This window comes from Cynocephalus volans, chromosome 3, assembly GCF_027409185.1.
Source record: "Cynocephalus volans isolate mCynVol1 chromosome 3, mCynVol1.pri, whole genome shotgun sequence".
Lineage (NCBI taxonomy): Eukaryota > Metazoa > Chordata > Mammalia > Dermoptera > Cynocephalidae > Cynocephalus > Cynocephalus volans.
The window spans coordinates 151,061,967-151,206,145 of record NC_084462.1 but is presented as its reverse complement, the minus strand read 5'-3'; the positions used below and the strand labels follow the sequence as shown (position 1 = coordinate 151,206,145).

Genomic DNA, 144,179 nt, shown 5'->3' with positions numbered 1-144,179 from the left:
AATTCAAAAGGAGAGAGGTTATGTGGCCTTGGCCACAGCCCCTTGGAAACATTGTTCTAGGTTCTGTTAGAAACTTTAAGTTCAAAGAAAAAAAAAAGAAAGAATCTTTAAGTCTGACTACCAGCCGGGCGAGGAAGTGAACTCAGGACCATCTTTTCCTGACAACTACAAAATTAAACTAAATGTGTCATGTTGAATTCAAAACCCCTTATCTGAAGCTCTGCACCTCGGCTGGCAATCGAAGTTGCTTTGTGCTGTAGTGACCGGCATGGCCCAGAACTTTCAGGCAAGCATGGGATGTTCCATTCTCATGAGAAAAATTTCAAGTAGTAGAGTTTCTCATAGTCTTTGATTTTAGAGAACAAGCTTTCTCAGCACTGTGTCATTGATGTTAAGTAACAAAAGCAGTTTAATGGTTCATAATCGCAACAAGGATTAAGTGACATATGTAGAGCGCCTGGTACATACTAAGAGCTCAACAAACGGCAGCTGCTCTTGTTAGTGCTATTGTTAGCCTTAGCATTATTCATGTGGGAATCCTGTAAAACCATCCCTTCCCTTCTGCTGCATGGTTTGTGGCCAGTTAAAAGTAGGACAGTCTCTAATTTAAATCTTTGCCTGCACTGGATGTCTCATTAAGGAGCACCACAGAGTACCCTGTCCTAGGGCTGCAAGCCAACCACCCAGAGTCAGATTCTCTTATCAGCAATCAATGCTTTCCTTTGCTAAGAATTATTTTTTTACTCTGCCAGGGCTTCACTTCTAGACTTTGTTTTGTTTCTCACGTACAAGCTGCTAAATGCCTCCTTGGAGAAGGGAACCTTGTTTTATCAGGAGCCAAGTCCTTTCCACCCTGCTGCACCAGATTAGGGCCATTTGCCGAAAGTGCCACTTGTGCACACACCCCCACAATGCCAAAGGATCCCCAGATTCTCTTGGGTGTTTCGTTTTCCCTGTACAGTGCCCACACCTGTACCCTCCACCTCCAACCTCTTTCACACCCGAGGAAACAAAGTTGTTTTCAGTACCCTCCATCAAACCAGTCTGAGCAACACGGGTTCTTTGTCAGACAGGTTCTTCCAGCTCAGGCCTTCTTTCTCTGAGTAGAGCATCTGGTGGCAATTCTTGCTTTCAAGTGCAACGATACTGGGATTCATAAAATAGATACTTATTTATTTTGAGTGTTTAAATTGCTTTCATTTTTCTGTATGTATCTCACAGGAAAAAAGTAGACTATACAGATAGATAAGCAAGAAGAATCCAAAATATCACCCCAAGCCCACCCCACATAACATCACTACTGACATTTTGCTTCCAGGCCTTCTTCTTCTTAGTATTGTTATTGTTACTCTTATCAAAATTAAAATGAAGATCACAGTATTTTGACAGTGTTCAGTAATTACTGAAGTCCTGGTGGCTTTTAGTCATGGTGACTTTTTTTTTTTTTTTTTTGGGCAGCTGGCCAGTATGGGGATCTGAACCCATGACTTCAGTGTTCAAGGCTGTGCTCTAACCAACTGAGCTAACCAGCCAGCCCCATTTTTTTTCCACACCAGAAACACAACACTGAGTGGGTGAATGGTGAGTGGCAGAATGTTTAGAAGCAGGTGACAGCTACACATCTCTCTGAGCAGGACAGGAGGCTACCTCACCCCGTCTCTCTAAACAGGACAAGCTGTTTTCAAAAATAAGCCACCAGAACAAGCCACAGATACTAAGAGCTCAGTAGGAGTTCATTGGACAAATTTATCTTTTGGTTAATCTGCCGTTCCAAAATGCCTCAAAATGCCTTTTAACATGACTGAGATCATGCTGCAGTGACTACTAATACTTTACAAACCGGCTTTTTCCATAAACCAGGAAGAGCTTTTCCTGTCAGTAAATATAACTCCAAATCATTGTTTTTAAAAAATTGTGCAAAATTTGCTATAATAGTGATAACTGTTGAAGCACAGCAATACGTAGGTGAAGGTTCATTGAACTGTTCTCTAATTTTGTGGCTGTTTGAAATTTCCCAGAATAATTTTTTAAAAATAAGATCTAGTTGGCTGTTACATTCCATCTTCAGTTTTCTGAGGCCACACCCCAGCGTCTGGAGATAAAAGAATACTCAAGTTCAGTTCAGGTGAGTGACCAGCTTTGAGCAGAAGCCCGATCACAAGGTTCAGAGCTGGCGCTCACTACTCTAGAAAAACTATTGTAAGATCAGCAGGGCAGGGGGAGGATGCGAGGGGCAGCTGCTGTCCTGGGTACCTGCCTGGCCCCTTCTGGGCAGGAGCTCCAGCGGCTGGCTTCCTCCAGCCTCCTGGACCAGCACTTTATTTTTAATGAGGAAGAAGAGGAGGGGAGGGGAAGAGAAGAGAATCTAGGCTATCAGAGAGCATCAAAGATACTGTATAAAACACATGTCTTATAGTGAATTACAGTTTAAAAAAAAAAAAGTTTGAGAACTGCAGAACTAGCCTAATTCTCTTGTTCTACAGATAAAGAATTTAAGGACCAGAGAAGGTGAGTGACTTACACAAAGTCACACAGCTAACTAGTAAGAGAGCTAGAAGGAGAATCTAGGGCCTTGACACCAGGCTACACACCTTGCCTAAGGGGTAAGGCCACTTAAACTAACTGTGAAGTCGGTGAGGCTCAAGTTAATATCCTTGATATACTGAAAAGGAAAAACCAGGTCCCCAAGGCGCCCTCCCTGAAGACAGCATTTCTCGAGGTAAGAGACCACCTGTACCTGAATCTCTCAGGATGCTCATGAAATGCAGATTCTGGCCTCAGCCACTTAGGCAAATTGTCTAACTTCTCTGAACCCCAGTTTCCCATCTGTAAAATGGGCACAGTAAGAGTACCAGCTTCCCAAGAATGCTGCTTCCATGCAATTTCTGACATAATGGTGGTTACTATTACCTATTAATTCCCAAATAGGAGTCCATCATTGTGCTGGACCCTGGGGAGCAGAGATGAGCCAGCCAGTCTCCCTCCTTAGGGAGCTCAAAGTCTAACCACTTACACACTGAGTCCTCTCTCTTCAAACCAAAACTTCTGCTCCTGATGATTCAATGAGGCTTGGGCTGTTTATAGTTTCCCCGGAACAAGGAGGTATTTGCACCAAAGAAAGAAGCCTCTGCTGACTGAAGGGATTCTGACATCCTGAAGATAATAAAGCCCTCCTCAGTGTCCTTATCTGTAAAATGGGCTTTCTCACTCCTCAGGACAGGGAGGACAGGCGTGTTTGGACTGTGTGCAGAGACTCTCCAAGAAGGTGACCTGGCAGGGACAAGAAGTCCTGGGAACACAACTCCATGCTGGTCCCCCCGGTGGGCCTTGGACCTGGCCGTGGCCAATGAAACCAACCAGGTGGGAAACTCAGGGGCACATGAGTCCCAGCCCATCTGGCCAACCTCAGGGTTCCCACCATCCAGACCTATGTCCAGAAGGGAGAACTCAACCTGAGATGTTGCCCCTCTGAAGCCTTACCATCCTCCTGCCTGCCCAACTGTGCCTCACAAGCTGAATGAGACGGGGTCATCCTGTCATTTCCAGGCCCCAGGTGGTGGGATAACCAGCACCTTTTCTATGACGACTATAGGGATGGCCACAGAGGGAGGCCAGGAGGCACCTCCTCTGCTCTCCACCCCCAACCCCGGGCACCGTGCCAAAGACTTCTGCATCCCCCACAGTCCTGCACGTAACTTCAACAATAGGGTGCCTTTCAGAGAAAAGTCTCTAGTTCGTGCTTCTATTTTTCTTTATTTTTTTTGGTGGCTGTCCAGTACAGGGATCCAAACCCTTGACGTCAGTGTTAGAACACCACGCTCCAACTGAGCTAACTGGCCAACCCTAGTTCATGCTTCTAAACAGGAGATATGCTCCCCTCCTTTGACAGCTTTCTTAATTAAGTTTGCATGAATGGCAAGTGATCATTTTAACTAACAAATGCAGATCGTCTGACTTAACCCTCCCTCAGGCCTGCTCTTAGTCCCAGTTGACAGAGGAGAAACCCAGCTGCCAACAGCAGCAAACCCAGTAAGTACATTTGACCACCAGAGCAGGTCATTTTTTAACACCATCCTCCTTTATTCAACAGGATTATTTGCAGCAATAATCATAGAATGAAAAAAATGATAAAAATGATCAGAAAAGAAACAGTGAAATTTTTCTTGTGTTAAACTTTGTCTACTCATTGTTTTCTTCCAATGATAGAAAGAAAAAAATATTGTATAGACAATCATCTTTTTTTGTAAATTTTTATAGTAAAATTTTAAATAAAACAAATAATTCACTACAGAAAGAAATAATAGATTAAATACTTTTTAGTTATTATTATTATTTTTTTTTTTTTTAAAAAAAAAACAAGGAAAAACACCCAAGGAAGTGTTTCCAAAAGAGAAGATGTCTCAGGGGCCTGGCCCTTCAGCTCGTTTCTGTGGCACAACCTGCATCGTGGGCAGGTCCACCATCCAGTAAGGTGCGCTGCCTCTCACACCTGTGCACAGGCAATGGTTCGGGGGCCACCTTGCTCTAAACTTCAGGGAGTGTTGCCCCTTGTAAAGACCCAGCACGTGGTTCTCAACTAGAGCTGTAGGTCCGAATCTCCTGGAGAGTTACTCGTCACCATCCACCTTTTAGCTACAAAAAATTTCAAATACACTGAAGAGTATAAGAAACATCTGTGTTCACGCCACTTAGATCCAACAATTGTTAATTTAACAATTGGGCACATTAGCTCTATTCATTGTGCATGTGTGTGGCTAAACAATTTGAAAGTAAGTTGCATAATCATGACATGTCTTTCCTAAACACTTTAGCACGTATCTCCCAAATATATAAACGCTCTCCTGCATAACCACTACACCATTATCACATCCAATAAAACTGACAATTATTCCTCAATATCAACTCATACCCTACTCATATTCAAATTCCCCCAATTGGCCACAAAATGCCTTCTAGAACTGTCTCCCTCCCAATCCAGGAGTCAATCAAGGTTCATACATTACACGTGTCTCTTTAGGCGCTACCTGCTAGCTGCTTCCTTGGAGATGATTTACCTTCCTTATTTGTTTTGCCTGTTGTGAATTTTTAAAATATTAAATATATTGATGCCAAAATCCCTTTCCAAAAGTAAATAGAATCTGGGAGTATTCTAAGATTGTGCATTAACTCTCTAGGAGATCTGGTTCTCAACTAAGTTCTGCTACTAACTAGCAATGTGACCTAGTCAAGTCCTTGGTGACACTCAGAAAATAATAAATTAATGGATGGATGAGTGAATGGACAGACATACAAACCAAAGCATTTGTCTGTTTCACCACTCTGGATTGATTGTCTGTAAACAGGCAAGTCCAGATCTCACATTCTGTTACAAAAAGTCCTGGACCTGGTACACACAGACACACAGACACACACAGACACACAGACACACACACACACACACACACACACACAAATTATTGGATACAGACCTCTCATTTTTCATTGAAAATCCCACATTCTCCATTCCTTACAATTCTCACTGGGATTGTGCCCAGGTAAAGCGTATGGACTGAACTCTGTACTGCATGCTTAGTGCGCCACCTGGTGAAAGAACTGCATTGTACCAGTCCCTGTCTGCTCCATGGGAGTTGACATTTGAAGTCACAGATGTTAGAAAGCTCGTCAAATGTTCTGAAACAAGAGCTGTCCTTCCTTACCAGATCCATTTTCAGTGCCTGACTACCACTTTATGAGCCTAAATCTATTTCCAAACTTCACAAGCATTTTTATTTTAATTTGAAGGTAGACCGTGTGCCTGAGCAACAAATTACCTAAATGGAGCAAATAAAAACAGAGACTGGCATGAAAATAAAATAAACACACTGAAAAGTCAAATATGCACACAAATTCTTTAATCCTCCTCCTTTCAAAAGGTGAGGCCTAGCTCCCCTCCCTTGAATGTGGGCTGAATTTAGTGACTCGCTTCTAATCCACAGATGTGGTCAAGTGACTGTATGTGGCTTCTGAGGCTACATCATAAAAGACATTACGACTTCTGCCTTGTATTAAATCACTTGCTGTAGAAAAGACTGGCTGCTATGTCATGTGGAGAAAGGCCCACTTGGGGAGAAACTGAGGCCTCCCACCACCCAGCAGCAACCTGCCAACCATGTGTGTGAACTTGAAGCAGATCCTCCAGCCTTCAAAGAACTTCAGCTCCAGCTGACGATTACAGCCTCATGAGGGACCCCAGCCCAGAACTACCAAGCTAAGTCATGTCTGAATCTCAGACTCATAAAAATAGTAAGATAATAAATGTTTATGGCTTTACATCATTAAGTTTGGGGAATAATTTGTTATACTGTAACAGATAATTAATAAAAACTAATTATTATTATTGATAAATAAAATAATTATATTAATAAAGTACAAATTAAAACTGACATAATTATAAGAAGAAATGAACAAATCCCTAGGCACAGTGGGAGATTCTAACAGCCTCTATCATAAATGAATAGATCATGCAGAAGAAAAAAACTTGTAGAAGATAATACCATTAGCCAAAAATTCTAAGAGCTTATGTGTCAGGCACTATTCTAATTATTTTTCTTAAATATAGAAACCTTCACAAAAAAAAAATAGAGAGCATACATTATTCCAAATGTGAAGGGAACAAATATTACAAATATTGACCAGTTATAAGATCACAAAGGAAATCTCAATATATTTCAAATAATCTGTGTTATACTAATAAGTGTCTGTACTGAATACAATGCAATTAAATTAAAAATCAACAATTAAAACAAAGTATTTTAATCTGCATTTGAAAACTTAAAAATTTACTCCTCCAAAACTCACGGTTAAAGGGGAAATTACACTTACTTAAAACTGAAAATTGGAAGTCTGCTAATCAAATCCTATGACATGTAGCTAAAGTGATGTGTAGAGGGAAATTTGTGGCTGTAAATACATTTATTGAAAAACAAGTGAAAATAAATAAGTTGTGTTCAATTCATGGAGCCAAAGAGAAATATAGCATAAACCTAAAAAATGAACAAAGAAGGCCATTTTAAAATGAGACAAAAACTAATGAAATAGAAGACAACAAAAACAATAGAAAGGGTTGGGATCCACAAACTACAAAATTAGTTATTTGAAAAAGCTAGGGCTGGCTGGTTAGCTCAGTTGGTTAGAGTGAGGTGTTTGCAGATGACATGATACAATATATAGAAAAACCTAAAGACTCTATCAAGAAAAACTCCTAGAGCTGGTTAACCACTTCAGTAACATTGCAGGATACAAAAAAAATGCTCCCAAATCAGTTGCATTTATATGCTCAAATAACGAACTAACAGAAAGAGAAATAAAGTAAGCTCATTTACAATTTTCACGAAAAAATAAAATACCTAGGGATCAATTTAACCAAGGAGGCGAAAGATTTCTGCAATGAGAGCTACAAACCACTTCTGAAAGAAATTAAAGAAGGCACAAAAAGAAAGATATTCCATGCTCTTGGATTGGGAGAATTAACATTGTGAAAATGTCTATACTACCCAAAGCGATCTACAGATTCAATGCAATCCCCATCAAAATACCAATGACATTCTTCACAGAAATGGAAAAAAAAAATCTTAACTTTCATATGGAACAACAAAAGACCCTGAATAGCCAAAGCAATCCTGAGCAAAAAAAAAATAAAGCTGGAGGCATAACACTACAATTTTTACCTGTCAATTAAAAACATAAATTTTTAAAAAGAGAGAGAAAATATTTGCAAAATACATACCTGACAAAGGACCTTATCCCGAATAGAAAACAACTCTTAAAACTCAATAATAAGAAACCAAACAACCCAATTTTTTAGATAGGCAAAAGATTTTAATAGACACTTAACCAAGGAAGACATATGGATCACAAATAAACACATGCAAACATGCTCAACATCATTAGTCACTAGGGATTTATAAATTAAAAACAGAATGAGAGACCAAACACACCTATTAAAATGGCTAAAATAAAATAAAACCTGATAATACCAAGTGCTAATGAGGATTTAGAGCAAGTGGAACGTCACACAGTGCTGGCAGGGATGCACGGGGGAATGGCCACTTTGGGAAACAGTTTGGCAGTTTCCGATAGAGTCAAACATACACTGACCATACAACCCAGCAATCCCACTCACGGACATTTACCCAAGAGAAACGAAAACCATGTTCACACAAAAATTTTCATGTGAATGCTCATAGCAGCTTTATTCAGAATCACCAAAAAATGGAAACAACCCAAAGGTCCTTCACCTGGTGAATGAATAGACAAATTGGTTCATCCAAATGACAGACCACTATTTGGCAATTAAAAGGAAAACTTACAGATAGACATAACGTAGATGAAAATCAAACTCATTATGCCAAGTAAAAGAAGAAGCCAGACTCAAAAAACTACATAATGTATGAATCGATTTATATGACATTTTGTAAAAAGCAAAGCTATAAAGGCAGAAAACTGATCAGTGGTTACCAGGGACTGGGGCTGGGGAGAGGTTGGCTATAAAAGGGTACAAAGGAAGTTTGGGGGTGATGGAACACGTCTATGTCTTGATCTTGGTGGTTGTTACACGACTGTATGAATTTGTCAAACTAAAAGCTCAAAAGGGTAAATTTTACTATATATAACTTATATTTTAATAAACCTGACTAAAACAAACCAAAAAAAAAAAAAAAACTAATGAAATAAACAAACCTCTGGTGAGATTGATGAAGAAAAAGGAGAAAGTCTCACAAGACAACAATTTTAGGAATTTAGAAACATAAAAGGGAACATGATTACAGAGAGTGAAATTTAAAAATCAAAACAGCCCAATTTCAATAAAAGAAGAAAAAAAGAAAACAAACAAACAAAAAAAATCAAAACAATACCTTGAGACATTTTATACCAATGAATTTCAAAAACATATATTAAAATAGATAACTTTATAGAAAAAAGGGCCAAAATGATCTCAATAAAATGGAAAACCTAACTAAATCAATAATCATTCAAGAAATTGAACTAATAATCAAAAGTCTCTCCCATTAAAAGACACCAGGCACATACAGGTCAGTTTTATCAAACTGTTAAGAAGCCAATAAGCTCTATATCCCACAAACTGTTTCAGAAAATTAAAAAGAGGGAACCTACCTATTTCATTTCATAAGGTTACGATAACTCTAACAGCAAACAAGGACAAGAAATGATAGACCATTTTCACTTATAAGCACAGATGCATAAATAAAATATAGCGGTGTATGTTAAAACACACACACACACACACACACACACACACACACACACACACACACACACACGGGGGTGAATGCTCTTATCATAGCCAAATAGGCTTTAGGAAGAAGATAAGGATAGTTTAAGAGCAATAGACTCTATCAAGATGCAAAATAATACATCATATTATCGTATTAAAGAAAAACATGTTATCTTAATAAATGCAGAAAAGGTATTTGATGAAATTAAACACTTACTCATTGTTAATACTCAGCAAACTAGGAATTAAAAATAAAACTTTCTTAACTATGTTGGTGCCCACAGCCAAAGCCTGAGGAACATACTACAGGCACGCACTGGGTTTCCAGGTGCTCGCTGCCGTGGGGGAGACTTCACACTTCCACAGGACGATGCTACCAGGAGCTTGTTATACAAGTCAGCCTTGTGTTCAGTGTTTGGGGAAAGTTTCAAGGCAACACAGTTTTAATCTTAACTAGGTGGATTCAGCAAATAAGAGCAGTTCTGCTTGGAAATCTTAATTTTTATCTAGAAGGCAGGGCCCTCTACAGACCCCTGTTTCATGCACCATCTCCACCCCTGGTGATTATGACACCTAGAGCATGCTTTGAAACTTTCAAGGGTGCCCTCCACCTATAGGATATTTCAAGCCATGAGAATGGTCCTCAAAGCCCTGCACCACAGAGCCACGGTGTCCAGGTCTATGCTATTTGGCAGCAGGCCCACCCCCTCCTTTTCAACCACACTGAACTCCCCATGCTCCCAAACATCACGGCCGCTCTCATGCTTCCAGGCCATTGCCCTGGCTGCTACCTCTGCCTAGAGGGCCTCTCCCCCTTGCCCACCTCTTTTCTGCCTGGCAAACTCCTATTGATTCAAGACCCAGCTCAAATGTCACTAGCTCTGTAAAGCTCCAGCCAACTGTTCTGCATACCCCATGCCCCTGTGTCACCCCCCTCCTCATCACTCCTATAGCCCTTCTTTCCTCTCTCCTGCCCTTCCTTTCCCCTTCTTCTGTAGTTCATTGAAATAACAAGAGTCTCTGGGCTGGCCCTGCTGGGCACTGAGGCGTCAAGAGTGAACAAGGAGGCCACAGATCAGTGACAACACTATCAAAGAGCCACACATGAGAACCTCAAGGACAGAGCAGCTCTGTGCACCCAGCCCGCAGCACCTGCCTGGCACTTTTCAGATGCTCGGGGAACATCTGTTGAAGCAAAGGAGTCTGTGATGTGTTGATTGTGTCCCCCCAAAAGATATGTTCAAGTCCTAACCCATGGTACCTATAAATGTGACCTTATTTGGAAATAGGGTCTTTGCAGATGGAATCAAGTTAAGATGTGGTCTTAGTAGATTGGGTGGGCCCTAATCCAATGACTGGTGTCCTTATAGGAAGATGGAAATTTGGGCCTAGAAACATACAGGGAAGAGGCTGTGTGAAGACAGAGGCAGCCACCTAGGGAGAGGCAAGGAAAGATTCTCCCTAGAGCCTTCAGAGGGAGCATGGCTCTGCCAGCATGTTAATTTTGGACTTCTAGCCTCCAGAACCATGAGAGAATAAATTCCTGTTGCTTTAAGCCACCCAGTTACTGGTTCCAGCAGCCCTAGGAAACTAATTTGGACCCTAGGGAGTCCAATAGGATTCTACTTTTCATAGACTCCTAGGTCACATCTCCCACCCCCTAGGCCCCAGCTGCTTATAACTCTGCTGCTGGATCTCAACTTCCCATTCTCCGGTAGCTCGTCCATCCCACCCAGCCTGAGCCTCCCCTCTGGTCAGCAGAGGGCCACCTCCTAGTCTGACACTAGATGGCGCCAGCGGGCTGAGCCCACCTGGCTTCGTGGGGGCAGCTAAGGGGATTCCAGGTGGGGCGAGTCAGCCACAGGTGAGATCCCAAGTCCAAGATGAAGATGAGACATCCCACTTCTTTAAGTTCTTCCCAGAGAAAATGGCTTTTGTCCCATCAGAGAGAGGAAATCGGGTTCTCTCCTCTGCAAACTGTCCTGCCAACACCAGCTCACATTTGCGGCCTCAGTGTTTGAGCTGCCTGTCAAGGGTATCAAGCCCTCTGCTGCAGGAGCCTGGTGGCTGCGAGGCTGTGTGACAAGCAGCAGGCCGTGAGCCAAGAGGCCTGCAGAGGACAAGGATCTGTGATGGTGATTTGGGGCTTTCTGGGTGTGAGGACTGCTGTGTCCAGTCCGGACGACAGTGGGGAGGGAGGACACGGGTGGATGCCCTCCTTTTCCTGGACTCTACATTTTCAGCTCCTAACTTGACATCTCCCTTTGGATATGTCACAGGCACCTCCAACTGCTCACGTCCGGGTCTGAACTCTCAACAGAGCTGTCAGCTCCTTCTCCAGTCTTCTCTGTCTCAGAGAACCCACCCCAGAACCTGAGAGGCATCTCTGATACCTTCTCTCTTTCCTCCTACCCTACCCATTATCGGGTTGTGGAGAGTCCACTTCTTCCTGCCACCCCCTGATCCGGGCCGTAGCCATTGCTCACGTGGACAAGCCCCTCACTCCTCGCAGTGTGATTTGCAGACCAGCAGCATCGCTGTCACCTGTGAGCTTGTTAGAAATGCAGAATCTCGGGCCACACCCCAGACCGCCTGAGTCAGGGCCCGCAGTCCAGCAAACTCCCTCGCAACCACGAGAGTTCTTGAGGCATGGAGCTAATTCATCTCTTCACATCCACTCTCGCCCTTCTCCGTCCGTTCTCAACATAGTAAAAAGAACCTCTGAGTTACATCAGGTTTCCCTCCCCTGCTGAAATCCTTGCCACGGCTTCCCTGCTCTTAGGCGATGCCCTCTCTTCATCATGACCTACGAGACTCTGTCTGCTCCTCCAGTGTTGTCTCACTCCACTCTCCTCCCGGCCACATGCCCCTTCCCACTTGGGGCTTTCTGATGTGCGGTACCTTTTATTTGGAACACTCCCTGCATAGCTAACACCTACACATTTTTAAGTCTCAACCATCACTTCCTCAAGGGAGCCCTTCCTGATGCAGCTGACCAGCCGAGATCTCACAGGCAGGGACTATGTTGATCTTGCTCCCTTCTGTACTCCTAGTGCCTTGCACAGAGTTTGGCATATAGTAGGTGCTCCATACTCCTTGGTTAATTATGCATTTCTTCATTACTGTGTGTCAGAGCAGACCTGTGAGGGCTTAAGTGCATGTGTTTCCAGGAACATTGTGGCCGTCCCTCCCAGGAATGTAAGAACCAGGCCTGCGTCAGACCTGGCGGAGCTGTGGGCGCTGTGCCCCTGAGGTCTGGTCATGGGGAGAAATGGGAGAGGCTGGATTACTGCCTCTCTGGTTCTGCCCTCACAGGACAGCTGTCTTCTGGTGCTTCAAGTTCCCTTACATCTTCCTGTAGAAGGCCTATCACTTCTATTTCATTCTAGGAGCAATTCCCTGAAACAGATTTTGGTCCTCTCCCTTGAACAAGTGTGATGCCCCTTCCCTGGGTCCTGGTCACAGCCCATAGTCCCATGTTCCACCCCCCTCTGCATGGGCTCCCTGCACCCTTTCTTCCAAATCAAAGCCCCTTGTTTATTTCTCTGTCCGTCTCCATTTTCTTCCTGCCACAGAGAAGTACAGTCTTCTTGTCCCTTTTGTCTGTTTCTCTTATTTCTCTCCTAAGGTTAGCCACATGGCTCAGGTCCCCTAACCTGAATGATCTCCCCAAATATGTGAACAATTCTCTTATTTCTCCCAAACTAACTAAAGCTACCTTCTGCTCTAAGTATCCAAAGGCTAATGATCATCTTTCGCCATGCCTGCGGCGGTGTCCTAGCTGGGTGTCCACTCCAATCCACTGTCCAAGTTCTTTCCCAATATGTTATATTCGGGGCACATTGTTCTTCTCTTCCATATCCTTCAATGGCTCCCGTTTGCCTGTGGCATCACATTCAGATCCTCAGTGCGGCATTCAAAGTCCTGCTCCGGCTGGGTGCCGTCTTACCTCTCCAGCGATTTCCCTCAGTAGCTCCCTGTTTGCTGGATGCCTGTCCATTGCCCGGGTATGTCATGGTTGTGGGAGAAAGCCTTGGTCAGATCCCCGTTTTGAGACTGAACTTATTAATTTGCTACGGTTGCCATAACAAAGTTCTACAGACTGGGTGGCTTAAACAACAGAAATTTATTTTCTCACAGTTCTGGAGGCTGGAAGTCTGAGATGTCAGCAGGGTTGGTTCCTTCTGAGGACTCTGAGGGCAGGATCTGTTCTAGGCCTTTCTCCTGGGCTTGTAGATACCGTCTTCTCCCTGTGTCTTCACCTGGTCTTCTCTCTGTATGCATCTCTGTCCAAATTTCCTCTTCTTGTAAAGACATCGGTCATATTAGGCCACTCTAATGACCTCATTTTAACTTAATTACCTCTTTAAAGACCCTATCTCCAAATATGGTCACATTCTGAGGTACTGAGAGTTAGGACTTGAAAAATGAATGGGTTGGGAGGGGCACAATCCAGTCTATAGCACTGAAGATCTCAACAAATAGTTTTTATTTTCTTGGGGAAGGCAGATGGAAATAATAGGCAATGAGCACAGCTTATTGTTCTTAAGCAAGGCCCTGTAGGAAGCTGTGTGTCCCCTCAGAAGGCAGATTACTAACTTGTAACAAGAGATCAGATAAAATTTCCAAATTCCTTGTGAATATTCCTTCTGTGCCTAGATAGCATATGTTTTGCTTTTTACATATATAATTTTAATTTAATTAATTTATTGAATAAGTAATACAATCGCTAGCTTCAAAACTCCAAAGTACAAAAGGTTATAGGAGCTGATTCTTCCTCCCGTGTCACTCTTCCGAGCATCAGAATCCCTCTCCAGAGGCACCCAATGCTACCAGTAGCTGGGATGTATTTACAGAGATCCTCTGTGTACATAACAGCATGCACACTGATGCATTTCTTGTCATCTCCTTTTGTACACAATGGTAGCATTCCATGTTCCTGGCTCTGTATCAACTTTTTTCATACAACAACGTATTCTGCCAATTTGTCCTGATCTTTTGTGCTGGCTGGCTGGTACAGGGATCCAAATCCTTGACCTCTGTGTTACAAGGCTGTGCTCTAACCAACTGAGCTAACTGGCCAGCCCTAATGCATTTTATGTTTGGATGTATCATATGTATTTAACCAGCCTATGTTGATAATTAGTAGGTCATTTCCATTTTTTTTGCCTTATTAAACAACTGCAGTGAATAATATATATGCATATGAGCAAGATATCTGTAGAAAAAATTCCTGCTAGTAGAACACTATGGTTTGAATGTATTTGTACCTCCAAACATCATGTTAGAATTTAAACCCTAAGGTGATGGTATTAGGAGATGGGGTTTGGGTCGTGATTAGGCCATGAGGGCTCTGCTCTCATGAATGGGATTAATGCTGTTATAAAAGGGCTGCAGGGAACTAGCGAGGCCTGTTCTGGCCCTTCCACCTCTTCTGCCATGTGAGGACAGTGTTTGTCCCTTTTGCCCTTCTATCCTTCCACCATGTGAGGACACAGCAGAAGGTGCAGAGACCAGGCCCCCACCAGGCAGTGAATAAGCCAGAACCTTGATCTTGGACTTCTCAACCTGTAGAACTGTCAGAAATAAATTTCTGTTGCTTATAAATTACCCACTCTAAAGTATTGCGTGATAGCAGCAGGAACAGACTAAGACACAAAATTTCCCGGTCAAAGGGTATGTCAACCTAAAGTAACAACAGAGAGGGAGATTCTCCTAAAATTAAATTTATTCAGGCATGAATGACAGGGGATTACAATCTAGGATACACAGGCTATGACAAATCATAGGCACATCTGGGAAGGTTGAGGCAAGGGGAAACTTTTAAAGACGTAATGAAGGAGGTTACATAAGTTGTTTTGAAACAATTACATTTGGTCAAAGGATTAATAACAAGGGTGGCAGCAGTCCAAGGTTGAATAATAAGTTACTGGGCAGACGTCCTCGTGGAAGTATTTTTTTGTGTAACGTTGCAGTGGCCTTCGTGCGGTTGTGCTTTTCCAGAGAATCCTTGTAATAGTTCTTATCACAGGGATGTGTGTGTGACAGCTCCTCTTACAGCCTCCCAGCTCCTTTTGTAAGTGGTATAAGTGACTCCATTTTGATTCTGACAACTTTTACAGCTGCGTTGTAATATTTTTCAATTGAAATAAATAATTTCATTTAGAAACAATCACAAACTTACAGAAAGTTTCCTGAACCATTTAAGAGTATATGCCCCAGTTCCCTCCAAACACTTTAATATGTTTCCTACAAGCAAAGACATGCCCCTACATAATCACACTCTAAGCATCAAATCAAGAAATTAACATTGATATATTACTACGATCAAATCCTCACACCCCATTCAAGTTTTGCCCCAATGATGTCTTTTATGGCAAAAGGATCCAGTTCAGAATTATGTGTTATATTTCTCTTTATCCATGTCTCTTTAGTCTCCTTCAGTCTAGAACAGTTCCCGTCTTTCCTTGATTTTCATGACCTTGACATTTTGAAGATTACAGGCCAGTTATTTTGCAAAATATCACTCAATTTGGGTTTGACTTGATTTTTTCATGAGTAGATTTAGGTTGCATTTTGGTAGGAATGTCATGGAAGAGACGCTGGGTTCTCTCACTGCATCCTATCATGTGGTACACGATTTTGATTTGTCCCACTTGATCAAAGTGATGTCTGCCAGACTTCCCCCTGTAAAGTTTATCTACATGGGCTCACAGTCTCCTGTTTTATTCAATGGATTATAATCCATTATTATCATTATTTATTTTGATGCTCAAATTGTCCCCGATTTGGCCAGTAGGAGTCCCTACATGCCCAAAGGTGGGAGTCCTTTGGGCATGTACTCACCATTCTTTGAGCATTTTGTTGCTCTCTGATACAAGATCTTCCTGGTTCATCTTGTAGTCCTCCTGCCTCCACTCTGGAATCAGCCATTTCTCCAAGGTGCCCTGGTTCCTTTTAGTGGAAAGCAGTATTTAAAAGCCAAGATCTGAATGCTAGGTGTACTCACTGCTATTGGGGTATCACTGCTCCCAAGCCCTCTGGGAAGAGTGAGGGAAGCCAGTGGAGAGCACCTCATGCCTATTTCCTGAGACCATTCTGCCTCCCTAGGCCTCTGGACCTGAAATGGACGAGTTGGCTCCAGAGACTTCTGCAATGCTGTCAGGGTCTTTCCCCCCCTTCTCTTGATAATCCCTTTCTACTATTCTAACCTCCTTAGCAATTGGTCACTGGGCTGCACCATTGCATTCTTCTCCGGAAAATGCTCTCTGCTTCTCTACCAAATGGCCAGGCTGCACATTTTCTAAATCTTTATGCTCTGCTTCCCTTTTAAATTCCAGCTTTATGTCACGCCTTTGCTGCCATAACTCAGTGTAGGCCTCTATAAGCAGCCATTGCAGCTTCCTGAATGTTTTGCTGCTTAAAAATTTCTTCTGCCAAATACTCTGGGTCAGCATCTTGTGGTTCCACACTCCATAAAACTTTTGGGCATGAACAGAATGCTGCTAAGTTGCTTGCCAATTCATAGCAAGGGTGATCTTTGCCCCAGTTTCCAATAAGCTCCTTCTCATTTCTATCTGAGACCTCCTTAGAATGGTCATTATAGTCCATATTTCCATAAGAATTCTCGTCACCACCAATTAACCAGTTTCTAAAATGTTCCAAACTTTCCCTAGTTTTCTTGTTTTTTAAACTCCCACCAGCATCTAGGCTTTTTCTAGCCTGCTTCTGCAAATTCTTTCAGCTTCTCCTCAACACCCAGTTTCAAAGCTGCTTCCATATTTTCAAGAATTTGTTATATGCAACACCCCACTCTTGGTACCAATTTTCTGTATTAGTCCATTTCTGTTGCTTATAACAAAATACCTGGAACTGGGTAATTTGTAAGAAAACAAAATTTATTGCTTACAATTTTGGAGGCTGGGAAGTCCAGGGAACACATTTATCTGGAGAGGGTCTCCTTTGGTGCTGGTTTTAACAGCAATACAAGGGCCTCACATGACAGAAAATGGCAGAGCACAGAGAGACTCACATGTTCTCCTTTTAAAGCCCTCAGAACCACACCCCTGAACACCATTATTTATTTATTTTTTTTGTCTTTTTTTGAGATCGGCCACACCACGCTCAGCCAGTGAGCGCACCGGCCATCCCTACATAGGATCCGAACCCGCGGCGGGAGCACTGCTGCACTCCCAGCGCTGCACCCGCGCAAGTGCACCATGGGGCCAGCCCCTGAACACCATTATTAATCCATTCATTAGGTCATGGTCCTAAGAATCTAATCACCTCTTCAAGATCCCACCTTTCAATTACCATGAAAGGATTTCCCACCCTCAACAGTTACAATGGGGATCAAGCATGTAACTCATAAAACTTGGGGGACACAATTCAATGCATACTAAGGGCAAAGACTGAGTCTTATTCACCACTGTGCCCCTAGAACCCAGTACCAAGTTTTGTGTAAAGTCCTCAAAAATAAATAAATAAACAAAAAGTTTATTGAATGGATTAGCAAATGAATGAACAAATGATTGACACGGGAGTGGGGAATGGTCATCCCATAAAGAGGCTACAGCACCAAAAGTCCCCGAAGTCTTTGGAGCCCAGCTGCTCAAAGGCCTCAAGAGACCAACCCCAGAAGCCACAACGGCCCCCATGCTTGGTGAGTTTGTGTTGAGCCATAGTCCTTCCTTTGTGCACCCCAAATGTCTTGTCTTTGCTGGAGACCAGGCTACTTGCTCCCCTGGGGAAGTTCCTCTGTGGGGAAGTCCATACTTGCCAGACCTCTGCAGTGCCCTTCTAAGTTGAGAATCATAGAGTCATCACTACCTCAGGCTCAGGACAGCTTCAGCTGCCCCAGACAGGCAGTGCAGGACATTTGGAGGTTGTGAAATTTCCTTTTCTGGGGCCACTGGAGCATCATAGAAAATCTGAAATGCCAAGCAGCTGTTCACCTCTCGGGTATAAGATGGGACAGTCCCCAGCCCTGTAATGCTCCTTAACCACCAGATGGTTTGGAGGAGGGATCCAGGCCCAACTCAGGAATTGGCACATCTCGCCTCAGGTTCACAGCAGATGAAATTCCTTTTTAGCAGCTGAAAGAGGTCCCCCCAGCTCCAGATCCTGAGGTGAAGCAGAAAGGCCTGGGAACACAGAGCACTGTCCAGTACAACCTCAGCTCTCATAAGTGAGGCCCAGACAGCAGACAGGAGCTGCCCAAGTCTCATGGCTTTGCCTGGCCTTCCCAGGGACTCAGGACCCATCCTGACAGTTGAGACAGAGCTGAGCACGTAGGGCCACAGGCACTTTTCTAAATGGCTGGGCGCCCTGGCTCTGGACATTCTTAAGAGGGATTTGGGGGCAGGATAGTAGGTGGGATGGGGTCAGGTGCTGGGGAAGATGTGTCCAGGGAGTAGCAGGAAGCCAAGGAGAAAAGCTGGGAGTAGGAGAAGTGAACTAGCTAACAGCATGGGGTCAAGAGCTCAGGCACCTAAGTGCAAATCCCAGCTCATCCAATTAGTCATTACCTATGTGGTCGTGGACTGTACTTGAATCTCTTACTTTCTTCACCTGTAAAATGGGAGTAATGACGTCTGCTTGCAAGAATGGCTAAGTTGATTAAATAATATCTTTAAAGCACTTTCCTCAGTCCTGGGAACCTAGTAGGTGCTCAGCAAACATCAAGGAAGATCAGGGAAAGGGGAGTGGTGTGCCACATGCCCTCTGCCAGCTGACACCCCCCCCCACCTGGCTCCTCCCCAGACCAACGTCCCTATTGGGGCACAACTACATTCGCCACTGTCGTTTCTCATCCTAAGCTAGACCCTGAGACCCCTCTCCACGTGAGGCTTTGCTTCTTGAATAACTGGGTGGGCAGCGTTGGGGCAGTGCCATTTCCCCCACCCTGGACTGCTGCTGGCAAGGCAGGCCAGCCAGCTCCTGCCATGGAGAGGGTCACTCAGAATTCCCCTCTTCTCATTCCAAGGCCGAGGGAGCAAAGGTGTCTCCTTTCAGCTGGGCCTTGCCACGACCAGGGCAGAAGATTCCCCAGCACTGCTTCCAGCCAGCCAGTGCACAACTGCAGTCTCAACACCCTTGCCTCTAGGCTTCCTCCTCTCCTGCCATCTTGGAGCAGAAGAATCTGCCACTTCCGATGCAGGGGAAAGAGGCTGCCTGTCACCCAGTGGGAGGGAAGCCGGTGATAAGGGAGGCACAGCAGCCCTGGAATATCCTCCATCCCCAGTGCCTTCTCTCCCTAGCCCAGGCTGCAGATGGGCCACAGTCTTGGGCCCAGAGATCTAGCCCGGAAAAGAGACAGAAATTGAAAAGAAAGGGTTACTTTGGTTCTCACAATCTGGAAAGCATTTGCTGCCCATGATGGAGTGCTCCTTGCCTCCTGCCCAGGCTCTGGTCTGAAGGAATTGGGAGGGGAGTGAAAAACTCCCCAGTGTTAGAGGCAAAGTTTGATTTTTCTGGTGAGAGCGATTGACTAAGGAAGGCCCCCGTCAGGTGTCGCTCTTCCTCCCAACCTCTCCAGGAGCAACGTTCAGAGCCAGGAGAACCACAGTGAAGCACCAGACTTGGGCACACTCCGGAGCAGCGAGTGGTGAGTGCCCAGGATGCACAGGGAAGTGGGGCTGGGGAACAGGTGGAGCCAGACTCGAGGGCCAAGCAGAAGAGACGGTTTGCTGGGCTGGGGGCTGGGGACACACGGCCTGCACACGGGCCTAGAACTCCAGCCCAGCTCTGCCACCAACTGGCCGTGTAGCCTTGGACAAATCAGTAGAACTGGACATTTGAAACAAATGACCACTGAGGGTTTGTGGCTTATTTTCTTTCTTGCTCTAAACAGTAAAATGAGACTCATGGAGAGTTTCCCAAGGAAGAACAGGAAGCCGGGTCCTGAGAGAATTAGCCAGAAGGGGGTGTGCTGGGTGTGCGGTCAGCTGGGTGTTGTGGTGTAAGCCAGTGGGTGTTCTGTTCTTGCAACATAAAGAAGCCTAAATGCTGTGGGCAGAGGTGCTCTTTGAGGCACACATGAAGATACTGGCCCGTGGGGCAAAGAGTCACATTTGACTCCCAGTTTCCTTCCCGTCAGAGCTGTGTGATTGCATAATAAAGTTTCACGTCACTGTTTCGAGCCTGTTTCTTTATCTGCAAAGGTGCCCTTAATCCTAACACCCAGCGACAGTGCGGGCACCAGGACTGGAGCAGCTCCTGCAGGCCGTGAGCCCAGAAGAGCGCCTGGTACAGAAGCAAGCCCTCAGCCCGTGCCGGCGTCCACCCGAGGCCAGGGCCGAGAGCCGAGGCGGGCTGCTGGGCCTGTCGCGCATGCCCGCCACTGCTCCCTGCTCCTGCCCCCACCTCTGCTGCCCACTGGATTGCCTGCGATGCCACTGCTGCCGTAGTCTCTACCGGATCACGACTCAGATCTCACTGTTTCTTCCTAAATCCTTGGTGTTCGGGGGAGCTAGCACTACAGTTCCTTATCTCCTCCTTCATGCTCCAAGATATTTGCCCTTTCCAGGAATATAATCCAAAGTGTTACTTCTGTGAGCTCAGTTCAAACGCCCTGCTCACAACACTGAAGCCTTGGTGGCTTTCTGCCCAGCTCGGATTTCCTTTTGTTGTTGTTCTCCTCTTGGCCCAGGCACCCCCACCCCACCCACACACATCCACTTAAGCTTTGGTGACCAAGTCTCTGCGCTTTTTAGATCCAAATCAACCTCAGCTGATTTTCTCAAGAAAATTTCTCAACACGGTATCAAATGCTTTCTTAACATCCAGGTCCAAATCATGTTTTCACTTCATCAAGAAGGAATGAAAACCTGCTGGGAAAATTTAGTTAGTAATGAGTGATTCTATCTCAAGTCCCAGGGGTAATAGCTTCCTGATCCTCGGCAGCTTGCAGGTTTTATACACACACACACACCCATACACACACGTATGCATGTATGTACACATGTTTGTGTGTGTGTGTGTGTATATATATATATATGGATATGGGTATGTGTGTCTGTACTTTGAATTTAGAGAGAGAATCACTGTTTTGACTTTTCTGGTGAAAGGTTTGGCCCCTCATGAACAGATTTTTAAGGCCCTGTTTTCCCTAAATTTTTTAAACTGCAGGAGCCAGTAGAAATTCTAAATGGGGAAACAATCATCCTAAACCCCATATTCCTGTATGTTCTCACCCCTGGATTGCTATTGGAAACGGTCTGGACCTTAACTGGGTCTCCTGCCGTTCAAGTAATTTTACAAAAAATAAATTATATGGTAATCAGACTTTAGAAAATTGGGGTCCACATGATTTATTGATACTGGATTATGGTAGTACGGACTCAGTTATGATCTGCACCTCTCAACCATATACATTTGCCATCTCCTCTCAGATACCTGTTATTACAATCACTAATTTTACTTCTTCTAAAGAGTCTTATATCCAAGGATTTAACATTACTCTTCCTGCTAACTATACTTGGTTTAATCTTAATATTTCTCATGTGTTTATATTGAAACAAAGAGGCATGGTTGCGGACTCGTCAATGAATGGGATATTCTGCCCTGGAGCAAGTCACCTCTGCTCTAGAGCGAGTTCACCCTAAGAGATTCTTGGGCATTCTTACCACCTCTTTTCTTTCTGATTCACATGAAGATATTCAAAACTTAATAAAGTTCAACAAATAATGACACAGTTTCAAGAAGAAGCTCAAAAGATTACCATTAATCATTTAAATGATTTGGCCCATTGGCTTAATCCTACCCACTGGTTTTCTGGTTTAAACATAAGAATTTGGATTATTGCTGGAATTAGTGCCTTATGTATCTTGTGTTTTCTTATAGTGATTAAACTGTTACGTTCCATGTTCCAACAGACTCGTCAAGCTGAAGTAATGGTGACTCCATCATCAGAACGTCCTTGCTTCCACCGTTGACTCCAACTCCTTGATCTCTTCTGATTTTTTAAAATATTTAAATAGGGGGGAAATGTAGAGGGTTAGAAATCTTGGTTCTCATTTCATTTTTAGCACAGGGTTTTTAGGTAAGTGCATGTATGAGGCATCTGTCTCTGGTCAGGGTGCCAAAGCCCATAGTTAGTGTGGCAACAGCCCATTTAATCAATTCTAATTAAATACGTGTTGATTCTCATTTGATTTTTAGAATAGGGTTTTTAGGTAAATGCATGTATGGGGCAACAGTCCTCGGTTAAGAGACAACAGTCTACAGATAGCGTGGCAACAGCCCATCTTAATCAACTCTAATCACTGTGCTAGTATGGGATCGTATACTTCAATGATTTTAGAACTAACAGGTGGTTGTCATACCGATCCTGTTAAGAGATTTTAAGAGTTGCTGAAGGGAAAGATGTGAAAAATTGTTTGCTAGGGGAAAGCTGTCTGTTGGAAACTTCAGAAACAATTATATTTAGATTTACTCATAAGAATGTAACTTTGCTTAAATCATTTGAGAGGTTATATTTTAGATAATGATTGCAGTTTGACCAACTGAGCTTTTCACAAATTGTACTTTGGAATGTCACGTTGTTAATTTTACTAGTTTCCATTGCTTAAGCTATACTTAGCCATAGATAACTTTTGTCACACTGCCTATGTCTGTGTGTCCTTTTGAAATGGTTGAATCAACTGATTTTTCTTGTGAAACTTCCTTGTCTTTACAAAAAAAAACAGAAGCTAACTTTGAATTGGGACTGTACCCAGTTTTCTCCTTCTAACAGAGGAGTTGCTGAGCTTATCGCATTCACGGTGCTTTGAGTAATCCTTTCTTTCGTCTCTGTTACACAGTGAGAAGTGTAACACTTTTCATCTCGAGTGTGGACTTCACAATTTTCAAGATGCCTTTGTAACAAAGAGTGAGCAAACATTTTAAAAACTCAGTCTTCAGGAACAATAAAACAAATGTGAATTAAAACAATATCATTTTCTTTCAAGTGGCATATTTTTTAAAATGACAATTCCCAGTGCTGGTAAGATTGTGGGAAAATGAACACTCTGCCAATGGGAGTGTAATTTGAAACAACTTTCATGGTGAACAATTTGAGATACATCAAAAGCCATTAAAATGTGCATTTCTTTCAACCCAGTGCTTTCATTTCCAGTAACTTATCTTAAGGAAATAATTAAGAATGCTATCAAAGCATTGTTCATAAGAGTTAAAAACTTTTTGGTAACCTAAAAGTCAAAATTGCCAATATGATAGAAAGCTACGCAACCATTAAAAATTATGCAGGTGTATGTTTTATGAGACTGCAATAGATTGTAAGGTTTTTTAAAAGCCACATAAAATACTATTAAAAAATGATCTTTTTAAAGAGGAAAACATATGCTGGCATAGAAGACTGGAAGTGTACACAACATCACCAATAGGAGGTGGTATTTATGGGTGATTTCAATCCTGCCTAGATTGTTTGAAATGAGTATGTATTACTTTTGTGTAATTAAAGATATTTTTAAGTTTTCTGAAAAAGACCCATCTGAGAGATTGTTACTACTTTTGTTGGTGTCTAGGGGTCTTGACTTTCCAAACTGAGAGCTGGGGTTCGGCAGCAGGGCGGGACATTCCTTTTCTCTCTGCCCATCCACCGTTCACAGCTGAAGCAGCCACTTCAGACAGCCCTTTTCCCAGCAGCTCTGCAGGTTTTGTGAGCATTGTTACCTTTGTCCCTCCTCACCTGTCATCAAGAAAAAGGCCACAAGCCCACAGTTGACCCATGTTGGCATGCCTCCCTTCCCCAGGCCCAGCATTTCTTACCTCATGGGATACGTGTCTGCTCCCGTTTTCCAGTGACAGAGACTTACCTACCACTAAAATAAGCAGGCTTTCCTCTTTTTTCTTATGGAGAAACAATTCCTGCTGCTTTGCAGACTTACTCCTTATCATTTTCTGCATAGCTTAAATGCCTCCTCCCCCAACACACTGGGCATGTGCCATCCTTGATAAGAGTAGTTTATTATCCTAGTGAAAAGTGTACCATTTCCCGGCCGTGCAGTTAGAGTTTTTCCTCTGCCTGAAGCTCATTGGTTAGAGCAGAGACTAGGAAAGCCAGAAGGAAGGTGGTAACATCCCTGAGGTTTTGTGAGGAGGGCCTTGAAACAGGCAGTGTCCGATGGGGGAGGAGCCACCCCAGCCAGCACTACCCGGGTTTGAGCAGAAGGCTGGCTGCACCTTGACAAGTTATTTTGCCTCTCCACCTCAGTCTCATTATATGTGGCATGGAGCCATAGGCATTAATGGCACCTACCTTGTGGAGTTGCTGTATGGATTCTGAGTTTATATACACAAGTGCTTGGAGCTGTGCCTGGTACACAGAAGTGCTGAATAGCGCCAGCTATTGTTACCATTTCATTCATCCATTCATTCATTTGGCAGCTGGCCAGTACAGGGATCTGAATTGACCTTAGTGTTCCATTACTTTTAAAATTTGGTAAAGTGCTCAGTAAATGATAGGCCTCTTCCCTTCACCTTTCTCTCAACTACGAGGGACTGGTGCTGAGGGTAGGACTGAATGGTTGACACAAATGAATCTAAAATGTTTTCCATCCAACAGTGTGTATTAGAGAAACACATGCTGACCATTACCCCCAGGGCGGCTTTAAGAGTCGCACGATTTTTTTAAATCCCAAAGTACCCTGCACATCTACTCACAACACTCTTACTACCTGATGTAACTGCTTGCTTGCCATCGGTCTCTTCCACTTGACGGTGACCTTTTTACCTATACATACTCTTGCTTTCCAGCTTTATACCTCCACCCTGAGCACAGTGCCTGGCTGTAGTGAGGACTAAATTAAATCTCTTGGGACAGAGCCCGGCACATAATAAGCACTTTATAAGGTACTATTATCTACATTTTACAAATGAGAAAACTGTGGCCTAGAAGTCAGATAACTTGCTCAAGACCCCAGAGCTTATAAACAGACCTGGGATTCAAACCTAGGCAGTCTGGTTCTAAAGTCCTGTCTTTGCAGATCCACACAGTACCTGTGAGGGACTAAGACCCCACCTGCACCACAAGCCTTCCCGTCTCTCCCTCCCCTTTTCTAACCTCTCCCCTCTGCATTGGCATTTGGATGTACTTGAACCTCCCCATTAAAAACAATAATAAAAAGCCCTCGCTCAGCCCCTTATTCCTTCCCCCACTTTTTCATGGCTCCACTTCCTCACCTCTACGTCAAGCCTGTCCAATCTGCAACATTCCTGCCACTCTGCTGAACGTCTCTAAACCCAAGGGTTATGTTTACCACTAAGCAGTGTGTGTCACCCATTACTGAGCCCTTCCCTCTCCTCTTGGCTCCCGGACACCTCCACTTCTCTTCTCCCTCTGTCTATTCCTTCTCTTCCCTCCCAAATGGGTCCCCTCTGTCCCCGTGACTTTCTGGTCATCATCTACTCCTCTGTGCTAGGTCTCTTTCCGGGCTCTAGATGTAAACACTGCCAGGTGGACATCTCCAGCTGGATGTCACTGAGGCACTGCCAACTCAGCCTGTCCCAGACAGAGCCCACCACTTCCCCTCTTCATTCCGCACCTCAGAGAACGGTGCTGGTCTTCCCCAGCTGCTCAAGGCAGAGGCTGAGTAATCTTCATGCCTTTTCCTTCTTCACATCCAATCAGCCACCAAACCCTGTTGATTTTACCGTATTAATAAATATCTCTTGAATCCACCAACTTCTCTCCATCCCTACTGCCATCACCCTATGGAAACTACCATCGTCTTTCATTTAGAAAAGACCAATGACTTCTTACATGGTCTCCAGGTATAGTACGTTTCATCACCCTAAATCCGCTCTTCATAAGCAGATGAAGAGAGCTTCAAAAAAAACAAAAACCACAGATCTTACTAAGTCACTCTGCTACTTCAAACTGTGAAGATGCTTCCTATCACCCTTACAATGAAGTGCTGACTTCCCAACTTGGCGGTGAGGACTTCCACTAGTCCCCGCCTACCTCCCTTGGCTTGTTCTGAGATGTCTCCCCTCAGCCCTGCCACGCAGCCACACGGGACCCCCTTCGGTTTCTTAAGCTGCCTGTGCATTCTGCTGCCTTTGCCCCTCAGCCTTTCTGTACTGGCCCCTCCCATCTCATTTCAGTGCCATTTCATCCAAAGGGGTTTTCTGACCACCGCATCGTACCTTATGCGACCCCGATCATAACAATCACTCACACTTGTGTGACTGTTTGCCTTCCCAGTACACTCAACGTTCCATGCAGGCCCAAACCACATCTTGTTCACTGCTAGATCCAGAAGCAGAGTGGTTGGCACACTAAGAACACTTGGACAAGAGGCAACGTATTTTCACTCACGTTTGTGGTCTCTCTCCCTTGTACCACAGACCACCTCCCTGTCCCATCCCCTCCCTCTCTTGCCAGGCCCCCCTGCCCCAGAGTTAGTGCTCCATCTCTTCATGATCTATGTATACATGCTCTTTTCAATCTAGGGGTTCAGCAAAAACTTTCTGGAAGGATCACATCTCCCACAACTGCCTTCAAGAGAACTTTTTTTATTATTTAGAAATGCAGTTATATACACAGAACAATTAAAATTAAATTAAACTTTATACAAATATTAAAATACTATCTTCACACCCACTGCAATGTACAGGATACCAAAAAATATATATATAAAATAAAATAAAGCAAACCCAAACTGATTGAGTGACATCCTGCACAGAGTCAATTATGCGTGTTTGTTTTAAACCATTATACGAGTACCATTCTGCAAAGGATTCCATAGTGGTGCGATAACCTTAAGAAGCCAGGGCAGGGGCGGAGGCTGCCACGCAACCCTCAATCAGCTCTCCTCCTTGCTGGCAATCCGAGTGCTTTGCCGGGCACACCTTCAGCTAGCTCTGCTACTTGGCAGAGGGCTCAACCTTGGGGTTTTCATCCAAAATTCTACTAGGTTTTCAACTGGAAATTAAGTTGCTTCCTAGCAAAGCTGGGCCTGCCACCTTTCCCTCTGCAGGGAGCTAGCTACTGCACCCCTCAGCCCAAATATCTTCAAAGCAAAATATTCTCCAAGCCCCTCCTTGGAGCACCAGTAATGACTGTCCCTATGCTGAGAGCCAGGAGACCCAGGAGACCCAGCAGGCCCCACAAGAGAAGCCCCCAGTCTCCCTGTTCTCTGCAAGCACATGTGGAATTAGGCTGTGAAGCCTGTATGCCACTTCCCTTCTAGGCCCTTTTTTCTCTTTGAGGAAAAGCGGGGGAAAAAAGCAAGGATGTAGAAATTTTGCAGCATATTCCATTCTCTAAGGATGTTCCCTGGATATGGAGGTGACATTTTTATGCAGAAAGCAAGTGGTTTGAGAGCTCAGCTGGGACTGGGAGGGAAAGGGCTGAGTGCTATCATCCCATGCCACCACTAATGAAGCAGGAAAAGTATACCTTTGTCTGTCTTGCCATCTGGCTTCTTCACAGAATTTTAAAGCTGGGGGTGGGATGAAGAGGGCAAGATTACTGGGAAGGCAATATTAGTAGAAGGTCTGTTTGCAAATGGAGTGCTTGTAGAATGTACATTGAAATGCCTTATAAAATCAAAGTGGCCAGGACTCAGCCCATTTCACAGTTCACACCCAGTGAAACGGAACACAGCACAAGAAATAAAGAAATGGCAAAAAATAGAGCCTACCTGCTAAACTGAAGCAGGGAAGGGACGGAAATTTTAAGTGACTTTCACCATATTCTGGCCCTTGAAAGTCGCTAGAATATGACTGCAAGCAACCAGGATATAAAACCTGCATTGAGTCAGCTCAAGTGTGCCCCCAAAAAACAAAAAAACAAAAATAAAAACAACCAAACACCAAAACCCCTGTTAAAAAGTCCTTTGGTGCTGGACAAGCCTTCTGCCAGACTCCCCTAGGTGAACCCAGGAAGCAGGGCTGTGGCCAGTCCCTCCCCACCTGCTCCAGGTTCCGCACACGGCCTTCTTCCTAACAGCCACCCGTCCCTGGCCCTTCTTTCTCAGCCAGGCCGTACCTCAAGGAAGCTGTGGAGCCCCTAATCCCTCTACAAGTGACAAAGCCCAGAAGCCCTAGAAACAGCAGCACATGGCTGATGGTTGGGAACTTGCCAGCAGCAATGTGAACTGAGGAAAGTGGGCCTCATCAAAGCCAGTGACGGGGGCAGGGAGGGGAGCCGAGGCTCCCACCTGTTCTGACTTCTTACTTTCCTACCAGGCAGACAAGCCCAGGCTGGCAATCCCCAGAGTGGTGTTAACAGAGGGTGAGGTGGAGGGAGGCTCCAGAAGGAAGGCTTTTCATGTTACCAAGGGCTGAGCCAATCGCCTATGTGGCTGAATAAATCCAAAACAAAAAGTGCAATCTCTTAGGGGGAAAAATCCCAGAGTAACCAGATAAAAAAGGGTAAGATCTTTCATTTTAAAAAATATTCTATACCGGCCAGCCGCAAGAAAAAAAAAAATTCCAGAATTCAGGTTTTGGAAGAGTGGGAAATAAAAGCTGAAGGCTCAGCAGTGAGACTTCAGAACCACGCCCACACCCCACCACCCTCTCAGTTTGTCCCTTTCTTTTTTTGAAGGATGACAAGGACACCACTGCAAGTGAAGAAGACCCCGTGTGCAGCTGGGTCGTTCAGAACCCCCTCCAGGTGGGCCCCTGCCAGTCTCATCTTCCTCAGGCTTCTACCTTCTAGTTCTAGCACCTTCTCCAACCCCTTCCCTATCTAACCTTGCCTGCCTGGGCTTTGGGCATAGTAGATGAGGACTCTTGGGGGGAGGGGGGTGTGTGGAAGTGGCCAACAGGCACAGCAGGCACAGCAGGCACTGCCCTTACCCTGAGCAGAAGGAAGACTACATGTGGCGGCAAGAGGCCAGGGAACGACCGGGTAGTAAAGTGCGTTGTGTAAGAGTGGAGTGGGGAGGGCAACGGGCTAGGACGAGGCCATGCCCCTCATCTTTGAGGCCACCCATGCCTGGAGCAAACCCTGTTGGGTCAGGTACTGAAAATATACTGGGCTTTTTGATTATTTTTACCAGCCCAAACAGAGAGGCTTGGGGGAGGAGCAGAGGTGCACCACAGGGTCAGCTTCGAAGTTTCCCAGCCCCAGTGCCTCAGGGAAAAAAAAGCAAAAACAAACATTCCTTAATGCCACATCTATCTTTTGAAGATGACAGCAGCCTGGCGGATCCACCTCAGTCTTGTGAGCATCCAACACATGGCTAAGGGAGAGACCCCAGCAGAAGTGTCTGGAGCATCCCCTCCCCGCCAGGGGTCCTCCCCCCAGGGCCTCACACCCCAGGCTCCAGCTTAAAGAGGCCTTGGAGCCAGGCTGCTCCACACCCACTTGCCCACCTCAGGCCAATAAAGTTGGGGGTGCATGTGAACTGCTTCTCAGCCCTCCCCCAAGGTCCCAGGGAGACAAAGAGTTGCCTGTCAGCTGTGACATGTGGAGGGGTGGCAGGGAAGGGCAGAAGTAGGGAAAGCAAGGGCTGGCCTATGGCTCACTTGAGAGTGTGATGCTGATGATACCAAGGCCACAGGTTCGGATCCCTCTATAGGGATGGCCGGTTAGCTCACTTGGGAGAGCGTGGTGCTGACAACACCAAGTCAAGGGTTAAGATCCCCTTACCGGTCATCTTTTAAAAAAAAAAAAAAAAAAAGTAGGGAAAGCAGTGGCGTGGCAGACAGCAGGCCACTTCCTGGGCACAGTTACTAAGGCACATGACCATGGTGAGGAGGATCCTCAGGACTGGGCTGGAGCTGCCTGCAGCCACCCAGAAACTCCGTCTGTGCCTCTTAGCCTCCCCTCCATCACCACAAACCCAGAAAGGGGCAACCTGCCCAGACTGCCAGTGACCAGATGGGCATTCCATGGCACCTCAGCAGCTCTCCTGCCTCAGGCCCTGTGGGCAGCAGGGAAGCCGGAGCTACCTGGGATTAAACCCAGGAGGCAGCATGCAATTTCCCCTACACTACAGGGAAGTAGGGGAAACCAAGGCCAGGAAGCCCAATGCTGAAGGAGGAAGTAGGGACTTGCATATCAGGAAGACAATCATTATCAGCCACCTTTCTTCCCTCTCTCGGGACCTTCTGGATGCTTCTTGGAAACTCTCAACTCAACAGGACCAGAGGCCTGCACCTCTGAGCTGGAAAGCCAGGTGTTGGGATGGCTTTGGCACAATTTCCGAAATCTCCATCCTCGGCCAAGGAAATGCACCACCAAAGTAACCAAGGCAAGCCCCAGGGACTCACACTCTCACTCCAGTTAGAGCCAATCCTGACTTGAGAGCTCTGACTTTTGTGTCTGCTCCTGCAAAGGGCAGCAGTGCCAGCTCTCAAAGGAAACAGACCAGACTCAGGCCTGGCCCCTGTGAGGCAAGGGACAGCTGTGTGGCCACTAAGGCTTGTGGACAGCAACAAGACCGCATGACAGGGAAACTGGAAGGGGTGGGGGGAAGGCACAAGTAAATGCAGCGGCACTGAGGCCCATGTGGGCTGGTGGGGCTGTGGCCAAAAATGTGGCTGGAGGGGACCCAGAGGCTCAGGGAAAGAAAAGGGTTCAATCCAGCACATTCAAATATATCCCCGACAGATAAGAAGGCCAGGCCAGGCAAAGAGCCAGCTCCTCCAGCTGTCCAGCAGGCAGATGGCGAGAATCTTCCTTCAGTTTCCAGCAAGGTGGGCCTGCAGGCCCTCAGAGATACACAGATACACAGGTGGCAGCTCAAGTATCCGGGGGTGGCTGGAGAGTACACGGTGCTCAAACCCATAGGGAGAGGGAGGAAGGGCAGAGAGGACAGAGGCTGGCGGCAGCCCTCATGCTTCTTTCAACAGTGGAATATCTGCAGAAAGACAGGGAAGTAAGCACAGTGGTTACCCCACGTAGGTCTCTCTGTAGCACTCCTGATCCCACTGCAAGGACCCCACACAGTCCCTAGTTTAAAGAAATAAAATGTCCTACTCATACACTTCTAGGTAGTCAAAAATTCCCTGCCTCTTTTTTAGGCCATTCTGGTTCGTCTCTTCCACTGTTTATGTGATAAAATCTGAATGTTCAGCCTGATATTAAAACCCCTTCTGGTCCCACCAACACGAACCCTCCTCTCTGCCTTAGCTCTGCTTATCTGGTCACTTCCCATTCTCTCCTAATTCTACCCTGTGAGGCTACAAAGACCTGCCTAAGTCCCACTTCCTCCTTAAAGCAATCCACCAGCTGTGAAACCCTGGGCAAATCACTTCCCCTCTCTAGATTTTAGTCTTCTTATAGGTCAACTCAGGTTAGACTCATGCTTCAAGCTCCTGACTTCCTACGGTACTGTCAGTCCCAGACAGCTCTGGCATGGCCTGTAATTAACTCACTAACCTGTATGTCTTCTTTTCTGAACCCCTCATTTTGACACAGACCCCACAATTCTTGGTTCTGTTATTTCTCAAGTACAGGACCTACCGTCTTCCGAACTGACTGACACTCCATGCAAGCAGAGAGTGCTGTTGTGTTTCCTATTTCTGAAAACTAATCCAGCACCAGGCACAAGATGGGCTCTCAAAGATGCTTATTCAATACATGGAACAAAGCAAGGTAGTGATGAAGAGAGGAAAGAACAGGCCTATCCTGGCCTTAGGGAGGAAAAAGGCCAACAATGTGCACTTAGACACATCTCACAATATGAGTGGCTGACTGTCTATGGGGTACTGGCTTTCACATTTAAACGTGGGGCAACTATTTAATGGCCCCTTGCTAGCTCTGTGGCCAACCAAAAAAATAAAGGCAAGCTGTTGATGACCAGAAAATTCCATAAACATAATCTCTGGGCAAGAATTTCCAACTTCTCTGCTTTCAGATATTCTAAACCTTAAGACACTTGCTGTGTCCAGACATCTAGGAAGCACAAAGTTTCCTCCTGCAATCCTCTTTCAGAGAGGCTTCACGAGTGCAGCAATCCTCACTGTCAAAAAGGAAACATCTAGGTTTAGGCTGCATCCTGAACTACACTGGGGTTTCACTTAAAGTTATTTTTTAAAAGTAACAGACTCAAGCCCAAGGTTAAACTGGGCAAAGACAGAAATATCAGGAGGCAATAATTTTATTCAATGCTTGTTTGCCACAAAGAAGGTGGAGTTACCTGAAAGGCAGCATGGCGCCATGAAGTTAAAAATGCAGGTTTTGGAGCCAGACCCATCTGGCTTCAAATCCCAGCTCAGACATTTACCAGTGGGCCAAGGGACTCACCCTCTTTGAGCCTCAGTTTCTTCATCTGTCAAATGGGGATAGTAACAAATACCTACTTCTTAGGATCACTGTGAGATTTAACTGAGCTAGTGCAAGAAAACTAACTAGCACAGTACCTGGCATACACCTATTTACAACAAAGCACCTGTCTGCTCTGGAAGAGAGACAGGCTCTTGTTTTCTCTGTAACACAACCCCATACCTCCTAGTCATTCCTGACCTTTCAGGAACACAAAAATTACAAGAGGATAGATCCTGCCCCCCATTTCCAACCAGATGTCTACCTTATGATTTAGCAAAGCCCTATGGCCATGAAGTCTCAGAGACTCCAAACCAGTAAAGTTCACAAACAACAGTGAAAAGTCTCTCTACAGAGAGCCCTACCAGGTACTGTGAGGGTGAAATCCTATTTTGTATGCTAATACACCGGGTATTATCTTTCTTTGCTGGAAAAAACACCAATTATCAGAGATGCTCATGGTCCTTCCTCACTCCCAGCAAGGACCCTGAGCAGCTAATAATTTATGTTCAGGTCAGACCACCTACCATCTGTGTACTCCTCCGACGTGAGGGATAAAAGGCTTTGTATGTCACTGTTCTCTGAATCTGTGGCTTCTTTGTGTGCCAGTCGGCTGTTCCCTGAGCCAGCCACCCAGGAGGAGGTGGACGCCTGATGCACCATCACAGTCTCGGAGCCCTGAGAGCCCCAGGCTTCACACAGTCCGGACTGGCCCGGGGCTTCTTCCTCTCCACCTACAGAGGAGCAGGCCCCCTGGTCCTGCAGCTGCTGTTCCCTTGGCACGCTCCTCCCGCTGGGCCCAGATCCTTCTGACAACACAATCGGCACTCTGGGGTCAGCTGGTGGCACACAGTGACCAGAACTGCCATACACAGCCTCCTCATATGATGGTAGTGCAACCTGGACTCCATCTACCATGATGGAGACCTGATCTCCAGATATACCCTGGTCACGCCTGGATCAGAGGAGGAAGAGACAAAGGAAGAATTACAATAAACACACCAATAAATAAATACCATAATACCAACAGCCACCATTTTTGAGCACTTACTATGTGCTAGGCACTGCACTAAGTGCTTTAAACACTTTATCAAACTGGATCCTCATCTGAGCCCTTTCAGACAGGGATTCACCAAGAATGCAGAGAAGGCTCTGAGAAGTTAAGAAACTTGCCCACAGTCACACAGCTGGTAAGGGATGGAGCTGGGATTTAAATCCAGTTCCACCTCCCTCCAGAGACCATGTTCTTAACCTCTGGGTACAAAGGCACACGGCCCTCTGGACCTGTGCAAAAACTAGGAGCCTAGAGACCTGAAAATAAAACCATTCATTCAATACAGCTAAGATAAAAAAGTGAGAGAATGATGGTGGCACACATCTGTAAATACACTAAAAAACATTTCATTGTACACATCAAATGGGTACACAGTATGGTATGTGAATTATATCTCCATAAAGCTGCTAAAAACGAGAGAAAGGGAAGCACTGTGGTCTTAAAATGGGATACCAGACCGGAAATCAGAACAATTTTTTGTTCTGACTCAGCCACTTTGCTTGCCTCCCGCCCCCCTCCCCCGCTTTTTTTAAACTTTGTGAACTTCACAAAATTATATGTGAATTATAACACAAACACAGAAAGGAACAGCTACACAGGTGATGTTGTGCACTTTCGGCTCATCATATCAGGAGACACACATGGTCTGTCGCCAGACTATATTTTTCTTGCTAGACTACTGTTAGTAGTTCTCAATTTCCTCACCTGTGCTCAGAGATAAAATCTGTGCCACCTAATTCAAATAATGTACAGACTGTGAGGATAACAGAAGTGGCACCCTTTAAAATTGCTTAAAAGTTTTTGGAAGGAAGAGAAACTTTGATGGCAAGGTGGCAAATAAAGCATGTATACTGGTATGTGCTCAACTTTTGCTATCTATTCAAAGTAAATTTTTTTGTTAGTTTGGTCAGGGCCACTTGGATGTAAGGAGTTGGGGGAGGGGGAGGGGGGAAGGAGGAGGAGGGAGGGAGGAGGAGGAGGAGGGAGGGAGGGAGGGAGGGAGGGAGGGAGGGGGGAGAGAGAGTCGCATGTGCGCCAATGTATCTTTTTAGTTTTGTTGCTATTCTTGTCTTCAGAGAGAGAGAGAGAGAGAGAGGAGTTTGAGTGAAGTGGGCGGGCGGGCAGGCATCTGCCTTGGGCGTGCCCAGCACAGCCATGCTTTCCAACCTATGGCTCCAAAGACCTTTTGGCCGGCTACCTAGCTCATAGACCTCCGTGAAGGAGTCTGGTGACCCAGCCTGGTATATGAAGGGTTTGTGACCCAGTCTGGACAATGGGCTTGAGGGATCTGGGAGCTCCAGACCCAGCCCTAGCTCAACAATTGGCCAAGTCAGTGCAGGATTACCAGCAGGTAAAAGAGCCCGACAACTAGCGTGGTCGCCTAGCTTTACAATTGGCGTCACGAACAGGATTAAGAGCTAGACAATTGGCACTGTGAGGATTCCAGGCCTTAGCCTAGCCAGACAAATACAAAACTTAAATAGGGTCTATACTGAAAACCAAACCTCCCTTCTACATAAGTCTGGCAAAACTAGCCAGTTACTCTTAACAGACTAATTGGTTAACTAGGGAGGAAAAAAACTCCATAATTTAGATGAAATGCAGAATAGATCAGTTTGACTTTGTGTGGAAATAGCTGATTCTTTCTAGTAAACAATCCCCCCCCTTCAAATTTTCTTTATCCTATTAATTAACAACCTTTAAAAATAATTGCTACCCCAAAGCCCAAAACAAAACAAAAGGAAGAAGGAAAAATCACGCATAGTATGCAGAGATTAAATTCAGACAAGGAACACCTAGTCTGTAAATTCCAAGCTAGAGCATTTAAGTGAATGTGTTTAGGTTGGCCCTTCCTGCTTGTGAGTTATGACAGTGACTGAGGAAGGGCTGTGAATGCATATAAAAGATGTGCTCCTCAAGAGGGAATGAGCAGCTGCCTGGGAAACCAAGCAACTGTAGAAGCCATGATAGCCTGCGAGAGAAGCCCACCATCAGGATCACTCAGAGTCAGCACCATCAGGGTTCCACCATCCGCCACCCCACCCCCCAGCCCAGTCTGGTTTGATTTGTGGCTAATGTGCTGCACAGGAAAAAAGAAAGTAACAAAGGCAGGCAAAAAACCCTACTTCCTCTGTTCCTCCCAGCGTAGTGCGGGGGATCTTGATACTCACTGCACATTAGCACCACCTGAGGAGCTTTTCACAAAATGCCAATGCCAGGATTCCACTCTAAACCAAATAAATTAGAGTGGCTGGGGATAGAGGCTCAGGTGTTGGTATTTGTTTTTAACTCCCTGAAGGTGAAGGCGCCTTCATGCCACCAGGACTGGGGAACCAGGAGCACAGGGCAGTGCTGACCACATCACTGGCCCTCCGCCCCAGGGCTTCTCATCCAGTCGGACTGGGGTGGGGCCTGAAAATATGTATTCCTAACAAGTTCCCAGACGATGCAGATGTTGCTAGAACCACACTTTGAGTACCACTGAGGTAAGGGAAATGACCTTGCTTTGGAGTTAGACAAATTCAACTCTGCTATCGTCTGGAGGTATGACCTTGAATGACTTAACCTGGCTGAGCCTCAGTTTCCTCGTCTGCAATATTCCTATGAGAATTAAGACAATATATGCATAGAAATAAGCACGGTGCCAAGCATATCCAGTTGTCTAACCCATGGCAGGGCCCTCCCCCTTCCTGGGGCACACAACCGGCTGGTAGAGGCCAGCCCACAGCAACACTGCCCCTGGGCTCACCTGCTGTGATGGAAAGACTTCAGCTTTGGCTGCAGCAGCACAAAGAGCACCACGAGGAGGAGAATGAGTGCCACGGAGCTGGCAGTAGAAGCCACTATGGAGAGCGTGGGGACCCCGAGTGACGTATGGGTGTCTTTTTCTAAGGAAGTAAGCCATCATCAGAAGCATTTTGTACTCAGACACACAAAACATGGGCCCCACAGTTGATTTTGTCAAATGCCCCCTTCATGATGCCATACAAAGACATCCTACAGGTAGGGCCATTTCAGGAATAACAGCATAGAATGGCCTGTGTACACACTGGGATCCTGGAAAGGGAGAATTTCCCTTTCCTGTTTCCAGAATACAAAATTCCCTTCACTTCTGGTCTCTGAGGTCCATCTGATACCTACACTCTGTTAACCCTACAGCTCTTACCTTTAGAAATCACTCTGATCCCGTCCTCAGAAAGTTGGTAAACATCAACCATTTAAATGGGCACATCATTCCACCATCTTAAGTAGCACCCATGTTTTTCCCCACGTGGCAGGATAATTTTTAAGAACTGGGTTGTATAATAAGCCCCTGTCCTAAGATCCCACAGCTTTAGTTGTAAATCTCAGGTTGGTTCGCACCCTCCTCTGGGGTGTCACGGGTTAAACATGTTCTGGTCTCAAAGCCCAAATGGGAAGTACAAAAAAGGCCAGATGACACACACTTTCCTGCAGGCAGCTAGATTTTCCTGTCATGCAAGACAGGAGGAGGCAGAGGGAAAGAGAGGTCTTCTGACCAGCTGGCCTGCAGCTCCGTAACAAAACAGTACATTTCCACTCAAGGAAAAATAAAATGAAAAAGACGCTAAAAAAAGGTGTTAGCATTGTGCTCATGGTGTTAGCAGAACACGGTCAAAGGTCATCAGCACTTATGTAGGGAAATGAGAGATTCTGAGCATGAAAGGGACTTTACATAACAGGGCAGATGCCTCAGTAAAGCCACTGAGCCCTCAGTGGCTCAGTGAAATGCAATGGGACACGCACCAGCAACCCCAAATGTCTTCCCAAAGACATGAAATCCCAAAGGGAGGGAAGCTACAGGGCACCAAAACAGGGCTATGCTCCACCACAACAAAGGGTGCCCTGGTGGAAGCATGTACCCCCTCCCCTGAGCTAAAAGAAAGCAGAACCCCAGAGCAGCCCATGCTTATCTGTCAGACTGACCCTCGTTGAGATGGCAGCTAATCTCCATGGCCGGTTTCCACTCGCCATTCTTACAGGTCAGGTATTTGTAGTCACCCTTCAGCATGTAGCCTTCAGCACACAGGTACTCGATGACACTGCCTGCTGTCAGGGGGTCTCTGCAGGGCCGGGGGTGGCAGATGTAGCCACCATTCTCTGGCTCTGGGGGCAGGGGGCACACTGCAAAGACAAAAAGAGCAGTGTTACAGTGGTGAGGTTTCCCAGTGAAAGTCTCTTCTCAGTGCTGCAGCTTTGAAGGCCTCAACAGGAAAGAGATCAGGAGCAAAGAGCCATCCCATCCCTAGGAAGGGCCACTGACCACACCCTGGAAACTGAGGTTGCCACTGACAGGGGAAGTGCGCTGGCCTCAGAGAAGTCTGGCTACCTACGACTTTCCCCTCTCCCTCCCCACCGTGCCTTAAGAGAACTGCATCCACAACAGACAATGACTTGAACCTACACAGATCTAGACATAATGTGGTTTTAATAAAACCTACTAACATCCGCAATGAATCAGAGTGAAAGGAGGTAAAATACTATTAACCTGTGGGGGTGGGGGAGATGTTAGTCTGTTTCCGATATTAATGCCAGAAAGGACTCCAGTTTAATAACAATGTGGATTCTGCGCCTCAGAGGAGATTTCTGATGGATTTCCTGGGAGGTTTCCCAAGCCCCGTCTGCATCTTCCATTCTCTGACTAGAGTATCACTGGCATCACTTGTCCCTAGCCCAGAGTAAATCCCACCATTTTCATTCAGGTAGGACTGTGTAGTTTTAAAAGCACCTATCTTATTTATTTTTCCTGACAACTCTGTGAGGTTGTTATCATTACTCCCCTTTGAAGAGGAGGACACTTAGGCCCACAAATGTTAAGTGACTTTTAGCTAAGCTTAAGGCAGGACAAATGGCAGGACTGGGATCACAGCCAAGTCTTCTGATTCTAAACCTGCGCTCTTTCCACCAGCAGATATTCCTCCTAATCCATGAGTGGAGAGGCCTTTAACGAGTGGTGTGTGTCAAGGTTACCTCCCCTTCTTCCCTTTAAAGGGGTCAGTTTAGGAAGGTGGCAAGCAGTGCCTATGTGTGGTGGGAAAACCCTGGTCTAGATAAGCTGCAATCCTGACAAGAAGGGCTGCCTCTGGTTCCACCCAGGACAGACGCTGCAGGATCAAAGCCCCTAGGCAGTAGATGGCTGGGTGTGCCCAGCCAAAATAGGAAGGTGCTGTGGAGCACTGAGGGATCATTGTTTGGAAGAATGGGCTGGGGTAGATGTGCTGGCAAGATGAGGAGGCACCCAGGAACCTCAACTTTCCAAAAGCCTTATGAAATTTTCCAAAGGAAATTCAAATTTGCTGACAAATACGCTGCCCCCATTCTGAATGTGACAAGGACATCTGTATGAGACTGAGTATAAGGGTTTTCTTTTTCTCACTTCCTCCAACAGGCCTGCAGACACTGAGAGTCACATGGTGTCCCTGACTGTCCGAGATAAAGTGTTCTCCCATCCACAAGACCGCCCACCCGCAGTCTGACACAGATGTGCCCCTTCAGTCTTCCTTCCAACCTACAAATGGCTACTAATCAAGCTGACTGCCAACCAGGCTGGGGGGTGGATACCAAGTCAGGAAAGAGATGGTAGCTCCCTGCCCTCAAGCTGCTTATCACTTGAGATGGGGAGAAAAGACTCCACTTCTAAAAAAAAAAAGAAAAAGAATTAAAAGTTGTTAACAAAACAAAGCTGGGGTAGGCACCACAGGGATCCAGAGAAGTCTGGCATCTTCCCTGAAACAAGGAGATGAGCCCAATAAGCCCCCTCAGTCCCTCTAAGATACACCACCTCCTCCGCCACCCACCTCGTCTAGGGTCTTGAACAGGAGGGAGAGAGAGGCAAACATTCCTTCCGGCACTCTTTTAGACTGTGGCCAAGTAGTTCAGAGAGCTGGCCAGCTGGATTTCCAAAAACTCCTCAGCAAACTGCTTTCCCCTCTCTCACACTTTCCCTCTTTTGTTCGGAGCAGCAAGCCTGCCACAGATCTCCCTGACTTACTCCCTGCCTCTCCTTTGACTGTGTCTAATTGGTTCATTTCCTCAGCATAATTAATGCTGAAGACCCCAGAGGGCAGCTCCTGAAAGCAGGCAGAACCCACAAGCAGGTCCAATCTGCTGAGAAAGATGGTCTCAGAAGAGCTGTTGATTCTAAAGTCACACCTGTTTTGTTGAGTATTTCTGTCCATAAAACCCACAGAATCTTTGAGAGAGACCCCTGTGGGTTGCCTAGTACTCAATTTATGAGTGAAAAAAAGTGAGGCTTACAAAGAAGTGATTTGTGATTCAATTTAATTTCAATTCAACTAACTAATATTTATTGATTAATATGTATGCTGTGCTCTGAAGGAGAATAAAAAGAAGCACTTCAGGTACCTGTAACCAAACAGGGATGTGGCAAGTGTACACATATTTTAAAGATCGTTTTCTCTATGGCTTCTGGATTTTGGGTTTAAGTGTAACGTTTTATATATTGAGGTTTTTTTTGTTTTTTCTTTTGTTTTTGACAGGTAAGGGGATCGCAACCCTCGGCACGGTGTGGTCTACACCACGCTCAGCCAGTGAGCGCACCAGCCATCACTATATAGGATCCAAACCCGTGGCCTTGGCGCTACCAGCGCCGCACCCTCCCAAGTGAGCCATGGGGCCGGACCTATATATTGAGTTTCTGTTATTTAAATAATATGTTTACAAAAAACTCACGGGAAATATGTATATATGGTATAAAATTTTTAAAAGGGTGTACAGTGAAAAGTAAGCCCCTCTCCTGTCTCGTAGTCACTCAGTTCCTCTCTCCAAAGGCACCGCACCAGTTTCTTCTGCATTCTTCCAAAGTTATCTTACACACAGATTTATTCTGATACATGTCAAAGAATGTGATTCATGCCACAAGAGAGAAAGCTCAAAGCAGGAGAGATCACATCTTGTGTGGGGGAGACTAGGAAAGGCTCTCAGAGGAAGTAGCATTTCAGACAGGGATTCATTTCATCAGGAAGGGAGACAGTGGTTTGATGCAAATGCACTAAAATAGGAAAATGTAGGTTAAGCCCAGAGAACATCAAATAGCCCAATTTAGCTGAGTTGAATAGTAAAGAAAATTTGTCCAAAAAAATGTGAAGAATGATGAAACCATCTTGCAGAAGGTCTTGATGCAACAGGAGATATTTATATTGTATTCAAAGGAAAAGGGGAGCCATTGAAAGTTCTTGAGGAAAGTAGCATTACAATGGGAGCTGAATTTGACATGGATGGACCAGAGGTGTAGAGACCATGTAGATCATGTCAACAGTATAGGAACCCTGGTATGGTAAAATAAACTCAGTACAAAAATTATTTTATGTTTATTTATGAAGGTCACACAAAGGAAATAAGCTGGAATGTGTCAGGTTCAGCGTCAGGAGATGCTGCCCCAGGTTCAAGGACAGAAATAAGAAGGCATTAGAAGGAAGAGTCAAGGACCAAAAAAAAAAAGGCAAGGTCATCTTAAGACACTGAGACAACACAGGAAAAATAATATGGCCCTTCTGCCCAGAGACTAGAGTGGGAGAGTCCTGGTCAGAGCAGCTGTTGGTGAGGACCCTCTCAGTGATGCCCGGAGAAAAGGAAGACCGTTGTAGAAGAGCAAAACCCAGGCAGCAAATCAATCACCCAGTGGCTGGCTTCCAGAAGCCACCATCCTCGGCAAGAGGCTGACTTAAATCTGAGAGGCTGATAATTTGCACATCAGGCTCTCTCTATTTCTCTCTGAAAACTCCAGATCCCCAGAAGGAGTTTCAAGCTCCATCCGGGAAAAGAACGAACTCATCTGATTTGGCAATGCTAAACAACTCAAAAAAGAGATGGGGAAAGCCAGACAATTTCACAGAAATTTTTACAGAAAAAAAAGAAATCGATTCTCCTTAGCTTCCTCTCTGCTTTCCTTTCTTTCCCACAGCCATTTAGGCCTCCAGGGAGCATGAGGTCATTCTTTGGGGGCCCAGCAGAGTAGCTGGCACATGGGAGGCACTCAGTGAAAGTCCCTCCATCCAGCTGGCGAGGATGCAGGTGGAGGAGAAGCGAAAAGATCTGACTGATACTTCTGCCTCACAGCTGTCAGTCACCCCAGCCTGACACCTTAGCAGAAACCAACAAGAACACCCCATCTGCTCTTCTGAGTGTGCTTTGCTTTTGTTTTTGGGGTGACCAGGATTTCAGGAGGAAAAGGCAATTAAAGCAAAACAAACTTTATAACATTTCATGACAAGTAAAGCAAAACAAGCTCCAGGAAAGGCCCCGGGGTCAAAGCATTTGGTACAACAAAAGGAACAAATACTCGAGCTCCTTCCAAACAAGGTGCAGGGAGTAAGGAGTAGGAAGTCAGCCAAGCTTCACAGGGATTAAAGTTGAGTGGAGAAGCAGACATTTAAATATCTAGCGAATGTCTGAAAGATTCAACAAGACTTTCTGGCTGACAGTTAAAGAAAACACAAGAAACTGTGTCAAGTGTTCAGTCACGTTTGAAATAATGTGGCTTTAGACTAAAATATCATGAGGTAGCATTTATGACATAACAGGACACAGAGAGATGCTTAATAAAGGTGTTGAAAGAAAAGACGGCTGGAGAGAAGCTTTGCTGGGAATTCAGAAGAGAAGAGGCTCCCCCCCACACACCATCTGTGCAGTTGTTATCAGGAACCCAGTCGAGGTAGTATTGTAAATATCCCTATTTGGCTGTTTTTCCATCAAACAATCAGACAGGACCTCTCTACACAAGACTCTCTAGGAGGGCCATAAAAGTAAATATGACAGAACCATGCCCTCAAAATATAGACACGTACACAGCCAACTCTAACATAAATCAATGAAGTAAGTATGATATGTGACACAAGATGCTCAAATGTGAGCTTTTCTATTAGCCTGGGGTGTCCTTCTTGGCAGAGATGATCCTATTCACCTGGCAACCAGAGGTGGGTGAGAGCCTGGGGCGAAGAAAAAACTAGGAGGGGAGGAAGGGATAGATGGAAACCACGTACCTAGCACTGCACTGTAAATTTTTTCTAGTAGCCACATCAAAAAGGTAAAAGGAAACAGGTGAAAATTGTAATATTTCAATTAACCCAATACATGGAAAATACATTATTGATTATATCTCAACATGTAATCAATATAAAAATTCCACTAATGAAATATTTTGCATGCTTTTTGCCTTGTCTGGACACTTATAGCACATCTCAAGTCAGACTAAACACATTTCAAGTTCTCAATCACCACATGGGACTAGTAGTGGCTACTGTAGTGGACAACAGATCCTCAGGGAAGGAGTTCCTGTCTGGGGACCTGAAAATAGTGCAAAGGGTTTAGGACCACACCATGGGGAATGGAATATGAGGTTAAAGAGCAGATGTGGAAAAAAGATAACATTTGGGCTTCTTAAGGTTGTTTAGAAAAGCACTATTTTATATGCTTGCTCTCAAAACTCTTTCATGATATATGAAGGTCCAATTTCTACTTCTAGGTCTCAATGATTTGTTAGGAGTGAAGAGACCCAGAGGAAAAAGTAAGGTGAATACAGAGACAAATGTGCAGTCTTTGTTTTTTCTTTAGGACATGAGACAAGGAAAATAGTAATTACTACAAACAGCATATTACCTGTGCCAAGCACTCTTCTAAGTTCTTTCTTTACATGAAGCAGGTATTACATTTTTGCCATTTTACAGATAAGTACAATGAGGCTTGGCTGAGTTAAGTGATTTGCCCCAAGTCACACATTTGTAAATGGCAGAGCTAAATTCATCAGGCATTCTTGCTCCTAAGCTGCAGGCTTGACCACTAAGGTAAGCTGGGACTGTTTAGGGGGGCAGGAAACCAGGAAAACATGCCAGGTTCTGTTCTGTGGCTCATCCCCCATTCAATGCTATGTGCTTGGCCTGGAGCTTTGGGAACATCTAGTAACTTGGTGAAAGGAAAAGTCACACTCCAGTTGATTTGTTCAAAGGGAAGGTGATTCTCAAGAAAACCTCCCAGGCAAACTGGAATTAGAGCATTCCAGACAAAGGGAGAAAAACAATCACATCTGATTATGGTCAAAAGGTTTCTTCTGAGGCCTCTTGAGGAATCTCAGTAATGAGAGCTCATGTTTATTGACTGTATGCCAGGCACATTCTAAGCACTTTACATGTGTAACCCATTTAAGCTTCACAAAAACCCTTTGAAAAAACTTTTACAACACTATACAGATGAGCAAATTGAGCAACAGGTCAAGATACTTGCTCACAGTCACCTCTGTGAGTGTGAGCAAGTAAGTGGCACAGTGAACCCAGGAAGGCTGGCTTTCCACTCCATAGCACTGGGCAGAACCAGAGGCTCTCAAAGCCAGGCTTCTCCTTCCATGCCCACAACCTGTGAAGGGAGCCACAGAGAGTCCAGAGACAAGGACAATCTGGGTATTGCCTGTGGGCACTGGTCTCTCTGGGCCTCAGTTTCAATACACAAGGGCACTGAACCAGACCACCTCTGAGGTCTCTTATGACGTTTGCAAATTTGTCTAAAGTTGGCTGGCCTCACCACCTCTCTGAGGTTCATTCATAAAAGTCCTGCAGCCCTTCTAGTTTTGAATTGAGTACAGAGTGTTAGGGGCTTGAGGAGAAGCATCCCGTCTTGTAGAAAGAAGCTCCTGCGTCGGGGCAGATTCCTGCATGGGCTTGCAGTGGGAGCAGGAAAAGAGCGGGAGTCCAATTATTTCAGAGATACCAAGTACTGCTTCTGTCTATGGCACTGCCCAGCCTTCTGCCTTTCTGATCCCCCACTTGGACAGCCAATAGTCTAAAACAAGCTGCAGAAGAGGGAAGCAAGAAGATTTCTCATGCCATTTGCAACCTTCCTCTCCTATGAGACAAACCTTCCCAGCAGTCAGACAGGAAACCTATTGTCCAGCCAGGATCCCTTTTCTCATGAGAACTTCCCACACTCTGGGGGAGGGTTGGCCTGCGGTAGTCCCAGCCTTTCTCAGGGTGTGGTGCTGGAGCTGGGGTGGTAGAACACAGGGAGAAACCACCCATGGCTTAGGCTGCCCCTGTAGCCAGCCCCCACCACCATTTTCTTAAGAGAGGCCCAGCCGAAGCCCTGCTATGGGAGATCAGCAACCAACAGGTGGGTCTGGCCTCAGAGTACTTCCATCTTGTTGTAAGCCTGGACCCCTCACTCCCTCCACCTGACAGAAGAGGGCAATGCCAGCCAGTAATCTCTGAGCCAACAAGAGGTAGGAGCGTTTTCCTTATTGTACTCTGTCCCCAACACCAACACTCTTGTCACCTGGAGGCAGCCACCAAAGTCCTGAGTCATTCAGAAAGAAGTGCTGTTTCTCTACTCAGCCTGGAAACCCTGACCCAAAAGCACATGCAGTCAGCTGGAACCCCACCCTTCTCGGTTACAAAGTTCCAAGGCCGCCTGCTCCTGGAAACCTCCCCAGGTATGGCCAGAGAGAATTAATAAGCAACACAGGGTAGAGCGTATCAGCTTGAGCCTAGAATTAGACCACCAGGGTTGTGTACTGCTCTAACAGTCACCCACTGTGTAGTCTCGAGCAGATCTTACTATTCCTCAGTTTCTTCATCTGTAACATGGGGATAAAAAGATACCCCCCTCCCAGTATTGCAATGCAGATTAATCACATTATGCAGGTAAAGTATGTGGTACTAGGTCTGTCACGCACTAAGTGTTCGATAAACAGTAGCTTTATTATTTCTCTTCTGTGTTCTCATGACATCTTCTTCACTCATCTCCATAAACTGTCACCATATTATTGTGTTTGAAATTATTTCCTCACAGGTAGGTCCTTCTCCCTTTTCCCGACTAACTCCCACCCACCCACCCAAGCTGTAGGGCAGGGACATGTTTTACTAACTTTTGTATCCCCAGTGCTTGACATAGAATCTGGCAGACAGTAAGTAGAAGCTTGGTAGAAAACTGATATGACTCGCAAAATTTTGCCTGCATTTCAAGACACTGTCTTCTTGTTAACTGCAGTGGGCCACATGATTTCTGATTTGAGATGAGTCAACAGTAGATATCAGCAAAGAGAATCCCTCTCCAAGCTATATTTCATGTCCTCTAAATTGTTACCTAACCATGAAAATATCCTCTTTATCTAACCAGATCATGTGGGGTCAGTGGACCATCTTGGGTGTCAAACAGACAAATCTGGGTTTGACCTAGGGGCCCACCCTGCAACTCTGTCAACTACCTGACTCCTCCCAGCCCTCCTCCTGAACAGCCAACACCCAGCTCTCAGAAGTGTTTGAGGACTAATAAAACGGCATACTTGAAAGTGTCTTGTATCATGCCTGGCACATATCATGCACTGATAAGTTTCTACACTTATTTCCATGAAGCAAACTAAACCTGAGATTGTTTGGAATGGGTTAGGGCAAAGACTTTGGCAAAGAAAAGAAAAGAAAATGGATGGTTTCAGACATTTCTAGGTATTTGAAGAGGGGCAGACAGAAAACAGAGCGGGATGAGCACTTTGGGGGTCTTTCTTTGCTCTCCCCTTGCTCCAGATCAGCAATAAGCCAGCGCCTCTTCCCACTCCCCTTCTCAGTGTACAGCCCAGGCTGCTCTTGGCTGACAAATGGCCTCCATATGGCCTGTTAACCTTTAACCTCCTCTTGTTCTCAAAGCTCAGGGGCCTGGTGGAACAGGCTGCCAGCTGGGGCTGGTCCCCCTACCCCCTTCCCACTGTCATGACTGCTAAAAGAAGAGGCAGACAGTACCTAATGCTCTAGGTCCACGCCTGGGCCACTCGTTGCCCAAGGCCACCATCCTCCTTACAGTGACCCGGAAAACAGAGCCCACAGTTGTTAACCACCTCCACCCCAGGATGGCGGGATGACAGCAGAGCTAGGGAGCCAGGCTATTTCAGGTTTATTTTAAAATGTTACTATGTTCCCTTGAGAGTGGTGGTTAAAGGGCTAAGAAAAAGCAGAAGATGTTTATTTTTTCATCAGCAATTGCTACTTCTTGGTCTCATCTCCTTTACCCTATCATCTAAGCTGCATATGTTTCTGCTCACCCCACCCCTCCCCACGGTGGAGGCAGGCTGGTCCTTTGCAGGAAGGCCGAGGCAGTGACTTGAAGCACTGTCCAACCTCAGAGGGTAACTGATGAGTGGTGATAATTAACTTAGGAGACTGGCTTAGAATATGAAACAGGGTTGAACTAGAATATGAAACAGGGTTGAACTCTTGGGTACAAAGGTCAAAGTGTAGTTTCATTTCTAACACTACCATCTAACAGTAACTCCTAATGCCAAGTCCAGTGCCAGGCATACAATAGTAGGACTTCTTCAAGAAACATATTTAAATTTAAAACAAATTTAATGATCTTTATTGCCCAACAGGGCAGAAGTGAGGAAGAGAATTAACATTTATCACCACACACTACACTGGCACTTTAAAGTTGTTATCCTATTTAATTCTCCCATCCTACCAGGAAGGTGATATAGTACTGAATTTGCTTAGATGAAGAAACTGAGGCTCTGAAAAATTTGATAATGGCCTGAGATCACATGCCTACTAAGTATTAAGAGTCTGGACTCAATCTCTGGCTTGTGCTTCTCCCTATTATAGGGAATCTCCTTGGTTACAGATGTTACCAGAAAAATTTACCTCAAGACCTACAAAGTATAGCATGAGAGGACAAAGACTGATGTAATTCCTATTTGGAGAAGAATATGGACTGGCGAGTTTGCTTGTGCCTAGAGGACTTGGTTCATATCTCAAGTGGGGCCACATTTTTCCAGAGAAGTGGAGGGGAAAAGCAAGACAGTTTCTTTCACTAATCTCTGTGCACTACAAACAATGGAGCTATTTAAAGATCACAGATACCAAAGCTGCAGTGGCAAAAGATGTGGGGGCATTTTCAGCTGGGAACACAAATCTTGTAAGAGGGATATGTGAAAGAAAGGTTGCCACCAAATGCAAAATGGGGATGTGACTTGGAATTACAGGGCTACCTTTCTGCCAGCTGCCCAGAACACACAGGGCCACTGGGGCATCTTTCCCAGAGCCCAAAATAAACAGCCTCTGCTGTGTACCACCCAACAGTGAGTCAGGCAGTGTTCTGATTCCCCCACGTGCTTAACAGGCCACTGCTACTCATGGAGGTCCAGACAACCACAAAGAATGACAGTAAACTCCAGCAGACATCCACTGGGGCAATGGCCTAAAACCATTGGCCACGGGTGAAAACCACTCACCAGTAGTTGAGGGGTAGAGGTCTAAGTGGTTTTTTCTGAAGAGATGTGATTGGGTCTAAGGTGTGCCATGAAGTGAGCCTTGTTCATTCTGTGGGGGTTTGTGTCGGTGCTGGCCCTACCATGGACTATGGAAGGAACAATAAAAGGTTTGTGGAGTTTTGGGGGTGTGGGGGGAGAGAGTGAAGCTGCCAGGGCTACAGGTCTTATCTTGATCACCTCTGAACCAACAAGTAAGTATAAGGAACACTGTGATCAATGTACACAGGGAGGTGGAGTCAAAAATTACAAAGTCCACTAATCTGGAGTCTTCCTTTTCTGTCTTGTGGGGGATAGGATTCTCTGCTTTAAACACTTAATATTAAACTACAAAACTTTAGACCACCTTCTCTCACATGGCCACCACAGGAAAAGCAGTTTGCCATACCTTCTTGGTTTCCTTTGCACCTCCCTGAAGGGGAACTTTTACCAGCTGGTCTTGGACAGAGAGGAGTCAAATCTCCCCTGGTGTTTGTTCTTACCTGCTTTCAACTTTTGGGTCTTTCTAAAGGCCTGGATCAGATGAAGCCATGGAGGTGAATCAAGAGGTTGCTCAGCACACAGCACTAGCACACAGAACTCCCTTTGCTCCTCCCATGCTTTTCCCTGTGAATCCTTCCCACGTGCTTTTCTCTGAGAAAGCCAAACTTAGGCCTCTTGAAGGGTATGTAAAAACGACAGGAATCCATTCAAACCCGTCCAACTCAAACCTGTCCAAAGTAGAGCACTTGGCCCTCAAGATCTAGGGCTTACCTGTGATTTCAGCCTGTGAATTTATCCGTCTGGCTCCAGCATATTGTCAGGGCTTCTGGATCATTAAATAAACCAACTCAAAACAGAGATTAATGAAACTCGGGCCTGGACTAGAGGTAGAGTCTCAACCGTGCTTTTATTTATTTATTTATTTATTTATTTTTATTGAATCATAATTGATTACACATATTTTTGGGGTTTAATGTTAACGTATATTGATCAAATCAATATTATGAGCATACTTATTCTTTATGCCCCTTATCCAATCTCTCCCCATCACCCTCTCCCTCCCCCCTCCCACCTCTGATATCCCTCGATTTCTTCTCTCCTTCTGAAAGAGTAACAGCCCACGTCAGCAGCAGCATGCCTGTCAACCATGCTTTTATTTATCAGCCTGAGGCCCATGACCCCATCACTAGCCATGGCCTCCCTTGGGTCCTCGTGATATAGGAGGTGCTCAGTCTCCCTGGCTTGGGTTTTAGGACACACCTCTGGGTTTCAAGCCACTCTCCAAGGTCTCAGGCCCATACTCTGGGACCTCCTGTAGAGAAAAGCTACTGGTGCCAGTTAGACCTATTTTAGCACCAACAAGGGGGAAATGAGACCACAAGGGGCTGGCTTATGTAAATCCTGTGGCGGGGCATGCTAAGTGGAAGGTTATATAACCCTGGTGGTTGGATGACCTTCCACTAGAGGTGCTAGAGAGCACAGAACATTCCTGAATATGTCTGGTGCATGTGATAGGATTTGACCGAAGAACACACTCCAAGAAGAGACCAACTAAGTATGTGCAAGACTAAAGTTACATAACTGGGAACCACCCCCTTCATTGAATATTTACCAAATAAAGAAACTATTAAAGCTAAATTCCAGCAGAAGGCAGGGCGTATTTATTTCTTTTTGTATCAAACTTACTTTCAGCAAGCAGCTGCTCATTCTTTTGAACCAGCCTGCATTTTGTACTGAACTTTATGTATTTCTTGCTTTTGTGTTAAACTTGGTTTGGGCCCTGCTCAGTCTCTGGAGCTATGCCACACTCTGTGAAATCTGTATCTCTTATTCACTATATTAATCTTGTTCTCATTTTGTACTGAGACTCTGCTCTTGAATTCTTTCCAAGTGGCGGAGTCAAGAACCTGGTAAGAGGATGGGGAGGGTTGAGACCAACTATCGGGCCCCTCGACCCTACCTCCGTCCGACATCACTTGAACCTCTGACTCTGGCAAACCACTTTTCACTGACCAGTCTGTGATTCCCAGTCAGAAGATCCGACCTGGTGCAGCCTCACCCACTCTACATGTCAGGAGATAACTATGTCCAAGTGCCACATTGACAAACAGAAAATACCCTTAATCTCTTGTTCTCCAATTTAATAACTTTCACCCAGAAGACAGTAAAAAACATTTACAAGTGTTGGTTCTTACTCTTTCTGGGTTTCACTTTCCTAACAGGGATCCCTTCATTAATTTGACAAATACATATTGAAATACAAGAGCAAATAATAACATGGTTGGTCCTTCAGGAGACTTCAGTCTCTTTAGGAATACAGATAAGGAGCCCCAACCAGATTATAATAACAGAAATATTTACTCTGTTTATCTCTCAGAGTCCATTTACCCATACATAGGACAAGTTTTTACTAAGTATCAAAGCACTCTGACAGGCAATGCAGGAAGACAGGTGGGAAGAGGAAACACACTGGCCCTGTTCTCTGGTAGTTTACTGTCTAATAACTGACTATAACACACACACATTAGAAAACAATATGGACTACAGGAGGTCCTGAAGAAGGATTAATCCAATGGGGCAGAGACCAGAGAAGACGAAAGAAATGGGATTGAGCTCCAAATTTAGGGAAAGTAGGATTGTGACCACAGGATAAAGGATTGTGACTGGGATAAAGAAGAGTGAGTGAGAAGAACGTGCCCGGCGGAGACAAGGGCACAAACAAAGGGAGAGAAGCAAGGAGAGGGTAGTATGTGTATGGAAAGTAGCAAATGTTTCCAGTTTAGCAAAAGATAACTGGAGATCTAGAAAATCAGGCTGGCACCAGAACAGGGAAGGCCTTGAATGCAAAGCTAAATAAAGAATGTGAAATCTGAGGTTCTTCTTACCTGAGACAAGATTTTAAGGACGCTTCCAGTCCTAAAGTGCAAAGCCACGTTATTCATAATAAAGTGGAAAGTCTTCTCTATAGTGCTAATCCCGAGGAAGAAGCCAGCCATATAAATCTGCCTGTCTATCCTGGAAACTATTCTCAAATGAAGCTTGATTTGCTGATGGGGTGGTGTGGGGGAAGGGGAAGAACAGGGAAAAACCCACGAGAGTTTTCCAGCACAGAGTCACCATGCTTCTCAAGTGTGGAGTGTCCCCCCACTAGGTGAGAGGGGACAGGAAAGAAAGGAGGGGCTGGAGCAGAGAAAAAAAACACACAGATGCCTTGGGGTCAGTTTCTTTCCCAGGGTTCGCTCATATGGCAGCAGATGGCCTATCCCTGGAGGACTAGATCCCAGAAAGCAGTTGCTCCCAGGTCCTGGTTCTAACAGCTGGGGTCACAGGTCTTCTATGTACAAGCTGAACACCAGAAATCAATGGGTCCCATTGTGCCTGCATACATAAGTCTCACACCCAGGCTCATGCCCTATGCCTGCCTGGAACAGAGAACTGGGAAAAATAACACTACCCACTTTGGGAAGACCGCACTTGCGAATTAATGGAAAGAGAGTATTATAAAATCCAATTTTATTTAAATTACCTCAACTTTGCTAAGAAACTACTGTGATGCTAATTATTTGGGAGATAAAGGATGTGCCCATAAAAGAGTTGAGGGTGGAGGGAAGAACAGAAGATGGGTAGATCATAATCAGAGGAAAAAAAATTTCTCCGAATGCCTCTGGTCTTCCTCTTCTTCCCGCCCACTTGCATGAAGGAATCTGGCTATCCCATACCAACCAAAAAGCAGGCTAGATGTTTCACACATCAGAAAAGGGGACAAAAATCCATAAAACAATGTGTGTGTACACAGAGGAGTATAACTGTATGATTACATAATTAGGCACATTAAAGTATTTATACTGCTGAGACTAAAAGCCCCTACTCAAAGGCATTCCACTAAAGTTGAAAGGGGAAAAAGAAAATAGAAAATAAAGCATCTAATTGCAATCTTCCATAAAGCCAGACATCCCCAGCTGGTGCCACAGCTGAATTCTCTTAATTAACATGTTGTTACGGCAAGTATGAAAGACACTGTATGCTTATCAACTTCATGCCGTGGCCAGGCAGGCATGGGAGAAGCCTGCAATATTGCTATAGAGAATTTTTTCTCTTTTCCATTGTAACAGTACCTCAGTATGGGATGTTGGTCAGTTTTTCTTAAAAACTTTGTTATTTAAAGCATATATATAACAACTCTATGCCCAAAAAATTAGTGACTAAGACTAGAGAATATGAAAAATTCACGGTCTAGGAGTTGATTTCCTTTTTAGTGGTTGTTTTTCTCTTATTTCCCCAAACTTGGGGCTTTACCAGTTAGAGAAGGCTAGTAATGTTTAGCAGGCTAGCCGTTTAAATACAAGCCCCTCTGACAGCTTAAAATCATAGGTTAAGTGAATCTAAAGGGAATAAGGATGACAGAAATTAGCATATAAATGGGTACAATACAGGAGGAAAGGCATTAATACATGAAGAGACTAGATCAACACATAATGTATTCTAGGGAAACAGACTCACAGTTCTAGAAGAGCCTTTTACACTTACAAGGAGGGTTTTGTTTTTGCATGACTCTTAGTCACACCAGAACCTGTTACAGGTAGTCCCCCCCACTTCCCTGACAAGGCCCCTCAAAGTCAAACAATAGGTTTACGTATTATAAGAAGGTCGTGTTCTAAGAAAGTCAAAAATGATTATAAAATGCCTAATTGTACTCTGCCTTTTTGACAGTCTAGGACAACACAATGTAGGTGTGTTTTGTTTTGTTTTGTTTTTTAAGAAAATGTAATTTTATTAATATTATTTTTTACATTCTAGGATGTTGTTGTGGAGCAGTTGGGAGGGGAAGGGGAAGGAAATGGGATGGAAGAAGGAGGAAGGAGGAGGGCGGGACTGAGGCCTGTGGCATCCCCCTCATTCCCACAGGGGAGACAGGGGAGTTTCCAGCAGTGGCTCGGTCAATGCCAGGCTGGGTGAAGATGTCAAGGGGTGTGGCAAAAGCCCTCGCACCCCATCGTCCTAGCTCGGGAACCAGGGTCCTTCCTGCTGTGGCTCAGTGGTCACCACTGGGCTGGCTGCGGGCGCAATCTGGGCATTTTAGACATTATTTTTTAGCTGTGTGTATTTTATCTTCTTTACAACTGAGCAGGCTGTTGACTTATAGTCAATGAGTGTTCAACTGACATTAATAATTCCCCATTTCTGGCGTACTCATTGAATTTCAAAATCTTTCAATTATATCAACTTTAGAAGACCTATCATTCTTATAACTACTATCAGCAATTTCATTTTTCCATTTTCAACTCATCCTTACAAAATAAAGGTCCAATAATCCATGACTGCTCCAGTATAGACAGCCCCACAGATGGAGGTGCTGACGCTGCTCAGAGTGTGCTGTTGGCTGGCAGGCAGCCACACCTCACAACAGCTCAACAGGTTCTTTCTCAGCTGCTGCACAAAAGTCCAAATTCATTACATAAAGGCGACTGGGGTGTCGATTTAAAATGTACCATAGCACAGGTTGTTCCTAAGACAAATGTTTAAACACAGACTGCTCTGCATTGCTTCAGAACCCCCTCACAGGTTATAAAACTTCGATTCCTTGCCCCTTCACTCCCCTAGCCACAAAGACCCAGAATAGTTTCGGTGAACCAAGAGAAAATATATTCTTAGGTAGGCCCACGTACAAATGAGGAATTAATCCAGGACCAAGGATCTTTGGCACTTAGCAACACATACACACCTGCATTTTACAAAGAGACCAGGACTGCATCCAGAGCCCAGAGGTTTGCACTGCACTGAGGGAAGTCAAGCTAGTCAGCACCTGCGCGAGCCTGTTACTCAGCATGACAGCTCATCCTGGGTTTCCCCAGCCTCTATGCCTTGTTGATGGAAGACATCAAATGTGCAACCAGGACCCTGAAGTCTTCACAGATGTCTCCAGCCAGCACAATAGTTCCCTCCCCAACAGAAAGCATCTTGGCCTAGGGGAAACAGAATCAATGTGTCTTACATACTCCATGCCAGTGGCTATGGTCCTCTAGGGCTAGTCCATTTATACTTGCAGCCCTTCCCCTGCAGAACCAAACAAAACCACTCACCCCAAAAGGGCACAAAAGCTGCAGAACTGATATTGAACTCTAGGCCTGCTGCTTTCTCCCTCAACCCTTCCCAAATCCCCTCAATCTTCCCATCTCAGAAGGACAAAGAAAAACAAACGCAAGAACTTCCACTGGGCTTCTGCAAATGTGGGCAGAGCCACTGAAAGTCAAGCCTGTTTTAGGGAGGCATCCTGGTACTCAACCATTAACAAAGTGATAACTCGGAATGGTTTTAGCAGTTTACTCACCAGAAACCCAAAGCATAGTACTGGGGGCCTTAAAGCTTTCAAAAAAAGAAGTGCTGGTTTTAAAAGGCAATAACTTGAAGCAAAAGTTGAAGATGCAAGTCTCTAAGATAAGTGTCCCTCCTCCGCACCTCCTCTGCTACAAGGGACCTAAAACCCTTGGTGGAGAGAGCCAAAGCTGGCAGTGGAGCCTCGGCCTGGACAACAGGCTGGGCTGATCCCCAAGGAGGAACCACTCACTTCCCAGGGCTACAGACACATTTCCACAGGCCACACCATGCATGGGTCTGTGCCAGGGCACTTGGGGTGGGTCAGCTGGGAGTGATAGGCACCGCCCAGTCCAGCAGCTGGAATTAAAACTGTCATTCACTTTCTGGCTGTTAAGAGAACTGGGCAGTGCCTCCCTTAGCAATCATTTACTTTCCCCACTTGTACAGGAAACTAACAGATCTTGAGCTAAGCATAACATGTTCATGCTTGTTTGCTCCCACTGATATAATCTCTCAATAAAAATGTATTTGCCCAATTTCCATTTTTCACCAAGAGCAACTGCTAGATAGATACTCTATTGAGAAAAACACTTTTTAACTGATCCTCTTTTATTTTACTTATAATCCAAAGTTACCGAAATTTCTTATTTAAACTCTTTAAGGGGTATAAGGCACAGGAGAATGTTATAACATCCAACGTTGGCAAGGGTTTGAGGAAACAGCACTCTTTCACTGCTGATTAGGCATGAGGTGACTGGTGTCATCTGGACCTGGGCGGTAATCTCCAGCCAATCTCATTCTAAATAGACTAGAGGAGGTTTAAAACCTGCCGTACACTATGCTTGACCCGACCAGGTGACATCACCGCCACTGGGAGCAGGGCCTGGTTAAAACCTTACTCAGGGTGGCACCCAACAGGAGATCCTACTCAGCCAACAACAACCTTAACCTCAGCTGTCGTACCCTGCTGGGGGAACTGCAGAGCATTAGGCCAGGCACCACTGTGGAACCACCGTTCACTCAAGACAAAAGAAGCGGCCTCCTACTAGGCCACTCCCCCCCCCCCCCCCCCCAAGTACCTAACAGCATGACTTCCTTTCAAAACTACAGACAGAGTTGGGCCTTCTTCCTGCTGTCTACCTGGAGGTATACTACAATTTACCCTCTCAGGCTAATCTTCCCCCAAAACACATTTTCCTCATGATGCTTTCTTTTCAGAATCTTCCAAAGGCTGTCAATTTCTTTCTACAGTCCAAATGTTTCTGATGGATATGCAAGTCTCTCCACACCTTGGTTTGTTCCATGTCTCCACTGGCCTCATTCACCCATGAGCATGGCCTCAGCTCAGCCTTCTGGCTCTTCTCGACTCCTGCTCCTTTCTCTTTCCCTCAATATACCTCCACTTTTTCCTCCATGAACTCAAACCCAATCCGTAATGCAAGGCCTGATCTTAGTGTTCTCGCTACAGGAATTCCCTTGTTCTCTGAATTAAAGTATCCATGTCTACACTAGCACACAGTTACATACCATTTTGTTCACCATTTCTAAATGTGAGTTGGTCCTGCCTCTCCTCAACTCTGAATGTCAGTTGGTACCATGACCTCCTCAAAAGGGCAGAGCACCCGCCTTCACCATCCTGGGCACGTTCAAGGCACTGGACAAATACCTGATGGAACCTGTGTCCAGAAGAGCTGATACCTCTCACAACATGGACAAACTAAAAGCTTTAAAAGACTCCAGCTATTCCCAGAGAGTCTCTCCTCCCCACACCCCACTCCTGACCCAGTCTTGGCAAACTCTAAGACTTCTGCCTACAGACATTCTAGCTTGCATCAAAGCACTGAACAAAGGATTTCACAACACCCCCCACCCTCCCTTCGGGCTCCAAAGCTCTTCAAGGGCACCTTGTTTAAACAAGAGATGCAGTATATTTTGGGGAAATGATGAAGCAACTTCCCATAAGAGGGGGGGGGGATCCCCAAGTGCAAAAAAGGCTTCTCGGAAAACAAATATAATAGTCTCCCTGCCAGGGCAGAGAGAAAGGGTTTGACATCCAGGCTTTTCATCCTTGGCAGAGTCTGTTGTACAGGGAACAGAAGAGACGGGCGCTGCAGGAGAAAAACGAGAAACATCTCCTTACAGCCAGATGTGGAACTCAGCATAGTTTCCAGAGTTCCAGGCCCAACAAAACATTTCATTTGATACTGCCCACAGTGCCACTGGGGGTCTACCTCCCTACTCTCTCTTTCTCTCTTACATGCCTTAAACAACCAAAGCAATCCTAAAAAGTTGGGTGCAAATGCAATCATACATTAGATACACCAGAGCACTTGCTATTTAAAAACCACAGTGACTCCTTTGGAATGGTAAGATCCTTATGCTCTCATTAAGAAAAAAAAAAAAAAATTGGCACGAGAGTTAATTTTGCATTTAACACATTTGGTTTGATTATAAGGATTGTTGCCTCACATATTCCAGAATGCGTGGGTTTCAGGGGAGAGGACACAGGCAAATTAGGGTAGAAGGAGAAAATTATTATCAGTCTGCTTGATATGCAGGGCTTATCTAACCATTCCTCGTATTTCACTTTTAAAACTACTACTAATCAAACATTATTGCAACATTAGTAGTACTCTTCAAGTAAGAAAGAAAAGCATTACCCACAAAAGAAACTTCTCTCAGGTCCAGTCAATAACATTTAACACAGTGACACAGCGCTTGTAAGCGTTCAGTCCCCACTTTGGCATAAGCCCTTCTCCTGAATTTGAGAATTCATATCCACATAGAATGTTTGCACAGACTGGGAGGCAGTTTGCAACAGGTCAAATTCTAGCTTTGCCCTGATCACAACAACATGAGCCAAGGAAATAACCTCTCCCCCATTTTACTGTCTTACTTCCCCCACCTTTATAGTGATCATTTTCAAGAACTAATGGAAGGTCATAAGCAAACTGCCAAAGAAAGTCAACTCTTTCAGATGTGACAGTGATTATGAAGAAGGAACCTGAAAACTTGAGTCCCTACTGCAGGGACCTCCCCTTCTCTGGCCCACCTCAACCCTCTTACTTCAGGGGCCACTTAGGTAGGCCGTCTTTCAAGAAGAAGGAGCTCCCTTCTCCATATCCATGTAAATTCCTGGAATAAAGCGCTTTCAGAGAGTAAAAGTTAATCTGCTTAATTTGCATGTCTAACAGATTTCCAGGGTTTATGAAATTTTATTTTTTAGGCTGCTGAAAGGGAGGCAGGAGGCTGGATGTGGCTAAAAGGGGAAAATGGCACCATCCAGAATTCTTTCCCAGAGCAGGGCCTTTCTGCAAGCAGCATTAATGCATACATGCAACTCATCTACCACTTTTCAAATATGCCAGGTGTCAATCTAGTATTTTTCAAAATGAGCAATAAGTGAATTGGTGGTGGGGAAAGGGAGGAACTAGGTGTTTCCATCCATCTGTTCAATGCATTCCCTTCCTGCAGGCAAGATATGCGGGAAGACAATTTATTAGGATGTCTACACCATCTCCTTAACCACAAAAAAGAAATCTCCTTCTCTCGTAGCTACTAAAGAACTGGGCTGCAAAATGACAGGGGCCAACCCTCTAAAGAGAATTTATGGAGAAGGAACTCTTGGGGAAGGAATGGAGACGTATCAGTCTCCCCTAACAAAGCCAGAAGTGAAACAAAAGACTACCAGACATTAACTCAGAGTCCTCACTTTAACTGGAAAGGCAGAGTCAGTGCAGAAACTAAAGCAATCATCCTCTCAGAATTCATACTTGAGTTTTATAAGGTCTGAGAGACGAAAGGGATCCGCCTCAGCAGACAAGTGGGGAGCAACATTTGAATTAGAGGGAACAGTACAAGCAAGGCACTGGGGGCACATACCATGGTGTACCGGGGAATAATAATATGCCTGGTGAGATTCCAGGACAGAGGACAAGACAGGAAAGTGGCTGGAGAGAAAACTGTAAGCACAGATGAAGGTTACGTTGCTAAGGAATATGGACCTTACCGTAAGTCTTACAGGGAGCCCTGAGTTTGTTTTCTTTTGTTTTAAGCAGAGTAGTATCATGCTAAGTCTGAGATTTTGAGAGTTTTTCTGGAAGCAGGATGGAAGACAGTTTGGGGCGGGGGGGGGACAAGTAAGAGTCTGGTGAGAGATGATGAGGCCTTGGGTGTCAGCAGTGTTATTTTTTCCTTGGAGGGGCCATCATTTATAACCTTGATTGCAGTTAACCAGATGACTGCCTGCCCACCCACTCACCCCCCCGCACAGATGCAAGTAGGAATAAGAGTACTGGTGCCTCTACGGACACTCAAGAGTTCCACGGGTTTCACCTTAGGGCCGGCCTGTGGCTCACTTGGGAGAGTGTGGTGCTGATAACACCAAGGCCACAGGTTCGGATCCCTGTATAGGGATGGCCGGTTAGCTCACTTGGGAGAGCATGGTACTGACAACACCAAGTTCAAGGTTAAGATCCCCTTACCAGTCTTCTTTAAAAAAAAAAAAAAAAGTCACATGGAAACTGGGGGCTTTGGAGAAGGGATTTGTTTCCAGAATCCCTGTCACTGGTGGGTTCTGGCCTCTGGACAGCAAGCTGCAAAACCAATGACCTAAGGACCCAAAACAAGAGTATACACCATCTCAAGGGGAGACTGCTGTGTTCTGCAAAATGCTAGGAGACTCTCTTGAACAAAAGGGATCTGCAGAAGGGGGCTGAATCCCTGTCTACCTTATCCCCATCCCTTCTCCCCACCAAAATTCTATTATCAGGACAGATATAGAAAGTGTCCTATTCAGGCTGCATAAGTGTTTTTGAGAAGGTGTAAAATTAAAAAATTTGATTCCTGAGGGGTTCGGGTCAAGATGGCAGAATAGACGGTTCCCAACGTCACTCTCTCCCACAAATCAAACAATTTACCACTATAAAAATGTAACATCAGGGAGACGAGCAGGAGGAAAGATGGAGGATTACCAGGCTACGGAGGAGACTACTTTCGTTGTTGATGAAGTGAGCAACATTGTAAAAGAGGCTATAGAAAGCGCAATTGGCGGTAAAGCTTACCAACACAGCAAAGTGAATCAGTGGACCACAAACGTAGTAGAACAAACTTTAAGCCAACTCACCAAGCTGGGGAAACCATTTAAATACATTGTGACCTGTGTAATTATGCAAAAGAATGGAGCTGGATTACACACAGCAAGTTCCTGCTTCTGGGACAGCTCTACTGATGGGAGCTGTACTGTGCGATGGGAGAACAAGACCATGTACTGCATTGTCAGCACCTTCGGACTGTCTATTTGACCACCTCAGCCAGCCTGCGACCTTCCTCCCTTTGTCTCGACATTTCTATTCCATCTTCTAATGTCCAACATGATATTCGATGAACGCTTTTCTTGCTCTTTAAGTGTTTTTGTGGCTCTCTCAAAATGTAGAGGAAAAAGCCAAATGACCACACTGTTACATGAACCATGTGCTGTAAGTCAGCTGCGTGATACACTGTAGGTAGTCTGAAGCCTGGCTTGCCACTTGTCTTAACTCTGAGTACTTCTTTTCAAAGGTGCTATAAACTGAAACCTGCTGGTATGAAACTTTCTCGACTCTCTGAAATGATTCAAATACACTAATTTTCCATACTTTATACTTTTGTTAGAATAGTAGATTATTCAAATTTAAAAAAAAAAAATGTAACATCAGCCAAGCTGGGGCTGCTGGAGCTCAGGGGAAGAAGAGGAGAGACCTATGGAGTTCATGAAGGCAGGAGAAACCACAATGAGAAAAAGAAAAAGCTGCTCTGAGCATTTTGGGTCGCTGCTGCTTTAAAGCTCAAGCTGATGAGCGCATGAAGCAGGAGCCGGCAGAAGCCACAGCTGTGCCCTTCAGATGGACTTACTTGGGGGGCGGCAGGAGAGAAGAAAGCCTTGGCGGCCCCCAGGATAGCAAGACCACTAATAAGGTTCCCGTGGACCCACACAGGAGTGAGGAGCCAGAAAAACTGAACAAAGGGAGCCATTCAGAGGCCGGTGAGTCATCGCAAGGGATCAGCACAGGGCCTGTCCCATGGGAAGTGTTTAAGGCATGGATGGTAGGGGAGACAGGCCCACTGGGAGAACACTGGGACACAGCAAGGACAGCCGATCTGCCCCACAATCAGTGCAGGACCACTCAGAGGAGACCAGTCAGGAATACAGAATTGCATGGGGTGCAGTTTGATGAAAAAACTCAGGCCCAGATCAGAGATTCTACAGAACACAGATCCACCGGGTCTCTGGAGAGCCGGAAGTACCTATAAGGTCAACCATTAAACCCTGAGCTGCAAAAAAAAGCCTTCCCTCGGGAAACAGCAGCAAAGCAGCAATTTAACTCAACTACACAGCTCAAGTACTGGTTCCCACAGGAAGTTCCCCTGTGTTAGAAGTAAGCAAAGGACAGAAAATTAGATCTGGCCCAGGCACACCACCAGCACCTTGGGGCCTGCCTGGGAACTGGAGGCTTGGATCTGGGGACCAGATCCGACTCCCATTTCCAGGCAAACTGCACCACTGCCTCAGGGCCAGCCTGGGGACCCGAAGCACGGAGAAGGGGACTGGACCCCCCTTCCACAACCAGGCACACCACGCCAGCACCTCAGGGCCTACCCGGGACCCAAGGCATGGAGAAGGGGACCAGACCTCTCTCCCACAACAAAGCACACAGTGCCAGTGCCTTGGGGCCTGCTCAGGGATAAGAGGCATGGAGAAAGGGACCAGACACACCCCACAACCAGGCACACTGCCAGCACCAAGGAGCATACCAAAAACATCACCTTCATGTGGATGGCCCACGACAGCCACTACAATAACCATGCCTGCCGCAGAAGTGGCTAGACGTCACAACCACCAGGCAGATGGTCCACCAACCACTGGAGTGCATTGACACAAGGAGAGTCACCAGCAGAGATAAAGAAGAGGAGGATGTCTCTCTCCACAAAGCCCATTTCAGAGTGACAGAAGCAGCATCTGCTCTATGATAATATTGGGGGACCTGATCACATCTCTCAGCATTGGACAGATCATCTTGCAAACAGATTAACAGAGTAACCATTATTCTTTCAGAAGGAGAGAGGAAATCTAGAGTAATTAGAGGGGGGAGAGGAAGAGAGATGGGGATGGAGAGAGATTGGACAAGGGGCATAAAGAATAATTACGATTTAAAACAATATATATGCTAGTAATATTGATTTGATCAACATATCTCAATGTTCAACCCCAAAATATGTATAATGGATTTTGATTCAATAAATAAAATTTTAAAAATATAAATAAATAAATAATGATTCCTAGTGGCAGATGCGCACTCATAAAAATACATTCCAAAACCTCTAGAAGAAAATATAAGAGCCCATCTTTATAAAATTTGGAAAGAATATTTAAACAAGACAAAGAAAACATATTCCAGAAAGGAAAAAATTTTAATAAAATTAACACCATAAAGCAGCAGTTGCTTTCAAACTCTTTGTTCTCAGGTCCTTATTAAAAATTATTAAAAATTACTGAGGAACCCCAAAGAGTTTTTGCCTGTGTGTTACATGTATCAATATTATCATACTTGAAAATAAAACTAAAAATTTTGTAAATATTTATTTATAAATTTATTTTTTAAATAATAAATCCATTTATGTTAACACTGGAGAAATCATGACAACATGTCATATAGCATCTGTAAACTCAACTACACACTTGTGAAAGAATGAGTGCAAAAAAGGCAAATACAACTTAGTATTAATATGAAAATAGTTTTAACCCTGTCAGTCCCCTAAAAGAATCTCAGGGACCCTTGAGAACCACTGCCACAGAGAAAGTTAAACTAATCTATAAATTGGGACAAGACAATCAAGGAAATACAAAATTAAAGCCACCTGGAGATTCCATTTCATGTCCATCAGACTGGTAAAAATTAATATAATAATATCAGCTATTGCAAAGTATGTGGAGAAATAGGAATTTTCTTACATATCAGTAGTGATATAAACTGGTACAACTACATTGGAGAGCTATTTGGCAATATGTAGAAGATTGGACTGTGCATTTTCAACAATTCAGCAACTCCACTGCTAGGTATATATGCCAGAGAAATTCTCTATGCATGCTTAGGACACATGTACAAGGATGTTCCTTGCAGTGTTATTTGTGACAGCAAAAAACTGGAGTTACCTAGAGATCTATCAATGAGAGAAGGGTTATAAACATATTTTATTATTACTATAATTGTATTATAATTATTTAGATATATTTGTAATTATTATTGTAAATTATAATTTATAGTTATAATGGTAAATTGTAATTATAAATTATAAATTTAGTTATAATTGTAAATATAATTATAATTATATTATAATTATATTAACACAATGGAATGCTATATTGTGGGTAAAACAAACATATTAACGTGGCTAAATCTCATAAACTGTTGAATAAAAAAAAGGATGCAATGTAAGGTTACATATATTTTTAAACATGTAAGACAATATTCCATATTGCTTAGGAATACATGTTTAAGTATGTAAAAACATAGAAACATGGTTGGAAGGTTGCACATCAACCTAGGACACTGGTTATCTCTGGAGGAAAAGTTCAGAAGCAAATACAGCAAAATATTATCAAATCTGGGTGGCAAGCACCCATGTATGATTATATTAGTCTCTATTTTTTTAATGTTTTGAAAATAGAGTAATAGATTTACAGTGGATATTACCTGGAACATAGTACACATTTAAGTGTTGTTTTTACCTACAGTATTTTACAATGCTCCAAAACTAAGGCATATCATTTCTTAACATGGTAGTTGGTAACTATTTTCTAATCTTCACAACCACCTTAGGTCCCGTTTGGTCCCCAAATACAGAGAGAAATCGTAAGATTCATCAAGACTGCCAAATCCTATGGGAGACCTGTTTCTACCCACCCACTGACTGACCCTGCCCCCTCTCCAAAACATACTCATCTGAAAGCTAAGCTGCCAAACAGGCAGATCTGTGAAAACACTTTTCTTAACAGTTAAAGAGTAACATGTGTAACTCTGAGCACACTCACAACTCTGTTCCAAAGGTACTCAGGCCTGATGGTTCCACCACCTGCCCTTCAAGTCAAGCTGACAGCCAAAATGACCCAACTGCTGTCAGTCAGCTTAAATAATTTATTATCCACTCCTCCTATTCCTCCTTGGTCTCATCCTCACCAAGGAGTGGGACCTCTATCATGTCAAAACCAAGGTCCTTCTTCCCTAATGCTTCCCGCAACAATGCAGGGCACTAGAATGCCCTTGGATTACAGTGTTTCAAAGTGTGGGCTACCCATATCACCTGTAGCAGAATGATGTGGGGGCCAGCTGGTTGAACAGTTTCTGCCCCTGGAAAGGAACAATTGAAATCTACACCCTTGGTTTCTTCTCTTCAAGGAGAACTGAGGGGCTGGGAGGCTGTTTCACATTATTAAAAAACTTTTAAAGAATGTACATTGCTGGGCTGCACCCCAGATCTACTAAATGGTTCTTTGTAGACACGGACTTTGGGAATCTAATTTTAAAGGCACAGTAAAGTTGGAGAAGCATCACCCCAGAGGACATTGGTTTTGTAAGTCTAATAGAGGAGCCAAACCTCACCACCTTCTCTGAATCCCAGAGTCTCAGGAAATCAAATACTAAACAAAACTCCCCTTCCTAGCTCTCTCCTTGGTTTGGATCCTGCCTTCCCATCAGGCCCAGTTTAAGTCTCAGCTCTTCTGGCAGCCTTCCTAGATAGATGTCAGAGTTAATTCTCTTCTTTCCAACAGTATTCAGTACCTGAACCACTCACAGGGAACTACAATGTATTCCGTCTTATCTTTTCTCCCAATTACACTGTGAGGCCCTGAGTTCCCGGTAGAGGACCAAGTGCATACATAATGAGTTCTTCAGGCTTAAGTAGTTGAAGTAATACTAAAGACAACTGCATGAGAAGTCAGTGTTAAAAACAAAATACAACAAATAGAAAGGATAACAAGGTAGTACAAAAATATTTGATTTGCAGTGGGAGGACCTGGGTTCCAATTCCAGCTCTGTCCTCTACTGGCTGTCATAGGTTTATTGTGAGGACAATACGACATAATACACAAGAAAGTGCTTTATATCTTGTCAATTGCCGATAGTGGGTAGCTGTTACAGCTATTGCTACCTATTACTCCTCTGACATCAAGAGGTCGTTCATATTATTGATTCCTCTTTAGAGCCAAGAAAAGGAAAGCATAGAAATGGGAGTAGCAACCATAAAAACACAGGAAAAAGTTCCCAGAGACTACAATTCCCAAAGTCTGCATGTAGCCACCACCCTGCGGGAATCTCACCTACTTAGGCCTCTGCACTTCTACCAGGGCCGGCAGGAGGTGCTGGGACACAGCCAGTAACTAGAACAGTGCTTAGCATGACCCAGAAGGTCTGTAAATGTTGAACAATGAAAATGAAGGATGAAAAGCTTGCATATATACTGCCCAGAACAAGAGAGAATTCTCACAAGGACCCTTTTCCACTTGCACACCAAGGACTAAAGAACTTTATAGAAGCAAGGTGAGCAAAATTGAGGCCCCCAGGTGAGTGTGAACTTAAGCACAGCAACAGTCTCAGCTTCTGGAAATACTGTCAAAGCCAGTCATTAAAATCATCTTCAAACCATTCTTCCAGTAAATGAAAAAGCAGACTACACTATCCAGCTGTCTCAGATTAAAGCAGAGGGGTGGGGGAAAATGAGAAACAGAGTCAGGATTTCCAATTACTAACAGGAGGGTATACAGAAGGGAGGAAATTAATGGAATCATCAAAAGGCTGGTGATTTTACTCAAAATAAATTAAACCAACTTCAATCTTTCTCTGTTTCAACAGAGACCTCAGGCTAGTCAGTGCTTGAGCTGCCTGAAAGCTGCCCAGGCTGGATCAGAGGGGCTAAGTGACAATTAACCAAGACTGGTAATCTTCCTTTTGCCCCTTCAGACAGAAGCTGGAAAGACAGGGCCAGACAGTGGTTCTGAGGCAGGGCAAACTATTTCTCTCTAAGCCAGGAGTCCTTTAAGCTTGCCAATGCAAACACCGAGCAGCAATAAGGGGAATAAAGGCTGAAAATGGGGTCAAATTCAATCTCAAGAAGAGCAAACTCCCCCAGGACAGTGAAAACATTCTGTAACTCACAGCTACCCTAGACAAGGTGGAGAGAAGAGAGAAGGGGGCAGGAAGAAGACTGGGAAGCTCTGAAGGTACCCCTGACACAGATGGTTCATGCAGGTCCTCTGTGATCACCTCATGCACGCTGACCCCTGCGCACTCAACACACATGGCTGGCTCTGCCACAGCGCTGAGGAGTTAAAATGAGTACAGAGGAAGGAAGGATGAGAGGCAGGAGGGCAAAGGAAGACAGCTGTACCAAGTTAAAAAGAAGGGAGAAACTGAAGGAAAGAAAAAGGTACTTGGATGCAACCCCCTGTTCCATCTACCCAATAAACGTTTAAGTTTACATGAGCCAAGCAATGTGCCAGACAGTGGAGAACGTCCAGTAAGAACCCTGAGCACCCTGGAAATTAGAACTGATCAGACAGCCTACACAGCCTTGTGGTTTAGTGAGATGACCTGGAGTCAAAGGATGGGGACATGACAGGAATGCTATGTCATTCCTCTCTGGAGGCAGGCGCTATGCAGCAGCACAAATGTGGCCCACAAAGACTCTAAAAAGAAAAGTTATTCTCTCTGATTCCCAAACTTGTCTCTAGTTTCACTTTTGGCAAGCCATTTTCTCTGGATAGGATGCTGATTCAGTACTGCTTATCAACATAAGTCCTCACACACAGAAAAGAAATAAAAAACGAGCAAGCAAGCAAAAGTTCCTGGCCCTGGGGGAAGAAGCTGTCAAGATAAAGCACTAAAGAACCCAGGGTATCAGAGCTCAAAGGCCCCGGAAAGCTAGTCCCACCCTCACTTCACACTTGAGCAAAGAGAGGTAATTTCAGTCACTACTCATTAAAGGCGGTGCTGGGGCTGATGCCCAGGACCCCAGCTCAGGTCCTGTTCTTCATACCACAGAGACCAAGCTGAGGAAAGGCTTCCTAAAATGCAGACTTTTAGAGCTCACTGTTTTAAAAAGGTACTATAAGTAATGGAGGCAGGAGATGCCCAAGACGACCCAGCCTAGGGGCTCACAAGATCTGGCTCTTCTTTCTGTAGGATAATCTCCAAGGACCAGACCAGCCTGGAGAAGATAATAGACAGACCTGCCAGCAACCTCCCTTAATCATTTAGCCTTTTCCCAGTTTTAGCATTAGGTTGGTCCACTTGTACTGTCTTCTTTTTTTTTTTTTTTTTTTTGGTGGCTCTTTGGTACAGGAATCCAAACCCCTGACCTTGGTTTGTAACATCTTATTTCTGAACCACTTCTCTCCTCAGTGGATTCAAGATCTCTCCACCCCTCTGTCCTCACCTTACCAAAATTTGCTCTGAAAAGGGTCAGAAGGGTTTGTTCACCCCAAGTGTAAATGGGTGGTTCTCATAGTGTGGTCCCCAGACCAGCAGCAGTAGCTGCTCCATATCTACCAAGTTCTTCTTTAAACCTCATTCCAGACCTACTGAATGAGAAGTTCTAGGAGTGGGGCCCAGCAATCTGTGTTTAACAAGCCCTCCAGGGGATTCTGATGCCCGCTCAAATTTGAGACCCACTGGGGCAAATAACCCATGAGGTCCAGCCTGTTGGTTCCCTCACAAGTATGTGCCTCTTAACTGGCATACCTGAATGATGTTTAAAATTTCAAGCCTGGGAGCCCACATAGCTGCCACTGGAGGAAGGAGGAGCTTCCCAATTCAGCATATCCTTCTCCTGCTTCCAGAGTTTAAGACCTTGTGCAAGAGAGTACACAAAGTGAGGATGAAGCTGCCTTTTAATCCTTGACCAGAGGCTGGAAAGCATGGGCTTAGGGAAAGAGTCCTGATGACCCTGATGGCCTCAACTAGTAATGTGAACAAAACAGGACTTTTCCACACCCGCCCTCAGCTGGTAACACCAGCCTTAGGAAGGGACACTGGTGAGCCAGTGAGCCTCAGGCTTCTCCCTGACTGCCAGATCCCATCCTGCCAAACTGGGCTACAGTACTTATTCTGCAGCAAAAATGGCCTGGGCCAGACACTCGGGGAGGTTCCTGAACCGAACCCATAAGTTTCACCATGGGACCTGCAGAATACAACAAGCACCTGCCTGTAGGGGCCCATGACACTTTGTGGTACACATCAGAGGGGAGAAGGGTTTACACTGGTATGTGCCAACAAGAAGCTGGCACTGTGATACAGGATATGGCACACCTCAGGTACTGCCAACCATAGCCTAACAGAACAGAATTTAAGAAGTCTGCTTCCCTGTTCTTATTCCCATACCTATTCTTCTTAGCCTTCTGCTTTTCCAGCTCACATTAGGCCTCATTCCCAACAAGAACTCAGTGACTTCTCAGAAAATGGATGTCAGATTTCCAGGTCACTCGAAATCCTGACTCTGACACCCTTGTCTGACATGACCAGTTGTCCATGAAAAAAAATTTGTTTAATGATCCCTCCCTTTCTCTTCTCACCTTCTTTACTTCCAGGAATAAGGCATTATCACATTTGGAAGTCCAAGCTCTAGATTTAGACTCCATAGATTTGGGCTTCAAACTCAAGATTTGGGGCTCTGTTGGAAACTTTAGTACAATCTTGTATACAAAGTAGGCTATTAAATGCCAGCCTCTCTATCAGGGATTAATGGTAGATTAACCAGTTAGTGTGAATTAAGTGCTTTGAGCAATTCAGAAAAGAGATGCTGACTGGAAAGAAAAAAAAAAAAAAGCATTGTAATAATCCCTTCTATTGGAATAGACTTTTATTGTTTAAAAACTTTTACATATATTATCTCACTTAATCCTATTATTCACAGTCTTAACTATTCCTGCAAGACCAGGGTCTGCCATTACTGGTAACTGATTTTCTGAAAGCCAAGGAGAGGAGCCAGTGAAACCACTAAGCCTCTAAACTACCTAACAACAAGGTACTGAGAACAGCAGCACTAAGAACGGGTTCCTTTGCTGAAGTCCCTCTAAAGAAACCTGCTGGAAGTCACAACAGTTCTCTGCACCCCTGAACACATCAAATCACAGACAGTCCTCACCCCAACCTCTCCAATTACCCTGGCCCAATCCAAAATGACAAATCCTGGAATACAGCTGCATGGCCCAGAAGCCAGCTGCTCCTCTACTCTTCTTCCTTACCCAATCAATTAAGAGCTTCCCACATTCTCCAGCTTCCACATGGAATTCATGATGCCAGCTAAGACCCACATGAGACCTCACACGGTACATGAGACTTGCAGAAAGAAGGAGCCACTGTCAGACATGCCTCCCACAGGCTGGTTGAGCTGAGGCAGACGATGAGAGGCTAGAAGCTTGGACTCAGAGGCTTGTCCTGAGTGACCCCTGCCTTCAGGCAGGCTGGAAGGGCAGCCTCATTAGCCTGTCACTTCTTGTCCCATGGGCAAAAAGGAGCCTGACTGCCATTCTTATCCCCAATCTTCTCCCACAACTTGTACGTAAAACTAACATCCTCTCTCTTCCAACCCTCTTTACTTCCCGTTTAGACTCATTCAACCCTTGATCCATTAACTAGCGTTTGCTTTTTCTTTAATCCTTTGATCCTTAAGATACTCTTCTCCTTCCTCCTCCTCAACTCTGAAAACCCAGCTAGGAAAGGCATTGCCTCTACCAGCAACATCTCACTCCCTGGATGCTTACCCCAAACTGAGTTTTTGGTTATGGTCAGCCAAAATCCCTGAATTCTCAAGCTAAGGCTAGATTTTAACTCTCTCCCTCTCCTCCCTCCACTCACCCCAACATGGCGCTGCACCTGCCACCAGAGAGGTGCCACATGGTAACAATGATGATGACAGCAACAACATTTAATCTTCACCACACCCTATGTGCTATGTATGTTATCCCAATTTTACAGATATGAAGACTAAGGGACACAGAATTTGAGAAACTTACCCAAAATTGTACATGTTAGGGGCAGAACTAGGATTCAAACCAGACTGTCCGGCCCAAGAGACTGCATTCTTAACCCTACTATGCCATCTTATCTCCCCTACCGGCTAACTCCTGCATGCCTTCCATGACCATCCCAATCTGAGTCAGGGGTCCCTCCTACACGTATTCTAGTGCAATGCAATGGCTTCTCTGATTAAAGCATATATCACATAGAATCATTATATTTTCCATAACTGGCAGTCTTGGCACTCAGCAGTAACTCAACAAGTTCTTGTGGAATAAATCGGTGCTAAACCGTAAACTCTGTCTTCCTCCTGGTGCAGAGACCTGTTTCTGGCTGCCGCTGTCCTCCTCTAACAGGCTTACTGTAAGGACTGAACTATATGGTAAGTTCTGTCAAGATCCAGTCCAGTACCCGGTCCCCAGAAATCCCTTCCTGGCATTACATATTTCCTGCTATCCTCCCTGCCCACTTTATGTCAACACGTACTTGCTAAAATACCAAACCCAATCTGTCCCACACAACCCTGGGTCATCAGGGTTTGGAGCACATCTACAGGATTTGTGTACCATGATCTGCAGAACAAGAGTTCAGGTTCTCCAAAGCTGCAATTCCCAGAAGTCTTAACAAGCTGTTCAATCCCTTCAAATCAAAGACAATCAAGATTCTAGGAGCTGGAATTCTAGGAAAGCCTCTATAACATCCTCGCGAGAGAAAGGACTGAGACTAGGAGTTCCCATTCAAGAAATACACACAAATTCTTCTCTCCTTCCTTTGGGCTCTATTAACTCTGGTGGTAAAGGCGATAGGTGGTGTCTCAGAGGAGGTGACTCTGAACTGGACCTTGAAGGATAATGAGAAGCATGGGAGTGAGAGGGAGGTGAGATTGTGTTCAGGAAGAACAAGGTGAGAATAGGCTTGAAGGAGTTCCCTTAGCCTTGACCTTTATGGACAGAGGCAGAAGGAGCTGTGGCTGCAAAGGCAGTGGATAAGGAAGTAAAGCCAAGCCCATACAAATTGTACCTCTCCAGCCCCTTCCTAATGTCAGGATATATTTAGGTTTTCACGTACATTTCTCCACCTTATCTTCACTCTCCATGGGTAATGAAAGCCTACCTTTCCTCCCTCCTCATCACCTAAGGGGATCCACACTGGGTTCAAAGATCCTCACACCCACTCAGTCCTTGTCTGGTATACACCAATCCCAATGACATTCTCTTGTGCCTCCCACCATTGCTAGAGTCAACAAGGCTGAACCATCAGAACTCAAGCCAGTGAAAATAAACACACAGGCCCCACCATCTCCCAAGGAGACAAGTGTTCACTACACCTGAAGAACTGATCAGGCCCATTGTATTTCATAAAGTATTGTTTGTTCCCAGAATAACAAAGGCTACACCAGAATTATTTTGTAACCCTGATTGTACTTTGCCATAACTTCCTGAAACACATTCCACATCCCCACCCTGCGGGTTTAAATGCCTAAAATACTTTTGTGAATTTAAAAAGGAAAAAAGAAAAAAAGCTTTGCAAAAAAGAAATCTCAAAAAGAGAATCTGTCTATCTTCCCTGCACTACTTCCCAGAATTCTGAATGATTAAACAATTTACTTTAAAAGATTTGGCTACCGGCAAAGCTAACAAGTCAAAAATATTAAACAAGGGAAACATGTCCATCCCTGGGGATGCCAATGAATCTAGGCCAAAAAAAAAAAAAAGGCTCTTCTTCGAAGAAGAAATGCTGACAAATACAGCTAAGGAAGGTAGGAGGAGGCAAAAAGACTACCAAATGGAGAGAAGATAAGAGATTTCTTATTTTTTAATTCTAATGCTGTATTCTCCTAGATGCACTGTGGAATCTTTTAAAATGTAATCCTTCAGTCATATCACTGTGACCCTTGGCATTCTCAAATTTAATATGTAAGGTTTCAAAAATGACCCCAAAAGTTCCTAACCAACAGCAGCTCTGAGGAACATCAGCTCTGAAATGACAATAAGATAGCCTGACTGAAGAGAATGGCTTAGGTGAGATCCCCTAGCAGACCCCCAGCACCAACATCTCAAAGGGGCATTACCACTCTTTCTACTTGTCTTCATGGATGGGATGCCTACATGTGGTATTTGACAATTTAGGGACCTAGGAAAATCTCATGAATATCAGGGTCTAACTTTCTCAGTATGTATTGAAATGAATCAAACAGAACCCAAATGATTCGAAAGAAACAAAACACCTTCCAACCCTGAGTCTGTCTGAACCAATTAGCTGTGGCATCACAAAAACCGCAAGTATACAATGCTATCATTTGGTGCTACAATCTGACCTTCCAATATGGGAATTACTTCTTTGTGTGCCAGGCAATGTTCCAAGTGCCTTACATATACTGTCTTATTTAATTCTCACAACAATCTTCCCATTCTGGGGAAATACAGACAGTGACGTCAGGAAAATTATCCAAAGTAACACAGGGAGCAAGAGGCAGTATTGAAATCCAGACAATCTGACTCCAGAGTCCATGCTTTTAATCAGACTTTGCTGCCTCTCTAAAAACAAAGTGGGGAGTTGAAACCTAATGACAGCTGGACAGAATACCAAGGTATACTAGTGATCTCAGCAGCTCCATAAGAACTGCAGGTGGTATTTGCTATTTTAAGGTGTATGTGAATTGAATCCCATTCCACCTGACAAGAGACAGCTATGTGGAGAAATTCTAGGGACATTACCTTTTTTTTTTTTCAGTGATGAAAAAGCCAAAGCAAAGAGTTTATTGTTGTTAAAGTAAAACCAGGAATTGCCCGTACGAGAGGATGACAGAACCCCTGGGTACCCACATACAGCTTTCCAGCTCCTTGCCACAGGAGGGCAGAGGAAGTCTCTCCCTTTAGGAATGCACTTTGGTTTTCCTGTAACCTTTCACCAAGTCACTGGGATATTGATGTGTATAAAGGTATTTTTGTTTAATAAAATTTTTTTTTTATTTACAAATACATATCCTTTGGGGAAATTTTAGAAAATGTAAGAATGATTTAAGTAGAAGGAAAGGTCACTGTTTACCCCAACACCCAGAAATAGTCATCGACATTACTTTTTTTAAAAAAGTTATAATCTCACTCTCATCTTCCAGGGAATTCAGATTTTCATGTGTTAAGCTGACTTAAGGTGAGGTCGATGAACAGGGCTGGGAAGAAGTTAGTAGCCAGCCAGTGCACCCCTCATTCACACTACACCATGGAAAGATTATCTCTAAATGCTGCTGTCCCTCTGGGCCCAAAGCTAAACATAAGGCAGGCCAAGGTCATTCCTGATCTGGCTACAGTCCAGGCAGCCGGCCACACCAGCACAAGCCACCTAGAAAGGGAGGCCTGCTCACACTCTCTGCAGGCTCATGTTCCTGAGTGATGCAGAGGAAAGGAATCTCTCAGTGGTAAGAGGTGGTGAAAAGAATTCATCTAGAAACCTACCTAGAATCATTAAAGCGCTCCCTGTGACCCCCTTTCACAGAAAGAATTGGTCAGGTAAGAAGAATAACCTCTAAGCTGGCAATTTAGGCCAGGGGAGTGAGGCACCATTGCTCAGCAGGTGGAATTTGTGTTTAATGAGGGCTTTAACTTAGTTAGGTGTTCAGTTTGGTGGAATCTTGGTTTCTTTTGTTAGAAAGTTACAGTGCATGGGTGGTACTATGTGTTTGCAATGTTCTAAACATGACACAGCAATTAGTCTGCGGAAGGTAATTTCTCAATTTCTTTTCATGATGCCAGGGTTCACCAAGCCTATAATGACCCATCCAGCCTCCCACTACAATCCCCAAGTCTTTTTATAGTCACAGGTAATTACACCATGGAGAGATTACATCACTTTTGTCAGCAGGGTTTGCAGCTGACAGGAAGATGCTCTGCGGATGTTTTGGGAACTACATCTTCATTTAGCAAACAATTTGCTACAGTCCCTATTGTTCCTTCCAAAAATAGAACCACCTTGGCAAACCTTGTGCCTAAACTGGAACCAAGCAACCAAGGGCCATTGTAGACTAGAAAAGAAACAATCACAGAGGGAAACATGGTAACCCAAAGATGACTCCTGTATCCTTTCTATCCATGGGGAAAGAACACAGTATATTTCTTCCTCTGTCAGAATAATTCTGTGAAAGCTGATTTGAGCACTTCAATCAGGAAACACAAGAAATAGGACTCAGGCAAGTCTGCCACTCAGCACAGGTAATGTGGTTCCCAACAAAGACCATAGACAACAGTCAGACACAGAGGGAACCAATCCCAGCCAGCTTCGCCACTTACAATCATCTATCTCTGAGTAAATTATCTTACCTCTCTCAGCCTTGGTTTCTCCTTTATAAAATGGTTACACAACTGCCTAGCCCATAGGTACTCTGAGAGCTTTTATATGGGATGATATCAGAGAGCTGAACACCTAAATAATGCTCTATTTGTGTCAGTTTCCTATCTGTCCTCTCCTCTCAGCTCAGTGTACATTATCTCTGACTCCTGGTCCCTTCAGAGATGGTTCTCAATGTTTTCCATCTTCAATGAAAACTAACTGCCTGGCTTTCTCATGCTGTCGTGTAGAAATGCAAATGGCTGCTTTCTCTGTTAATTTAAAATTGCTTGAGGTGACTGTGTGATATTTAACATGGCCTAATGTGTCAAGGCAACATTTTAATGGGAAAATAATCAGAAACAAGTAAAATACTTAGTTTGTTTAATAAATATGCTTAGGAAAGGAAAAGAATGCAAACCAAATGCTTTTTACATGAGTCAGCAAGCCAGCTGGGTTGAGATCATCAAACTATGTGAACTTGAGCTTTCTGGAAGGCAAAGGGGATTCCGGAAGTAATCAATCCCTCCACACTGGTCAAATTTGACACCTGCTCCAAAATCCCTTATCCCCAACCCAAACAAGTGACACTGCATCTTCAGTTTTGTGTTTAAATGACAGCAAAAGATGTCATCTGCATAAAGGCTCCTGCACAGCATGACTCAACAGTAGGTCACACACAGACTCTATTACTATTATTTGGGAATTACATCACACAGTTTATATGCCAAGTGCTCTCCAATCATTTTTATTAGTCTACACAACAACACCAACCTAACATTCTTAAGAACTGTTTGTTTCTGTTTTATAAGAGACACAAAGAGGTCAAGTGATTCACCTTAAGGTCATACCACAAATTTCTTAAGATCACAGGTTAAAGAAAGAGTTGTGAGACCTGGAAGAGGCTGCTACACGGTTGGGAATTCCTCTTTAGTCCAAGAAAGGCAAGTTGGGTAGCATGTGCATAGAATTAATTTTAATTCTGGTCTTCCCACTGCATGATATGACTGAATGTGAAGAATAAGATAATGCTTTCTTTTGCCACTCTTAAAAAGGAAACTTTTCAATAATTCTCCCCATTTAAACAAATGTCCAATAGAATGCTGGACTCAATGCTTCATATGTGATTCCTTTCTACTGAACCTGAGATTATGACCACGATTAGGGGATGACTGTGGTATTTACAACCATAGGCTATGCAGACAAATTGCTCCCCAAGGATACACATTTACCTATGTCCAGTGGGATTCTCATAGTCCTGAATGTGCATGTACACACATGCATATCCAGGGTCTTCTAGAGTCCACTAGGTAACAAGGGTGTGTATTTTATAAGCACCCCATTTCAAAAAGTCTCTGGAATGGGTTTTCAAGAGCAGCTACAAGAACTGGTAAGAAATGCAGGAAGGGTAAGAAGGAGCTTTTCCTGAACCGAACTGTCTTTCCTTGGCTTTGGAGTTATCTGACTCAAGTCCTGGTTTCTTGACACACAGCTTATGGCAGGCTCAACCATACAGGTGTGCTCCGGATTTCAGGCCAAGGAAAGGGCACCTCCCTTCCCCAGAAGCCACTCCAGAGAAAGGGAAAAACATTGGCAGCAACTGATACCTTGGATCTAAGCAACAGTAAAACCCCTTCCCCTGCCTGCACCCTGCCAGTACACGTTTTTATGGGGAGTAGAAAAGACTTGGGGCTTGGAGTGGCAAGGGAGTGAGGATTTTTTGCAGATAGGGGAGGGGAAAGAAAACAACAGAGCCAACTTTCCCATCCTGGTCTGAGCCCACACTACAGACAGACACATTTTTCCACACTGGAGAATAACAATCCCTTTATCTAGCCAGTCTGGAACCCCATAATTGATTTCAGACCTTGGGTGTGAAGTTGGGAAGGTGTGGGTGGTTGAAAAATAGGGTGGGGAATGGGAGGAGGAGGGGTGGAGCTAACAAGAAGGAAGGTAGGGGGTAAAGGGATGGCTTAATGAAGCTAAAGAAGCTAAAGACTTAAGACAGGGAAAGCAGATGACCACTGATGCTGCTGCATAACATGCCAGGGAAGCCTCCCCAGAGGAGCTTTAGAAGAGGCAGGTTGCAGTAGTCCCAGCCCTACCATTAGAGGTAAGCCCCTGGGCAAGTGCACAGTCTCTGAAGCCTGACCCTACTCTGACCAGTCCTTCCTTCTTCCCTGTTCTGACAGTTATTCCATTCATGTGTATTCTTATTGAGCACCATTTGTTCTGGGCTGGGTTCGTGGGGAAGAGCCTTCAAGCCTCTTCTATAAAGGACCAAATATTTTAAAGCCTAAATATAGTTTAGGTTTTGAGGGCCACATGGTCTTTGTCACAACTACTCAACTCTGCCATCTGTAGCACAAAAGCAGCCATAGACAATATATACATAAATGAGGATTGCTATGTTCCAATAAAACTTTATGAACACTGAAATTTGAATTTCATATAAGTTTTACATGTCATGAAATATTATTCTTCTAATTTATTCCAACCATTAAAAAATTTAAACGGTTAACTCACAAGCCATACAAAAGCAGACAGCAGGTAGGATTTGGCCTGTGGGCTAACTTCTGCTCTAGAGATACAGTGGTGAACAAGACAGCATCTCTCCACTTTGTGGTTCTGTAACTATTTCTAGAGGTTTCCTCTGGCTTTAGAGTGGCCTTATGAATATAGGCCCTACTTCATTTTGTTGCACTTTGATGTACTCTGGTCTTCTTTTCTTTTGAAACCTCATGCAACCACGATGCCCACACTATGGGGTCCCAATCAAATGGCCTACTGGGTTGTGCCAGGGGTTCCTCATGACTAGGGAGAAAGATTTGGATTCAGTGTCAGAATAGGGCAGAAGAAGAGGCAACAGAAAAAGAAATCTGTATGTGGATGGGGGGAAGGCTATGATAGAACAAAAAGTCTCTAACTGTTTTGTTTCTCCCAACAATTCAGAAGAAAAAATATGATTACATGAGATTGCACCAATATCTGTATGTGCTAAGTGAGTGGTGGAAGTTGAGTGGTGGAAGGAGATGAGAGAAATAGCACTAAGCTATGGACACTCTATAGCCACAGTCTACCACTCTCCTCAACTCCCAATGGTCCCTGTCCAAAATCTAGTTCTGAGGTAATGCTGTCCAAGGGAACAGTCATAAATGTGCTTCTAATGATGTCTAGGAGGAGCACCACTACTGGTGAATTCAATAATGATACTGCGGCTTGCAGATACAGAGGCAGGTTCTGGTACATCACCCAGAAGCCTACTGTACAAACCCAAACATGTCCTTTCTGAAAAGGACACCGGGTCTAGAGGACCACACAAAGGGAACCTAGGAGGGTCTTTGGAGCATTGTTGAAGGGAACAAAGACCATACAAACTCAAAAAGGATCACTGCTGCATTTCTAGCCCCTGTGAGAGCCCCTCCAGCTGACCACCTTCAACCAGAAAGTCCTCAGAATCATGAAAGTATAAACTGAGGAAGCTTGAAATAACCTTAAAGGTTATCCAGCTCAACTCCTTCATTTGACATAGGGAGAAACTGAGCCCTAGGAATGGTTAAATGGCTTGTCCAAGATCACAAAGTCTGTAGTGTCAGCAACCAGGTCCTACTTTCACTAAATTACAATACCTACTATTCACTCATTCTGAGAAAAAGCAGAGAAAGACAAGAAACAAACAAGAAAGAGCTAACAAGTGCTTACCGTGTTATCTCAATCCATCTTCACAACCATGCTATGAGGTAGGTACTATTATGACTCTGCAGCTGAGGAAACTCAGGCTTATAGCAATAAAGCAACTTGCTCATGATCACAGAGCAAGCAAGTAGCAGGAATGGGCTCCAAACTTAGGCAGTCTAACTCCAAAGCCTGCACCCTTACCCACACATCCTGCTCTGAATCCTATGCCTTTGTTCTGCCTGATGGTGATGATGGCTTGGGGAGAGGGATGAAAATGTCATCAGCAGCAGTTTCCCCCACACACCTCCTCAACTGTCTCACTAGGCTCCAGAAGGACAGGTTCCCTGCTAGATATACCACAATAGAGAAGTCCCCCACCCTCTTCTCTCCCTCAACTGCCTGCTAAGAGAGTTCCCATCCCAGACTTTAGGAGAAACAGTGATAAGTCTTTTCCCTCCCACACACAGAAGGCAGGTTGGGACTTACCGGAGGCAAGCCCGTCTCCAAGCAGGGTGCTAAGGATCACCAGCGGAAGGAACACTCCATGTCCCACGGAGGCCACGGCAAACACTGAGGTGCTCTTTGGTGCTATCCTGCCATGGCACATCTTTTATCCGTCCAAGCTTTTTAAAAAGAAAATATTTAAAATCCAGAAGTAAGAATCCCAAAGTCAGCCAGCGGTAGATTCACCTATAACAGATGAAAAACAAGGACATAAGTAAAATGAAAACTTCAGCCACAGGTTAGTTAGAAGCAGGCACTTCTAAGGAAGCAATCAATAATCATACACAAAGTTGAAAGAATTCTAGCCACTGAAACCCTGCTGCCAGGAGAAGAGATAAGCACAAAAATAGCTTTTCAACTCCTCACCAGGGAAATGCCAAGGCCTACAGCAGGCTGCCGGAGCCAGATCCTCGCAACAGGACTAGAAGCCAAGCTCTGTCTCACCTGGACATCCGTCAGGCATTCAGAGCTTTCAGAAAGTGCCCATCTCTGCCCTACTGCCTGCCTCGGAGGCTCCACCACAAAGGATCAGAGAGGCAGCTGTTGACACAGAGCTGCTACACCCAAGTCAGGCTTTGCCTTTGCCACTTGGACTCAGAACAAGTTCAACTAACCAAAAGGAAAAAAAGAGAGAGAGAGAGAGAGAACATGTGTCTTAAAGGGAAAAATGCACCACCTAGAGAAGGAATGTAGCAGCAGGAGCAGGGCAGCCTGCCTGCTAAACTGCCAGAGGTTGGATGAGCCCCTGAGGATCTGACTCGACAGCCACGAATCTCAAAAATGAACTAATTAATCAAGGCTCGCCCAACACACCTGTGACACGACAGGCCACATTCTCTTGGCTACCCCTGGCAATGATGGCAGATGGAGGAATGGCTGTAATTGCTAATTAGGTAGACCCGCCACCTACTGTAACTCAGACAAGGATTTCAGAAGAGTAGGAACCAGTATCTTAAAAAAAAAAATCTTTAAACCGATTTAGTAAAAATACTGCTCTTGACTCCCTGTCCTCTCTGAGCCTCCCCACAATTAAACCGCACGTGAGCTCTGAAGAAGAAGAAAAAAATCAGAGGTCACAACTCTAAGGATTATTTTCTACATGCCGTCAGGGAGGCAGCTGAGTTGATGATACATTATGATGTGGGCCTATTAGATTTTAGTTAACTTACTTGATTTCATTGCCAGTTACTCAATTATTCTAATTTATAACAGGTATTCCAAATAATAAGATTACACTTTTTTTTTTCAATTCCACACACACACTCTTCTCCATTAATAAGGCTTTGTGTGTGTAGATAAGGGAGGCCACCATCTACAACCCTAATAAAAGATGCCCCTGAGACTCTGCCAGGGATATTAACCAGGGCTAATTTTAGTCCATGTCTGAAGAATTGACGCAGTCCTACCTTCTCTCCTAAAGAGGATAACTGCAAACAGCAACATGACCCGGGAGTCAAAAGGAAGAGCAACTATGAGACCCTTCAGTAAGCATTAGCCAGGGGTTCAAGGATAGAGCTAGCCCCTGGTCCTCATCCACTTCCCTCTAATAATTGTGTCTGTAGCGGTCATCTGTCCCCAGTTTTTACAGACTCCAACTTCAGCCTTAAAGCTATAAAATAGAGATAGTTCATTGAGAGGTCTGGGGGTGGAGTCTGCAAGTGACCCAAAACAGTACACAAAACTCTGCGTGTGTGAAACATGTATCCATTTATGTGGCTAAGAACAGTAAAATCAGAATGCCCAGATTCAACTGTTTCCTCTATTACGACCTTGTGGCTAAGTCACATAACATCTGTTAACCTCAGTTCCTCATCTGTAAGATGGGGACAGTAACCATAATGTTTTTGTAGGGTTGATGTAAGGATTAGGTTCAAAGTGCTTAGCAAAATACCTGGCACTTTGTAAGTCCTCAGTAAACACTGGCTGCTCTTGTGTTGTAATCATTAATAAGATCTGAGCTACAGGGATCTTAGAGTTAGTTCATCAAGCTCCACCTTCTCATTTGACAGATGACAAAACCAAGGTACAAAGAGGTTAAAGGTTATGCCCAGGGTCCCCAGCTGGTTAGTGACAGAGTTGGCAATGGGGCCTTTGGTGCTGCCATTTTAGATGCAGCCACAGCAGGGAACCCTACCAGGCAGTCATACCCTCAAGACAACAACCAGTGAATCATCAAGAGTAACATCTAAGTACACCACATCACAGCACGTGCACAACAAATAGGTAGGTAGTGAATAGGTAGCCACATAAGTGGTGCTTTGGTGTTCTGTGCACGACTGGAGATAGTCAGGAAAGACTACCCAGAGGAGGTGATGCTGAGCTGAGTCCTAAAGAATGTGTCTAGTGAAGAAAAAAAAAAAAAAGAAGAAGAAAAGAAAACAAAAAGGAGGAGGTACCAAATACAACCGGATCAGAGCACAGTACTCCTGGCAGGGGCTAAGGCAAGACATTTAAACTTTACCCTGAAAACCAGGAAGTGCTTACAAGGATCCTAAACAGGGAAGTAAAAAGACCAAATTCATTTAGGAAAATCACTCTGGCAAGGATTTTAGAGTATTGGGGGGGGGGGGGGAGAAGAGCTGTGGTGACCAAGTGGTAAAGATTGTTAAACTTAGTATTTTATAATCAACACAGAGCTCATTGGCAGGTGACTAAATATCTTCCCCCCAAAATGCACAGGTTCCCTAACCTGTCAATTCTACTTCTAGAATCTGTCCTTGGAAATCACATGTGCAATAACATATGCAAAGGATATTCACAGCATTGTTTGTATTGGCAAAAGACTGGAGCAACCTAAAAGTTCATCAAAGGGGGAGTAGTTAAACAAGTTACAGTACACTCAATATAACAGAACACCATGCAGGAGTTTAAAAAGAGAACAGGGCAATTCAATCTGCGCTTATATGGAATGACTTCTAAAATTAGTACATGAAGAAAATCACTTACGTGGGTGTGTGTATTTTTCAAGGATGCACACACATACACCCCTGTATGCTCTGAAAATCCCACTGGAATTATGCATAAGAAATTGGTAACGAACAAGTGCCTTCAGGGAGGGGAACTGAGAGAAAACATTCAGGGAAGGAGAAAAACATTTTTCACCTCACACAGTCCCTTTTAATCTCGAGTATAGTACTTTGTACACACATTACCTATTCGAACAAACAAAATATGAAGCTAATGTAGCAAGCCTTCCTGTGGACTGCCCGTCTCTTCCCTTGACAAACTGACATTAAAATAAACCTCAAGAACTGACTGCTTCCTCTGCCAGGAACACTGTCACTTTAAGGCCTCAGCACAAAGATCATCTCCTAGAGGAAGTCTTTCCTAACACTTCACACCACATGCACCACCAGCAGAACTGACCCCTTCTTACCCTGCTATGACTGCACCTTTAACAGGTTATTACATCTGTTTGTTGATCTGTCTCACCTCACTAGGCTGCAAGTTCCTTGAAGGCAGGGACTGTGAATTACTCAACATGGAATCTTCAACACCCAGCACAGGGCTTGGCACCTGACAGGAAGGTGGCAAATGTTGGCCAAACCCATGAGTGCTTTGGGGAGGAAACAGTATGGAACTGGAGAGAAGATGTACATTTGTGGGGGGTTTTTTTTGGTTTTTGTTGTTTTGTTTACAGAAACAGTTGGCTCCTCCCTTCCTGCTTAAGCAGCTACCTGAGCAAAGGGACCAATTCCACCATGAGGCTTTAGACCTGATCAACTGCAGAACAGACTGGGTAATAGAAATGCGGGCTGTGCAAAGAAAAAAGATGAATAGAGGGCAGTCAGTGAAGTGTCCACATGCAAGGCTGGGCCAAGAGTTGTTATTACTTCAGAAATAAAAAAAGGGAAAGCTAACTCCCAAAATCCCAGAGCATCGCCCAGAACAGGAGGACCTGCTACTGTGGAGAAAGGGTCACACCATAAAACTTTAAGAAATGTCCTGCTTTGAACATAGAATTAAAAAAAATAATAAATTAAAAAAAAACAAAAAACAAAAAAAAACCTGTCCTTAAAGTGTGGCGTTAGCACACCAAAGTGAAAAGAAAAACACTTCACAACAAATTAAGATTAAGTGGTATTCATTATTCCTAGAGAAATACTGAGACTAAAACACTGTTTCTTTGTTTACTTTTTAAAAAGGGAATCCATTTCACCTCATAATTCCTTTGGTATGTTAGGGACCACTTCCCCGAATTTAAAAAAATTATCATTGAAGAAGAACCTGGAACTAAGCCTCGCTTTCAAAGCTAGCGCTCACCCATCCTCATAAGGAATAAATGACACATCAAACTTAAGAGGGGAAAGGGTCTGCAGCTGACTTAGCCCCTCCTCTGCCACCAGTCAGCTGACCTGTCATGAAGGCTTTCTGGCTTCCATTTCCACATCTGAAAAAGGCTCTAAGGTCTCTTCATCAGCCACAGAATTCTCCACCACTTCCATGCTTCTCTTTACGTAACCCATCTCTTCCTCCAGCTTTCCCCTCCAAAACACAAGGTGAGGAGGAGTCATGGAAAACCTACATTCACCCTTTGGGTTTTTTTTCTTGGGGACTAGTGCTGTTGCCCCAACAGCGTGTGGTAGCAGGAGGTCCCATGAGCTAGACTAGACCGTCAGCCCACAAAGGCAGAACATCAAAAGCCAAGTGACTGTGCCCTGCTGACTGTGATGTCATGGACACTCATTTCCTGTCCAGAAGATCATCTGAGGAGGAAGAACACTGCCCACAAGCCACGGATCTGTCCTTGGTGAAGCCACTTACCTCAACTCTGCCTCTATTTTCTCATTTGTAAAATGAGGCTATTACTTGTTTTGACTATCTCACTAGGCTCTGTCAAAAGGGACAAAATACAGGGAAATGCTATGTAAACTAGAAAAACCCAAGGCTTCTACTTACAGTCTTAAGCTAGAAGCCAAGACAGTAGAGAGCTATCTGAGAAACTGCTCATAGAAATGACTATGACGGGGGCGGGGGGGAGGGGAGAAGGGAGTTTGGGAAGTAATGATAGGTCAGGTAAAGGGTATAACGAAGTATCACGATTTGTAAGAATGAATATGCTAATAATAAATTGCTTCTTGCTTCTGGTGTTAAGGAGAACCTGCAACATGAGCCCAAAGATTCACATGGTTTACTTGCTTGTTGTTGCCACAGATGCTTCCAGGTTAACCCGAGTGTGCTAAGATTAAAGGTACCCTGAAGTCACCTTCAAAAATGGGTCTTGGCCTGGAGAGGCAATAGCAGCAGGTGGGGCCAGCCATGAAACAGCCAGCGCACCCTATTCCCTTGGCAGCCCAGGACCAGAGCTCAGCCCTTGTGCCTGGCTGCTTTGGGCCTACGTCTGTGGAAAATGCCACAGTCCTGCTACAGGTACAGGGTCATGTCACCCTCTACTGAGCTCTCCTCCATGGAGGCAAAAGGGGCATGACTCAGTCAAGCTTGGCTCCCAAGTGCTGGATGAGTGAAGTCAGCTCAGTTTACATTTTTAGAACAAATTGTTTCCTAAACCATGGCTCATCTGTCCATTAGTTAGGAGAGGGAACTGGGAAGATAAAGCCAACATAAATCCTTTTCTTGCCTCGGAATAATCTAGAAAGGGGATAGTGGTAGTGGTGGTGAGAGTCTAGAACAAGAGAGTTTATTCCTTTGATTAACCATCTCTACTACTAACTGATGCTGTCACACGATGGGAGAGGACAAATAAGATTCCAGAAATGTGAACATTTAACCAGCTAACTACAATTTCAGCAGAAAACAGTCAGTCCTAACACTCTGAAGTCCAAAATTCCCCAGAGGGGTGTGATAAGAGAAATGACTAACACCATCAAATCTACTCAGGCTCTGCCTTACCTCTCCCCTGTTTTCCCTTCAACGTCTTCCCTCTTCACTCCCACTCACCCTGAAATGTCCAGGCTACATCAAAAGATATCTAAACATTTATTGAATCGTAATACCTCCTACTCCTCCCCCGTCAAAAAAAGACGAAGTTAAGTTACTCAGAGATGCCTTTTGTCCCCCCCCACCCCCGTGGATCAATGGATCCTTCCAATCTTACTAACCTCTCTACCTTCCCCTTTCCTTTGTGCCAGTAACATCTGAGTGCTTCCACAGCCACAAATTCTTTCATTGGACTTGGAGATCCTTGTGGGCCAGAATGTAACCTTATCCATTTCCTTTTAATCTCCAGCTCCTGGTCCAAAAGGCACAAACATCAAACTCTTGTTAAAACTTCACACCCTCCAAATGCAAAAATTACCCTCAGCTTTCCTGTGAAGCCACCTAAGCCACTGTAAGTTGTCAGAGGTGTTTCTGAATTGCTTCGATATTCCTGATACTGCTGACACACCCCCCGCCTTGCTCCCCCAGCACCGCTCACCACACCCTCTGGGCATCACGCTTTCCCCCGACATTATTCCCCACACTTCGGACAGCAGAAACACTAACAGACACACTCCATCACTAAGCTTTCTCTTTAACAGTCTCCACCATCTCTCTTCTAGAATCTCACAGCAGAATGACTGCAGCAGGGACCTGAAGGCAGGAGACAGGGCTGAGTCCCAGCTCCACCACATCACTAACCAGTGGTTTGGCCTCAGGCAAGTCAGTCAGTCTTCCTGGAGCTCAGGGGTGGGTCTGAATGATCCCCAAAGGACCTTTCAATTCTAAGGAATCTGGAATGTCTTCTGGGGAATGGGAGGGGCCCAAAAGTATTGAGACCGAGTAAGGCTAGGCCTGTGAACCAAACTGACTCCATTTTCCCTGCAGAAGATACTTTGTTACTTTTCCACTCCTCAGTCAGGCGACCCCTCCCCCCCCAGGGCACATGATTGCCAACCCTGATAAAACAGACTGAGATAACAGGGGAACAGATATTCACTGAGTTGCAAAACCTCTCCCCAAGGCATGTTTACTGTAATTGTAAAAATTAAGTTACAGATTAACCTTAAGACCCCTTTAGGAATTGCCACATGCACACAAAGCCTCAAGGTGACTGTTACAATTACCCTTCTTGGGTGATGATGACAAACACCACCACCATCGTGGACCTACTGAGCAGGTGCAAGGATCAAAGGCTTAACTGAGCATGTGCCCGTGACGCAACCAGGAGGAAGAGAATGGACCACCTCCAGTGACACTGGCCTGCACCCCTTAACTCCTTTCCCTATAAAAGACCATAAACAGCCCCCCTCGGGGGGCTAGCTTTACCGTAGCTACCCCCACTTATGCATAAGCCTATCTCCTCCTTTAATAAAGTGTTGCTTGCTTTACTGCTGGGTACATTGTTCATTTCTATGATTTTGAGACCCAAGAGCCTAATTCGGTAACAGTATTTCCTCTGAAAATGTAAGTCAGCAGAAGTTCTGACTGGAAGGAAGGAATGTTAAATCTATCCTCATCGTTCTGCATGACTAGCCCTTTCCCCTACATTTCCAGGACCCATTCCTAGCATCTATCTCCCTCTGCACTGCAGCAAACCTAAGAGTCCATTTTCCCATTTTGCACTTAATCAATCCATCTGCACATTTGTATGGGCCATCCGTACACAGTGTTCCTAAAGTGCTTTCCAAAAATAACAAAAGTCTAACAAAAAAGCCCAGCCTCCACACACTCAAGGATCACTGCAGAGCTGCACTGGCCCAGGGAGAAAGAGAAAAGATGCAAGACATAAGGACAGAAAACAGACTGAAGACAGGGGAGAGAAAAGGAAAGAGGAGGCCAAGTGCCTCTGAGCAGGAACCAGCCTGCCATAAATTCCCAAGTGCAAGTCAGGAAACCACTTCTCTAGTGTCAGCTTCACCAATGACGGATGGGCTGACCTTAACCCAGACAAACACTTCACTTCCCATGCCTCTGTTTCCTCATCAATAAAATGAAAGAGTTCAACTAAATATCTATCAGGGAGGCTGGGATCATGGAAAGATCCTGGCAGACCAGGCCAGAATCTCTGCTCTGCTTGGATAGCATTAATTGAGTGGTCTAAGGAAAGTTATTTTCAGTTCCCATGTGTAAACTGGATAAACGATACCCACCTCATTGAGTTGTAAGGTGGAAATGAGATCAACATGAGAGACATGGGATGGTGTCTGAAACAGGCACTCAAATTACTGCTGGCTAAGGCCCCTTCTGTTTTAACAGGCTGTGACTGACTAATCCCCACTAGACACCCAAAGGGCATCATTTCAGCTGGTTTGGAAACATATCCCCTGAGAATAGGCTCAAAACACAATGGTAGTTTAGACAGAAAGACAGCCAACAGGTTAAATAAGTGAATCTCCCAGGTTCTTTCCCATCAAATTCTAAAAATATGTTTTAAGGCACTCAGCAATAACACTCCCTCCCCCCACCAAATTTAAATAACTATGTTTGTGACTAAAGTAATATTGGTGTCAGAGGGACCTAGGGAATACACCCCCCCACACATACATACACTCACTCATCACCTCATTAAATAGGTGGTATTACCCCTATTATACAGATAAATGGCATCCAAGATGCCTAGAAAGTCTTTCTTCCCCCTGCTTCCCTAATGAAAAGAGCTCCCTGCTCTTTTGTTTTCCAAATAACAGGTCAAGCTTAGTTCCATCTCTTCTGGGAAAACTTCTCATCACTTCAGCCTACAGGCATGGACGGCTCTTCTGAACCCACAGCATCACAGCCTGGACTCAAATGGGACAGCCAATCATATCCCTCCCGAGGCCCACTCACAGTTACTTCTGTATGCTGCATTTACCACAGGTAATAAATTCCTGCAGAGACCACTGACTCTGCTTCTCTGCACCCCAAAGTGCTCAACAAATACTTGTTGAATGAGGCAGAAAAAAAATAAATCCAAAAGACATTTGTACGGAAAAATGCAAGATGGCAAAGTAGCAGCAGATATAAAATGGGAAGGAAAAAAGTATAAATCCTGAAGTTTTGACCAGGTAGCAAAACAGATGTTGGGCAGCAGCAGTTGTAATTGGTTACTAGACCCCAGAGATACATCTTATGTGTCACTGCATCCCTCTGCTTCGTTCCCATCAGATCTGAGTGGAAGAGGCTTCGATACCCACTTGGCAAATAAAGTCCGGGAAGCTGATTTGCTAAATCTGACTTCTAGGGCTCTGTGTTTCCAGTGACTATTCTGAAATTCAGCAAATGTTTACTGGCTGTCTGCTGTGCAAGGCTTGGGTGACCACCACAGTGAAGTGGGGCACAGTTCTTACTCTAAAGGAATTCACAATCTACATGAGAGGAATTTGATGTTTATCTATAACCCTCAAATTGTTACTAGCGCCCAAAAGAAGGGTTTTGTGTTTTTTTTTTTCTAAAGTGCTATGAGAACAGAGAGGAGATAGAACAAAGACTTCTGAAAAGTGAAAGAGAAAGTTTTGAGCTGGACCTTGAACTCATACACATTTACTGAGCTCCCAGGAGAGTGTTTTGCATGCACAGCACTACTTAGACAATGAAATGGAAGAACAACTTACCAAAAGGACTGGGGGGACGGGTGGGACTGATAATCTTGTCTGCTTAGAACCACTGAATGCTCCTGTCTGATAACAAGAAATAAGTATCTGTCTATGTATTTTCACCAAGGGGATGTTTAGGAAGTAGATTTTGGTTTACAAAATACTTACAACTATGCAGGAAACACCTCCTACAGGTCAAAAATAGCAAACCCAAGAGAACTGACTTATGCAGTTATGTTTACTTTATACCATCTCTGTGGACTGCTTTCCAAAGGCCCCCAAGTGGGATGGTATAAACAGGTTCTGTGTCACTTCCTGATTCTCAGCTTCCTGATTCATTCCCAGTCAGTCCGGGAAGTCTGCCTATTTAAAAATAACTTAAAACTCACCAAAACCCTAACTCTAAACCACCCTTCCCTCCTCTATTTCATTCAATTTCACTGAAATTAAAAGGGGTAAAAAGTGAGAAATAAGACAAACATGACCACAGAGAATGATTTCTCAGCTCAAAACAAAAAATATGTGCTCAATTGAGTTCAGGATCAGGACTCTTAGATTCTACTTGGTTCTTCCTCTAACTGGAAAACTTGACCTTAAGCAAGCAATACTTCATCTCTGTGCACAATAGCTGCTACATCATAGTCTTAACTCCAATGCAGTTATCCAACCTTTCTAGACCTCAGTTTCCTTATTTATATAACGGCATTAATAAAACCTAACTCATAGGGTTAATTGTAAATATTATATGGGGAAATGTATATAAAGCACTTAGCATAGTGCCTGGCACTGTAAGTTATTTAAAATGGTAGTTACTATTATATATAGTTTATCGCCATCAATCATTATTATTGTTATCTGAAAATGTAGGATTGGGCTAGATGATCTCTACTTGAATAGCTTCTCTGGCTTCAAATCCTAAGTCACCTTCTCCTTTTTTTTTTTTTAGGGGGCTGCACAGCAGGAAAAGGGAGATAGGGAGATAAACTTGGCAAAGCATGACAGTTAAGCCCAAATCCCCAGCCTTTATGTTAGAAACACTAGGATATGATCAGGAAATCCTTCAGTGAGTAAAGTGGGGCATATTCCTCTCTCCAGTGGAAAAGTCACTGAACCCACAGCACTGTGGCAATTCCACCCATAACATACTCCTGTACTCCCATGAGCATCAAAGACGACACCCCCCTGGGCCAGCACAAGCTGACTTTACCCACCTCACCTTTAACTGTATAAAGTTTTCCCAGCAGCTCCTTAGAGCAGCCCTGAAAGATAGCACAGTGGCCAATCTACCCATTTCTTTTTTTTTTTTTTTTTTTTTGTCTTTTTCGTGACCGGTACTCAGCCAGTGAGTGCACCGGCCATTCCTATATAGGATCCGAACCCGCGGCGGGAGCGTCACCACGCTCCCAGCACTCCCAGTGCTGCACTCTCCCGAGTGCGTCACGGGCTCGGCCCTACCCATTTCTAATAATGACTAATTCTTCCACAAAGTATTTCTGTTTAAAATAAGTCTCCTCCTTAACATATTTTAATGTGGTCCAAAATCAAACACCCTTCCCAAAAGTTAGAGTGTAACTAGGAGTGTTAAGCTTTACCAAGACCAAGGTACTGTACTATAACTAAATTCAGATGAGATAAATGTTTTCTCTATTTCTCTCCCTCTCTTCTCTTCTCCTCCACCCCCTCTCTGTGATGTGTTAAATGCTGTAGAAAATACGAAAAATTAATAGGATGGAGTGAGTGAGAACAGAAAGGATGATGCCTAGGTTTCTGGTCTACGTGACTAGGTACATGGTAGAAGCTACCACAGGAGAAAAAGAATACAGGTGAACAAGCAGATTTTGGCGAAGAATGCATAAATTTAGTTTGCATTATTCTTGGATATGTTGGGTAGGAGATACATGAAGGATATCCAGTAGAAAGGTCTAGCAGGCAAATGAGAAATGAGTATAAAACCTTATAATGCACTCTGAGCTTAGGACACAGCCCTAAGAGTTATCAACCTGTAAGTGATGGTTGAAACCATGCAAAATAGATGAGCTCACCTAGGAAACAGGGTTAAGTGAGAAAAGAAGAGAGCCAAGGACAGAATCCAGGGGAGAACACTAACTTATACGGGGCATACCAAGGAAGGAGAGCCCATAAAAGACACTCCAAAAAGTACAGGGAAACCAGGGGCCTGTGCATCACAGACGTCAAAGGAGAGACAGAGAGACTCAAGGAGGATGTGAGGAAGAGTGGCAGACACAGCAAAGGTCCAGTAAGATGAACACTGAAAAAGCCCCACTGGATTTGACCACTAGGAGATCACTGGCGGGTGACCTCATTAAGAGCAGCTCCACGGGAGTAGTGAGGGCAGATCATACCAACTTCAACATGAATTCACAGTGAGAAGGTAGACACAGTAAGGGCAAAACTATTTGTGTGGATGGGTTGGAAAAGGGAGAAAGACTAGATCATAGCAAGAGGAGATTAGTGTCTTTTAAGTTGTACCTTCTTAGTTAACCCAATGATTTTAGTTAAGGCTTCCTGAAATGTCCAAATAGCTCAGAGACCCCCACCCCCACCTTCACCACCATGGAAGGTGTCTCTGAGTGTTAGTTAACACTTCCACATGCTATGGTTGGCAAAAGCTAGAGAGAAGCTGGGGATACATATGACAGAGTTGCCTACTTCCTTAGTGTTCAGCGACAACAAAAAAGCTGCTCTACCCCATCATCCCCGACCCTGAAATTGCTACCTTTTCTGTAGGATTCATGAGTGGGGAAAAAAGTCACCTAGTGGCAAGGCCAAAGAAGTGACCTTCCCTAGTGTCTCTCAGGCCATCAGGTTCCCCATAAATACAGTCCCAGTTTCTGCCATTTCCCCCCCCTTCCTACTCAAATGTCACCTGAGTATATTCTCCCCTGAGATTGAGGTTTAGGATTCCAGGATCATGTTCTTCACCTCCATATAATAAAGCTTAACAGCCCCAACGAGGTGCACACTCAAGCCAAACAAGACACTGTCTTCTGGCTCCAAATGTTCTCCATCTTGTTTGTATAAGTTCCAGGAAGCCTCCTAATTTATAACCAAACCATGATTCCTCCTGTCCTCTTCCCCACAAATTACCCAAACTTCGTGTAAGCTGTCATGGTTGGACTATGATGCCCAAGCAAAATCAAGAAGTAGGAACTTGCCCACTGTTTCCTCCCTTTGATTAAATGGTACCATACCTCTGCCCCCACCTGTATCTTTACATGACCCTCCGTCTTACAAAGTCCCTCCACCAAGGCTTGCACTTTTTAGGTCTAGCCCCAGTCATATTTCCAGTTCCTTCCATGTGGTGCCCTAAATTAGGAACTAAGAAGGAATCTGATTAAACTAATTCACATCAGGAGATATTCCCTTGTCTCCAAATAGACTCCAAAAGTAATCTCAAATTAGTCAAAGTTTAGGCAGAGAACTTCATATATGAAGAACTTCATAAAATCCACATAATATCCTTGAAGATGTTGAGGCATTATGATAAACCCAGAGTAGATTAGAAAGAAACATCATAAACATCATAAGCGAATGAAGGAATTCTATATTTCCCTCCAGACAGGGTTTCTGGACTCATTTCTAACATTTCTTTCTTAAGGAACTCACTGGCCTTATTTAATACATATTGGGTACCTACATGCACTAGATTCCACGAGCAGTACAAAGAGGAGGGAAAGCACATGCCCTTAAAGAGTTTACAGTCTAGTGTATGTTATATAAGACACATAACTATGTAACAAATAACTACAACATGAGGTAGAAAGTGAAAAGACATGGAAGATACATAGCCAAAATGTCAAAACCAAAACAGGAAGGTAAGCTGGAGCCCTGAAGAGAGAAGTGGAACAGATAATGATAGGGTCAATCAATGTGGTTTAATGAATAGTGTGTGGGTTTTAGAGTTACACAAGGTTCGTTCAAACCTGACTCTGCCTCTCACTTCTCATAGGGCCTATGTGTGCTGCTGTTAGCCTCTGTTTTGTCACATATAAAACTGGGGTTACAGCAACTACTTCACAGAATTGCACACTGACACACATTTTTGCAAAGTTTAATATAGTAAGATGGAAGGGGTCTGTGACACACAGAGATTTAATGCTCTCTCCTCCCTCCCCCACCGGGCTGTCTGGGCCTAACTCATGGACAGGCACACAGTCAAGCACCTGCTGTTTGCTCATCAATTGTGACTAGTTAGTTCAGTTGGTTGCCCAGGTTTAATGGGACCACGATCAGGAGGTGCAGGAAGGAGGTTTGAAGTATGTGTATGTCACATTCATGCCAGGATAACACATGAAAACCCACACCCAGTCTTCTGCTAGAAAGTGGAGCATTAGAATACGGGTAAAGTTACAGGTTATACCATGTACAGCATGATACTGGGCCATGCTATTCTTTCAGACATAGCAGGTGTTCAGTAAGGGTTTGGCAAATTGACATGATCTGAACCTGGTTTAATTCTCAATAAAATTTGTCTAAATGGATCATGTTTTAATAAGTGAACACAGGAGGAAAATGACATCCAAGGTTAAAAACTGGTCTGAGGTGACAGTCTGAGGGACTTCGACCTCCAGTCATGACAGAGTAACAGGAACTAGTTTTACTCTCCTTCCTTAAATAACTAGAAAACCAGATAAAATATATAAAGTAATGGTTTTCTGACATTGAACAACAGGCAGCACAGGGCAGTGATCCTTAGGATAAGGAAAAGAAATGCAGTGAACCCTACTAGTGCCCCAGCTAATTTCCTAGTTTCCAGGCCCACAAGGTAAGGAAAAACCTGAAAGAGTTAAGCAATCTTGCTGAGCTGAAGAGACAGAGTGGGGAATTTGGAAAGGCCCAAGGTGGCTAGAATTTGCAGGGCAAAGTAACTGAGAGGAAGGAGCTGCAAAGAGAAAAAGCTCCAGAAATCTGCAGAGGAATCCCTTTGAGTTTTCGGCTGAGTATTGATCTATGCATGCCTGTGAGGAAACTAGCAAGGCCGGGGATATAATAACCACAGGAAAGAAGTGGGTGGCACTACCCCCAGAGCTCACTCACAGTCGGAAATAGTTCATGCTCCCACCAGACAAAGTGGAAAAATTTCCTAATACATAGGACATTGGATGGAATCTTCAGTTTTGCCTTGTAATGGGACCATTTTAGCCCTTGACCAAAGACTGTTCTGGATCCACTCTGACAAAGCTTAAAAGCAAATCTTGAAAGGATCAAACCAATTCTAAGTCACTGAATTTCTTCTGAGGACTGGCCAGATAGCTTAGCTGGTTGGAGCACGGTGTTAAAACACCAAAGTCAAGGGTTCAGATTCCTGTACCAGCCAGCCACCACAAAAAAAAAAAAAAAAATGCTGCTGAGAACGAAGCCCAAAAGTATTGAAAGAAATACAAAAAGTTCCAGCACACATCAAGGTAAAATTCACTATGTCTGCCTTCCAATAAAAGTATCAACAGGCATCCAAAGAAACAGAAAAATATGATCCAAAATTAGGAGAATAATCAAATGATAGAAACAGATCAAGAAATGACAGAGCTGACTACTAGTGGACAAGGATGTTAAAAGTCTCTATTATAAATATAATCCATGTGTTCAAGAAAGAAGAGGAAGGCATGAACATAATGAGAGAAACGGAAGGCGTAAAGAAGATTCAAAATGAACCTCTAGAAGGAAAAAATACAAATATCTCAAATAAAAAATACACAAGATGGGATTAACAGCAGATTAGACAACACAGAAGAAAAATTAGTGAACTTGAAAATAAAGCAATAGAAAGTATCCAAAATGATATATACAGAGAGAAGACTGAAAAAAAAAAATGAACAGGGGCCGAGCCCGTGGCGCACTAGGAAGAGTGCGGCACTGGGAGCGCGGCGACGCTCTGCCGCGGGTTCGGATCCTATATAGGAATGGCCGGTGCACTCACTGGCTGAGTGCCGGTCAAGAAAAAGACAAAAAAAAAAAAAAAAAAATGAACAGACATCAATACACTGGGAAACAATATCAAGCAGCCTAACATAATGGGGGAGTGGGGAGCAGCAAGGCACAGAAAAAATATTTTTAAAAAAACAAAATAAAACAAAAATGGCCAAAAGTTTTCCAAATTTGATGAAAATCATAAACCCACAGATCCAAGAAGCTCATCAAACCCCAAGAAGAAACAAACAAAAAAACCCCACAAGGCACACCATAATCAAAATGTTGAAAACCAGTGGTAAAGAGAAAACCTTAAAAGTGGTCATGGGGGAAAACATAGACTCACTGCATACAGAGGAACAAAGAAGTACAGCAGGCTTTTATTGTCAGAAATAACACAAGCCAGGAGGCAACAAAGGCTCCATTCCAACACTAATGCTTTTTGCGTACTGGAGTGATATTTTTTAAGGAGACCTATTGCTGAGCCCAAGGTGGAGGGCTCAGTGGCCTTAAAAATATTTGTAAGTGCAGTATTCTCTGAAAAGTAAAAAGGGATTAAAAATCCTTTCTCAGGCTCACACAAAAGGGTATTTACCCATGTTTTATACCTATATCCTCAGAACATTACAGACTGTAGCCCTATGCAATCATATAGCAATATTGCTTAACACACTAGAAAAGAGACAGGACAGATCTATCAGATTATCCCACAGCAAAATAAAATAACGTTAGAAATAAAAAATAAGGAATGAGTTAGCCTACCAGTGTCAGGCAAGTGTAGGCCTCTCTCCCTTCAAGTGTAGATATTTGTTGCTTAATATGTCTGACTGGCCTCTACGAATTCAGATAAAACTTTTTTTTTTTTAGAACTGAAGAATGCTCTTTGAACAGTAGTAGATAAGAATAACTCAAGGCACGAATGAGTTAATTCTTAGCTATGCAATCCAGCCTAGGGCAGCAAAATCTCCCCCTCATTAAGTACCTTGGGCTGGCACCCAAATCTTCAGATCTAGCCTGGGGCACTACATTCTAAGGGGCATGCATTTGTTCCATGCATGTTGGTCTGATTTCCCCACTAAACTGTAAACTCTCAAGAAGGCTGGGGCCCCATCTGTTTTACGCTTCCTTTGTGTAACCCTGAGACCAACACACACTCAAAAAAACCCCAGTGTAGGTGCCCAAGAAGGACTCTCCTCCCCCACATATTAGTTACCTAAACCAGTGGTTCTCAACTGGGAGTAATTTTGCTCCTCCACCCCTACCCACAAGACATATTTGGCAATGTCCAGAGGCATTTTTGACTGTCACAAAGTAAAGGTGGTGCTACCAGTATCTAATGGGTAGAACCAGGGAACCAGGGATGTCATTAAGCTAAACATCCTACAATGCACAGGACAACTCCCCACAACATAGAATTATTCGGCCCAACACATCAAAAGTGCTGCAGTTGAGAACCCTGGCTTAAGAATAAATGTTGGGCTGCAGAGTTGTCAGTAGATCTGCCTTAATAGGGAGTGTAGTGTTAAATTCTCTCACACCACTAGAAAGCCTTTTGTCCTACCACTATGTCCCCAAACCAACAATCTCTTCATCCCTAACTCAGGGGTGTGTGTGTGTGTGTGTGTGTGTGTGTGTGTGTGTGCGTGTGCGTGTGCGTGTGCGTGTGCGTGTGTGTGTGTGTCAGAGAGAGACAGAGAGAGAGAGACAGTGAGAGATGAGAGAGAGGGAGCGAGCGACTGGGAATTAAGATATCTGTTGTTCTATTCCAGCTCTGACACTGGCTGTGATTCTGCACTTGTCATGAAACTCTTCTGTGCCCACTTCCTCCTCGGTAAAATACAGGGGTTGGAAAGATGATTTAAGAGTTCTTCCAGCTCTAAAATTCTATTTTAAATGCTAGGTTTGGCCTTATTTATTTACAATGAACCAACGAGAAAGGGCAAGGATCCAGCCTTGTAAGTGTCCACACCCACCCTCTGAAGGACAAAGGTCTTGTATTGTAGAAACTGAATTAGACCAAAGGGAGCTTAGATAAGCCAAGCGCTCAGGTAAGAGGGGCCCAGGAAAAGGCTCTGTAGACACTAGCTGAGAAGACAGCCAAGGTCCTCAGATTTAAAATATGAAAATCTTTTCTAGCCTCCCTCCTGCCTTCCCCTGGTCAATCTTTTTAATCAAGCACTAAGAGATGGAAGAGGAAAGACAGGGCCTTGAAATTCAAAGTATGGTCCAAGGAAAGGCAGCATAGACATCCCCTGGGAGATTGTTAGGAATGCTGACTCAGCCTTCATCCCAGACCTACTGAATCGGAATCTGTATTTTAATAAGATTTACCAGGTGATTCATATGCACGTTAAAGTTTAGGAAGTTCTGGTTTAGGGTATGCTGCCCTTCTAGTCCCTGCGTTGTCACCTCTTCACTTAACAAAGGTGGCTTAAGACCCTTTCCACACCTTCCCCTAATCCTACCTCCTTGCACCACTTATACATACATACACCAGTTCAGAACCTCCAAACTCCAAACATCACCTTCAAAGAGTGATGGGGATAGGTTACTTTTTCCCTGCATCCTTCCTATGTCCACAGAAGACCAGAAAGAAGCAAAGCTTGAAGGACGAGCTCTTCTACGTGAGTGATTCAGCCCACCCCTGCCGTTCTAAGATTCCCTAGGAAGAAGGACAGAAAACAGGGGTGTGGGGGAGTGAACCGAAGATACAAACTCTGATGGGAAGAGGCTCGTCATTTGCATTTGAACAGAGATCAACAGGGGTCCAAAGTTTCATTTCCAAAGATTTTTTTTTTCTTTTCTTTGCTGCTGCTGTCTTACATTACATAAAGATTCTAGGGGACATGGGCAAAAGGGCAAAGCACACACACAGAGTAAACAAAAACGCAGCAAGGGTTCTCCTAGCAGAGTGGTGGGAAGGCAGCAGCTGGAACAAAACCAAGAGATGGATAAAATGTAGCATAAAAGAGCACTGGAAGAGAAGAGAATGTGGGGAGAAAAGGGGCTGGACTCTGCCATGCAGTCAGTGCAGGGAAGATTAGGTTGCTGCTCACCCCACACTCCCTCCCTTGCACAGGTGGCTCACCTCTGTCACCCCCACCTACTGTCACCAGCAGCAGATGGCTCAGCCCCAGGCAGCTGGCAGAGGACAGCAATCTGCATGTGCCTTCCTGCCCCTCCCCTAGGGCTGAAATTGGGGAAGAGCAGGGCAAAGTCAAGGCCCACCCATGGCAGAAGCAACACCTCCTCGCAGGAGTGCCTTAGCGATGGGGGTAGCAACATCATCCACTGCTTTGCTATTGTGAGACTCAACGCAAACAAAAACGCAGCATTATTCAAGGTTCTCCAGCACCAGCACACAGCTCCCAGTGCATACTGGGGCATGTTGGCCCAGGAGGGTCCTTCATTCACTCAACATTTGCTGTGTATATACCATATTCCTGACACCGCATCAGCAACTAGGAATACAGTGGTGATATCGCTGCCCTTGGGAAGCTCCCAGTAAGGTCAAGAAGAACAAGGAAACAGTAATACAGTGAGGTACGTGCTGACCACAGGGTGACACAGCAGCACAGAGTAGGAGCACCCACATCAGTAATGGGGCAAGCGGCAGTCTAGGATGACACCTGGCTTTAGGAAGGTGTTATCCAGGCAGAGCAGAAAGAGGTGGGTCAAGGAGAGTGAAGCATTCCAGGGAGAAGAAACAGCACATGCAAAAGAACTGGGAACTACAAGTTGTTTGTTCCTAGACTTCACTGACTCTAGCCATCTTCACCAGGAGCAGACTACTGCGTTTGTCGTGGGGTCTTAACACACTACTGCCTAAAAAAACTTTGGGATTATCTTGTAAAGTCCAATCTATCCATTTTTAAGAGGGAGAAACAGACCTAGAGACACAGGGCTTGTAAATGGCTGAACCAGAACGAAGTCCTCCTAACTCTCTCACTAAACAAAGTTCACTCAAATATCTTCCAATCAGAATCTAACACTGACTGAGCCCTCTCAGACAAAGAGTGCCAGCCCCAGTCCTGTAGTCCACTGGGCTTGGTCTGTTTTGAGCACCCTAGGAATGGTTCACACCTAGGCCTCTGCCCGATTAGGAAGCCCAGCAACATTAGTCTCCAGGAACTCCCACAAAGCAGGAACAGTGCACGAAAAAACAAGAGTGGCTACCTGCCTCTCCTGGAAAGGAGGCTGAAGGCACACACAGCAGTAACAGAGGCAGGCTGTGTAATGTGTACATATTAGCAAAAATGGGTCCTCTTTGAAATGAAGAAGGGTTATCCTAAGAGCTGAAGGAAATTATCAGCCAATAGAGAAACAGGAGATCCCTGACCAGCCACCAGAGGAAAAAAAGAGAGAGAGAAACAGGAGGCAAGTCTGAGGTACAGCCAAACCAGGCAGGCTTAATTAAGACTCTCCCAACCCTCTTCCCCAGGAAGCCCACCCCCCTCCCTCTGTGTGGTCACACTAACGTAGCTATGAGAAGCAGTCATTTCAGGGAAGCCTAAGGCCTCCATCTTGGCCTAGTCTTGGAAGATGGGCCATCAGCCAGGGAGCCAAACTCTGGAGCTTCAGGGCCCAGATGCCCTTACTATCACCTCAATCTCCACCTTCAACAGCACTTGTTCTATTGCAGGCCCACAGCCTTCAGCCTGCCGCCCACTATGGATCAGAGTGTGTGCAGAGTGGAAGAAAGCACTCATTAGCTTTTCAAGTGCAACTCTCTATAGAAGAATCTAAATAGAAGGCGCACTTATTCAACTGCCAAAGCAGAATTCCTCCTCTTCTCATGACAAAACAAAGATGCATGTCAACACCCAGCTAGCTGGTTAAAAACTGTGCAGAAAGAGCCTAAGAGGCACCAGGGCTAAACCCATTTACTAACCTCATCTCAATGTCTGGTGATCCTTAGCTCCAAGACCTTGAAGCATGTGTGTGATGAAAACATCTTTCATCAGAAATCTTTCCTATCCAAAATGCCCTCAGATGCTGCCTCTGACCACACACTCAAGTGCAATCACCAAAGGCTTGCCCTGGCCACAAGGGCCAACACCAGCCCAGGGCCCTAGACATGGATATTCAGGGCAAGAAAGTGGTCTGCCAAACTGACTGACTCGGGCTGAAAAGCCATGTTTGCTCTGGTACAACAAAGGGATCATAAGGGGGTCCTTCACATCCACCACAAGGAACCACTGGGTGGAGGTGAGCATTTCTGTGTGTATGGTGTGCATCTGTGGAGGGGAGCAGAGGGGACGCTGTAGCCAGACTTCCTTCTCTTCTGCCCAAACCAACAACCCTTTAGAACTTGCCCTACTGAAAAGCAAAGGCAGTTCTGATTTCCAAACCTCACTGAGAGAACTTCTTGTTTTCTCTCTCTGCTTTTTAAAACAGATGAATGTCCCCCTGGGGGAAAAGCAGCTGTAAATACAGAAGAGGGTGGAAAAAGAATCCTGCTATGAGTTCCAGAGGAACCACTGTACTATTGTAAAAGGACTTCTCAAAAGAAGAAACATACCCTATTCCAAATAGAAAACACACAACCTCATTCTAAGCATTTCTGTGAAGTGTAACCTTTGGGCAGATGATTTTTCCACACTCCACGCTGCTTCCTTCCTCTACTTGATACTAAGACCTTCACATATAAAGTGAGTTAGCAATTTTCTCCCTGGGAGACCTAGAACTAGTTCACAACTCAATGTACCTTCTACTGAGTGTCTTTCATACCATCATCACCATCATCACCATCATCAATGTCAAAGGACTAAACCTCATTACCAAACTGCTACAGACATTTAAGCAAATTTAAGCCATTATTTTTCTTAGGCAGACTGAGGCCACAGTATTTACTAGTTGAGAATAGAATGAGAATAGTTTATAAACCTGAGACAGGTGGCCTGGCTTCTACACTTCTTACTTTCCAAAGGCAACAGCATTTTTCAAAGGCTCAAGGGTCTGGGAAATCACCCAGTAGCTTATATCCCTCCATCACAACAGTAGTGCGGCTGCCACCCGAAAACCCATTTTCCAAAAATAGAAGATCTAAAGAGGTATTTTAGAGAAAGCTTATGAGCAGAAAATTCAAGTTGGTTTTATTTTCATACAAGCTACAATTAAATGGGTTTTGCTTCTGCAACCACACTTCCTACCTAGAATCCCAGTAAATTTAGATAACAGGATAAACTGGATAACAGAGAATATAGCTGGCTAAAACTGATCCCAACCTACAGATGTTACCAACCTGTTTCACAGTTCTAGGTGAATCTGAAAATCAAAAGAGGGATAGAGAAAAAAAGTCAGCACACTTAAGACACTGTCCAAATCAGAAATGGAGAACACTGCTTTTAATTTCATTGAAGATTCAATTACTTAAAAAAAAAAAAGCAACATACATCTGTAAGCTCCATCAATGACAAAGTAAAGAAAGAAACTGTATTTGAAGAATACATTCAAATCCCCAAATTTCCTGGAAGAATCAATACAAATGCTAGTAATACAAATAAAACAAATCCTCAGTCTGACAGGTCTCCTCTCCTCATTGTTGCCCCTAATTGTCCATTCCCTTAAGCTATAAGCTTCCCTTTCACACTCTCCTTTTGGGGTGATTCACCACACAGAGAACCTGGATAAAAGAGAGGCATCTAGCCTCACCCAACATTTCCCAAGAACCTTAAGTCAATTTCTAGATGAGCACATTTTCCATGTAAACCAGAGTTTCAAGAGAATCTCAAGATGAGATGAACCTTTAGGGAACAAGTCTGACCCTTCCCATCCTTTCCATTCTCTCTCAGGTGTTAGTTCTCAAGAGTCCTAAAATTCCTGTATGATGCCCAGCCTCCAGTCCCTACTCTGCTCCAGGCCACCCAAAATCCTGCTAGGAATCACACTCTCAAAGCACTTGCCTTGCACTTCCAATGGGTCACCTTTGTCTACCCCATGTACCATCACTTCCTGACAGTCTTCTATATACAGCTTGCAAAAAGCAAAAAAGGCACAGTCCCCAGCCCACCAAGAACCTTCTGTGGAGTTGGGGAGTCTACATGAAAGACAGCACACAATCAAGGCACACAGTAAGGCAGGAGTATTTATTTCAGTATTCTATGTGAGTGCAATAAAATGCTACATCATGAGGTATGCGTAATTAGAAAATAAGGATGAATAAGCAGTAGCTATTTGTGAGGTATGGATAAAAAATGAAAAAATAGAGGAGAAACTGATCTGAATCAAGATAATCAGAGGGGCTTAAAAAGGAAAATAAGGGAGATCTGACCTGAAAGCCTTGAGGTCTGAAAAAGCATGGAGAAGGAAAAAGGGAATATATGAGGGAAAGAGGGAACATTCCTTCTGGGGCAAGAATGCTAAAGTAAGCATGCTAGATGGGGCAGGGTGGAAAGGAGAGGGAGGGAGAGGCCAAGGATCAGGGAAAAGCAGAAAATAAACCCTTTCCAGAAATCCTTCAGGGCAAGGGACAATTCTTCCTGGTTTCCCTAGTATCTGTCACATAGCCAACTCGTTATTCCACAACATATTAAGTATTCAACTGAATACTTAAGGTAAAGCCAGTTTGCACAGCCTTGAAAAGCATGCAGAGAAATTCAGCTTTGGATCATTCAGTCTTGGAGGAGGTAGTGGGGAACCAATAAATGTTCTTGAGGGGGGAAACCTGACCTGATTCAATTCAACAGACATTTACTAAAGGCCTCATATAGGCCAGGACTAAGAATACTCACTCGGTCCTCACCCTCGAGGAGCACTCCACCATGGAAAGAGATGGCAATACTACCTCCCATACACACAGGGCTTTACTTTCTTACCTAGTCTCACTAGAGGTAAAAACTGAAACTGGCCAGAGACTAAAGCAGCCTAGAAGGCCAGACCAGGATGACAAGGTCTGGCCAGGGTGGTGATGACAGGAACCTGCAGAAGAAAGAATTGGTGGGGGCTGGTCACTGACTAGATGGGAGGGAATCAGAAGAGGGGAGTCTTGGACGAGAGCAGAAAGACTCAGGTTTCGATTCCCAGATGGTGCCATTATCTTCAGGCAATGGTTTGGCTCAATAATCGCCAAATGCTAAGGTCAGCCAGCTCAGCCATTCTGCCTGTTTCTGGGAACGGGGGTTACACATTCCATCCTTCCCATCTGCTAGCTGTGATTTCCTGTAATTCCCGTTTGCAAGGGAGGTGGGGGAGATCTATGAGAAGATAAGAAAAGGGGAAACTGACAATTCCTCTGTCCATCACACCCTGTTAAATGCATCTCAATAGTCCTGCACTAAAGTTTTACTGGCAGCTCTTATTCTGAGAAGAAAAGGGGAAGGAAGCATCACATTTTAAAAGTCATGAGAGAAGTGCTCTCCTTTCGCAATGAGTTTTCCCCTTCTAATGCAGAGCCTCCCCAGCTGCATTTAGTGAGGGAGGAGGGAGAGAGAAGTATCAACCCTAAGAACCAGGACCAGTTCCTACAGAGAAAAGAGGCCCAAGATCCCTAACCACCTGGCATGTGAAAAATCAGCACAAAACCAGGACAGCAGAATCAACATGAACCAGGCCAAAAATGCTTCTGACTTCACAGTTATCACTAGAAACAAGGAGTAAACCTTTAATGGTGACTGCTCTGAAGGGAAGAGGACACACAGGGACAGGCGTTGCCACATGCTTGTCTCAAAGCAGGCATGAGGCTATGAGCCGCAGGAGGGCCAGCCTGGCTCCCAGAAAAGCAGCCTCTCCTTCTGAAGCCCTGGCACCCTGCCGGCCACTCTGCCATCTCTGACCAACATAGACTAGAGAGAGGCGCGGCACAATACCAGGGTGAACAGTGGCAATCTCTGAACTGGCTGCGATTAATCTGTATTTCCTATTCTTTCTTCAAGAAACAAGTATAACTTGTGATTTCTTACAATTTTTTTTTTTTTTTTTGGCAGCTAGTCTGCATGAGGATCCGAACCCTTGACCTTGGTGTTATCAGCACTATGCTCTAACCAAGTAACCTAACCAGCTAGCCCCCTTAAAATCTTTTTAAAACAAGTTACTGGGAGAAACAAATTTGAGATGTGCATCTTTGCAAAGAAAAGTGCAATTTAGCACTCTTTCCTAACCATTAAATCAACATAAGGGGAAAAAGAGCCCAGACTGAATGAAGAACAAACTGCTGTTGGTTATAACAACTTAGTGGACTCTCTGCCGTTTTCTAAACAAGTACTTCCCCCAACCAGTGACAGATCCTGATTACACCCTAGAACAGTCACAGTGTACCTTCCACACAGGGGCCTCAGAAAATAAAAACTAGGACGTGACCTGAGAATATCTGTTATCACATGCATTTTCCCAGTGCTCTGTATTAGACTTCCTAAGGACGACAAACAAACTTTTACAAGCCTGGGGCCTGATCCTGTCAATAGGGACAGGGATGTTTTGTCATCCTGCAGGACTCAATTCTGACCACCCCAGTGACATGTAACCTCAGGATAATAATATTATTATTATTAACTGGCATTTGAGTGCTCATTCACCATGCACAGACCTAAGCATTTTACATGTAATATTTGATTTAATTCTCCCAACGACCTTAAAATGTAGGTACTATTATTACTCTCCATTTTTAGGTGAGAAAACTGAGGCACAGAGAGGTTTAATAATATACGCAAGTTCACAAAGATAGAAAGTGACAAAGCCAGGATTTCAAACTAAGCAGCCTGAACCCAAAACATGCAATCTTGGTAGAGGTTCAAATTTATTCCACGTTATATAATTTAATTCAATTTAAATGTTAAAATTATTCTGGATGTGTTATGAATGAGGATGCAGCATTATAGAAAGAAAATAGGAAGCTCTGAAGATCACTCACACCGCTGCTTGTAGCTATACACTCTCTTGAGGTGGGGTGGGACTTGGCTTCCCAGGTCTACTTCAGAACTCAAGCAGAGGAAAGGTAGTTTAAAATGTAGATACCCATGAGAGGACTGATTTTGGAGGTCTAGGATGGTCCAGGTGATTCTAAAGCATACTTGGAACTGCACTGCTTTGGGGCATTCTAGGAGACTTCTGAGGCCACTACAAACTTTGGGAACATGGGTTACTAGATGATGGTTAATTTCCTTGAACTGCTAGTGAAACAGATGATCACTTTCAGTCATAGGCCCCGCCCCACATGTAAAGAAAGCTGTTGACATAATAGAGTAAAATAGGAATTCTGAGACATTAACATTGAGAGCTCTCTTTACAGCCATACATCTGAAATTGCCTTTTCCATGATCTGCATGTATGTTTGCCCCTAATCTTCCACATCTGAAATTACCTGGCTAGAAGGTGCCTCAAAAAAATGAGCTTGACTTCTCTAGAAAAAAATGCCAAAGATGGATGTACTGCGTATTACTAGTCAAATTCAGATATTCTTAATAAAAACTTCAATGGAAAAGGGCTGTGAGGGGAAGCATTATTTTTTTTTTTAATGTGTGTTCTGTAAGAGTCCAAACACAAAGCATGTTGCCTGGGTCTTTGCATTCATTTGTAAATTGAATAAAGATGCATTCACTTTAAGGTTATGCCTCTCTGTGTTTCAGTCAGAATCAATAAGTGTCCTTCCACATATGTGAACTCACCAATTTTGTCCTTCCTTGGCTTAAATTATCTATTTCAATTGTATTACCATCCAAGAAAGATGGCTCCAAGCTCGGAAACAGTTTCAGTAATTTAATTAAGTTGTGCAGAAATGCTGATGCTTTCTTGGGCACCAGCCTGACCCTTCTCTGCTCTTTTCTAGTCTCTCAGGGTAAGTCCTGGCTGCTGCCTTTCCTTGAGGTGGGACTACGTCTATTCCCTCACTTCCGCAAGATCTTTACAGAAGGCACACAGTATGTGGCCAAGAGTTTGGACTGCCTGGCTCTGCTTCTTACCAGCTGTGCCACCCTGGGGAAGTTATTTTAACGCTCTTTTAATTATAAAATGGGTACAATATAAGCAACCTACTTAAAAGTGCTGTGCAGATTAAATAAGCTAAAAAATATGAAAGATCTTCAAAAAGTTCGTGGAAAGATTTATATCATCCTTTAATTCTGCTTTTCCACAAACTTTTTGAAATACCCTCATAAGGCACTTAGAACAGTGCCTGGCACACAGAAAGCATTCAATACTTGTTAGCTTTCATTATCAGCTAATCATATAATATTAAGAAAGGTTTGCATGAACCTAGAGCTTTACACTTTTCAAAGCAGTCTCAATTCACTATTTCTACACTCAATCCTCACAATAGCCATGTAACTTAGACAAGACTGAAAGCTTATGCACACTCCCCACTATAAGGAAAAGGAACTAGCCTGACTGTAGGAGCTCTTTACTCATCAGTCTCCCTCATTAGGTCAGGGAACTGACTCAGTCATCTTTGTATACCACCCACCCACCCCCTACACACACACACACACACACACACACACACACACACACACACACACACACACACACACACACACACACACACACACACACACACACACACACACACACACACACACACACACACACACACACACACACACACACACACACACACACACACACCAGAAGGTGCTCAATAAACCCACGTTGAATTGGACGACTGTAGGGTTGGTCATGCAGTAAACAGAGCAACCCCCCCCCCCACACACACACACACACACACACACCAGAAGGTGCTCAATAAACCCACGTTGAATTGGACGACTGTAGGGTTGGTCATGCAGTAAACAGAGCAACCCCAGCTTTGTGGCACAAAGCTGGAAAACCAGAATCATCATTCCTGGGCATTCCTGGCCAACTTGAACAGAGACAAGAGGGCTACTGTTCCCAGTCCTGACTCCAACTCATCTCTGAGAGGAAAAGGAGCATCTGTGGGAGAGGGAGCAGCCAGAGGTCACTTGGAGGGAAGTGGCAGAACTGTCTCTGCACAACCTCTGAGGCAGCGGGGAATCAGGGTAATACAATGGGGCATTACCCAGCCCCTCCTGCTGGGCCAAAAGGGGACCCATAAATGTGGTGTTTCAAAGGCAGATAATGCTGCCTTAGTAACTAACTGAAATGGGAGTTGCCTTTCACTAGAGTACAGGCCAGTCTATAAATACCGGGGATTAAAACGCTTCCTGTGGGAATCAAACTGCCTAACTACAGAGGCTACCTGGTTCTCCAGGCCCCAAGCAAACCCCAGGAAGCATCCCTCAGGGAAGAGCAGCCTTCATCCAACATTATACTCCTCCAAGAGACACCCCAACCTCTCCTGTTCCATTTCACCTTGTTTCTGCTAACCAACCTCTCCTTTCCACACCCTTCAACAGGACTATCCATTCCCAAGCGCCCCACCACTGCAGCTTCCACCTGTTCCTACCCTCCTCTCTCCAGGCATTTGTTATGTTTCCCTCACCATTTCATCCCCCTCCCCAGGTTTCTAATCCACATATACTTCATCTGTCACGATAAAAAACACAGGCTTTGGAATCACTCCAACACAGTAAATGACAGTACTTAATATTTCAGATCTTGGCTTCCTAATTTATAGAGTGAGCATTAGCCCACATAGGTAAAGCACCTAGCACAGTGCCTAGCACAGGGATCCACTCAGTACTACCTGCCTTGTCTCCTGCCCAGGAGATTTTTCTTCTCTCTTTTCTGAGCTAGTCTTATATAGCCACTATTTCTAGCATCATACCTGCTAAACCCAAATGTCTTAAACCAAAGGAGTGACTCAAATGATCAACACTTAGTCACCAGTGGTATCTCTGTAACAGGCATATGGTCCCATCAGCAACTTTCAAATTATACTAGAGAGCAGACCGGTCACTTTGTACCTCCCCACCACAAATGAACCATTTGATAAGAGAAAGTAATCAGAGGAGATGGGAAGACATAGAGTTAAGAGTCATTTCTGGCCAGAAGCAAGGGATAAAGAAAGTCTTTTTTTTTTTTTTTTTTTTTTAAAGATGACCGGTAAGGGGATCTTAACTCTTGACTTGGTGTTGTCAGCACCACGCTCTCCCAAGTGAGCCAACCGGCCATCCCCATATATAGTGATCCGAATCCATGGCCTTGGTGCCATCAGCACCACACTCTCCCAAGTGAGCCACGGGCCGGCCCTAAGAAAGTCTTTTTAAGGTAAAGGCAGCACCTCCACATTCAACAAAAACCCCAAAAGGAAGAGCCCCATAATCCCATATTTCCATGTAAAAATTTTTAATTAATTCTGAAAGCAAGAACATCTGCCAGTTTTACTAGAAATACCATCTGGTTCATTTCTTGTAAGGCTCAGGCAGGACTTCACATAGGCCAGGGACTGCCTGCAATATGGTTCTCAAAAGGTGGCATCCTAGATGACAGCTCCAAGGCAATGTGTCACACCTCTCCCCTTAAGCACCTTCCCTAAAACTTTCAGTCATCACCCTTTCATCAGAATTAGTTTAAGCAAGACTGTCTTCAAAAAACATAAATAGTAAAGAAACAACTTTAATAGCAAAGAAAAGTCCTGAACAACTTGGGTTGTAGAGGGGCTTTCACCAAGGGGGTGGGAAGGTGGCTTCTCCACTGGAGATTCTTATTTTGCCACTTGGTAAAAGTAAGAGGGTCCCTTCCACAAGGTCTTTAAGATCCTCCTAGGATCCTCCTGTTGTCAAGCGAAAAGGAGTCAGAGCAGATCGTCTAAAAAGGTGTGGTGACTTGGTTGGTATTAAATATGAAAAAGTGGGTGCACCATGGATAGTCTCCCTCATACTTTTCAGATCCTGATGGGGAATTATTCGATGTGAACCCAATACCCACAGCAAGGAAATATTCCAAAGAAAAATGGGCTACAGGATTTGTCAGCCACCACTAAATGCAAATTAGGAAAAGGATATATTTGAAACACATGCAAACAATACAAAAACTATCAAGTGCAAGAGTCTATATAAATATGCACACTCCTTCCTCCAGTCCACCACACAAACTCAGATTGGTAGCACTGCAAACACTGCATTGCCTGTGACCCCTGTGAAAAAGGAAGGGAGCAGGGCAAATGTGGAAAAGTCTGATAAGGAGAGAAAGGAAAGGGCAAGGTGAGAAGTGTACTGTAAAAACCCAAGGAGGGAAGCCGGGGGCTTAATCAGCTCTGGCCCCAGGACTGAGTTTGGGGATGACAAACTCTTGCTCTCCAGAAACAGTACTGGGTAGAAATCACTCAGGGTTTTTTCCTCTCAAAATGTAAAAAACAGAACAGGAGTCCACAGCAAAGCTCAAAACTTACTTCCCACCAAGGCTGGCCAGTTAGCTCAGTTGGTTAGAGCACAGCCTTATAACACAAAGGTCATGGATTCAGATCCCCATATCAGCCAGAAGCCAAAAAAAGAGAAACAGAGTAAACCCCTGCTTCCTTAGTTTTTTACTCAACAACCCAACCTATTTCCCACCAAGACTAGCTTCCACTCTACCAGTCAGTCCCACAAACAGGCAGTTAGTTATGGGAGCAGACGGGATGTCACGTGCAGCACCACAACGGTGTGGAGAGAGAGGCCTTCCCTTGGAGAAGCTGGTTTCACAGAGAAGGCCAGACCTGAAGTGTCTGGACCTGACAGAATTCAGAGGACTAAAGCCACAACAAGGGCAGTGGTCAGGAGTCTGCCAGCTACCAACACCAGGAAGATGTGAAAGAAAAAGGAGATGAACAAGCCCCTCCCCTCAGTCCTTCTGGATATGGTCCACCTGCTCTGCAAAGAGGGAAAGTGATCCTAAGCCAGCCTCTCCCCCTCACTCAGCCCTGCCAAACAGACTAATCCTTGCTAACTCCTTGGTCCACACTGGCCGGCTCTGCTGGGCTTCACATTCACAGCCCTGGCCAGTGCTTCCTTTCTGCACACTTGCAAGACCTCTGAGGTTTGCTGCCACCCACTCTGACAGGGCGAGTGCTGAAATACGAGGAAGACCATACAGGCATCAGTCCCATTTCTGTTGCTAACCCAACATCTCACCTAGACAAATCACCTAATTACTCTGTGCCTCACTTTCTATAACTTAAAGTGGGTACAACCCCCATCTCTTTTCAAGCATAATCATGAGGTTAACAGCTGGTAACAGCTAGTATTTACTGAGCACTTACTATGTGCCAGATATCAGGTTACCAGCTTTATGTGTCTCATCTCATTTAATCCTCAAAACCCCACATGTAGTAGTAACAAAAATCTTCCTCACAGTATTATACTGTTGACCCCAATTTACACTTGAGGAAGACGGGGCTTAACAAAACTAAGAGTTTCTCAAAGCTACACAGCCAGATAGAAAATCTAACACTACAAAAGCAAGGGTAGGCTACTAATTAATAGCACTTCTTCCCCAAACTGCCATTTGAACATCTGTTAGTTGTCAGACACTGTACCTACTATTTTAAATATCCCATTTCATTTGATTTTCATAACAATTCCATGAGGGGGTACTTTTAAATATAATTTTAATAAGTTATTCAAGTTATATATGCCAATAGTGAAAAATTCAAATGACACAAAAAGGAAGTTTAAGAAGTTATAGTTCCCTTTACCCTTCATCACCCAGAACTCCCCACCCCAGGTAATCATTAATATTTTGGTAGCTACCCATCTGGGGATAGGTAACGTTAACATCATTTTCACTTTATGATAAAACTGAGTGTCAAAGAGGTTAAACTTGCTCAAGGTCTTACAGCTGGTAGATGGCAGAGCTAATACTGAAAGAAGGGTCACTCTGATTCCAAAGCCCACTACCCTCCACTGCCTCCTACTAAGTACCCACTTCTTAAAACAACTGTCCACTTTCACTCATCATAGAAAAAGGGAAACTGTGCCTGGCCCACAGCCAGACTTACTCCTCCCCTCTCCCAACTAAATGGGAAAAACAGAGGGCTGTCCAAGCACATCCCTGCCCCAAGAACATCAGCACTGCTTCATATCCTTCAAACCTAAGCCGCCATGGGTAAGACGGTACCTTCATCTCCAACCTCCTCACTGCCCACACAGCCCCATCTTTGGCCTCTGACAGCAAGGGCAGGACTATGGGAAAGAGAAGTCTCACCAAGAGATACTGGTCTCCTCATGTCAACAGCAAAAGGAAGGAAGCTCCTTCAGGAGCCCTCCTAAGTTCTGAAGCGAAGACAGTTCCCCTTTGGAAACAGCATGGGGGGCACCTCGGGGCGCCCTGGACCCTCCACTGCTGCCTAGAGTCAGAACACACCTATAGAAGGACAGTAAAACAAAGATTCCAACGACTGATACAGGGTAAGCTTGCAGAGCTGCTCAAAATCTCCATCACAGAGTCCTTGGACCCCAAGGAACTCAGAATTTCTGCTCTGGCTTACTCCCACCTGAACCTTCTAATTAACTGTCAACCACGTGGATTTCTAGAAACCAGAGTTTTGTCCCTGTGGCCTCCTGCCTCCTCCAAAAAATAAAAATAAAAGCCCTTCGTACCATATGGGAATGCTTCTTCCTTATTTAGAAAATGAAGACTGCCCTTTCCAATTATGTACACGTTCACATTTTCATCCCATCAGTACACAAAAACCTACTGACATCCTGACCTTGAGGATACCTGTGCTGAGGAGGTGGGGAAACGGAAAGAGAGCTATTGCTACTATATTACTCTTCCTCAGCAAGTTAAAGTTCATCCAGTCTGCAATCCCAGGAGGTTACCCATTTCCCAACGTAAGCCACCAATGTTTGATTTAGCTTTTGAATCCCAGCGGACTCAGTATCACTATTATACAAGTATAGTTGCTGCTAAGCCCCTACTGGTTACCAAAGGCCTTTGTCTTTCCCATTTGTAAAATGGGACAAAAATCTTCCTCACAGTATTATACAAGATGTCTTAGGTGAAAGCATTTTGTAAAATGATTATTGCTATTAATATGTATGTCCAACCTGCATAGCATACACAGAGGAAACTCAAACCATCCCCAAGGAGTTTGAAATCTATAAGGAGAAAACACTGGAGAACAATTCGAAAAATGCATAATTAACTGTTAAACTGTGTGCTACAAAGAATCCCTGTGGGGAGATAATTATATGGGCAAGGGCAATCAATAAATACTTGTTCAATTAATAGATCAGTTCAAATGCAATGCTTGAAAAATACCCCACCTTGTTGCCTTAATGTCACCCTACTAATATCTTCACTATTCACAGAAAGTTATACCGACACCAAAGGCTCTGAAATCTGTTAATTCTACTGTTGTTCACATATACCACAAGAAAAGCACATCAACATTTGTACAGCGCAGCCCTTCTTTCCAAGATGTGCTTTTTTTGTTTGTTTTTTGGCAGCTGGCCAGTGTGGGGATCTGAACCCATGACCTTGGTTTGTAAGACTGCACTCTAACCAACTGAGCTAACCAGCCAGCCCCAAGCTGTGCTTTTATTTATTTATTTATTTTTTATTTTTTTATTTTTTTTTAAGTTTTCCAGGCTATTTAATCATGTTACTTACAATGAACACATTAATGAGTATACCCCACTGTGGTTACACTTTATTTTGGAATTTTTCTGCATTCAGCTTAAAAGGTGTTTCTTCGCAAGAAACTGAACTTTTCTGTCAAATGCGCTTGATCGAATAGGAGAATTGGGTTCATAAAATGGATTCATTGCAAACTTTATATATAAATCATAGACATCAGTAAAGAAGTTCTTTATTCCATCTTCTTGTCTTATGTCATGAAGCATAATAAACCTCATATGTCCTGCAGTGACAAATGCTGACACAAACCACTCGTTGAACTTGTCCACAGTTTTCAAGTACATGTTGTTTGACAGCCACATGTTCTCATCTACTAGGTCAAGAGCAGCATGAGCTATGAACTGGTTCAGATGACGATGATCGTCTTTGGATTCCGCTTTCCCAGCTGGCAAAAACTCCATTTCAAAAACAGGATTATCATGGTGGCCAACAATTACAAAGTAGAAGCTTCCAGACATCGTCTTCAATATATGGCTCCTGCAGCGACACGCCAACAACAAAAACACCCCATTAACCACCGCGCAGAGGCCCCGCGCTCCGCAGCCGCAGCTGGAACTACCGGCACAATTCTAGCCCCAAGCTGTGCTTTTAAATAAGCATGCACAGACCTTCAAATGAAATGACCCACACAACTATAAAATATAATTCCAGAAGCAATAGAACTGACCTCCCCCCCCCACCCCCGTGCAAAAAACTCAATTCTGGAGAACAAAGAGAAACAAATCATCCTATTTTAACTACTTCCTTGCCTGAAATCCGATTTGCACTGGATGCTAAATATATTTACGTCTCCAAACTGCAGAGGCAAATGTGTAAGTTGGTTTTAGGGCGTGACTGATGCCTCCTGAGGCTTTTAAAAGTACAACAGAATCCTAGAAACTAAGATTTGCACCTGAAAAGTAGCATGGATGACTCTCTGCTCTTCAACCATAATACTTAAGGGGCCCTGTAGTTTGCTTTCCACTGGCCTTGCTAAAATATTTTGGACAATCTCCAATAGCCCCCTCTTTCTTTCACCTCCCACCACCATGGTTCCTGCGCTTTCTTCTTTTCCTGCCACCAGTCTGGGTGAACTTGTTGAATGTTAACATATTTCCCACCTTGTTTATATTTGTTTCACTCAAAACAGGCCTCCCTCTAAATGCATCCATTTTTAGAATTTCATCAGTAACACCACTCTTTCATTCTTTGTCATCAAGGCTCATGGCATAAAAGTCACCTTGCCCCCCAACACTTTTTATTTTAATCCTCTACACCTGGTCAATCACTTATAAATCAACTGATTAATCCAGGAGTGGATACAAAGAAGTGGATGAGACAGTCACTGACCGCAGGGAACTTCCAATGTCAGCCTGGAACCTAGGCCTACACAGATGGTTACCCACCAAGGTAAAATATATGGGGACCTAGGTTTATTGGGAGCCTAGGTCCTTCAGTGCCCCCAGCAGGTTATAAAGCCACAGATATAGCAGAAAAAGAGATCTCACAAATCAATATTTCTATCTAAAACTGAGGTTTAGGGGAGATGGGAAAAGAAAAAGAGATTCCCTAAGGAATTCATACCATTGGTCCTGTCTATTCCCTTCTCCCAATTCCTCACCGATGAACCTACACCTGCTTTTCTCTCCATTAAAAAAAAGCGTTTTTAAGGATCCAAAAACATCCTCAGATTATAAACTGGTTAAGTAAAGCCAGAAAACAGAAATTCTCGCAATGGACCAAACTTCTAGACCTAGCTCACTCTGCAGAGACTGGCATTTGCCTTCTCACTAGGGAAGCCAGGGCTCTCCAAGGATACTTTTCAAGTCCTCCTCCCCTCCAAGGTGACTGCTGGCTTGGAGTGCATAAGTCACCAACAAAGCCAGAGCAGTCAAGCTGAAAGTCTACTGTACACAGCAGATTCCTCCAATACTACTCCCAAATTTAAAAACTCACAGGTATTCCTCCAGACTGCTAACTCCATGCAGGCAAGTATTGTGTCCATTTTGTTCTTTGTTCACAACTGTATACCTAGTGCCTAGCACAAGCATTCACTAAATATGTACCAAGCAAATGATGAGACTTACTTCCTTTTGGTTTCTGCAGCAACCATATACATATGTGCCTCCCACCAGAATGATGTCATAGTCCAACCAGATAATCAGTTCACAAATTATCATGACTTGAGGGGGTGTGTAAAGAGAAAAAAAGATGAACCAATAAACTCTTATGAAACCCAGAGCCCGTTTTTCTTGCTAACCTGCTGTGTAACAAGCAAAATCCCCACAGGACTGAAACAAGGAGGTAGATGGCCTGCCCATGGCAGAGTTTCTACCTGGAGGGGGGTGGGAAATCAAGAATGAATAAAGGTGTGTACTAGCCAACATACCATTTGTTAATTCTCTACAAATATCTTGAGCAAGTCAATTGAAACAGCAGCAGCCACTAAACGCAAAACTCTGCTCATTGGCTTTCCAGGATGGGGAAAGCTAACACACATGATGACCTGTTTCCTTCCTGATTAGAGACATACACCTAGAGATGTGCATTCACACTGCATTTGGGTGGATGTCTGATTGATAAAATAAGACTGAGGAAGTCAGAACCATGGCTGTGAAGGGTTTTGGTCTGCTTATAGGGTGGTGCAGGGGTGGAATCAGCTCTCCCATGCAGCATGTTCCAATCTTCAAGCAATCCTACTATATCTAGGATGCTAACAGCACCTGCCACTCTCCTACCTAGGCAAGGGGGAGGCCAAAGGGAAAAATGACAGAAAATACATCCTACTTGCCTCAAGTCAGGAGGCTTTTTTTTTTTTTTTTTTTTTTTTTTTTAATAAAGATGACCAGTAAGGGGATCTTAACCCTTGACTTGGAGTTGTCAGCACCAGGCTCTCTGAAATGCGCTAACCGGCCATCCCTACATAGGGATCCGAACCCGTGGCCTTGGTGTTATCAGCACCGCACTCTCCCGAGTGAGCCACGGGCCGGCCCTCAGGTGGCATTTTTGAATGGCAAAGAAGCACAGCACAGAGACAAAATAGCTCAGCAGGCCCAGCCTAAGCGCAACTGCACCCATTTTAAGAATAGTTCTCCCTCAGAAGAACTGGACTTAAAGACTCATTCCCCTTTGTAATCTCACTATTAGACTCAAAACCACAATCACAGAAGGGACATGAGTTTATTCAGAACAATACGAACCACACCCCCTGCTGGGCTCCCAATCCTCTTTCCTAGGATGGGCCCAGAGGAGGATAAGAAACAAGGAGGTGATCACAATGGGATAGACAAAGCACTAGATTAGGAATCAGGAGCGCTGCCTTCTCCACTGTCCCTTTCACCACTCAGGCAAGTCAGCTCTGAGCATCCATTTCCCATTTTTCTTTTCTATAAAATAAGGAGGTAGAATAAGACGATGCCCACCCTTCCAGCTCTAACATTCAGCCTACAGAGTCTCTTCACATACTTGTACAACAAACCAAGGAGTTTTGGTAGCCTCTAGATACCTACAATCGAAAATTCAAATCTTCGGATAAGAGTCTTATCTCACCTCACTCAGACTTTGGAAACTCCTAGGATTTGGGAACAGAATGTGCATTAACAGGTAGGGCCTCCAAATCCCAAAATTTTGGGTAATGGATTTTGCCAGGGAAGTTATAGCTGCATTCACCACATCTCTCTCTCTCTCTCTCTCTCACACACACACACACACAGTAGGGAACTTCCTGCATTCACCACATCACACACACACACACACACACACACACACACACACACACACACACACACACACACACACACACACACACACACACACACACACACACACACACACACACACACACACACACACTGAACTTCCTGTAAGAACTAATCCTCAGGCTTGGCTCCAGATACAAGACCCCAGAGATAATTCCAAGTTCCCAGTTTTTACCTGTCTTGTTGGACAAAGGGCATGTGCCCTATCCCACGTTTCTCTGGGGTGAAACCATCTTGATCCTCTGATAAAACAATTAGATGGCCTGCACATGCATACCTTCAAGAACTTTTAGTAGGGATCTAGGAGCAGGGAAAGCAAGACCAGCTATTGATCACAAATGCTAGTAGTTCCAATTAGGGCAAGGGCGAAAGGAGACATGCAGTTGCATTATTTTGTTACTATGGCTGGCATTATGTAAAACCACTCAGGGATAAATCCTGTAGAGGAAATGACACTCCCAGCAGCACCATCTGCTCCTTTTTGTGTGTGGCATGATCTGTATTTTTAACCTTGGGTGTAACCAAGGTCCACCTGTAAGAGTCCTGTGAGAGCTGTTGTAAGGAGCATTCTTTTTCAGACCTGCATTTCCACCACACTCAAAGCCCCTCCCCGCTCCTCTCTACCTTGCTGGTTGGCTCTCTATTTAGTAAGCATTCCACTCCCAGCCCAGCAGAAGCCTCCGAGCAGGTGCAGAGACAGTACACTAGCATGGAATTTTTCACAAGGGAAAGAAAAGCTTCTGAGAACTACAAATTACACTTGATAGGAAAGGCTCTGTGGGGTTCATGGTAAAGTTCTCTCTATAAAACACAATGATGTGATTTAGAACTGAAGCTTCACTTTGGAAATCTTCTTTTTTTAAAGCAGCAGTACCTGGACACTGAATTTAGGAACTATTGTGTCTGTCAACTCTCACCAACGTTTAAAAGTTCTGCACCAAACTATTGGAAACATTGCTTCTGTAGAGTTCAAAATTCATAAACCCAGCTTTTTTTTGGTAGCATCTTTTCTTGATTCAGGTCAATATCTTCTACACTGTGGGACCAAGAGATTTTACTGTAACACTGTTCTTCCTCAAACTGTATACCAAATGTCACCCTCAAAGTAGAAATACGATAACAGCTTTTAAAATGTCTCCCTGAGAAATGAAAACATAAAGTATAAGTCCACAAAAATATTTGTCTTAGCAACATTATTCATAATAACCAAAAAATGGAAACAACCCAAATATTCATCAACTTATGGATAAACAAAATGCAGTAGATGGGTACAATGGAATATTATTCAGCAATAAAATGTAATGAAATACTGATACATGCTATAAAATGAATAAACCTCAAAAAATTACACTAGTAAAGAAGCCAGTTACTAAAGACCACATATCATATGACTCAATTTATATGAAATGTCCAAACAGGCAAACCTATAGAAAAAGAAAGTAGATAAGTGGCAGCCTAGGGCTGGGGGACTATAGTGAAAGAGGGAGTTAGGGGCTAATGGGTTTCTTTTTGGAGTGATGAAAATGTTCTAAAATTAGATTATGGTGATGGTTGTACAACTCTGTAAATATACTAAAAAACCACTGAATTGCACATTTTAAATGGGTGAATTTTATGATATGTAAATTATGTCTCTACAAAGCTGATTCTTTTTTTAAAAATGGTAAGACAAAATAAAATGCTACCCCCCCAAATCTTCAGCAAACTTAGAAATAATCTAAATATATAAGGGAAGACTTTTAAATCACAGCTCATCTATTTTACACAACATTATAAAGCCATTAAAACTAATTATAAAGAACCAAGGTCCAGAGTTCAATCCCTATACCAGCCAGCCACCAAAAAGAAAAGATAAAAAAATAGCAATAAAAATTATAAAGGGTATATGTCATCACAGGAAAATGTTTATGGTATAATGCTAAGTGAAAAAAAGAATACAAAACTGTATGTACGGGGATTACCAAAAGAAGCTGGAAAAAACAATACATAAAAAAGGATGTTTGTGTTTGGGTGGTAGAATCACGGTGATTTTTCCCCTCTGTTTTCCAAGCTTTCTGTAATCTTATCCCAGGGTATCTACAATTTAAGAAAAAAGAAAAAAAAGAAATCCCCCTCAGTCTTTCCTCAAATGGTTTGCACAGACTACTACAATTTAAAATGCAGGGGCTGGCCAGCTAGCACAGTCAGTTAGAGCTTGGTGCTGGTAACACCAAGATCAAAGGTTCAGATCCCCATATTGGCCAGCAGCCATAAATAAATAAATAAATACATACATACATACATACATACATACATACATACATACATACATACATACATACATAAAAGCGAAATAAGGAAAACCACCTTGCTCCCTCTCTCTTTCAAGTTATTTTTTCCAAATTTCTACCCATTTAGTTTATTGAGATCAACTGAGAGCAACCCAAAGAAGGAAGAGTTGGATAAACAGACTCCTATCCCATTCCCAGAAGCCAGTTTCATTTTACAGGCTTTGTCAAAAGCCAAAGCCTAGTCTAGCCAAAGAAAATTCCAGCAAGGACAGTCTACATAAGGAGCAATTCCATGCTCTGATTTTAAACTTCTGTGGGTGAACGCAAGTCACTGCTGGTCATAAACTGGATTTGGAAAGATTAGACACTGTCCCTCCTTTAGAAACAATGGTAAGAAAGGGGAGACTGGGTAAGAGTCCCTATTCTTGTCTCTTCTCTGAGGTTTTGTTTCCAATCTCCAACTGCAGGAGAAAAGAATCCTGAATCATTTGATTTTCCACCACAGAAGATCCTCTTCTGAGTAATAAAGAATTGTCACTCACCACCTCTGCCATATGCAAACCCACTAAGAACTTAATACCGTCATCAGGAATCCCAGGCTCACTTCCCCAAAATCAAGCAATGGGGCTCTGCCAAAAACAAACAGAAAAAACCACTTGTGTATGTATGTGGGAGGGGGAGTACATTTAAGGGCACACTACTATCAGGTAATTTTAAGGATCCACTAACACTGGGGACAGTAACAGGGAACTACATCTGTTTCTGCTTGAGAAAAAATGCTTCAGTAATATCCTGTTTCAGGAGTACTGCATGAATTCTTGGCATGTAGCCTTCAGATGTTTCAAGGGTGGCTATTTTCCCTTTTTTTAGATGTAAGAGCCAGGAAGGGAGAGTACATCAAGCAACACCAGAGTCTGTGAAACCCATTTCAGTTCTCCCTGCAGTTGCTGCACTTCCTGCTGTTGCTATACCCAGTACCTTCACAGAGACTCAACTGTCCCCCAGCCCTGACAGTAGCACAGTTGGCCCTTCACGGCTGATGTGACCCAACTCAGCACTACAAGGTCGACCATCAGAGTGGAGACTTCCACACTCAGGTAAGAACCAGGGGTTGAGAGAGCAAATGGAGGAACACTGCTGGTTTTTAGGCCAAAAAACTAAAAGGGAAGAAAAAGGACACCGTCACAGACACAAGAAGGAAGAACACACAGATATCTGAGACTCTGCCGCTAAAATCCAAGCCTTGTAAGAGGTACCCACCTCTTTCCCCAGCACATCTACTTTTTCACATAAAACGTTTTACACAGAGATACTCATGAACTAACAATCATCCCAAGAGAACAGCTGCTGTTCCTTGAATCCCAGCCAGGTTTGGAATGAACAGATCTTGACACTCAACAGCAATCACCCAAGGCTCACCTGATTGCTTCCTGGGTCTCAGATCCACAGCTGTTAAAAGCTTCTAATACCCATTACAAACCCTCCAGCTACAACCCCAAGCTGCATCCTTCAACGCCCAATAACATGGAAATAGCCCTCCCACATTACAGAAAATATTTCTCACTGCTCTCTAATTTCTAAGTTTCCTGCAATGTGGCAACATAACTTAGGAACATTAAATTTTAAAAAACCATTCCACTAAATGAAATTTCACTGTGGTGATATGTACATGACCCCTAGACTGAAGCCATCCAGAAGAGGAACCAGGGTTCTATGCATATCATATATACCTTACCCTTAACCCAAATGTCCCTCCTAATCCTCAACACTCAAATCTGCAACAGAGCAATGTTTGCTTTCAAAGGTCGAAAAGGAAAAAAAAAAAAAAAAACACAGACACAGGGCTCTTTTCTGTATTTCTTCCTTCTCATCTTTCTCCTGCTACTTAGAGGGAATGCCCCCTAAACAAGACTTTCCTAGTGCCCAGGCAGATAGAAGAGGGAAAATGAATTCCACTTGTCAGCTTCAACTAGGAGATCACATATCAGTTCAGGAGCTCAGTAAAATCCCTCATGTATGGCAATCACACAACCAGACCCAGTGGATCTGCTGACATTCAGGCCTGCAAGTGGGCACCACAGCCCTGCCACTGCCTCTCATGAATTGCCCCTTGATAGATGGGGAACTAGAGGGGAAAGACAAGCATATGTGCTCTCTGGCTTGCCCCCTCTGCCAACAAGCAGTTCTGCTATATTTTCTCCAGTTCACTTGTTTTGGTTTCAAAATGAGGAAGATTATATGACTCACTCATTTTTTTTTTTAAAGATACTGTATTTTCCCAAGACCATGGATGATACTAGTAGTAACCAGGTTGTCAGAAGAGCTAAGGATATAGAAAAAGAGTACAAGTAAAGATTTGAAATAAAAGGTAAGTTTTTTTTTATGGTGGGGAGGGGTGAACAAGCATGGAGGGAGTAAACAATGCTTAGTAACAATAAACTTGAAATTAGTTCATACTTTTAAGAAGCCATGTGCATGCACGCATGTCTGTGTGTGTGTAAGTAGAGGGTTGCTGTAGGAATTGCTGCCCTAGCAACAGCAAAGGAGGAAAACCCCTGCCAGGAGAATGCTCCATTACACAAGAGCACCAAGTTCAACCACCACACCAAGGAGATCATCCAGGAAACCAAAGTGCTGTGGTCTCTTCTGCCAGCCTACATCTGGAACACCTCTACCTTTCTTATTCTATCTGCTCAAATTCTGGACTTTGAGAAGGCAGGCCTCAGCAAATAACTCAAACTATGTCATTTGACAGGTTTGCTCTCAGGGTTTAAACACTGAGCACCCAGGAATCTGTTCCCATCTAATTGTAGGTGAGGATTTGTTTCACATGCCATTTCTACTACAGTACTCAAAAAGTCAGTCTGCAGACAGGAAATCCTATGTGTCAGGACTCATACTGATGCCGTCTTCTGTTTAACTCATTGGGCAGAAGTTCCTTAAACAGCAAATATCACTAGTGAAAGCTAACAATATAAGCCAAAATAAACTGACTTAAAGACTGAGCTCCACAAGGGCATGGTTGGGTTCTGCCTTATTCAATAAGGTATGCCCAATACCTAGCACAGTGCCTGGTATACATTCTGTATCACATAAATACTTGTGAGTATTGAATGAAAGAATGAACCCATGAACGTCATGCAAACATACCAGAAGTGTGTACCTTGGAGAAAGCGTTAGGGATGCACATGATCTGAGTAACAGCCTGAAGAAGTAGTGCTTTTGACAGTCCCAATTTTACTAAAAGGTAAACAAACTAGAAACTAGCAGTATAATCTACTAGTTCAGAGTGTGGGCTCCACCGAGAACCTTTGTGACTTGGGCAAGTTATTTAACTTGCCTGGCTTTGGTCTCAACTGGAAAAATGGGGACAATAACAATATCTACTTCAAAAGTCTGTTATTTATTAAATGAGATCAAGAAAGCGAAGCTCTTAGCACAAAGCTTGGTACACAGTAAGTCCTCAAGAACTTTTCCATATTACTGTTGCTTTATTAAATACCTCCTTTACCGAAGTGCAGACATATACCCCCCACCCAACTCGGTGAAAATTTTCATTTCTGCTTGAATATGCATTTAGTTAAAAATGCAAAGCCCAGAAAACTCAGAACTCAGTGCCATGCACATGTCTCTACTAGCCTCCACTAGATGGTGACAACTTGGGTGTAGAATTCCCAGAAAAGAAAAGGTGTGTGCATCATTCTTATATACATTTTTAAGCCAGGAATGAAAACAGCAAGAAATGAATTAACAACTGTAAAGGGTGCAAAGACACACTTCCCACTTCTGCAGATCTAGAAAGGCAGCAAATACCTACAGTTTAATTGAACTGAGTAAATTTATTGCACGTTTGTACAGATCATATACAACCCCAGTTAGCAAGAGCAACAAAGCCCAGCATGCCCGCCTGACACAGAAAGAAAATTCTGTGGGAACAGGAGCATTAGGCCTCTTTGCAGAGACGCGAACTTCCCTCTAACCAGCCAAAGACTTGATTCTGACGCCTCTTCTCTCCTGGGTCCCCACAACCACCTCCCCCTCCTGTAATCTCTTTACAGATAACTTTTTCCACTTAAGCTGCACAGCCACAACCCTGCGGGAGAGTCAGACCCACACTAATATTTAGAGTCTCTAAAAACCAAGCGTAAGAGTCTCTATATGTGTATATGCTTAAAGAAAAAGAAAAAGAAAAAAAAAAACAGGAAGTGGTTTCAGTGAGTTTCAGCCCAGATAAAAAAGTTTTTGAGATTAGAGCCCAGACAAGGCGCGGGGGCTCGAGAAAGCTCCGGTGCTCGCTCACACACACACACACACTCTCAGCCTCCAAGATTTCCTTAGGAAATTCACCTTCGCTAAGCCCACCCTCCCCCGGCGCAAGACCTGCAGCTTTACTCGGCTTGAGGGAAGTAGAAACAATAATAAAGAGGGCCTCTGCCTACCTCCTCTGCACCGGCCCCGCAAAGTGTGCTGGCTCCCCCGGCTCTGCCCCGGCAGCGACGCAGGACGCCGCGTCCCGGAGTGCAGGTCACCAAGCTCCCGGCTGCAAACCAGCCGTCGGGTCCTCCCCCGGCCCAGCCCACCCGCCGCCCCGCAGTCCTGCCTGGCCGGCCACGCCAGCGCAGGGCGGCCAGTTGACAACGGGGAGCAGCCGGCCGGGCCCGGGCTCCGGCCAGCGTCCCCTCTCGGCGGTGAGCGCCCACCCCGCGCCCCTGACAACCAGCCGGGCGCACAAGTGACACAAGGCCGGCCCCGCCGCCCCCGGCCGCGGTGACAACTCACCCGGGCAGCGGCGCGGAGACCTCCAGGAGGGGTGCGCTCGCAGCTTCCGCGCCGCCGGAGTCTATCCGCCGCCCGCGCACGCGCGCCCGCAGCCCTTTAGGGTCCACGAGAGGCCCTGTGTGCCCTTGTCTGGCTCGTGCTGGCCGGCGCTGCGGGAGGAGGAGGCGGACAGGCGGAGGGAGGTGGCGAGGCAGTCGCCGGCTTCAAAGAATGGAACGCGACGGCGGCGGCGGCAGCAGCTCCCGCGTCACTGGCCCAGCTGTACCGCGAGGGAGGGGGAGGCCCCGCGGAGGGAAGGGGGAGGGGAAGGAGCGGGCAGGGGGCGGGGCCAGGCGCGCACGCAACAAGCGCCGGCGTCGCGCCGCCGCGACTGCCGGGCCGAGAGGTCCCGTACGCACGCGCCGCCGGCCCGGCCGCACTGCCCGGTGAGGTGAGACGGCTGGGGCGGGACAAGGGGGTTCCTTAAAGGGACAGTCGCACTGGCTGCGCTGGAGCAGATTGGGCGGTGGCACTGGGTGAGATTGCGCCGCGTTTGCAGTGCGCTCTTCAGTTCTTTTACGATTACTTGTATTATTTAGATATTGTGTGGATTATTGGATTACTATTATTTGCAAACAATTGAATTGCTTTCGGGCTTACAAGGCTCTTTCAGGCTTGTTGCCTTGTTAGCTCTGGAGTCGCTAGCCTATCTCTGAAACAGGTTATTTCCCTATTTAGCAGTACTCCTCAGCCTTCTAAAGTTAAAATTGCCCAGGTGGTGGGTGTGAAAATGCAGGTTCGGGCCCTACCTCCAGCCTTTCTTATGCAGTAAAGCTGAGGTGAGACTCCGGAATCTCAATTTGCACAAGCATTCAGAAGTGATCCTTCAGCATACCAAAAGCATACAACAGATCTCAAGGTTGGGAAAACTGAAGTTTGAAGCGAGGACTGTCAGAGCCAGCTATAGAACCCCACCACACTCGAATTTCCCCTCCTGAGCCTTGCCTCCTATGGCTACATCATTTACTGGTGATTTCTTACTGCGGCCCTAGCAGATATGTCCTTGGTTTATGTGTTTACAGTGTGCATGGCCTCTTTATGGCAAGGACTGTGGCTTTTTCTCTTTGTGCCCCCAGAGCCTTGTACCATGCCTGTCTCAGAGGTGCTCAATAATATATGTTGAGTCGCCCCTACTTGAAAATCAGTGGCAAGGGCTGGCCGGTTAGCTCGGCTGGTTAGAGCGTGGCCTCTTAACACCAAGGTCAAAGGCCAGCCACAAAAAAAAAAAAAGGAAAAAAAATCATGGCAGAGTCCATGTTTGGACCCACAGACTTCTGCCTTCAGAGCACTTTTGGGCCAGGCAGGCCTCTTCATCCTAGATGCCCTTTGAACAAGGAGACACCCCCTCAGAGCTATTAGGCTTTCAGGAAAATGCTGTGAATTAACAGGGCAGGTCCTTGGAATACTCAGACAAGGCAAGCAGAGTGCCCCTTCCCTCATATACACACCCCCATCCCCAAGGGAACCCTCTCTTTCTGGGCCCCACAGCAATCTGAGGCATGTTGCTACCTTTTCCATAAGCCCATCCTTGCTCTGCCTTTCCTTCTTGCCTTCTGAGTCCAGACTCACCGGATAGGTTGACACCCCTCCCTTCCTGCTCATTTCCCCTCTCTATTGGGGCTGCACCGCCCAGACCATGAGGGGGCTGAAAAGCAAACATCAGAACTGTCTGGGTCTGCAGAAGAGCTCAGCAAAACCTGTGTGGGCGGCAGGAACACCACAGGCAGACCCAAGGCTCAGGAAGGGGACAAGAGGGAAGGAAGCAAGGGAAAAGAGTGGAGGAAGAATTGGAGAAGACAAATAGAAGGAGAAAAAAAGAGAGGAAAGGGAGGAAAGCCATCCTCCACATGCAGGTCAGATAATCCAAGAAGGCAGCCAAGCCCCTGGCTATGCACAGTCCTCAGTTTGGCCACCAACAGGCTCAGTGACCTCATGTAAGACCCGCCACTTGTCACACTGGAAAATCGCTCCTGACACCCTATGCAGATCAGTAAATCACTACCTCGAAATCCTCCCCCAAACCCTCCATGTCCACAAAATGAAATCAAACTCACAAGGACTGTGTCCAGTGCTCTCCACAACCTGTCCCAAGTCCTCTCCATCCCTCCACACATCCCGTACTCCAGCATCTCCCACACCACCTGCTGGTCTCCAACAAGCCACCACTGTGATATCTCAGTCACAGGCTGTGCTCAAGCTGTTCCTTCTACCTGGAAGCCCCTCCTTACTTACCCTTTGCAATCTTTCCAGAGCTTTTTCGGCCTTTCTGTGGCACTTCGGTTGAGCCTCAGTCTAGCATTCATTTCCCTTTGCTTTGTATTGCTGAGATCAGGGTGAGTCTCTTTTCTCCCTTTGTAAATGCTGGCTCACCAGCCTCTCCTGTCCCCCTTTTCCCCTTCTACCTGAGATGCCACTGGCCCCCTCTTATGGGCCTTGCTCTTCTCACCTGCAAAATGGAAATGGTAAATATTATTTTTATGCCATCGAAGAGATTTCCCAAAATAAGGGTTAAGAATAATTTAAGGGGCTGGCTGATTAGTTCAGTTGGTTAGAGTGTGGTGCTGATAACACCAAGGTCAAGGGTTCAGATCCCTGTGCCAGGTAGGCATCAAAACAAAACAAAACAAAAGAATAATTTAGACTTAGAGATTCTCAAGTGGGTGGAACTATAGATTTTTAATTAAAATTGTTTTAAAATTCTTAAAATATTTTTTTAATGTAACAGTTTTATTGATATATAATTCATATGCCAGCAATTTACAGTTTATTTATTTTTTATTTTTATTTTTTAAAAAGATGACCAGTAAGAGGATCTTAACAAGTGAGCCACCGGCCGGCCCCAATTCACAGTTTAAATACATAATTATACATAATGCATATGGCCGGTTAGCTTGATCAATTGAAGCATGGTATTATCACACCAAAGCCAAGGGTTAGGATCCCCATACTGGCCAGCAACACATACACAAAAAATACAGTTATTCATTTAAATTTACAATTCAGTGATTTTTAGCATATTTATGGAGTTGTACAACTATCACCGTAATCAATTTTAGAACATTTTTATGACCCAAAAAAGAAACTCAAAGAAAAAGAAAAAGAAACTCCTCCTTACCCGTGAGCCGTCACTCCTCATTTCCTCCCTCCCCACCACTTCCCCTGCCTCCCACCATAGGCAACCAATAATCTACTTTCTGTCTCTCTTTCCTATTCTGAACACTTCATATAATTGGAATCACACAATATGTGGCCTTCGTAATTGATTTTTTTTATTTCTTACACTTAACATGAAGTTTAAGGCCAGAGCTAATTTTTTATTTTCACTTATTAAACCTTGCCTTATTCTTTTTTTTTTTTTTTTTTTTTTTTTTTAAAGATGACTGGTAAGGGGATCTTAACCCTTGACTTGGTGTTGTCAGCACCACACTCTCCCAAATGAGCCACGGGCCGGCCCTAAACCTTGCCTTATTCTAAAAGAACTTAAGATGGCTCTTTGAGCTAATATTCCTGGGTCCTTCCAGATTTCCAGTACAAATCTTTTTGTTTGTTTGTTTTGGTGGCTGACTAGTATAGGAGCTGAACCATTGCTTGACCTAGTTATCACTGTGCTCTAACCAACTGAGCTAACCAGCCAGCCCCTTCCAATATAAACCTGAGTACTCTAGATCTAGGCACTGGAAAATGGCATGAGGGTTAGACTAGCCCCAGCTGGTGGACAATATAGTTGTCAACCATCCAAGTTTGCCTGGGACTGAGGGGGTTCTTGGCACAGGGGAATTCCAGTGCTAAAACTAAGACAGTCCTGGGAAAACCAGGATGAGTTGGTCGCTTTTGTGGTAAGAGTCAGGACGCATGGTATTCCTTCTTCCTCTCCCAGGAATCTAACAAGGAGCATTTGCCTTTACCCCTTGCAGGGCAGGACAAAGGAAGTTGGCTCCCTAAAAGTGAGAGAGAGAAAAGGTTCAAAATAGTACATGGTATCTCTGTTGCTATGGTTATTACATGTGATAGCAGTGATAACAGCTACTATTTATAGAGTACCTACTGTGTGTCAGATACTTGGTATGGACTTTATACATGTAACTTCCAATTTTGGCAAGTCATTTAAGTATCATTAACAACATTTTATACATAAGGATCAGAGAGATTTTTGTGACTTATTAAAACTACATAGCATATATGCTGCAAAACCAGAATTCATTCTTGTTTGTCTATTCCAAAGGTCACTCTTTTTCAAATAAACCATGTGGCCATTCCTATTCCCAATAAAACAGCACATAATAACTCAAATTGACCTTATATAGTAGTCCCGCCTTATCCTCAGGGGATACATTCTAAGACCCCAGTGGGTGCCTGAAACTGTGGATAGTATCAAACCCTATATATACTATGTTTTTCTTGTACATGCATACCTCTGATAAAGTTTAATTTATAAATTAGGCACAGTAAGAGATTAACAACAATAATAAAATAGAACAATTATAACAATATATTGTAACAGTATACTCTTTCTCTCTCTCTCAAAATATCTTATTCTATGTAATATTTTCAGACCCTGATTGACCAGGGGTAACCGAAACTGCAGAAAGCGAAACCTCAGATAAGGCAGGACTATTGTGTACATATCTTGATCTTTATGAAAATGCTTTTTTGCATACCAGCTCATTTTATTCTTACAACATCCCCATAAAATGAAGAAACATTATTATCCCCCAACTTTATCTATAAAGGAGGTTGAGGCACTGAACAGATAACTGGCTTATCTCATACAGGAATTAGTATGGGTTTCCTGTTTCTGATTCAAGATTCCTTCAGCCTTCAAGGCCTCCCGAAAGTAAACCCTCTTGACCTCAGGGCAGGTGAAGTATTCAGGCCACCCTCACCACAGAAAGTCAGAATCCAAGATGAGTGGGCTGGGTAGGGCTGGGCCAGAGGAGGAAGATCCTGAATATGTGAGCCTGCGTCACCTTGGGGCACCCCTCCTTGGAGCTTGTCAGGCACCTGTGAGAGCCGGGCTTGGTGGCCCAATTCCTGTTGGCCCCTGGTGGGAGGTGCTTTGCAGAGGTTAGAGCTCAGAGCTCAGAGCTCAGATCCGGGCTGCCCAGAGCAGCAACTGTGATTTCCTGCCCACCTCAACCCTGACCACAGCCCTAAAAAATGTGCACTTGAAGCTGCCTGGTCAGCAGGTGTGTGTAAAAGGGCAACTCAGCCCCCCCTGCTTTTCTGAAACACTGAAAAGTCTTTGATGACATTTTTATCCCTGACACAAACCAGGTAAGCTGGGTAAAAGTGTTGGCCCCATTTTTCACACAAGGAAAAGGAAAAGCCAAGGTAGGAAGGGGACATCTACCTGTCCCCAAATGGTAATGCATGGAAGAAGAATGCCAGCTTCCCCCACCCCCTCAGGTGCCATCCAGCCTGATCACCTGCTGCTCTTTCCTGCCCTTTGCCTGAGAGCTGGGGAGAGACTCTGGGAGACAGCCAGTAGGGAAGAAGGAAGGGACTGGGGCAGCTGATGGCCTGAGGCCTTTCTAGACACAGCCAGCCTGCAAACCCCACCCACACTGCTCCCAGTCATTTGACTCTGCACTCCTTTGGTGACATTCTTCCTCAAGGCTGCCCTGATGGTTCATTTTCATGTGATTTAATGGTGTGAAGAGAGAGCCATATGATTGGCCCTGCTGGCTCTGAGCTGCCAGTGGATGGAGGAGTGGAGGGGCCCCTCCTTCATACTGTCTGGGGATGCAGGGGCAGGGCTTGGAAGCTCTGGCAGCCATCGTGCCTCAAAGGGTCTCTTGGCTCCAGGACCTGTTGCCTGGCCCAGTAGGGTCAGGCCCCCTTTGTCTGGTCAAGGGCTGGACACTCTGGTTATAACTCAAGGTATTTTGAAGGTGTTGATGAGGGAACCCAAGGCACAGCTTTACCCCCCAGGCATGTTAATCAACCCCTTAAAAAGGTCCAATTTATTAAATATGTACTGTCTGCATTGTGTTAATGGCTTTACACACATGATCTCATTTAATCCTTGCAACAACCTATGAAATAGGCTTTAATACTATTACCTCCATTTTACAGACAAGGAAACTGAGGTACAGAAAGGTTAAAGATAAGGCTAAGGCCACAGTTATTAAGTACCAGAGCCAGACCTGCCTGCCTCTTAGGGAATACAGCTATAACTGGCACTGCAAAAAGCAAATGTGATTTTCAAAAGGGGACCTGCAGTGGTATGCTGGAGCCTGCTTGTACTGTCTCAAGAATCAGTTGTAAAATTTTCAAGATTTTTGTGAGCTGATTGTTAAATACAACCTTTATTGAAAGTTATATATATGTAAATTTAAGTCAATTATTTTTAAAGTTATAAATACCAAGAACTTATCACTTCCTAATTATTTTACTACTGTTAAATAAAATTATAGAAGGCCATTGTTTTGAACTAATTCCTGAACAAAGCCCCAATAGACCAGACTAAAAACTCAAAATAGAGTCACCCCTGCTAAAGTTCCCCGTCACTAACTCAAACAAGGCTGTGCCTGGCATTCTGAGAAATCAGGAGAGAGAAATAATAGCCAATTTCCCAAACAGGCCAGTTTAAATCTTCAATGGGTGTGATAATCAAGTTCCCTCTGTTTTAACTTTTTTGGGGGGCGGAGGGCTGGCCAGTAAGGGGATCTGAATCAGTGACCTTGATGTTACAAGGCTGTGCTCTAACCAACCGAGCTAACTGGCCACCCCTATTTTAATTCTTACACAACAGAAGTAACCTGAAATAGCCAGATGTTAAATAATCAGTTATTTTTCTAATGTTTTGTCTCCCTGTCCCCACCTTAAAAGGAAAGTAACTTTGGAAAGACCAATCCACTTTTTCTTCTCTGTTTCTGCTCTCTTCAGTCCTTTTTTTATCTATAAAGTCAACTTCTTTTGTTTGGCTCATTGGAACGCTTATTCTGTTTTATGGAGTGATGTGTTGCCTGATTATAGAATCACAATAAAGCCAATTGAGATCTTTAAATTTGTCGTAATTTTGCCCTTTGACACTACATTGTACTCTTCTTTATGTGTTCAAGTTTATTTACATCTGTTAAACCTGTATGGTGGAAATACTATATAATATTGTGCTACTTAGCATCTCTTTCGAACTCTACATGCAGTGAAATCACATTGATAGGCAGACATGGTGGAAGTATTTACATCACAGAAATTAGCAAAAGTTATAAATCAGCCCCCACCTCCAGAGCAAGCTGTTAAACATTTGCAACTCAAATGTAAAATATTTACAACTATAAAACTTAAAGCTTCCTGTACATAATGTCTGCAGAAGCAAGCATGGCTGGCCTGGAGCTAGCTAAGCTCACCAGCGAAGCCAGGAGGGTGAGTGAGGGTAGGGAACACGTGGAATCAGCTAGACCCCAGAGATTCTCCAATAACAGCAGAGATGGGTCACCAGGCCAAGTGAGAAACGGTTGATGCCCAAAAAGTGTCTGTTCCTTCTACCTCCACTGAGATGCACTATAAAAACTTTCCTTTTTTCTTTCTCATTTCCCCCAGTAGAGTTGGATCCCCAGTTACCAAGGGAAATAAAGGGGAAGGAACTTGAGAGGAAGCCTGCCTGGAAGAAGGGCAGGGCTGGTCCCCATGTCCCTTGTGGATGCCTGACCTCTAGTGGTAAGAGTAAGAATGCAGGCCTCTGCCCTCTAATGCTAGGGCAAGATACTCAAACCCTCTCCCTCCACAAAGCACAGCCACAGCATTCCCCAGCACTGAGCAAAGAACGGCAGGGACAATCCTTGTGGGACAGACAAATGGACCACAGACACAAACACCTGCTTCAAACCAGAGGGTCTCAATCAGTCCCTCAGAACCTATGCCTCCTTTGGATAGCAAGTATTTTATGACACCACCCGCCTCACTACCATGAAATGAAAATCATAGATAACATAATCTGCCTACACACATAATTGCAAAAAACAAATAAATGCATTCATATGTTCACCAAAAGACACATACAAGAATGTTTATAGCATCATTATTCATAATAGCCAGAAACTGGAAACAACGCAAATGTTACCTACAGCAGATGGGTAAATAGGTTGTGGTGTGCCCATATGATGAACAAACAACAAGAACGAAAATGTCCAATTCACACAACAACATGGATGAATCTCACAAATATAATTTTGACTGAAAGAAGCCAGACACAAAAAAGTACTACACACTGTATGATCCCATTTATATCAAGTTAAAGGCAAGCAAAATTAAAGTGCTAGACATCAGGATAGTGGTTACCTTTAGGAGGAGTTGTGACTGGGAGGGGGCATGAGTGGACCTCTGAAGAGCTGAGAATGTTCTGTTTCTTGATCTGAGTGCTGGTTATGAGGTGTTCATTTTGCAAAAGTTCACAGAGGTGTACACTTATGATTTGTTCACTTTTTTGAAATATGTAGTTATTCAATAAAAAGTTTACCAAAAAAAAAAAAAAAAATCAGTGCCATGCCCTAACTGTAATATAAAGGAAAAAGAAAAGACTGCTTGTACCTGGAATCCTGGCTGCAGCAACTGCAGACAAATGTAGGCATGTGGTTTTAGAGACACAAATGCATTGAGTGATGTCACTGCCTGTTAAGTCATTTTCTGAAATGGTGAGAACTTAGTAAAGTCCTGAAAAATATAGCATTCTTCCTGCAATTTACATGGTGGTTGTATTTCTGATCATTATAACAGGTTTCCCCCTCTACCTAAACATCTACTGGGGCATACAAAAGTCTGTGGAACACAGGACAGCTCTTTGCCATGCAGGACTGTTCTGTCCCTTGCAGACTGACCAGCCCCCATCATCTGTGAAATGGAGATGATGGTGGTAACTTCCTCGTAAAGCTGTTGTGAAGACTAAATGAGTTCATTCAATCAAGTGCTGGAAACAGCGCCTAGCACACAGTGAGCACAAATAAGTGCTTGGTATTTTTTGTATCTCCCTGGACCCTGCCCACCAAATGTCAGTGGTGTCCTCATCACCATAACAACCACAAACACTCCCACGGATGTCCAAACAATCCCCAGGAGCGAACCATGGCTTTAAACCCACAGGATGACCAGAACTAGCAGCAAGTGCCAGCACCATTCACTCATTCATTCACCAAGTACTCTCCTACATGCTGAGAAAAGCCTTGTTCCAGACCCTGCCCTCCAGTTGCTGAGGAGACAAAGGTGCCCACAGATAGTGAGGACACAACATGAAAAGTGTTTAAATAGCCCAGAGGTAGCAAATTGCCTGTATCAGGCCCCTGCCTCACCCAGAGGGGCTGATCTACTTTGTGGGTTTTTTTTCATTTTTTATTTAGTTGCCAATATTTGAAAATCAGATTTAATATTTGAAAACTCCAGATTTCTCACTTCTCTTAAAAAATCTAAAAGCTTTGTAAACACTGGTCCTGTATTTATATGGTCAAGGGCCCTGCATTTGCCATGGCCCCCACCGGACCTTTATTCACTTTTCCTACCAGGACTTTGCAGACCCTGGAGCCAGGGCCATGTCACAGGTCTGTCTGCTGGTAGCTATGGGAACTCAGTGGAAAACTGGGAGCTTCTGGAAGGGGCAGATGAGTGAGACTTGAAGCCTTAGTGGGAGGCAGATAAAGTGGGAAGGGGCGTTCCAGGAGGAAGAAACAGCATGTCCTAAGGCCCATGCTTTGAAAGCAGTGGCCTGCCCAAGAGCGTGGAGGCAGGTGGCAGAGTCCTCAGGCAGCAGGAGGCAGCCCAGGACAGCTGGGAGACAGGCCAGAGCTTTCAAGTTCCCAGGTCTGACACCTGCCTACTCTCCTTCTCTGCTTACTTGCCTGACAGAGGTACAAGTTCAAAGTCAGAGTGAGTACCAGGGCTGAGGTGCTGTGGGACAATGCTCAGTGTCTTTACACTTGGGCCTGCCTGTCACGTGCCTGGGAGGACCTTTGGAGATGAGTAAGAAACATGAGGAAAGGGGCAGGAACCCCGCTGAGGGTTCCTGCAAGGCTGGCCTAACATGGTATGACTGAAGGGGCAGGGAAGGAAAGGGTTCCACCCCGAGCCACATGTCTGAAGTAAATCATTCAGGATTTGCATCCCCTAGCTCAGTGCTTCTCAAACTTTTATGGGCACATGAATCACTGTCTTATTAAAATACAGATTCCAATTTAGTAGTTTTAGGGTACAGCCTGAAAATCTGCATTCAAACAACCCACCAGGGATGCTGTGCTTTTTGTCCAAAGACCACACTTGGAGTTACAAGACTCTATGTGGAGCAGGGTTTCTCAACTGCAGCACTATTGATATTTTGGACAGAATAAGTCCTTGTTGTGGGGAGCTGTCCTGTGTGTTATAGGATATTAAGCAGAGGGCCGGCCCGTGGCTCACTTGGGAGAGTGTGGTGCTTATAACACCAAGACAAGGCTTAAGATCCCCTTACTGGTCATTTTTATATAGGGAAAAAATAAAAAGGATATTAAGCAGCATCCTTGACCTCGTTCCACTAGCAGCCCCCTAGTTGTAATAACAAAAAATGCCTCCAGACACTGCCGCATGTCCCCTGCAAAAGTGGCAAAAATCCTTGGTCGAGAGGATTTTAGAGGAACGTTTAAAATAAAAATGTCAATGGGCTTCATTGGTATCTAGGGAAATTTCAAGGCCCTGGAGCAGTGCAGACCACATAATTTGTAGTGTCCAGTGCAAAATAAAAATGAGATGTCTTGGTTGAAAGAGAAGGAAATATAAGTGCTGATAAAGGTACTAGAATATAAAGCTTTTGCTTTTAAAAATATTTTATGACTTATAAAACATAATGGGATAATAGTTATACATGAGTAAGAACATAAACTCACAAATGGCAAAAAATTACTTTTGGTGTCATATTTTATGTAATGTAATAAATAAAATACTTCATTAATGTTATATCTTAACTGATCAGAAGACTTTTCTGGCTTGCTTTTCTGCAAATTCATTTATTAGGTCATCAAAATTTGTAATTTTAGCAACTTTATTTTCAAGCAATATAATTGAAAGCAATGTTAGTTGCCCTTGGCAAATGCAAGATCATAAATAATTTTTAATAAATTTTAATTTGAGAAGGACTTTTCTGTTGGTGGATGTGTTCTGAAGCTGTTAAGAGTAATTTATGGGCTGTGACAACATTGGAATACTGATAAATTATTCCAAAAAATTCTGATAAATTATTTTAAAATATACGTTTTAGTGTATTTAGAGCTAATGATTGCCATGGAACAATTTTTCCAAACAAATTTAATTCTTCATACAAATCAATTTCATGCAGGTCTGAATTTAATTTAGTTAATTCAATTTTTTTGGCAGCTGGCTGATAGGGGGATTTGAACCAAGCTCTAACCAACTGAGCTAACCAGCCAGACTGAATTTAATTTTAAATGTAACTTTACACAATGTGCTTTTTTATACAATGGTTCCTCTGACATTTCCGGTAACCTGTGGAGGTCATACAAGAAACTAAATTAGCTTCATCTTTTGTGTATAATTTTGTGTGTGTGTCAGTGTGTGTATATAATTTAAAACACCTCTTTATGCCTTCTTTCATTGCATCTTCAGTTACAAGAAAAATTAATTTTGAATTTGTCTTGCTTGTTAATAATTGCTTTACCCAAAGCTTCATATAAAAGTGTCCTTTTGCACTGAATGCAACAACATTTAAATTTTAACTCATTCCAAGACTGAACATTTGCTTTGCAGTTTTGTAGCACTTTTCAAAACTGAAGATTCTAATCTCTTTGAAGAGTTCTAATAATTCCCTGATATGCTTTATTGGAATGTCCATAGATACATTTTATTTTGTAATAATTTACTGACCAGGTTTACTGCCTGAGGGCCAGCAATTCCTCTTCCGGAGCTTAGACCTAAGAGTTATGTGGCCAGGGACAGACAAGCAAGCTTCTCATTGAGGGTCCTCACGCTGCCCTCTTGTATAGCCCTTCTCTCTCGTTGCTGCTGCAGTTGCTGTAGCTGCCACCAATCTGGGCCCTGGTTAGGGTTAGGGTCTTGCCCAGCCATCTTGGGGCCCAACAGTGTCTGTCCCAGGCATGCTTGTGCATGCAGGGTCCCCAGGCCCATGGCTCTCTGTTCCTATGCCTGCCCTGCCCTGTGTGTGCTGTCACCAGGTGTCTTAATTGCCACTGCTCACATCCGCACAGCGTTGATCCATTGGATTTCACTTATGAAAGTTCAGAAATAAAATTATTAAGAATTTAAAGATGGAGATAGCAGAGCATTAAACCAAGTCAGGGTCGTTCTGAGCATGAGATCTTGTACAACTGCACAGGTCACATGCCCAGTAAGCTGGCCCTTTTGCAGGTCGTGATAGGCAGTGTATGAGGTGGGGCTTAGTGAGAGCCATTAACATGAGAACCCACTGGCCTCTCAGAGGCAGCAGGAGTTCATATAGAAAGGGGAGCTAGAAGACGCCTATAGAACAAGACTCCTATGGAAGGCAAATATGGTGTCAATTTTAGAATCTACACAGAAGGCGCCTGCACAGCTCCATGGGGCCTGGCTGCTCTGTTCCTGGAGGGGACATGAGTCACTGGGTTGTGAGCAAAAGCCTGCCCATGGGGACTGCTAGTTCCCACAGTTACTTAGGGAGTGACCTGCCAGCTGCAAGGCCCCCTGCCTGTCATCTCTAACTCTCTGCACTTCCCTGCACTTTCTCTATTTGCTGCTATCATACGCATTCCTTTTCCTTTTTTTTTTTTTTTTTTTTTTTTTTTTTGGCAGCTTGCCGGTATGGGGAACCGAACCCTTGACTTTGGTGTTACAAGACTGTACTCAAACCAACTGAGCTAACTAGCCACCACTGAATTCCTTTTCCTGACTTCACACCTCCTGCTCCTCTCCCAACCCTTCCAGAGTGCCTGCCTCCAGCCCCCTTTGCAGAATATCTGAGGGCAGACCCAGATCTTCTTTGGTGGTAAGAAATACTTTCAGAGAAAAATTAATTTCAGGGGAACTAGAAAGATGAAAACCCTTCTCCCAAAGGCCAAGAATAAATGGAAAAAACATGACAAAAGGAAACTGGCCTCAACATGCAAATACCTTTTGAAGACTTCAATGAAATCCAAACCTCCAGCCTCTCAACAGCTTGCTAGGAATGTCGTCACCACTTCTGAAGTAACCGCCCAAGAGCAAACCGGGGTCTTGAGCTGAGACACCAATGACAGCCAAGAGAATCTGCTCAGCTAAGGGAACATCCTGGCCCCCCAGACACGCGCTGTCAGTGATGACTCTGAACCACGGCTTCTGTAAAAGGACATGTGTGCACAAGGTCTCAGTTAAAAGAGCATGTTCAGCTATCCCACTGTTGGGAATATACCCAGAAGAATGGAAATCATCAAGTCGAAGGTATACCTGTTTCCCAATGTTCATCGCAGCCCTCTTTACAATAGCCAAGAGTTGGAACCAGCCCAAATGCCCATCATCGGATGAGTGGATACGGAAAATGTGGTACATCTACACAATGGAATACTACTCAGCTATAATAACGAATGAAATACTGCCATTTGCAACAACATGGATGGACCTTGAGAGAATTATATTAAGTGAAACGAGTCAGGCACAGAAAGAGAAATACCACATGTTCTCACTTATTGGTGGGAGCTAAAAATTAATATATAAATTCACACACACACACACACACACACACACGCACACAAACCGGGGGGGGGGGTGGAAGAAGATATAACAACCACAATTATTTGAAGTTGATATGACAAGCAAACAGAAAGGACATTGTTGGGGGGGAGGGGGGGAGCGAGAAGGGAGGGAGGTTTTGGTGACGGGGAGCAATAATCAGCCACAATGTATATCGACAAAATAAAATTAAAAAAAAAAAAAAAAAAAAAAAAAAAAAAAAAAAAAAAAGCATGTTCACATTTCTAGCAATTCTGGGAGACAGAATGATTATCCCTACTTTAGTGATAGGAACTGGGGACTCAGAAAAGTCAAGTAACTAGCTCAAAGTCACCAGTTAGTAAGTATCAGAGCCAGGATTCAACCCCAGGTCTGCCTGACTCCAAATCCAATGCTCTTTTTTCTCCACTGTGGGATAATGTGTCTTTTTCCTGAAGCTGCCCGTAAGCTGGTCAGGGTAGTCAGCCAAGTGTATCTTTTCATCATTTCTTTTCAGGTCTCCCAGCCTCTCCTCTTTGCTCCCTTCTTTGCCCTGATGCAGCTACCCAATGCTTTGAACTGGCAGTGGCATAATTTCAGACATGCCCTTGGGGAGACTGACTTCTGGTTGGCGTACCTCTCTGGTCCCTCAAATCAACTAAAGGCAGAAAGATGAGCTCTGTCTGAGCAGCTGTGCTTTTTGTGAAAAATCATGGTTTATGGATATAGTGCCTACATTATTCCTGCCAGTTCTCAAATCCTGACTCCTTTGCAAATCTCAGGCATTAGGATATTCCCATTTTAAAAATGGGGAGGCTGAGTGTAAAGCTGGAAGAGGGAGGAATGTCCATTGAGTACTCTGTGGGTGCAATGTTTACACGCACACTTGTTCTGTACCCCTTCTTTCATGTTTGAAATGATGCGCTGTGATTACAGTCTCTTGGGAGACTGAGTGGGCTTCCCCAGGGAGTACTAATAACCAAATCTCTCCATCGGAGCAATGTCTACAGGTCTTTATTCAATGGTTTTTTGGGCTCTCCAAATCCCAGTCCATGCCTGCTGCCCACCCAGCTCTCTGAATGCTTCGATCCACAGACAACATCTGCTCCAGAGGCTTAATACAGAATTTGGAAGGTTTCCCTACCAAAATCTCTGGCCTGGCACCACTCCCAGCCTCAGTCAGCAAAGAGCTGCAGCATTGATGTGGCTTTTCCAGCAATGGCTTTGCATGGCCTAGGGAGCAGCTTTGATCTCCATGTTGCTGGGAAGGGCTGAGAATGCAAGAAGGAAGCACAAGGATGAGAAAAAAGGAAGACCTGCATACACTTGCTCAGGCTTAAGACCTTCCGCCCACCACCTGAAGGCTCCACACAGACCGAGTCAACAGATGTGATTTACACATTTAAAATTCAACTTTGATAGTGACCCTCAGGCAGAAATAATTGTCAGTTCTAGCCATATACTGTGGAATTTGGAGTTAAGGCAAGTGTCTATGAATGCACCTTTTCATCTGTTGGAGTTAGGGAGTGTTTATGAATGCACCTTTTCTTCTAGTGATGGGGCATTAAAATATTTGTGATCATATTGAGAAAGACACTATTTCTACAGTACTGTTCTCTGGGTTCCCCAGCTTCATAGATTATCCTAAAGTATTGCTCTATAACATGTCTCAGGAGATAACAAGGCTTTTGTGACAAATGATGACAAGGAGGCTCAAAAACAAGAAGTAATTTGACAAAAGTCACAGCACTTTTGCAGGGAAAACCACATAATTAACAATCCAATGACATCCAGGCCCCAATAAACAATTTAACAAACTCAGGCACCCAAGTTTCCCCAAGGGTCACTCTGGCCTCAGAACCTTGCAGCTGGTCCTCTAGAAGCTTCTGCCTAGTCCCAGCCCCAATGAGCCCTCACACCCTCTCCCAATGGGCCCCTCCGTAGCCTCTCTAGAAGAACTGAGGTTCACTCTGTGAACCCATCCTAGGATTGCTCAGGCTTCCCCACCACACACTCTTATAGCCAGCCTCAGGCACAGCCCTCTGACTCTAGCCTTCCAGATGTCCAGTTCTCCTCAGAGCCAAGACTCAGCCACCTCCATCCCCACCCCATCCCCTACCCCAATCCGTCTAGGACTGGCTTTTTTTTTTTTTTTTTTAAAGATGACCAGTAAAGGGATCTTAACCCTTGACTTGGTGTTGTCAGCCCCATGCTCAACCAGTGAGCTAACCGGCCATCCCTATATAAGGATCTGAACCCGTGGCCTTGGTGTTATCAGCACCACACTCTCGCGAGTGAGCCATGGGCGGGCCCTTAGGACTGGCTCTTTCACTGAGTTCAAGCACAGACTAGGTGAAAGCCCGTCACCTCTGACTGATCATTTTCTGCAAATCCTCTTGGGGCCAGGGGCCCCTCCTGGGCTCTTACATCCACACCCTAGAGGCCTCCTTCTTCTCTCCCTGAAACTGGCACCATTGGATGGAAAAATGGGCACCAATAAGACATTAGAATGCTTCTTAAACATGGAAAGGACACAGACTCCAATAGAAACTGTGGAGTTGATTGCCAGCTCACTCCTTCTTTTGCGCATGTCATTAACATAATCAAGATGTCCTCATGAGTACCACACCTCTTTTTTGTGTTCTTATGGACTTTCACAACACTTATAAGTCTTCAGACATTTTACTGGGCCATTGCTTCAGTTAGGGTTACCTTTAACAGAGATCTAAATACTTGTGTTCTAAACACACTCAAGCTACCATAGCTGTAGCTATCACATCCACATTCAGATAGAAAAAAGAAGGGCCAGGAGAAAATGGGGTGATTTCCTGGAAGCCCCACCCAACCACTTCCAACTACATCTCACTGGCCATCTCCTATTTGCAAAGAAGTTTGGGAAATGGACTATTTTAGCTAGGTACATTTCTATTCCCAATAAAATCAATCAGGGTATACGCAATGGTAAGAAAGGATATTGGGCAAGCAACTAGCAATCTCTGCCCTACAGCTTTTCATACCTTATCTTTCTTGTAACTCTAGGGGTTAGATATGTTTTGGAATTCAGAATTTCTTGGATTTTATAAAGGTGATATGGAGATAATACCACTTGTTATATAATTCTCCCATCGGAGTCTGGTACAGCACTGTATAGCCCAACACATTAACTTTTCTTAGTGAAATGTTTGAACAGTCACACTGAGTACAATAAATAAATCAATGACTTCACATCTGTTCAGGTCAGATTTCATCACCTAGCCAGTTTTGATGCCAAACTTAGGAAAAACATTCAGCTTTTAGAACTTCGGGGATTTCAGTTACAAATAAGAAATTGTGGCACTGAATCCCCATTTTACGTAGGAAGAAAGCAAGGCTCAGAGAAGTTAAGTAACTCACTGAAGGTCCTACAGCTATAGGTGGTAGAGCCAGAATTAGAATATGAGTTTATAACTCCAAAGCAGGTGCACAGGGAAAAGAGGCCTGAGGGAAGCCAACTTACTACGACAACACCCAGAGCCCACTGAAACACAGGAGTGCCTGCTTAGATAGAGGTCTGCTTTGGGGAAGTTTTTTTGTTTGTTTGCTTGTTTGTTTATCTATCTACCTATTTATTTATTTATTTATTTGCAGCTGGCCAGTACAGGGATCTGAATCCATGACCTTGGTATTATAAGGCTGTGCTCTAACCAACTGAACTAACTGGCCAGCCCCCAGAGGTTATATTTAAAGAAAAGTTTTATAATTACATTTTAAATTCACTATGGGTAAGCTTAATTTGTAAAGAAATCATATGGCATATACTCCAAACAGTACAAATGACTAGAGTACTAATTCGTTTTTTATATGGTCAAAAGAGCCTACACTTTACTGGTATTCATATAAAATTATACATTTTTTATATTACATGCATGTACATGGTACAAAATTCAAAATGTATTAAACGAAAAGTAAAACCACTCTCCCACTACTTCTTCCCAGAGACAATTGCAGTGATTTTTCTTTTGTGTATCTTTCCAGAGATAACTCCTAACTTTGAAATTGCCAAATGTTATCACTGGTTTCTTCTGGATAATGGAATTAAAAGTGATTCCTTTTCCTTCTTTTACATTCTTTTAAGATTTTGTGATTTTGTGACAATTTGTAACACCATAGAGCCTCAGTTTCCTCCTTGGTAAAATGAGGATGTAATCTTGTCTATACAGTACATGAATATAATGTGCTTGTCCTAGATTGCAGCCCAGAGCAGGCACCCAATATCCCTTCCCTTTCAGGTTTTGGGTCAGGCCAAAACACAGCCAGGCCCCAGCTCTAAGTGGACTGGTGCATTGCATGTTTTCCCCTGAGGATCTCATCTTTGTGCAGTGGTGAAGTAAGTGGGTGACATGCAGGGCAGGGAAGCCTCAAAACCTTTCCAGAGTTCTAGTCCACCTCGTCCTGCCCTTGTCCCCCTTCTTCTCTAGGCAAAGCACTCTTGGTCCACATCTCCACTTCCAGACAAGTCCCAGGAGGCTTCCATGCAGATCCAGGGACTTGCCTCTACAAAGTTAAGGCAGCAAAACATAGTGTCACCACTCTCCGGGAAAGGATAGGAAAAGGACTGGCTACATAATTTGCAGAGCCCAGTGCAAAATGAAAATATAGGACCCCTGGTTCAAAACTGGAAAAAAAGAATTTCAGAAACATTAGAGCATTAAACTAAGCTACACTAAAAGTGCGTAGGTACCACACCCCTGAAGGCTCCCCTGGATACAACCAAGAAAACATCCTCTGTCCCCACCGGAAGGCCCTCAGTGGGTGGCCGTACCCCATCCCTGTGGGGATGCGCTGCTTCCTCTTCATTCCACACCCAAGAAGATTTGCCAGAGTCAGACCTTGGAAGAGATACTTGAAGCTCAGTGGAGGCCACGTCCACTGCCCGGACAGCCAGCCACATGCATATGAAGAGTTTGTGCTAAAGGCGATCTTCTTGCTATGTTGGGGGTCTCAGGGCTGTGTGTAAATGTGCTTGAATATGAATCTTTAGGGAGAGCATGTCTGCTCTCATCCAGCCACAGTGCCCTCCACTGCACATTGCCTTATGCCTCTCACATTTGCAAGAACCTGGGGTAGAGGATACAGTTATCTGGCTAATGTCTGAGCACTTTGAAAACTGAGGCCCTATACCTCATGAGCCAGCCCAGCTCATTTTCAGTCAGGTCGTTTCTGGGAGGTGTGAAGAGGGTTCCCTCCCCAGAGACAACCACTGTTAACTAGTCTTTGCACATGTTTGCAGAGGTAGCCTGGCTTTGAGCTGGTCTGGATTTTAATCCTGGTTCCATTAATTAGCTGGGGTTAATTGGGGGGTAGGTGTAAACCAGAGCTAACTTCTGCTAAACAAATCATTGATATGCATCAGATATCTTTAAATTGCCCGTATCCCTAGTTAAATTATTGTCTGTCCTTAAGAAATGCTATGCAGCTGTTAAAATGATTGAGAAGGCTGGCTGGTTAGCTCAGTTGGTTAGAGAGCAGCCTTATAACTCCAAGGTCAGGAGTTCAGATCCTTGTACCAGCCAGCCATAAAGAATATATAAAAATAAAAAATAGATAAAATGATTGAGAAACCTCTTTATGTAATGATAAGAAATGTCTGTAAGACATATTAGGTGAAAAGGACAAGATGTGTTTGTACTATATCAATGTTTGTTTTTTAAAAAATGGGGTTATACATACATATATCTGCTGTTTGCACTGATTATCTGTGGAAGCATAAACAAGTAACCAATTTTGGAGCCACTGAGTGGGAAACTAGGATACAGGAGCCAAAAGAGGACTTCCTTTTCACTGTATCTCCTTTTGTACCGTTTGTGATTTTCCTACCTAATATATATATATATATTTTTTTTTTTTTTTAAAGATGACTGGTAAGGGGATCTTAACCCTTGACTTGGTGTTGTCAGCACCAAGCTCTCCCAAGTGAGCCACGGGCCAGCCCCCAAATAATTTTTTAAATGTAAAAAAAAAAGAAAAAAACAAAGTCTGCATCAATAATTCCACTTCCATGACTCTCTCCAAATGAACCAATCAGAAATGTAGACCAAATGATTGCCACAAGATGACTACCATTTATAAGTAGTGAAACATTAGAAATGAACAATGTCTCATATTAGGGGAATATTTAAATAAACTACAGTAATAATGTATGATGGGATTTTATTCAGACAATGGAAAGATGTTTACATAACTTTCTCGATGTCACTGTGAAATGCTTATGATATGTTAAAAGAAGGATGGTATTTATTTGCTCATCAAACATTATGTAACTTAGGTTTGCACAGGCACTGTTTTTAGTGTTTACAAATAGTACGAGCTCATTTACTTCTCAAACAACTTTATGTGGTAGATGATAATACCATCCTCATTTCTCAGATGAGGAGACAGGGATGAGAGGTGGATGCCTTGCTCAGGGTCACACAGGTAGAGCCAGGATTTAAGCCCAGGCCCAGTGCTCCAGAATCCACCCCTAACCACTCTCCTCCACTGCCTCTTTAGACATTTATACACGCACATATACATCAGCAAAATCATGGATAGGCAGAGGATGATTTAACTATGCTTTTTTAAAGCTTACAAAAAGTATTAGGAGAAATTATGCCAAATGTTTTCGGTGATTGCTTCTGAATAATTAGATTAAAACTGTTTCTTTTCCTTCTTTTTTATACTTTTTTTCTACTTTAGGAATTGTCTGCACATATTCATTTTACCCATGATAAAAAAAGAAATCTGATTTCTTCTAACTCCTTCCCATTGGCCCTAGAGTTTTCTGGAAGCAGCTTTCATGCCTCCCCACGACTTCTTTACATGGAATACGTGGTTTTTTTGGCCAGTCCTGCTCACCACCCTGGTGGCAGTCCTCTAGGTGAGATAGTCTAATCTGTCTCTTGTGCAGTACCCAGAGCAACACAGATCTCTAGGAGGGGTCTGACCAGCACAGAGAAGAGAGGGCCCATCCCCTTCTCCACTCCAGACACTTTGTTTTCAGAGTGAGGGCCCTGAACAAACTATTCTATTCTCCCAACAATCCACCCCTTCAGGGTCCTCACCATACAATCTACACATTCAGAATCTTCTGTGATGTTCCCTTAGCAAAGATAAATGACCCTTACATTTACATACTACACATTCCATCCCAGTCCCAAAAGTCTTTAGCTTGTTGCAGCACCAACTCAAAAGTCCAAAGTCCAAAGTCTCCTCTGAGACCAAAAGCAAAAGTCCTTCCAGCCGTGAATCTGTAAAGAGTCAAAAACAAGTTCATCTACTTCCAAGATACAGTGGGACAGACATCGGGTACACATTCCCATTCCAGAAGGGAGGAAAAGAAAGGAAAACAGTCCCCAAACAAATTCAAAACCCAAACAGGGCAAACGTTAAGCACACTGGGGCACCTGGACCCCTAAAGTGTTGGGCAACCTCACTCTTACAGCTCCGCCATGTGCAGACCATTGAGCTGACTGGTGCCTGTGGCTTTTCCATGCTGGCGCTGCACACTGCCAGCAGCCCCATGGTCCTGGGCTCCTGGTGGCAGTCCCACCATCCTGGCTCCACTAGACATTTCCTCAGTGGGGGTTCTCTTTGGGGTCTCTGACCCCACTTTTCTGCTCTACACTGCTCAGTAGGTGACCTCCACAGCGGCTCCACCCCCTCAGCAGGTCTCTGCCTGAGTCCCACAGCTTTTTCACACATCTTCCGAAATCTAGGTGGAGGCTGTCATGCCTCCACTGCTCTCACATACTGCTGGCCTGCAAACTTAACACAACGTGAACGCCACCAAGGTTTTTGGCTTCTTTTCTTTGGAGGTGCTGAGGCAGGATTACTCCAGCCAGAGCGGCTGGGATGCAGGGAGCAGTTTGCCGAGGGCAATGACACCTCAGGTCTGTCCTCCAGGTCAGCTCAGTCCTTCCAGGATGGGAGGGGTGCTCTCCCAAAATTCTCAAATGCCCTCAGGGCCTGTGATGGGTGGGGCACCCATCCAGACTTCTCAAATGCGTTTAGGGCTTGTTTCCCCATTGTCTTAGCTCTTAGCATCTGGCTGCCTCACCTCCAAGATAATGTCCTTACCAAACAGTTTATCTGCTTCACCCCTGCATTTTTCTCCTGCTCTCTGCTTCTCTACCACATGGCCAGGCTGCAAATTTTCCAAATCTTTATGCTCTGCTTCCCTTTACGTTCTGGCATTTGAATTACTTCAATCAGCTTGGCTTATACCAGCTACTCACTCAGTCTCAGGCAGTTTTGCAGTGTTTGCCCACACAGTTCAAACAGCTGCATTTTCCTAGTCCATCAAGGAGTGGCTGCCCTGCCCCTGTGTACATCTGCAGCTCTCCTGTAACCACTGCCACTGAGACAGAAGCGTAGTAATGGAGACTAACTTTTCCACCTTTTCACCAGGTGAAAACATACTTGAAATTCTGCAAGGGCCTCGGGTCATCTGCCCATCTTCATGGGGCACTCTTTTCTCGGGTTTTATGGCACCCAGCTGGCCATTGGGCTTAAGTAGCACCCTCTGAGACTTTTGCCTTCAAACGCAACATGCGTTTACTACATAGTCTCTAGAGCACGTTACACCATCCACCCCCTAGGTCCCATAGTTGCAGCCACCAGGGGCTTTCCCTGTTTCTGCTGCTTTACTGTCTCAATTTCTCATGCACAACAGGTCATGCCTGGAGACACATGGTTTCCCCCAACTCACCACTGAGTTGGTCATCTTCCCTGGTGTGAGGGGCAGGAGTGGCCAGTCACTGCATGTCATCCTCCAGGACATTCATCCATGCTTCCAAGGGTTCTGCCTTCTGCCACAAATGTCGATTAGTTTGCAGCATAGTGATCAACAGCCAGGATCTGGTCAGCAGAAAAGTGGCCACTGGGCACCACATGCTCAAGGACAGCCACATTTCCTCCCCTTCCCATGGGTTTTGCATTGTAGTACCTGGTCTATGCTGCCTTGCAGTACACTGTGCAGCAACCAGATCCCAATCAACAGGAAGGTGGCCATAGGGCAGAGCATATTCACAAGTAGCCACATTTCTTCTTTCTTCCAAGGGCTTTCAGCTCCTGTACCTGCTCTGAATCCTGCCAACTATGCCAATTTTGGAGCCATGGCTAAGCTACAGCTAATGTCTGGAATCCTG

The 144,179-nt window shown here is 44.3% G+C and overlaps 3 protein-coding genes across 6 annotated transcripts; 1 reads left to right on the top strand and 2 right to left on the bottom strand.

The window, feature by feature from the left end:
* Positions 1–26,775: 26,775 nt before the first annotated feature.
* On the bottom strand, positions 26,776–121,411 carry SUSD6 (sushi domain containing 6). 4 transcript variants are annotated; one of them, XM_063089025.1, is made up of 6 exons: positions 121,324–121,411; positions 77,668–77,871; positions 37,498–37,695; positions 36,302–36,440; positions 33,026–33,453; positions 26,776–31,092 (listed from the first exon to the last, which is right to left on the bottom strand). In XM_063089025.1, the coding sequence occupies exons 2-6, from the start codon at positions 77,786–77,788 to the stop codon at positions 31,067–31,069; spliced, it is 912 nt and encodes a 303-aa protein (XP_062945095.1). In that variant the 5' UTR covers positions 77,789–77,871; positions 121,324–121,411; the 3' UTR covers positions 26,776–31,066. The 4 variants fall into 4 exon arrangements, with proteins under 4 accessions (XP_062945095.1, XP_062945096.1, XP_062945094.1 ...); XM_063089026.1 differs by lacking the exon at positions 121,324–121,411 and adding an exon at positions 120,984–121,026; XM_063089024.1 differs by lacking the exon at positions 121,324–121,411 and adding an exon at positions 82,041–82,284.
* On the top strand, positions 59,074–59,518 carry LOC134372006 (dynein light chain Tctex-type 1-like). The gene has a single exon (XM_063089028.1). The coding sequence runs from the start codon at positions 59,089–59,091 to the stop codon at positions 59,428–59,430; it is 342 nt and encodes a 113-aa protein (XP_062945098.1). The 5' UTR covers positions 59,074–59,088; the 3' UTR covers positions 59,431–59,518.
* LOC134372007 (trafficking protein particle complex subunit 2) lies at positions 110,491–121,401 on the bottom strand. Its single transcript, XM_063089029.1, has 2 exons — positions 121,324–121,401; positions 110,491–111,014 (listed from the first exon to the last, which is right to left on the bottom strand). The coding sequence occupies exon 2, from the start codon at positions 110,993–110,995 to the stop codon at positions 110,573–110,575; it is 423 nt and encodes a 140-aa protein (XP_062945099.1). The 5' UTR covers positions 110,996–111,014; positions 121,324–121,401; the 3' UTR covers positions 110,491–110,572.
* Positions 121,412–144,179: the final 22,768 nt, after the last annotated feature.

Bases quoted from the DNA above. Each gene is read 5' to 3' on its own strand.
- LOC134372006 (XM_063089028.1), top strand. From the start codon at position 59,089: ATGGAGGATTACCAGGCTACGGAGGAGACTACTTTCGTTGTTGATGAA.
- SUSD6 (XM_063089025.1), bottom strand. From the start codon at position 77,788: ATGTGCCATGGCAGGATAGCACCAAAGAGCACCTCAGTGTTTGCCGTG. The intron at 36,441-37,497 runs GTCAGTCTGACA...TTACTTCCTTAG, and splicing joins TAGCTGCCATCTCAACGAGG to AAAAAGACACCCATACGTCA. The intron at 31,093-33,025 runs GTAGGTGGTCTG...GTCTTTCTGCAG, and splicing joins GTCGGAGGAGTACACAGATG to ATATTCCACTGTTGAAAGAA.
- LOC134372007 (XM_063089029.1), bottom strand. From the start codon at position 110,995: ATGTCTGGAAGCTTCTACTTTGTAATTGTTGGCCACCATGATAATCCT.